This window comes from Diabrotica undecimpunctata, chromosome 3 (genome assembly GCF_040954645.1).
Source record: "Diabrotica undecimpunctata isolate CICGRU chromosome 3, icDiaUnde3, whole genome shotgun sequence".
NCBI classification, from domain to species: Eukaryota; Metazoa; Arthropoda; class Insecta; order Coleoptera; family Chrysomelidae; genus Diabrotica; species Diabrotica undecimpunctata.
This window is the reverse complement of record NC_092805.1, coordinates 7,469,492-7,613,670: the sequence shown is the minus strand read 5'-3', so window position 1 is coordinate 7,613,670 and position 144,179 is coordinate 7,469,492. Positions and strand designations below refer to the sequence as shown.

The 144,179-nt window shown below is 32.5% G+C and overlaps 8 protein-coding genes across 8 annotated transcripts; all 8 read right to left on the bottom strand.

Annotated features, from left to right (window-relative positions):
* Window positions 1-4,676: 4,676 nt before the first annotated feature.
* On the bottom strand, window positions 4,677-17,693 carry LOC140436411 (uncharacterized). The gene is made up of 2 exons (XM_072525225.1): window positions 17,536-17,693; window positions 4,677-6,266 (listed from the first exon to the last, which is right to left on the bottom strand). Exon 2 carries the CDS (start codon window positions 6,260-6,262, stop codon window positions 4,847-4,849), a length of 1,416 nt encoding a protein of 471 aa, XP_072381326.1. The 5' UTR covers window positions 6,263-6,266; window positions 17,536-17,693; the 3' UTR covers window positions 4,677-4,846.
* Window positions 17,694-24,247: 6,554 nt separating this feature from the next.
* LOC140435476 (fatty acid-binding protein, liver-like) lies at window positions 24,248-30,567 on the bottom strand. Its single transcript, XM_072524209.1, has 4 exons — window positions 30,371-30,567; window positions 26,992-27,146; window positions 25,325-25,414; window positions 24,248-24,367 (listed from the first exon to the last, which is right to left on the bottom strand). The coding sequence occupies exons 1-4, from the start codon at window positions 30,435-30,437 to the stop codon at window positions 24,314-24,316; spliced, it is 366 nt and encodes a 121-aa protein (XP_072380310.1). The 5' UTR covers window positions 30,438-30,567; the 3' UTR covers window positions 24,248-24,313.
* Window positions 30,568-43,021: 12,454 nt separating this feature from the next.
* LOC140435475 (fatty acid-binding protein, liver-like) lies at window positions 43,022-60,050 on the bottom strand. Its single transcript, XM_072524208.1, has 4 exons — window positions 59,920-60,050; window positions 58,909-59,063; window positions 53,295-53,387; window positions 43,022-43,163 (listed from the first exon to the last, which is right to left on the bottom strand). Exons 1-4 carry the CDS (start codon window positions 59,984-59,986, stop codon window positions 43,110-43,112), a joined length of 369 nt encoding a protein of 122 aa, XP_072380309.1. The 5' UTR covers window positions 59,987-60,050; the 3' UTR covers window positions 43,022-43,109.
* An 11,923-nt stretch (window positions 60,051-71,973) lies between these two features.
* LOC140435474 (fatty acid-binding protein 1, liver-like) lies at window positions 71,974-81,265 on the bottom strand. Its single transcript, XM_072524207.1, has 4 exons — window positions 81,115-81,265; window positions 78,155-78,309; window positions 74,900-74,989; window positions 71,974-72,139 (listed from the first exon to the last, which is right to left on the bottom strand). The coding sequence occupies exons 1-4, from the start codon at window positions 81,179-81,181 to the stop codon at window positions 72,086-72,088; spliced, it is 366 nt and encodes a 121-aa protein (XP_072380308.1). The 5' UTR covers window positions 81,182-81,265; the 3' UTR covers window positions 71,974-72,085.
* A 5,931-nt stretch (window positions 81,266-87,196) lies between these two features.
* LOC140435473 (fatty acid-binding protein, liver-like) lies at window positions 87,197-94,519 on the bottom strand. Its single transcript, XM_072524206.1, has 4 exons — window positions 94,260-94,519; window positions 90,539-90,702; window positions 88,876-88,965; window positions 87,197-87,311 (listed from the first exon to the last, which is right to left on the bottom strand). The coding sequence occupies exons 1-4, from the start codon at window positions 94,324-94,326 to the stop codon at window positions 87,261-87,263; spliced, it is 372 nt and encodes a 123-aa protein (XP_072380307.1). The 5' UTR covers window positions 94,327-94,519; the 3' UTR covers window positions 87,197-87,260.
* Window positions 94,520-101,987: 7,468 nt separating this feature from the next.
* Window positions 101,988-108,021, bottom strand: LOC140435472 (fatty acid-binding protein, liver-like). The gene is made up of 4 exons (XM_072524205.1): window positions 107,785-108,021; window positions 105,467-105,630; window positions 103,809-103,898; window positions 101,988-102,102 (listed from the first exon to the last, which is right to left on the bottom strand). Exons 1-4 carry the CDS (start codon window positions 107,849-107,851, stop codon window positions 102,052-102,054), a joined length of 372 nt encoding a protein of 123 aa, XP_072380306.1. The 5' UTR covers window positions 107,852-108,021; the 3' UTR covers window positions 101,988-102,051.
* Window positions 108,022-111,375: 3,354 nt separating this feature from the next.
* LOC140435471 (fatty acid-binding protein 1, liver-like) lies at window positions 111,376-122,678 on the bottom strand. Its single transcript, XM_072524204.1, has 4 exons — window positions 122,528-122,678; window positions 121,002-121,165; window positions 119,479-119,568; window positions 111,376-111,490 (listed from the first exon to the last, which is right to left on the bottom strand). The coding sequence occupies exons 1-4, from the start codon at window positions 122,592-122,594 to the stop codon at window positions 111,440-111,442; spliced, it is 372 nt and encodes a 123-aa protein (XP_072380305.1). The 5' UTR covers window positions 122,595-122,678; the 3' UTR covers window positions 111,376-111,439.
* A 5,339-nt stretch (window positions 122,679-128,017) lies between these two features.
* On the bottom strand, window positions 128,018-141,390 carry LOC140435470 (uncharacterized). Its single transcript, XM_072524203.1, has 4 exons — window positions 141,225-141,390; window positions 135,557-135,708; window positions 131,444-131,533; window positions 128,018-128,192 (listed from the first exon to the last, which is right to left on the bottom strand). Exons 1-4 carry the CDS (start codon window positions 141,289-141,291, stop codon window positions 128,142-128,144), a joined length of 360 nt encoding a protein of 119 aa, XP_072380304.1. The 5' UTR covers window positions 141,292-141,390; the 3' UTR covers window positions 128,018-128,141.
* Window positions 141,391-144,179: the final 2,789 nt, after the last annotated feature.

Here is a 144,179-nt window from a genome sequence, read left to right as displayed (position 1 = left end):
ATACCTAACAACGGAGAATACAGAAATAAAACAGCTGGAAATAGACGAAGGTAAACAAATCAAAGGAACAGACAAGTATAAGTATTTAGGTTTCATAATATCAAACAAAGGAACAACGGAGGAAGAGATAAAAATAGACTAGGACAAACAAGAGACTGCATACGAAAATTGAACCCGGTACTATGGGATAAGAACATCAGCATGAAAACAAAGAAAAAAAATATATAATACCATGACAAGAAGTATCCTCACTTATGGGTGTGAAAATTGGACAATAAATAAGAAAACCAAAACAAAATAAGAGCAACAGAGATGGAATTCCTAAGGAGAAGCTGCAGAGTAACAAGAAGAGACAGAATAAATAACATGGAGATTAAGAGGAGAATGGGAATGAACTCCGACATAATAGACTACATCGAACAGAAGAGATTAACATGGTACGGACATGTCAGAAGAGCAGACCAAAATCGGTGGATAAATAGAATAACAGAGTGGAGCCCGATAGGAAGAAGAAAGAGAGGCAGACCCCGAAGATCTTTCAGAGATGAGGTGGACGAAGCAATGAGTAGAAGAAACCTACAGGAAGGGGACTGGCTAAACAGGAAAAATTGGAGAAAACGGTTGAGTGAAGGAATACAGTGAAAACTGTGGAAATCCTTGTATATATATATATACAAAAACAACAAGATCAGAGTTATAATCCCAACAGGGGAAACAGAATGCATAGAACTAAAAGGAGGAATCCGCCAAGAAGACTCGCTCAGCCCATTGTTATTCAATATGGTGATGAATCAAATAATTCACGAAGTAAGAAAACGACACGGATACCGCATGGGAGCATAAAATCACGATACTATGCTATGCCGACGATGCAGTACTAATTGCTGATAACGAAGATAACCTACAAAGGCAGCTCCACACCTTCAATATCACAGCAAACAAACTTAATATGAGAGTATCAGTAGAAAAAACTAAATGTATAGTGAGTAAAGAGCCGCGTAGATGCAAACTAGAAATAGACGGCAAAATTGTAGAAAAAGTAATGAAATTCAATTACCTAGGAGTAGAGATAACTAGTGACAGGGATATAAGAACAGAGACCACAAGGCAAGCATCAAAAGCGGCAAGAGTAAGTGGTTGCCTCCGAGAAACCATATGGAGAAACAAATATCTGACCACGGAAAGCAAAATGAAAGTATACAAAACAACAGTAAGACCAATCCTAACATATGCAGCGGAGACAAGGACCGATACAAAAAAAACGAAACAACAAATCAACAATATTGAAATGAAAGTATTAAGATCAATAGCGAGCATATCATTAAGAGACAGACAAACCAACAGAAGTATACGCGAACAATGCAAAATTCAAAATATTAACAGGTGGATAAAAACAAGAAAAAAAAAAAAACTGGAACGAACATGTAAACCGAATGGGACCAGATAGATTAGCGAACATCTGTAAAAATAACAAGCCGTATAGCAGAAGACCCGTTGGAAGGCCGCCAAAAAGATGGAAAGATAATGTACAGTTAACAACGACTGAAACAGAATAAGAGGCAGACAAACAGGACTAATCCTAGTCGCGCGAAGAAGAAGAAGAAGAGAATTTTAAAGTTTTTGGGGAAAGTTACCTTCTTTTTTTTATAATTTATTATACTTGTAATAAAAAAAGGAGTTTTCATCTGAGATTTATTATTTTTGTATATAATTTTAATAAACGAAGTTGTTTAACCATAAAGGCCTCTAAGAAAGTCATATTTAAGTAGAATTATGAAGATTTTTTTTATCTCTATCCACAATAAAAGTGTTTTTTATTTTTTATTATTTCTTATCGATTCTTATCTTTTAAACTTTAAATTATATAATACCAAATCATATTAAGGCTGCCATCTGTAAAGTTGATTTCGTACTAAAATATCAATACGTTTGGGTCTTTGATAACTGGATTCAATATATAAAAGTTTTGCCCTCATCCGATAGATGCTGCAAAAATTAAGACTATAGTTGCGAATGGACCATAATTAGCTATTTGTAAATAATTTTTTAGTTTAATAAAGATAAGAAGTTCTTTTTAAACTAGAATTTATGTTAACAAGAAATAAAATTTCGCTAATATTATTAAATGAACTGGAGTTGAAATATTTTATAATTACTATTTAAATGGGAATAAGCCACAATTAAAGGTTAAAGTACGTTCATTGATGTCTCAATTTCCAGTCGGAAATCGTTCTCAAAATACAAACATTTGTAAATTAATAGTATATTACTTTATGAGGCGGAGAAGCATGACTTTTCTTGACGCGCCCGATATTACGCGCCGAACGAAGTGAGGCGCGTAATAGAGGGCAAGTCAAGAAAAGTCGCTTCTTTGCCGAATAAAGTATACTATTTTTTCTTCAAACGTAGCAATTTTCAACCATAAATAGTACAATTCATACGCTATTTTTACTCGAAATTAACTGTGACAACTATCAAAGTCGTCTAGATGTTAGAAATTAAAATAATTAAGTCATAGGTGGGATTTGCGTCTTCCTGGTTACAGTTGGTTGACAGTTGTTTGCAATTATTAAAGACAGCTTATTGTTGTTCGCAAGCCGCCAACATCGAAAATGATTGCTGAAAGTTGTTCTCGATCATCAGTATCATCAACAATTACCAATGCCTATCAAGAGTCGGGAACATTTTTGCACGGTTTCAATTTTGAAAATGCCTCATTAACTAATTGTACTTTTAATATTATTATAAATAAAAATGATGTTTAATTGTTGTTAATGACATTTGTATTGTTGCTTTATGACATGTTTCATATTGTTGCCATGACAACATTTTTCCCTCCGCCGTAAAGAAATGGGAAAAAAAAACTGCTGCCGGCGGGGACATCAAACTTTGACAGGATCAAGTTAGATAAGTAATGTCATCATTATTTGACGTTTGAAGAAAAACAAATTTTGTTAAAAAAAAAAATGAAATTTTTATGCGGGAAATATATTTTTACTGTAATTGTTTCTGTCATCAACTAATTAACAAATTTCTTGCAGTTATGTGGAATTTGGATAATCTTGAACATGTGGAAGCTGTTATAAGCTTTAGCACTAAAGCAGCAGAAAAAAGAACCAAATATGTATGTTCGTCATCATTCCACGTACTTTTGTACATTCATTCTTATTTTAGGGGCTTTAAAGAAATGTAAATTATTTCTCTAAATGTTTTTTTAGTAAAATAATCATATGGAACTAGTTTGTTTCATTGTTTAATCATTGGAACGATTTAATTTGCCTACCACATTGTATGTGGTATCACTTGTTGGAGGTTAAGTGGGGTCTGAGCAATTACTGGGCTGGAGATAGGGTAAGCAAACAAACTGAAACGTTTGCGAACGGCCACTCTTGTTTTGGTGGGAGAGCTGGGTAGCAAATAATTATCTTTACATAGGCTTACATAGGGTTTATATTTGAACAAAACAGATATCAAAATTATGATTATGTACCAAATGACAGAAAAGGATAATACTGACTGTCATGTGTCGAAATAAAATATCAAACCTTTTTGATATATTTATTAAATATTAAAGTTTATGTTAACTTTATTTAAGAGAAGACTAATATGACAATTAGCTAATCCATAAAACCTTTTTTATGGATTATTCATAACTTTATTTATTTATAAATTTTTAGTGTGTCATGGAAACAAAATTTTTTTTATTAATGAAAAAATGTTTATTTTTACTTGGAAAGATTTTAACTAAAAGTACCTTATATCACTCTGGCTGGTATTTCATTTAAGAAAGTTTTTGGGATTGGAGTTGAATAAAAAAAAACTGTCCCACACAAACTGTAAATTTTCTGGAGTGACCATGAAAACAACAAAATGGACAATTTCTGACAAAACCATGTGGACCTCTCAAATTGTTGGAAACGTTGCTTTAAAAACTCCTCACATGGGACACAGCACAACAAATCGGTAATTAAGTGATTAAATAACTTATCAAAGACTGCCAAATAGCATCTTGAGCTCAAATTCAACTCTCCACAAAAAATAAATTGCTAGCTTTGAAAACTACACGCCCTAAGCTATATCTTCCGAATCTAAATCTTCTCTCTCACTGTTACTACATTTCACTATTTTTCGATGACAAAAAAAAACGAATAACGAATAACGAAAGCAATAACGAATTTAAAGAAAATACGGACTAAACAATGAACCCGACTCCTATCGTGGTCTATTCTCTAATGATGTCATTCTCTTCTCTGCGTTACTTTCTTACCAACCTAAGTGGATATTTATTTGACGCGCAATATTAAGCGGAATCAAAATCAAAGAAATACCAATTTGTGTTATTATATACAGACCAAAAATGTTTATATTCTAAATCTAAGCGACGCAATTAAGAATATTTTTCGGCGTTTTAACATGTACGAGGGGAAATGGAAATGCTACAAGTTTGTTATTAATTCTTAGCTATATAAGTATGTGAAGTTTTTGGGAGGTGGGAAAAATATTTCCCACTTTCAAAAATGTTTAAAAACAAAACTGGACCTAAATAAAAAAATCAGTCGTTAAAAGGTACCTTCCAAATTAACTTTTGGTTAGAATATTTATCTTATTAAGTAAATTTTGTTCATGCCCATGAAAGAATTAAAATATAAGGCCTAAACCACAGAATAAAGAACATATTAAAATAAAAGATTTACTCTTAAAACAATACACAACAAAAGTTTAGGTAGAACAAAAAAAAATAGATCGTAATATTTTTTAAAATAATATTACGTGTTATATTTCATGTTCTACTTAATGCTTTATAATCTTATTAATAAATATTATGATTAATTAATATTGTGTTTTATCATGCTTCACTTTCAGCGAAATATTCAGTTTCATCAGAATTGATTTCTTCTATTTTAACACCGTGATCATTGTAATTATTGTCTTCATTGTCATCCTCCTCATTGTCTTCAAAAATGTAATTATTATTGAGCCTTAGACTACTATTATTATTTGAATTTACGCTTTCAACAGTTTTAACACTCTCTGCACTATTTAAGCTATCACCAGACATAGAATCATTATCATATTCATTATCGTTTTCTTCTACGTACTCCAAATTCGCCATAATATCGTCTTCAACCCTATGAGGAGACTCCACCGGTGTCACTTCCCCTGCATCATCTTGCTCACTAACGTCAAACGAGTATTTAAAATTTTGATTGGCGGCTTCAGCGTCCCGTTTCAGCAGTTCCAGTAGTCTGCTACTTCCTTCCGAAGCCAGTTTATCCGGTGTGTAACTAACTAACTCAGGTTCTTCGTCAACGCTAGATCTGTAGTTAAACCTTGTAATAGGAGGTTTATCTTCTTTAAGAATAAGCGGTAGACCTGTTGATCCTTCTTTTGACTTAACCTCGAATACATTTCGAAGATTAGCTACGGAAACTTGAAATTTTGTATCGGTAGGGGTTGGTTCTACTGGGTAGTATTCTTGGTATGGTAAAACACGTTCGTTCTTGATTTCTCTATTAACAACTTCACGAACAGTTACTTCAGTCGTACTAGTTGAACTTTTCTTTAACGTATTGCTCACTTTAATCGTTTGTTCTGACTTGGACAATTTATTTTGATAAGTTGGAAGTTCGGAAAGCTTTATGTCACTTTGAAAGAGTTCTTTAAGTTTTTTAACTGAAACAGACCTAGTTAAGCCAATTCCTTTTGTATCTCCAGTCGACTTGACTATGTCTTTGTTGAACTCAACACTGTTTTCTCGTTTAATGTTTTGATTACGAGTTTTCGATATTTTTGAATAGGTTTCTTTATTTTTAACTAGTATATTAGATTGTTGTGTACCATTGACCTGCTCAGAATATTTTGTATATCGGTGTTCGACAGAGTTATTAGATGGAAGTTTGTTGTTCAGCACAGAAACTAGATGCTTAGTAGTTGATATAAGATTACGGGCCCTGATTGGATCATCATTATCGATATTAATAATGCTGGTCAGAATGTTAAACAGTTCTTCTTGGAATGCAACGTGTCTTCCTTTATTATAAGTGTCGTAAACCTGCAGTTGTTGTTGAATTACTTCCAATGCGTCACTTATTTCATCCAATGTTTCAAATTGGCTTTCTCTAACAGTCACATTTTTTGCTAGTATGTTGCCCAAGGATCTAGTTCTTGGCCTAAAGTATGTAGCTTCAGGAGAATTAGTTTGATTTTCAAAGGCTGATATAAGTTTTCTGACACTAACTGACTGAACTTCTTCTATATCCATTTTCCTAGAAATAAAAATAGAATTAAATAAATAAATTTTATATTAAGTTTTGTATTAATTGACAATGAATATGACAATAATAATAGCGTAAGATTAAAACACATTAACAAAAATTTGCAAAAATGTAATACATTCGCCAGAGTATTGTTCAAAGATCAACTTTACGCCACACGTAGTGCAGAATGTGCACTAATAAAAAAAAATACAAGAATTTCGTATCACAGCTGCACACTTTGCCTTTAGAACACAGCTTGATTTTTGTCAATATGACAGTCTGATCAGAAAATATCAAATTTTTACCGTCGAGTTGGTACAAATTTTATTTAAAAGTGATTTCTGGCGCGTAACTGACATTCAAACCACCGGTGGCTTTAAGCGTTGTTTCTGGGAGAACGGTTCATTCTACATAAAAAGTGCTTATTAATATTTTTGTTCAGAATTATCATAGCTATATTTTTATTTAAAACATGTTTTTCTTTGGTCTACACATTCTTAATAAATCGATTTTTTCTGTTTAAAAATTTCATTGCTGGTACTTCCTGTAAGACACGAAATACATATCTCACACGAATTCACTCAAACATAGAAAATCACCAGGACCAGACGGAATAACCAACGAGCTTATAAAACACGGAGGAGAAAGTATAACCCTAGTGCTGATAGAAAAAAAAAGGAATAACTAGAAGAAAAACCAGTGGTATGACCAGGAGTGCGAACAAAGCTTGCATCAGAAAGCAATCAAGAGGCTAGAGTTACTAACACGCCCTACAGATGAGAACAGGGAAGACTACAACAGAATAAGGACTCAAACGAGAAAAATTTTAAAAAGAAAAAAAAAACAGTACCTAGAAGCGCAAATACAGCAACTGGAGGAGGATTATAGAACCGGTGAGTCTAGACAGTTTTATAAGGACCTAAAAACAATGAAGGGTAACTTCTGCTCCTGCCCCTGTGAGCAATTGCTCACAGGAGCAGGAGATAAGCCGCCAATGGAGAAAATATTTTGAGCAACTCTTAAATACAGAAAAAGGCACAACGACAGGGCAACAAAGACAGTACCAGTTAGCTGAACCTCAAATACCAGGGTTCACACTAGCTGAAGTAAATTCCGCAATTTCGTCCCTAAAAAACCATAAAGCCCCAGGCCGAGACGACATACAGGCGGAACTAATAAAAAAAGGGGAAGAAAAGCTGTACTTTGAGATACATCATCTTATAAGAGAAATCTGAGAAAGAGAAGAAATACCGAAATACTGGCATAAAAGCCATATAGTACCTATCCACAAGAAGGGAGACAAACAAATATGTCGGAACTATAGAGGAATATCGTTAATCAATATAACGTACAAAATTATATCCATAATACTGTCTAGAAGGCTAACTCCATACGCAGAGGAAATAATAGGCGACTACCAAAGCGGATTCAGACCGTGAAGGTCGACCATAGACCAGATATTCGTCCTACGCCAGGTGTTGGAAAAAAACTGGGAATTCAACCGCGATGTACACCAAATTTTCGTGGACTTTAAACAAGCTTACGATTATGTTAGCAGAGAAGTATTGTGGGAGACCATGTTAGAAATGGGAGTATCTGGATGGCTGGTACGATTAGCACAGATGAGCACAGAAAACGCTTCCGCACGGATCAGAATTGGCAGCACTACGTCGGAGGAATTCCTCATTGACACCGGGCTTAGACAAGGAGATCCTCTCGGCCCCCTGCTATTTAATTTTGCACTGTAACATGAGGTAAGGAAAGCTCAACCACAACTGACAAACGGATTTGCCGCCCAATGATCAAAAATACTATTGGCGTTTGCGGATGACGTGGACACAATTGCACAATCCACCAGAGACCCAAGACCCCAAGACCAAGGGTTAGACAAAACGTAACAATCAATGAATACAACTTTGAAGTCGTCGAAGAATTCAACTACCTGGGAGTGATCATAACATCTAAAAATAAATATGAAAAGGACGTGGCAGCCAGGATCATTGCAAGAAACAGGGCATATTACTCATTAATGCCCATACTTAAATGAAAAATACTTTCAATACCAGCAAAAATAAGAGTGTACAAGACAATAATTCGTCCCACAATAACGTATGGAAGCGAGACATTGACTCTGAACTAGCGGGAAACGACAAAATTACTGGTACTGGAAAGAAAGATACTGCGGACTATCTATGGGCCTTGCAGAGAAGAGACACTAGGAGAATGGAGAAGAAGACACAATGATGAACTCCAGACAGTATATGGAGATGAAAACGCAGTACGCTACATTAAAGCAAACCGAATAAGATGGGCGGGCCACGTACTACGATCGAGTGACGAAAGACTCCTGAACGCCACATTCTGGGAAAGGCCCGATGGCAGAAGGTCAGTTGGTAGCCCAAGAAAGAGATGGAAGAACGCAGTAGCCAGTGATCTACGCAAAATGGGAATACAGCAATGGGAAATAGCTGCCAGGACCGACAACAATGGAGGGAAATAGTAAACGCGGCCAAGACTCACATAGAGTTGTAGAGCCAAATAATGATGATGACAGTGTATACCAGTACAAAGAGGACTCAGACAGGGTGACTCGTTAAGCTCACTTCTCTTTAATATAATAATAGACGAAATAATAAAAGCAGTACGTAAAGGACCAAGATGGTGTGATAATTTAAACAATTTAGGAGGCTAATATTAAAGAAAAAACAGGTTTTAAAGCCTACATACAAGAAGGAAGAAGAAATACTTTCTGTTATTGTTCTAGTTTATTGTTATTATTAGAGTATTAGATAGTTAAAGTATTAAAGATATAGAATGTAAAAATACATGTTAAAATGTATTAAAAAAAAACCATAAAATACTTGTCATAAATTAAACGAAGAATTTAAAAATGATTTTAGTTTGAAAAATTTCAGTGGCGTACCATATTTTTCTTTAAAAAATTGAGATTATTACGCGTATGCACGCCACTGATGAATATAAAGTTCCTAATTGTATGTCAAAAGATGCACAATAAGTGCCTCTTAATATCCATTAAATTTCATTTGCTCTCTCATCCGGTTTCAGGGCAATAAATAAATCTTTAGTTTGTAAGAAAAATTTCAACACCCTGTATCTTGGAAAAGGAAGCATTTGCGGACATATGTTTATATAGCAAACTGTCATTATTAGACTTAGGCAAATATGCAAATTGCATATTTTGCATATAATGCATAAAAAATGCAAAAATGTCAAATTTTGCATATTTTTATTAAAGTGAGCCTAAAGTGCATATAATTTGAAAATTTGCTGTTAATTATATATTTTTATATTCAAACTTACAGATGGCATGAAAATGCCAATATTTAATTTTGTTTTATAATCACTTGGTATTCAAATTCTTGGTATAGTAACTAATAAAAGACAGCGGCTTATCGTTTTGTCACGTTTTGTCCTGGAATTAAGGGTTTGTGTTTGCCAGTTTATGTCTCTGGGTAAAAATTTTTATTTTCACAGTCTGTTTCACTTGGTTTCACTTTTTTTGTAAAATTGGCGGCGTAAACAACGTGTATTTCTAATTGAATAATTATTGTGCTTTGAAAATGCCGAAAATAAGCAATGTTTCAACTTGGCAAAAACCTTACATATCTATGGATATGGATAAAGTTTGTTGCTCATGTTGTGGCAAAACCGTAAGTACATACGTAGTATTTTTTATATTATTATAAAAATTTACACGGTGGTACAAAGAAAGATTTTAAAATTGGAGATTATGTTTAAGAAAAGTACCGACACAAGGCTAGTTCGCAATAAATCGATGTATTTTTTCTTTTTTCAAGCACTTTTTAAACTCCTTGCGATAAGAAATAGGATACCTATTTAAAATTCAAATCATTCAATCGTCTACTGAAAGGTCGCTATTATTTTTTTACTTACAATACCATAGTTTGCTTTAATTTTGCTAAATATAAAAACATATCATATATTGGACTTAATTAATTAAGTGCTTTTAATTTATGCTCACAGTATTTTTTCTTTAAATGTAAACAGAAAAGACCTCATTTCTTGACATTTTCAAGAGTACTACACCGATTTTTATTTGATTTAATTTAAATATTTTAATTGTTATGCAAAAACGGTTCATTTATAGTTTATTTCTACAATCTTAGATTTTTAAAATGGGTACAACTATAGAATATTTATATTCTTTTTTAGATTTCATCTGAAAAAAAAAACTTCAAATAGATCAGTATGTCAAAACCGCGAAACATTTAGCTAAAAAAGTAAAAACCACATCCGGTGAAAACTATCAACCTTCTGTGTCCAAGTGCTTTTAGTCAAGTTCCAAAAAACAAACCGAACAAGAAACTTTTAACGAAGGCTTGTGTCGTGCATTAGTATCTTCTAATATATCGCTTGAAAATATACGGCTTGAAAATTAATTTGAAAAAAACCAAATTTATGGTAATCACGAAATCAAAGAACATCAGAGCTAATCTTGTAATAGACAATACAACGATTGAGCGTGTGTCCTGTTATAAATATCTAGGTGCTTGGATCACAGACGATACTGATCAAACAAAAGAGATTAGATGGAGAATAGAAATCGCTAGATCAGTCTTTAATAGAATGCGCAAACTCTTTTGCAATCGTGATATCAATATAAAGTTACGAATACGAATGCTGCGGTGTTATGTCTTTTCTACCCTGTTGTATGGAGTAGAGGCTTGGACACTAAAACAGTTGACCACAAAAAACATCGAAGCTTTCGAGATGTGGTGCTATAGGCGCATTCTCAGAATATCATGGATGGACCGCGTCACTAACACGCAAGTACTCCAAACTTTAGACAAAAGATGCGAAATTCTAAATGAGATAAAAACTAGAAAGATGGAATACTTGGGGCACATTGTGAGAGGTGAAAAGTACGAACTTTTAAGAAATATCATGCAGGGCAAAATTAAGGGCAAAAGAAGTGTGGGAAGAAGAAAAATATCGTGGCTTCGTAATCTACGTGAATGGTTCGGGTGTAGTTCGATTGAACTTTTTAGGCGCGCTGCTAACAAAGTCGCAGTGGCCATGATGATTTCCAATCTCCGCTAGGAGTGGCACGAGAAGAAGAAGAATATATCGCTTTCAAAATTATCTAATGGAAACTTTAGTTTTTTTTTTTTTAAATATTGCAAACAAAACATTCCCAGTGAACGAATTCTAAAGAGAAATAATGTCGATTTGTTATACTCCTCAGTTATCTACAACATAAAAGCCGAAATAGGTAATAATTACTTTTACATATGTGTGGACGAGACCACTGACTCGTCAGGAAGATACATTGTGCACTTATTGATTGCTGTACTTAGCGATGAATCCTTTCCAAAATCGTATTTAATTTCCTGTAAGCAAGTGGAAAAAACCAACGCTCTAACAATATCACGGTTTCTACAAGAAGCATTAGCAAACTTTTTTCTTCCTGCTGCTATGCCTAATGACAAATTATTGCTTATTTTATCTGATGCCGCATCATATATGGTGAAAGCAGGAAAAATTTAAAATATTTTATCCAAACTTAATACATGTCACTTGTTTAGCGCATGGAATAAAACAAAATTGCGGAGGAAGTAAGAAAAAAATTTCCACTAGTTAACAGTTTAATAGCGAGCGTCAAAAAGGTATTCCTGAAATCACATGTAAGAACACAATGTTACAGAGATATGTTTTCTGCTGTTCCACTGCCACCTCAACCCATTTTAACACGTTGGGGAACATGGTTGGAAGCAGCTAATTTCTATGCTGATCATTTTGTTGATTTAAAAAAAAATAATTAACCCTTTAACGGATGATAGTTGTTAATCTTTATTGGAAGCTAAGCAAGTCTTCCAAGATAACATCCTCCAACAGCAACTGTCATTCATAAAATCAAATTATAGTTTTCTCCAGAAAACTATAACTCAATTAGAATCCTCCAAATTATCATTGTTAGAGAGTACAGTTTTAATAAAAGAATTTGAGTCATTGTGTCAAAACGTTAAAGGTACTATTGGAAAGGAAATTTTTCAAAAATTTAAAGTAACCATAGAAAAAAATAGTGGATACCAGGTTCTTTCTGAAGTGGTGCAAGTACGAGCTGGGACATTTTCCGAACCAGTTAATTTAGAACCATCTATCATAGTAAATTAGAAAAATGCCCCAGTTACATCAGTTGATGTCAAAAGAAGTTTTTCTATTTGCAAATATATGTATTCAGATAGAAGCCATAAGTTTTTATTAGAACATTTTAAACATCATTTGATAATCTATTGTTACCACAATTCAAAATAATATTTATATCTTAAAATAATTATATGTTATATATTTATAATGTAAGTATTTTTGTAAATAAAAAATATTGTAAATATTTTTTATTACAATACTGCATATTTTTGCACTGCATATTTATGCGCATATTTCATACTTTTTTATTTGCATATTTGCCTAAGTCTAGTCATTAAATTTTATCTAAAATCACTCCCTGAAGTTGGTTGCACGTATTTACTAAAATTCTGTATATTTTACAAATATGTAGTAGATATTTAAAAGGATTAAAAACCGACACTTTGAAGCGGTGTAACTAAGAAACAATTGATTTCTGAGTATTGGCGCAATGATGACTTTTGATCTACATGACCAAAGCTAAGAATCTGCAAAGTTTCAGCCAAAAAACTGAAACTACTTTTACATAATAAAAGTGTTGGGATCCTTTCAGTTAAAAAACTTGTTGATATTTAAATATTAATAACTAATTAGATTTATAAATAATTCTTTTCTATATTACCAGTAAAATAAGGGGGCAAACCTCGGAATGAAAGATAATAAGCTGAAAATTTGCATACGTCTTTATTTTGATGGTATAAAACTTACCTCAACAGTCTCATATAATCACGTGTCCGCGACTTAAGATATTAAAGGTCAAAGGTCATGAAAATGAGTTTTCTGCAAATATCTCGTTTCCCTTACACTTTATGACATTTAACGTGGTAAGAAAAATTGTAGAATGGAAAATTCTCTTAAATTTTTGTCTGAAGTACTTTTATGTAACTTCAACCCTTCTTAAGATAGAGCGCAAAGAGTGGGGGACCGCTTACCTGTGTCTACCTATAAGTTATATAGGTAGTTAATTATTGACTTAAAATACTATTATTATCATTAAATTTTTATTATTTATTATTTAATAAACTATATTTATAGATATTAATTATAAAATATATATTTTTTATATAATATTTATTTTATTTTTACTCAGACTACACTAAGAACATTAAAGCAATGGAACAACTAAGAAGAACTGCCGGTATTTCAAAATCTTACGAACTCCGTTTTGATGAAACAATGAATGTGCCTATCAGCCAAGAACAATTTTTATTGAACACATCTAATAAAAAAATCTTTATAGACATGCTTATCGACAAATTAAAAGCTGTTAATATCACTACAAAACAAGCCAGAGATGATGCTGATGTTCTCATTGTAGAAACAGCTATTGCAGAGTCTAAACATGTAGGGAAAACTTCCGTCATTGTAGGAAAATATATTGATTTGCTAGTTATCTTGATAGGACGAGCTCAATCACATCAACAAGAAATTAAAAAAAAAAAAATGGTAAGGGTAATGCGGAGACAAAATTATATTCATCGAAAAGTTTTGATAAATACCCCCATTCTAAGAAACACATCTTATTTTTACACGCGTTTAGTGGATGTAATACGACTTCTGCGATTTATAGGGGAGGTAAAATATCGTTTATTAAAATGTTCGAAAAAAATCACCATTTACATTATTTCAATGAAGAACGTGAATATGCACCTGATATTCTTGAATATTTTTATTCTGATACTTTAATAAACGAGAATGATGATGATGAATCCGATATTGAGCAGTGAGAGGAAGAAGAAGAAGAAGAAGAAGACGATGAAGAAGAAAATTAATACAAAAATATTAACCATACATAATAAAAGAATATATATTAGGTATATTTGTAACTTTAATAAATCGATTATTGGATTAATAAATAAATATATAATTTAAAAAAATAATAAATATGATTTTTTCAGTATTCAATTAAATATAAAAATGATTATTGTTGAATTCTGCACTTGATCTTAATTTATCGTATATACAGCTGTTAAAAATATCATTAAAGGTCATTTGAAATATTTCATTTAATATTGTATGTTTGTTAAAAATAAAATAAATGTCATATAAAAAATATATGTTTTATAATTAATATCTATAAATATAGTTTATTAAATAATAAATAATAAAAATTTAATAATAATAATAGTATTTTAAGTGAATAATTAACTATATAACTTATTATTTATTGAATCCTACTGGCTGACTTCGCGTTACCGTATACACAGGTAAGCGGTCCCCCACTCTTTGAGCTCTATCTTAAGAAGGGTTGAAGGTACATAAAAGTACTTCAGACAAAAATTGAAGAGAATTTTCCATTCTACAATTTTTCTCACCAGCTTAAATGTCATAAAGTGTAAGAAAAACGAGATATTTGCAGAAAACTCATTTTCATGACCTTTGACCTTAAATATCTTAAGTTGCGGACACGTGATTATATGAGACTTTTGAGGTAAGTTTTATACCATCAAAATAAAGACGTATGCAAATTTTCAGCTTATTATCTTTCATTCCGAGGTTGCATCCTTATTTTACCGGACTAATAATTTAAGGCGAAAATAATATTCGGACTAGTGGTCCACAGGCGCCTCAATAGAGAAATTTTTAGGCGCTCCCGGAGAAATGTTATTAATATATTAATAAATAATCTTTACATATATTATTTACTAAAAATATGTAGTTAAATATTTGTATTGTCTCGAACACAATTAATTGATATTAACATTTTTTGAGATTAGCTTCCTTGTAAACTATTATTATACTTTTCTAAATTTATCAAAATATGAGATCATAGATCTATCATGATATTCCTTATTTTTACCTCGAATTGTTATTTCATTGTAATCATAAGATAAAATAATTCATCATACTTCGATAAATAATTCTTTGTACTCGTTCGATCGCGTACGAACATCGTGGCATATGATGTAGGTATATACAGGGTGTCACAAAAAGATTGGTTATAAATTATACCACGTTAGGGATGAAAATAAGTCGATTTGCCCTAATTTATCTATATGGTCATAAAATTAACACCTCAAAGACAAAATTTATGACCAACCTTGTGGTCAGCGGTAAAATTCTGATTGAGAGCCATACCATCGACCAAGTATTAGCTTACAAATATCTAGTGCATAAGATTCGCTTAGGCCGATATAATCAGACAACTGAAACACAAAGAAGGATAGGCCTCACATAGGCTGCCTTTGGTGGATTGAATAACATTTTCAAGTCTATTATCTCAGTTTGTTTAAAAAGAAAGGTTTTTAACCAGTGCGTTTTACCGGTTCTTACATATGGTGCAGAAACACTGACTCTGACAGAAAGATCAATAGATAATATAAGAGTTACACAACGCGCTATGGAAAGATCAATATTAGGTATTACCTTCTTCTTCTTCTTAAAGTGCCCTCTCCTCAATGGAGGTTGGCTACTACAATTTTAAACTCTTCTCTATCTTCAGCTGTTCTTATTAGCTGTTCAAAATTTAGCTCTGTCCATTGTCGGATGTTTCTGAGCAACGATAGTCTTTTTCTTCCTAGGCCTCTCTTTCCCTCGATTTTTCCTTTCACTATAAGTTGGGCATATTGGTACTTATTATTTCTCAGTATGTGGCCTAGGTATGATGTTTTTCTAACTTTTACTGTGTTAAAAAGTTCTCTTTCCTTGCCTATTCTATGCAGCACTTCTTCCTTTGAGGTATGCGATGTCCATGAAATTTTGAGTATTCTTTTAAGGGTCCACATTTTAACTGCATAAAAAAGAGTCGACCAGACGTAGCATTCTGATAAACGTAGTCGAATTTCGAGTTTTATTCGAGAATCACAAAGCAGTTTTTTTATTTTTTCGAAAGATTTTCTGGCCTGTTCTATTCTCGATCTTATTTCTAGATCAGGATTTAGGCTGCTATCGATCCAACATCCCAGGTACTTAAATCTATTGACCTGTTCTGTAGGTACTACCATCAGAGATAAAGTACCAAACCTAGAAATAAGAAGAAGAACAGGAGTCACAGATGCAGTTGAAAAAATGGCTATAGCTAAATGGGGTTGGGCCGGACATGTTGCCAGATTAACGGATGATAGATGAACCAGAAAGATTCTGGAATGGCGACCAAGGCAAGAGGCATATCGAAGCAGAGGACGACCACCGACTAGATGGACGGGTAATATCAAGCGCTTCACCACAAACTGGATGCAAGAAGCTCATGATAGAAATAGGTGGAAAATTTTACGGGAGGCCTATGTTGAGCAGTGGACAAATATAGGCTAATTCATGATGATGATGATGAAGGATGCAAAAGGATACTAAAAATATCTTATGTGGACCATGTCACCAACGTTGAGGTCCTACAGCGCATGACAAAAGAAAAAGAAGTGCTTAATTTAATTAAACAACGTAAGCTTGAGTACCTCGGCCACGTGATGCGGAACGAAGAAAAATATCGAATTCTTCAACTCGTTATGCAGGGTAAAGTATTTGGCAGAAGAGGACCGGGACGCCGTCGTATCTCGTGGTTGAAAAATGTTCGACAATGCTCTTTCGCAGAGCAGTCAACAAAACTATGATAGCCTTGATGATCGCCAACATCCGGACCGGATAAGGCACTGAAGAAGAAGAAGATGATGATGATGATCTATATGTAAAAGTGCATCCACAAAAAGATACGATATTACTCCAAAACGGTTTAAAAAACTTTTTTAAGAAAATTTATATTATGTGCTAGCAGGCTATGGCCAATAAAACTGAAGTAGCGAAACTATCTTTTTCTTGATTTTTATAGATTTTCCAACCTTTTCTGTCCAACTGCTATGTAGTATAATATAGGAATAAAAATGGTACGCCACTATTTTAAATGACAAGCTAAAATATTACAATATTAATTTTCACAAATACCAAGTTTATTATTTAAGTAGGCAAATTGTTCTTGTTTTCACTATCTTGACAGTGGTTTGACATTGCAAATGAAAGTTTCGTTTGAATAAATTTGAATGAAAATAAACAATATCAGTTTTTCTAAAATAGCACATCTGCACTTAGTCTTAACCACTAAATATTAGATAATTTATTATTATAAACTGTTTAAAACAACTCTGATTACTCTGTTAGGTGAATAAAATATTAAACTTACTTTTAATTTCACCAAAAGTTTCACTAATATACACTCATACTTTATATCGCAAAATTCAGTCGATATTATAAACAAATGGCATGTACTTCAATGAGATAAAACTGATAAGATGTAGGTCTTATATTATCTTTATCCTTACGTTTCGTATGCTTATTACAACTAATCGATACTGATGATTGATAACATTTTTATTTTATTAAAAACCGCACCTTATATTGCTATCCAAAACAATATTGTATTTTTATAATTTAATTGTGTATTTTAATATTTCAACTAAATTTATATATATACCGAGTGGCGAATCTTTAAATGGGTCCTAGGAAACTCAATGGGAAATTCTAAATTGTTGAATTCCTTCTTTCCTAATTATTTTACATCAAAAGTCATAAGAAACTATTTGTCGAGGACTGAAATCTGCATCTAACAAAGGTTAAAATTGTTCTAAGAATTAAACAAAATATTATCCGGACAGTGGGACTACCATGGAGTCAATTATACGAACGGCAATGTCGTTCTTCAATTATTATAAGTATGTACTCCATGGTAGTGCCCTAATCTTTTTGCTTGATTTATTTTGTGCAGATTTTTGTAGTTTTGTCTCAACGAAGGACAAGACATTAATAAAGTATTTCTATTTTTAATAGCATCAAGGAAAGCATGCTCACTTGTTTGATGCTTTTGGTCTTTTTGATTAAACTGAACTTTGGAAACTCCAAGCTGGTGTTCTCCATTATAATCTACTTCTTTGAAACCTTTTTCCATATGAGCTTTTAGAACTTTCTCACCCATCGTCGAATTTGGCGATGTATGATTAACAAACAGTACACCTTCTGTTCCGTGGTAGTATTTGTCATACGATTCCATTGCCACATATTCCGATTTTTTAAAGTACGGAAGAACTTCTTCGTATGACCATCCAGGGTTACCCATTGCTACCCAACTGTTGAAGTCTAAAGGACTTCCTCTAGCGTATATTGCAGCATTTAAAGTAGTACAACCTCCTATTACTTTTCCTCTTGGATACATACAATGGTGATTTTCCACCCCTTGACAACACGTAGTTTGTGGAGATGTTAGATACCCCCAATTCATGTCTGTTTGTTGTAGGTAATTGTTAAACTCAGGAACATCGCTAAAGTCATCAGTCTCACCTCCAGCCTTTAACAATAATATTTTCCATGAGCTTATTTCGGATAATCGGTTAGCTAAAACTGATCCGGCTGCGCCAGCACCAACAATAATAAAATCGTAGCGGCCAAAATCGTAGAAAAAATTAGAAATATTCGAAAAAATATTTATATCGGATTTCTTTTTGCTAATGCCAAATTTTATTAGATGTCACATGTTCTACAGGATTAAAAGTACAATATTGTTCCACTTCTTGAAAATAACTTAATTTAACACCAACTTTCTTACAAAAATTAATACAATAAAGTATTCTCAAAGATAATTTTTAACCACAAAAATCATAACTAGTTAAGCGAATTGGTCGAGGAATGTATCTTCTACTACTACGTTCTTACAATTTCTACTATGTTATCTTTCATTTCTTCACCAGCCTTTATACCAACTCCATTCCTAGTTTTCCATGTATACTCAAATTTTTATAATTAGAGAAACATCACCTAAAATCAGACAGTTGACCAATTTCGGATACTGCTTTATCTGCCTTGCCATCCACATAACGCAGTCACAATATTATTTAAGGCCAAATAAAGCATTGTTCCATATTTATTTCCAAATTACAGTACATTTAGTCGTCGGCAGTTGCAACTATCTTCTTCTTTTTCTTTAGGTTTTTTTTTCCCTTTTTCTATCCGAATTGTCGAATAAAGGCCTCTCCCATTTCTCGCCATTCATCCCTGTTGTGTGCTAGGCGTTTCCACATTGGTCCTGCGACTCTTTTGATATCGTCGCTCCAGCGCATTTGAGGTCTTCCTCTTGGTCTCTTCGCATCGTACGGTCGCCAGTTTCCGACTTCTTTGTTCCATCTACCATCTTCGAGACGTTCGTTGTGTCCAGCCCATTTCCATTTTAATTTAGCTGCTTGTTTCGCGGCGTCCTTTATTTTTGTTTTGTTCCGGATTGCTTCGTTCGTTTGCCGATCTATTAGTGAGATACCAAGCATCTGTCGTTCCATGGCTCGCTGAGTTTTTCGAATCTTGTCCATGTTCTTTTTTGTGAATGTCCAGGTTTGAGCTCCGTAAGTGAGAACGGGAAGGATACAAGAATCGAACACTTTGGTTCGAAGGTTTTGGGGTATCTTTTTGTCTTTCAGTATGTATGAGAGTTTTCCAAATGCGGCCCATCCCATTCTTACTCATCTGCTTATTTCGGTAGTTTGGTTTTCTTTGTTTACCTTGATATTCTGACACAGATATATGTATTCTTCTACATGTTCCACTTTTGTTCCTTGGATGGTTCTTTAGGTGCAGTGTCCTTATTCAGACTTTGGCCATCATCATGTTTACAATTTGCTAAAACCATTCTCTATCTGCTACTGCGTGAAATAATTCTTATACTGTGGTACCACACCATTATCTTGGATTACGCAGCCATGAAAGTTTCTTTCGACCATTCCATCTCTTTTCTTTTAAAAAATTAATTAAAATCCTTTGTAAAAGGTATATATTTAAATATATACCTTTTACAAAGGATTTTAATTAATTTTTTAATATATGGTATACAGCCAAATACAGGAACGTAGATTCCTTGTGGATCTTTTCTTTTACTTTTCCTTGTATTATAAGGCGCAGTATATGATATTTGGGTCCTCTAAGTATATGGCCGAAGTATTCTGTTTTTCTTCCCTTTATGATGTTTGTGAGCAAGCGTTCTGAATTCATCATATTAAGAATATCTTCATTGGAATTGTGCGAAACCCATGATAATTTTAGGATCCGTCGATAGCACCACAATTCAAATGCTTCTAATTTGTTAAGCATTAGTTTGTAATGTCCATGTCTCACAACTTTTCAGGACCTTCCTGCTAAAATGTTTCGATAGGTTTCTGTTACGTAAAACTGGTTTCCAGGACATAAAAGCCTCACATGATATTTTGATCCTGGTTATTATCTCTTCATCAGAGTCACAATTTACATTTAACCAGCTGCCGAGGTATTTAAAATGGTTTACGCGTTCTATCTCCTCTCCATTAAGCGAAAGCAAACTTTGAACTATATCTTTCCAACCGCCATTCACTTTATGCCTCTCTGATAACTTGCTTCACTGACTAGATTTACTAATGTTTGGAGATCTTGTCTTGGAGAAAGACGAAGAGTAAAACAACTCAAAAAAGCCCGGTGAATAAGAAAAATTTATGGAAAGCATAGTTTGGAAACTGCATGTTTGGAAAATTTGCAAGAGAGAGGGCCGCCCAAAGCAACAAATGGAGGAGATATAAGAAATATTGTAAGACCTGAAGATATCAGTCCATTTCCATCATGTAGTGGAACAAGAAATGGAACATTAGGAAATGTAGATTTGGGTAATAAGAACGGAAGACAAGGTTCAAGTTATGTGATCACCATCATGCCATTCGAAATTAGCATAAACGAGAAGGAAGTGAAAGAGTCATTGCAAAAGATTGGAAAAAAGTGCAAGACAGCCTAAAATAAGGGAAAAGCTGCATTAGGAAATAACAAGTCAGTCAAGTAGAAAATTCGAGACTCGAATTCGAAGAAGATTCTATTATTCTATATACATGACGTAGAATGTATGTTTTGCTTTAAGGGAGAAGTGTGGATCAAGTGTCAGTCTTGTCAACGATGGGTGCATGAGGATTGTACTGTACCGAACATGCTTATTTCGACGTAGCCCATATAACGGTTACATCTCGAGACGACGATGATCTGTGTTTGGGAACCTTCCGGGTGTATCGACCGAGATGGAGATCGAGCCAAGTGAATAGAGATGGAATATTCCAGAATTTTCTAGCACATAATAACTTGTATATATAAGTAGCGATGATATTAGCTAAGTTTAGTTGATAAGATATTATCGTCTTTTAAAACTTACAAATAAATATATTTACATAAATTTGAATCTTTCTTTTCATTTAAAAACGCTACAGTACCAATTGCACATTTTTTTAATTTTTATTTTATGCTGTCCCTTCCTAACAAACATCTTCATCTTTTATATGATTTCGATTTGCTATGTATGACCTTGTTCCTTGAATAATAATACGTCAAAATATACAGTTGTTCAAAATCTATAAGCAAAAACAAAAAGCTATCCGAAATTAGGCGCCTTTCCTCTAACCTAATTTTTTCTACTTCGTAAGTTCTTAGGCAAGTGATTTAATAGAAGTGATTAACAGAATATTTGATAAATTTAATATATTAATATCTACTTATATATACAATAGCACTAAAGGCCCATGGCTTGAAAAGTTTGTTCTTTCTTTATTTTCGCTTCTCTTTATGCACTGAGATCTTCTCTGGCTCGATATGTGGTTTTTCTCCATTCCTTCTTCTTATTCATTTTTCTTTTCTGGCCTTCTAGTACAATTTTTTCCATATCTTTTTCTACCTCTTGATTCCATCTATTTTTTGGCCTTCCTTTTCTCTTTTTAGAAACTACTGTAGTTTAGTACCCTTTTTGGAGTCCTCGTATTTGGCATCCTTTCTAGGCGACCTCACCATCTTAGTCTCTGTTACTTTATGACTCCTATTATATTAGGTTGATTATATAATTCCTTTAACTCATCATTTGATCTTCTTATCCATAAACCGTCCTTTATATCTTTCTCATTATTTTCCTTTCCCATATTTCCAGTAAATTTTGTTCATTTTTTGTCATTGTCCATGTCTCACTGCAGTATGTTACTATTGGTTGTATAGTTGTTTTGTATATCTGTATTTTTGCGTCTCTTGATAAGAACTTGCTTTTCAACATTCCACTAAGAGCATGTACACTTCTATTGCCTGCCATTATTCTAGCTTGTATTTCTTCTTCTTTATTGTTAGATTTACGTGATATTATTGCACCTAAGTATGTAAATCTTTCTACCATTTCGAATTCGTATGATGATTTTTCTTTTACTTTAAACTTTTGTCCATCCCTGAACCGATCATCTATCCACTGCATACATTTTGTTTTAGTTTAATTTATGTAAAGTCCCATTTTCTTTGCTGCTTTTACTATTCTCTGTACTATCTCCTGTAGCTCTTTTTTTCCTCTGGCCAGCAACACTACATTTTGGTGTCTTTTATGATATAGGAGTCCTCTATTGATTTTCGCTTCTCGCTTAATCCTTCGTTTACTATAAATTTGTCCGATGCATAATTGTTTACTTTGACTCTGTTTTCTGTATTCTCTAAAGTAAAATGTATCATGTTACGCAACTTTCTGCTAACACCCAGTTCCTCAAGGGTTTCTTTTAATTCCTTCCTCTTTATTATATCGTATGGTTGCTGGAAGTCGATGAATAGCACTATCGTTGGTAAGTTGTATTCATAGCTTTCTGCTTGTAATTCTCTGATTACAAATACTTGGTCCGTTGTGCTTCTCCCTCGTCTAAATCCGCACTGATATTCACCTATTATATTTTCAACTTCTTTTTCTAGCTTATCTTTTATGGATTTTGATAGGATTTTATATACGGTATTTAGTAGTACTACTCCTCTGTAATTACTGCATTCTGTTTTGTCTCATTTTTTGTGTAATGGGCAAATAATTGTTTTCTTCCAATCTTCTGGTATTCGTTCTTTTATCCATATCTGATTTGTGATCTTGTATATCCAATCATTTAGCAGTTTTCCACCATATTTCATCATCTCTGCTGTTATGTTATCGCTTCCAGGGCATTTGTTTTTCAGATTTTTTATGATTTTCTCGATTTGTTCTTTGCTGGGTGAATTATCTTTTATGTCTTCTAAGTGTTCGATTCTTGCTTCTGCTTCTATACATTCTCTTTGGTTTGACTTATTATTGCCATTTAAAAATTTATCAAAATACTCTTTCCATCTTTCGACTATTTCTGCTTCACCGCTTATATTATTTTCTCCTTATTTTTTAATATGGGTCTTTGTTGGAAACCTCTTTTTTCATTTCTAGCACCTTGATTCCTTGATATAGGTTTTTTATTCCTTTATTTCTGTAATTCTCTTCTATTTCTTTTAGCTTATTTTCTATGTGTTTTCTCTTCTTTTCTCTCAGCACACTCTTTTAACACTCTTACTTTTTGTAATCTATCTATCTATCTCTTTTTGGCACTCTATGTCGAACCAGTCTTTCTTCTTTTTATTCTCTTGTTTATTACATTCTTTTACTGCTTTGTTCATTACTTGCTTTATGTTTTCCCATTTGTTCTCAGTTTGCTCTTCAATTTGTATCTTTTTTAGTTCTCTTTCCATTGTTTCCTCGTACATTTCTTGCTCTTTCTTTATTGCTAATCGAATTGGGTTATTTATACCTTTCTTTTCTTTTATTTTGTTTTTGTTTTCTGGTATCAGTTGCTTAATTTTGATGCCTACCATGTAATGATCTGAGTCAGCGTCTGGTCCTCTACATGTTCCTATCTTCTTTATACATTGCTGTTCTTCTTTTTAGATGAGCACATGGTTTTTTTTTGGTTTTTAGTCTTTCTACCTGGCGATATCCATGTTTCCTTGTGCATTTCTTTTTATTCGAAATATGTGCTCAATATAATCAATAATATCTACTTATCCATTATTAATTATCTACTTATACATATACATAATAAAACTTATGTGTATATTCTAATTTTTTATTCATCATTTAAAACAAAAATAAACTAAATTTCAACAAAACTTCATTGGTCGCTCTTAAAAATAAGTTTTCCGGATGATATGGGCGATTTATAAACCTGAAAATGAAAAATATTATTTTAAGTTTAAACTAATAAGTTGGATCCAGCAAGTATTCTCATTATATTACCATATAGTTTATTCTATACTAACGACTATAACTATAACTAATGACTAAATGTTAATAAATGGCTATTTCTGTCGAAAGTTTCGTTTTATACTAAAAAAATATTTTATACTTTATAATAAACCAAGGAGTTGGACAGAGAGTAAGCAGAAATAGATGAACCAGTAACAGTAATGGTGCACAAAATAACAAACGACGAATTTGAACTATAGAACTATAACAACTACCAGATTGATAACAGATAACCTTCAGATGACATGAAAATTACAAAGTGACCTTTCTTTATTTAATCTAAGCTGATGATGATGCTGATAACGAAATACTTAAGGACTAAGGTACTACCTAATATAATACCTCAGAACAACCACCAGTACATTAGAGAACATAAGGTGAACCCGTCGAAGTGTGAACTAGTTTTCAGTTAGATGATTTTTATGACATATTTTGCATGATTTAGGAGATGTTTTAAGTCATGATATTTTTTCCTAGAATGCTTACGGATTTTACTACATATACTTAAATTTGGGCACGTTAAAAATTATTTTTATATAAAATAATTTTTTTCTTCAGTATTTTTGCCGCCCTCTCATAATTTGCCGCCCTAGGCAACTGCCTATATTGCCTAATGGATAAAGCGGCCCTGCTGATGAGTATAAAGAGTGTTTAAGATAAACAAGACAAATGTAAACTTCAATTTGAATATAAATAAGTGAATAAAAACCTTAAATTTACATTTTTTCGTTAATTTTTTCCAGCATACACTTCATTGTCTGGATATTAAATAAACTTTTTAGGACCTATATTACATTTTCTATGTGGTATAGTAAAAGATGTGTTTTGTTTATATCTAATATGGTTTATACAACAAACAAAATAGAATGATACTTACAATATTTCCATCAGTGGGGGTAAAAGTGTATGTTTTTGTAACATCGCCAGCTTGGACTATAAGAATATCTCCATCGAATCTAGCCATACACTGTAACAATATACAAAAATATTCCTTTTAGTAGTGGGACTCAAAAGTCTGAAGAAATGTTACTTGTCATCTCAAATTGGGACAATCTACTGAAAAATCTAAACATGTTTGTTGTGAACTGCCTCTTTTCTATAACATAAGTAGCAATCCAGAAGATGGAACTCGCTGAATATGAAGACTTGGATTGAAGAATTCTTCTTCTAAACAATTTCTAAGTCGAATTGGTAATAAAAATATTTGATGATTTAAAAGCACTTTATTTTATTGAGTACAATTACAAAAATACTTTGTTGCAAAAACTTATTTAACTAAAATAACGCGTATAAGCATCAAATTGATCAAGAATACACTGTTTTGTTGGCCAGACCTAGTGCCTGGTTTAACTAGGCACTACGTCTGCGCGGCTTGAGATGCGATTATACAACGCTTAATTGCTGCTTCAATCCAAAAATTTGTAGCAAACCGCCAAATTAAACAGCTTGTAATGAACTTTTAAGTGGGTTATTTCTTAACATAATTTCAGCAATAAAACCATTTTTTGTCACATATTTTAGAAGAAAAATTATAAATGAAACAATAAAACTGAAAGATTTATCACCTTTTAAATGAGGATTCCGAAAACAATAAAACCTATTGACACATTTTTAGATACACATTATACCTGCCTTTTACCGAAAGCAATATGGATCAAATAGAAAAAATAACAACTTTACGACAAGGTGTCGAGTTGCAAAAAACAGGCAAAAAAAGGTATTAGACGCAAACATAAAAATATCAAGCATGTTTTAAGTTATTAACTGTAACAGAAAGAATAAGGGATTCTTGATGATATGTTAAGAGTTTAACAATAATAAAAAATAGTAGACTTTCTTGGAAACTATTACAGAATCTTAATCAAGACATTATTTCTACGGTTTGCCAAAGATCTTAATAAACTAAGCGTCCTGACAACTCATGGTAAAAATGACAGAGTATTTGAAAAAAAAAACAAAGGTAAAAGGAATGAGAATGGGATAGAGCCAATCAGTTGAGCGATACTTTTAATGATATCTTACTTGGATTCTCTATCCAATGAAAAATAGCAAAGCCCCTATTATTGACAACCTGTATACATAGTAATTCAAGAAGTTTGGGGCGAAAATATTATAGTGGTTTTTCCAAATAGTACAGAGAACGCTTCCGCATGAATCATAATTGGCAGTACCAGGTCGGAGGAATTCCTCATTGACACATCTGAAAATAAATATGAGAAGGACGTGGCAGCCAGGATCATTGTAGAAAACAGGGCATATTACTTATTAATGACCGTACTTAAATAAAAATGATTTTAAAAAAATTAATTTGTAAAGTAATACATATTTTATTATTTTACATAATAGTTTTTAATGGTTTCGTGACATAAGAAACTGGTGCGCATTTCTGATCTTCAGACAGTAATCAGATGATACAAGAGAGACTCCTGTGCATTCGACAACCAGCATAAACGCCTAAACAGTGCATACCGTACAGCACCCATAGAAGAAAAAAAGAAATGGAAGATACTTATGCTACTTACTATAAAATGAGTACTTACTAACCTTAACTACTACTCCTAATGCGTTAGTCTCTTCGTATTCTACGCCCAAAGGAATAACAACTGCTTTCGATTTTCCATCATAAGACTTTATTACCGTCACTTTATCGGAGTCTTGTTTAATATCAATTGAGTATTTCACATAATTGTACGGAAAACCTGAAAATAACCGAATTAAGTATTAAAACAAGATACATATAAGGTGCAGCATTATTACGAGGAAGTCTAATTACTCATTTGGCGAAAGAGATATTCTTCTTCTTTATGTGCCGTCTTCTACCGAAGGTTGGCGACCATTAAACGATAGGTTTCTCTATTTTGTGCCGCATGTATTATGTTCGAAGCTTCTGGTATTTGAAACCATTCTCTCAAGTTTCTCAGCCAGGATTTCTTCTTTCTGCCCAAACCCCTTCTACCTTCAATCTTGCCTTCCACGATAAGATGTAACAGACTGTACTTATCATTACGAAACACATGGCCCAGGTATGACGCTTTTCTCCTTTTAACAGTTGTTAACAATTCCACTTCTTTACCCATTCGTCATAACGCTTAGGTGGCGTTTGCATAAGAGCTTTCTCATTTTGATGAATTTGGATCTTTCTATTTCAATTCGGATCTTAATCTCTCCGTCTGGGTCCCACTTATCTACTGTATATCCTAGATATTTAAATCAGTGTACTCTTTCAATACGTTCGGCTTCAATATTCAGGTCGATATGTTGAATGTTCTTTTTACTGATCACCATAAATTTAGTTTTCTTCTATCTCTTCAAAAGAGATATGAAAAAAGTAATTTAGGTAAAAATTGGTGTTATTTGTTACATATTTGTTAATAAGATAGTGTGATGTTAAAGTTTTTAACAGATATCCTACATGGCAACATAAGACTCCCACCTTGGGGTTGCTGACCCTGAGACGATGTCTCCGTAAAGGCTCTTGATGGCAACTAAGTTATCTAACGATGTCTCTGTGACTTGAAGAAAATATTTTATAGAGTAGGACTCAAAGATGTAATATATCTTCTAAATAATAGAAAAATTCTTCAAATCTGTCAAAACAACAACATGGAGGTCAGATTAGACGGACAACTTAAAGAAACTATATATACAGGCAACGGAATAAGATAGGAGGAGGCCTATGTTCTTCAATTTATTCATGGATGAAGCAATAAAAAGTATCAACAAATGAAGAGGAAATAGAATAGAAAACAAAAAAAAAATAAAAATACTCTGTACGCAGACGATGCAATGTTGATAGCCCAAGATGAAGAAAGTCTACAAAAACTAGCCAAATTTAACAAATTTAATATAAGCGTAAAATTATTAATGTGACTTTCACATTTCAGAAAACAAAAATAACAGTAATCAGCAAAGAATCACCTACCAGATGTAAATTAGAAATTGATGGCGTAATGAAAACAAAATATCTTGAAATTACACTGTTTAGCTATGAAGACTTAGAGAGAGAAATGAGACTAGTGAACTACAAAAGACTGATAGAATGTCCTAATAACACTATTTGGGGCAAAACCAACATGGTAACACTAAGATGAAGTCAAGAATTTATAAAGTCAGTGTAAGATTACTAAAGACGTATGTATCAGAAATAAGACCCGACACATCCACAACACAAAGGCTACTGGAAATGTCGGAGATGAGTGTACTGAGAAGAATTACACAAAATACTATAAGAGATCGAAAGAGGAGGGACGAAGTTAGAACAAAATGTAACATACAGTGTTTAAACGAATGGAAACTTAACAGAAAACAAGAATGAGATAATCAAAAAGTAGAATGAGGGAGACCCGAGTGATCAAAATAGCAATAGATAAGTATCGACAGACCGCGAAAAAGCGGGTGTGAGAACCTTCCGCGTAGGTATCAATCCGTCGATAAATAAACAGAATTGCTTATAGAGATGAAGAAGAAGATTATGTGAGTCGACGTGATTGATTTTATCCACAGAGTATAGCCACCAACAGGAAAAGGACAATCCGTAAACAAAAATATTGTAACACTTAAAATAATTAAAAATAAATTATAACATTTTAAATTTTAACATTTAGGTTTATAGTTTGCTCCTGCTATTGCAAGACCAAGAAAAATTAAGTAGAGTAATTAAAAAAAATACAAGAAATGTATACCCCCCAAACCGTATTACGAGAGAATCCGATTATATAGCTCCAGACTGAACATTCAATTCCCAACAGTATTTCAAACGAATACCAATAACTATCTACCTTGGACTATCGAACAGCCCAAAGTCATTACAGCGTTAATTATATATAATAAACATGAAACTAGTCCTATTATTTTTAAAGTTAAACTAAATTCAATCCTAGATCAACAATACAATGAGTGGATTAAAATTTATACAGATGCATCCAAAGGTGAACTTGGCGTTGGAGTAGCAGTGGTAACCCCAAATGACACTTTTCAATTTAAACTTCCTCTAAATTCCAGCATCTATACTGCAGAACTATTTGGTTTGCTCAAAGCCATCAAGCAAGTAAATATTAAAAACATCCCTTGTTGTCTAGTCCTCTCTGACTCTCTCAGCGCAGTCAAAGCTATGCAAAATGTATACCCTAAACACCCCATTGAGAAAATTATCAGGGCCGAATTAATGAAAGCTCAATAAAATTTCAGAAGAGTCCACTTCCTATGGATACCATCTCATATAGGCATAGAAGGGAATGAAGAAGCAGATACTAGTGCGCGTAACGCTATCACCAGTGACGCATCAGAAACAAAGTGTCGGAGTATCGCAGGCGATCTAAAAGTTTATTTCAACAATAAGATGTTAAGTGCGTGGAATCGGGAGTGGAATGACTCTAGTTCGAAACTCAGAACCATCAAAAGTGATATTTTTTCATGGAAGTCCACAGCCAGAAGTAGAAGATGCCAAACTATTATTACACGTCTACGACTTGGACACTGCAGGTATACTCATGCCTATCTCTTCTCAAATAGTGAACCTCCAAAATGCGAAACATGCAATACAGTCGACAGTATAAAGCACTTCTTGATAGACTGTCCTAAATATGTAAATCAAAGACAGTCTTACAATTTGCCAAATAACCTGAAAGCACTCCTCAACAAAAGTTTAGTTCCGAACAATTTATTAGGTTACTTAAAATGTATAAATATGTTACACAAAATTTAACTTAATTAATTGTTACAAATGTTCAATTGTTCACAAATTGTAAATAATTGTTACAATGATTGATTGTTACAAATGTTAAATTTAATATTATTACAAATGTTACAGGAATGTCGCTAATAACCTTTGGGTGGATGCGACTTTGTTTCTTTAAATAAAAAAAAAAAGAAATGTATACATAAAAGATTAGAGCCATAATAAATTAAATTCTATACTACATACCCATTGCGCTGAGATAGTTGGCAAAATTTTCTTCTCCAACCACGGTATATTTTCCATTAAGAACCATTTTGAAATTGTTATAACAAACGATTTCTAAATCTACAGTGTATCGTTCTGTAGTATTTCAGGTTGTAGACTGCACAGCTGACTTAAACAAATGTGCCAGTAATTAACCTTATCATTAAATATTATATACCAAGTCATGCATTTAAATAACTAATTTGGTTTAATTTTTAAATGAAAATTAATTCAACTAATGCATTAAATTTTTATGTACATAGACATATTTCATAAATGTTTTGAAGTATTTATCTTCCAAATGCTTTAATGCTATTATTGCGTAATAATTAGTTAGTTTTAGCATTAGATGCAGGTGATAATTGTAAACAATAATTTATATATTTACTTCTTTCATCAATAAATAACTGACCTTCGTGAAAAAGGTTCATAAATATTTTTGACGTATACACAGGAAGTTAACCTGTCCATTATGTTTTAATTTGTAGTTTTATTCTTTTTTACTGAATCAGAAATACAAATTGCCGCTGTCATCAATTTAACAAGATAAAGGCGAAATATCAAATGAAAAAAATCTGTAGCAGTATATTTCGATATTCAAGATATCTGTGCAAATATCGCAAATATTGTCACCAAAATAAGAACGAATCTTTGGACTTGACGTAGGTTTTGTGGCAGAGATTCTTGACTTCCATTGAGACGATTAAACCTTTTTTTGACGTCGTGGCCCTAAACACTCATCTAGTGATGGTGCGTTTCACAAAATTTGCTGAGTTTTGCCCAGTTTAGCGACTCGGTGTGAGTGGGTTCCCTTGTCCCATTCTTTGTTTTTTGTTAGTTTATCATTTGTGGCTGACACCGTTTTGTTAGCGATTTTTTAATGTTTTTGATGGCCGAAGCCTTTTTTTAAATACGTGTCATTTTTTTTAGGCTTAGGTTAAGGTACTATCATCTAAGGCAGCGGCGGGGGAACATTTTTAATCATTTCCCCAAAATATTTTTGTGTAAGTTGATATTACCCCATGGCGAAGAGCAAGAAAAAACGAAATCGCCTCTTTTTAGCATCTTTCATGTTATAGCCCCCATGATAATTTTGAAAAGAAAACAATAATTAAAAATTTAATTTAAACATAATTTATTCAATTTATCAATGTAATACCTAGTAATCCATAACTTTCACCCCCACAGAAAATATAAGTAAATGATAATTTCTTGTTATTTTGTCATACAAGAAAAATATCATATGAATTACAAAATAACGAGAAATTATCATTTGCTTATATTTTCTGTGGGGGCGAATTTTCATGGGAGAGGTTTCATGTTCGATACAATTGCTTCAAAATTGGGACTTGGTGTAAGCGCGATTTGAACACAGTCTTCAGCGTTTAATCGATTTCTGTTCTTCGTTTTTATGTTCATTAGAGTGGAAAAGCCTTGTTCGCACAAACATATTGTTCCAAATGGCAACAATTTTTTAACCGCATCTTCATGTACAATTTTGAAAGCCTTTGCAGCTTTTGACATCCAAAAAGATAACAGATTTGGTTTACTCTCAAATTGAATATTAGATCGAAGTTCAAGAATTGCTTCTGCTAAACCTGAAGTTTCTTCTGGTATCATAGCAATTTCACATGTAAAAGGATCTGCAATGCAACTGAGAGTAAGTGTATCAAGATCTGGAAAGTAATCTGAAAACCGCTTTCTGAGTTTGATAAGATGTCTTACAATTGTATCCTTGATTTCAGCAAAAGTAATATTTTCGCAATCTTACAAAAACAAAGCTAACCTTGAAAAAGTAGCTGTCTTGTTCGGTTCTACTTTCTGTCTCCAATATTGCAGTTTTAACCCAAACGCTGACACTATTTCTCTCGCTGAAATGATATTATTATTCTTTCCTTGCAATTCTTTGTTTAATATATTTATACTCTTAAAAATGCCCGCTAAATATGCGAGATATGCAACCCAGGAAGAGTTTTTAACTTATCTGCGAGAATATTTTTTTAATTAACCATAAAAATTTCGACTTCAGTTTTGGGAGTCCATACTCGATTTAGTACATTTCCGCGAGAAAGCCACCTTACTTCTGTATAATAAAGTAGGTCCGTATATTCAGCTTCACCGTCCTGACATAATTCACGAAATAGCCGCGTGTTTAGTGCATGTCCCTTGATAAAATTTACAATCTTGATGACATCATGCATGACAGCTTCCAGTGTAGATTCTAAATATTTGACCATAAGGGCCTGGCGATGGATCATACAGTGAGTAACTTTAATATTTGGGATATTTTTTTTACAAAAGCCGAAAAACCATTAATATGATCCAACATAGCTGGAGCTCCATGCAAAGATTCAGAAATACAGTTTTCCCATTTTAAACTTTGCGCATTGAAATATTCATTTACTTTATTGTAGACATCAATTCCACGAGATCTCAACTCGAGAGGAGAACAAAACAGCAATTCCTCTTCAAAATTATCTACACCTATGTAGCGAACATATACCATTAGCTGTGAATTGCTACGAAAATCAGTTGTCTCATCAAGCTGAATAGCAAAATATTTCGCCTGTTTAATACGAAAATAACCTGTTTCTTTACATTTTCTGTTAATATAGAAATTTGTTCTTTCACAATTTTCGCAGACAAGGGCACTGAATTCAGTTTCTTTGCTTCTTTTTGACCACACATAATCTCTGCCATTTTTACAGCAGCTGGTTTAACCAAATCTTCACCAATAGTGTATGGTTTCTTATTTCGTGCAATCAATCAGGCTACTTCAGAGCTAGCCCTTGATGCTGGACGCCGATCAAATGTACCAAACAAGTTGCTAATTAATATTTGTCTTTTAACAGGTATTTCTAAATTTGCAAAGTATTCTCGGTCTGACATACGAGTTTAGTGTGTAGGATTTTTTCGATTTTTCATTCAATCGATTCATTTAATTTATTTTTAAGTGACGAAGATCTATCAGCTATCTCTACAAGAAGAAAGCCGATAGAAAATATTGTAAGAATTACCCAGGGCTTAGTGTAACCAACTCAATCTGTAGAATGCACGGGAAGATAATTAAAAGCAAAATTGAAGACTGTTAGAAGCCGTTACTACTAACCTAGAAGCTACTACTGCATGAAACCTCCGAGAACAATCTTACTTGAATAATTAAATAATAAAAGCTTACAAGAAAGTCACCGAGTGCACTGTCCTAACAGAAAATCAGATGGTAAAATAAGTCCATATATACTGAAACGCTGCTGGACCAAAGAAGACAAATAAGAAGCGATGAGAATGCAGACACTACGAGAAATTAATAAAACTATTTCGAAGGCAACCAGGAGAGAGTTAAGGAAATTTCAAACCGATAATATTAAACGTACTATACAGGAAAATAACAGCCTAAAAATCCTACACAGAAAGCTAACGAATGGGAAATGTGAAATCCATAAATTAAGAAACAAGCAAAATGAAATAATATCACGTAGAGACGAGTCTATACAGGTCGTCGAAGAGTTTTGCGAGGAATTATATGGAAGAAGAAGATCAAACACGAATACAAACAGCCATTTTAAAGAAGATCATGAATCAAGGTATGGAACTAATACCGGAAATAAAGGTAGATGAGATTCGACAAGCGTTAAGAAAAAGGAAAAATAATAAAGCCCCAGGAGAGGATGAAGGTGTAATACAAACTATCGTAAACGGAGGAGATATGCTATTAGATAAATTAAGGAAACTGTTTATTCTATGTTTGCAGCAAAGAGAGGTGCCCAAAGAATGGAACAATGCCATAACCATCCTTTTGCATAAAAAAGCAGGCAGGATTCCGATTAAATGATGGTACCAATGATCACCTCAATACAGTAAAGACACTCATTTAAAAATCTATAGAATACAACAAACCACTTGTCCTCACTTTCATAGATTTTCATAAATCGTTCGACACGATCGAAATCGACAGCCTTATAGAAGCAATGAATGTCAGCAGGATTGACCTATGTATAGTGAACTTATTTACAATATTTACAAAACTGCCACTACCACCTTGACTGTTAACACGATAAAACCTGACCAATAAAAATAAAACGTGGGATAATTCAAGGAGATACATTGTCACCGAAATTATCCATAACGGCATTAGAGTATGCCTTTAAGATGGTCAATTGGGACCACAGAGAAGTAGCAATAGATGGCGAAAAGCTTAGTCGTCTCCGTTTCGCAGATGACATTATCCTTATCGATAATGTCATCTGCGAAACTAAGGAGAAGCCACAGATATGTTAATTGAATTGTACTTTGCATGTTCGAAGGTCTATGCTGGAAGTGACATTGCGGGACCGAATAAGAAACAAGGATCTGCGAAGAAGGACGAGTATTGCTGATGTTGTGGAATGCATAGCGGAACTGAAATGGAACTGGACAGGCCATGTAGCGAGAATGCATGACTCGTGATGGATGAGCAAAATTACAAATTGGAGGCCAAGAGCAGACAAACGTAATAGAGAAAGACCACCTATACGTTGGGCTGACGACATCAGGCGTATCACAAAAAACTGGCAATAAAGAGCACAAAATCGTATCGAATGGAGGAGTTTAAGGGAGGCTTATGTCCAGCAGTGGACGTGGTAAATGAAGGCAGGATGATGATGAGAAGCCGTTAAAGATCAGAATGGCTTTCATACTGGTCGTTCTTGAATAGACAATGTATTCTGCTTAAAAAAAATGCAAAATCGTTTGGAGCACAATATGGAGACATACATGATATTTAACTGGTCGTTCTTGTATAGACAATGTATTCTGCCAAAAAGAAAAACAATGCAAAATCACTTGGAACACAATATGGAGACACAGATGATATTTATTGAACTTCAAAAGGTTCAGTATGACAGTGTCCCATTAGCCAAGCTATGGTAGATGCTAGAAGATAAGAACATTCCACTTATTTATATAAATAGTATGAGGGAGTTGTACGACGATATAATGAGTTCAATAAAGATTGGAAAAGTGACAAAAAAGATAAACGTGACCAAAAGACTTCGCCAAAGCTGCTGCATTGTGCTTAAGCACTTCAAAGATTTATTTGGATGGGGTTTTAAATATCTGAAAAAGAAAATTTTTACCTACAGGTATTCCAATTAAAGATCATAAACTGTACAGCTTATATTTTGCAGATGACCAAGTAATATAAGCAGAAGATCAACACGATATTTAGTACATCATTTAATCTTTACTTGTCCACTGCTGGACATAGATCATCCTCATAATTTTCGATCTGTTGATATTTACTAGCTTTGAATTAATCGGGCCATGGATTAGGTAACTACATTGTAAAAATGATTTCCACCCTATTCTCCATGCTATGGAATTCTGGACGAGCCAAACAGTCGGTAGTGAAGTATGAGCGGAATAAATGCATCAATCCTCATACGCTTATAAAACGCATCTGGTGTATCCTAAAGGCGTTCCTTGAGTGAAACGCCTTTAATCTTTCCTATCAGACTCTCTTGGCTAACTCTTGTTTCTTCCGACCCCGAATTTTCGGGGGGCACTATATTTCCTTCTACTACACACTCTTAAACTCGCCAACACGCCTGGACAGCGGCGCTTGAAGGCCAAATTTCCCCTTATAATGGATTAAGCAAGATATTTACTATATACTATATATAAATATATGAAGAACCAAGTGAGGTTTATAAATTAATCCATCACAAATAGAATATGTAGTGGTGGGAGGTGAAACAGGTTGCTTAGAACTAGAAGAAGCACTAGAATCAAAAATACTGATAGTTATAAATATATCTGGGTATAAGCTTACAGGTGATGGCCGAAATGCAAAAGAAATAGAATCTATAATTGGACAAAATATTTCAGCTTTTTGAAGAGACGTATTAGGATGCTTGATCTTTATTCTTGTGGTATTTTTTTTTGTTCTATTATTTTTTGGATTGGTTTTAACAATAATTGTTTAGACAGATCTGGTCCTCCGTACTTTAAGAGTTCGTTCGATGTTCTATCTTCTCCTGGTAATTTTCTATTTTTAATGCCCTTAATGCTTTCTTTACCTCCCCCTCCTCAATGTTTATTTTTAAGTTTGTCGTCACTTTTATCACGGTAGTTCATTATCTGTCTATGTTTCCTTTTAAATTTGTCTCGTTTTTATTAGATCATCTCCTTTCTTTGTCCTTTATCATTCTGCATATTTCTCTTTGTGTTCCGTAAAAGTCGTGTTCCATCTGCTTTAAAAAGTTCTCCCAGTGTTCTCTTTTTATTTTTCTGAATGTATGTGTATCTCTGTTGGTTATAATATAATCTATCATGGATCTTTTTCCATTGGTGTTATTGAATACATAGTGTTGGTCTTTGCAGTCAAAAAATGTGTTGTTATAAGTTCGTTAATCGTGCAGAAGTTTATCATCATTAATTGTGGAGTACCTCAAGGCTCTGTCTTGGGTCCTTTCTTTTTTTTTCATATATTTTAACGACATAACTAACCTCGAATTAATGGCTGGTTTATTATATTTGCAGATGACACTACAATTTTATTGTAAAACAAGGGCTCTTAGGTACTGAACAAGATTATTAGTAGTGATATGCTAAAAATCTTAGAGTGGTGCAAAGCTAATCAATTGATATTTAATTTTTCAAAAACCAAATTTTTTTTTAAGAATGATCTAAACAACATTACTCTGAGCAATGAAGGCATTTGTTCTGACACCGTAAACAAATTTTTAGGTCTCTATATTGATAATAAACTTAAATTTGAGCAATACACTGTATGTTTATGCAAAAAGATTTCATCGGGTTGCTTTGCGGTTAAATGAGTCGCTCACCATTTAGATTTCAAGATTGTAAAAAGTGTTTATGTGGCCCTGATTGAATCTAGTTTGATACGGTATTGTCTTTTGGGATAGCTGTTCTCTTCATTATTTCAGTAGAAATTTGATGCTACAAAAGAGAGCACTCAGATATTTATGCAAGGTCAAGTTTGGTACATCATGCAGGCCTCTGTTTCGGAAACATGTTATCTTAACACTTCCTTTTATGTATATCCTTAAATTAGAATCTAAAATCTAAATTATGTTATTCCACTTCCAATTCACTCTTCTACATTAATTAAAAAATCAGTTATTTACTCTACATTGCTAACCGAAGACCGCCCCGAATTCAAACAATCAGAAGGTAAAAAGGTAAAAAGAACGATCAAAACTCTAAAGAACAAAAAAGCAGAAGGTCCCGGCGGAATACCAAATGAATTGATAAAAAACGGATCGGAAAAGTTATTCCGTATGATCATAAAATGTTTGAGAGAGCACTGAATGGAGAAGACTTACCGGCAGAATGGACCCAAGCATATATGACATCAATATACAAGAAAGGAAATAGAAAAAACTGCGAAAACTATCGGGGAATCAGCATTATATCGTCTATAGGAAGACTGTATGGAAAGACCATAAAGGAAAAATTAGAAATATATATACAAGATAAAATCGCAGAAGACCAGGCAGGTTTCACAGCGGGGAAAGCATGCTTAGATCACATTTACACGGTCGAACAACTAATAGAAAAAAGAATGGCCAAAAATAGATCTGTCCATCAGGCTTTTGTTGATCTTAAGAAGGCATATGACTCAATACCTAGAACCAAGCTATGGGAAGCAATGGAAGACATCGAAGTTCCACGAAGATTAATAAACGCGGTAAAAACACTCTACAAGAATAACGAAGTAGCTATCAAAACGGGCAATAGAATATGCAGTCCATCTAAGACGACAAAGGGACTACTACAGGGTTGCTCCACATCCCCCACCCTGTTCAAAATATTCCTGGAAAAAACCCTGAAACCATGGAAAAGAAAGTGCGAAGGAATGGGTATACCAGTAAGGAACGAATATCTATATACGCTAAGTTTTGCCGACGACCAAATAGTGATCGCACAAGACGAGGATGACCTCAGTTTTATGATGAGAAAACTGGAGCAGGAATATACAAAGAATGGGATGGAAATAAACCTAAAGAAAACTGAATACCTAACAACGGAGAATACAGAAATAAAACAGCTGGAAATAGACGAAGGTAAACAAATCAAAGGAACAGATAAGTATAAGTATTTAGGTTTCATAATATCAAACAAAGGAACAACGGAGGAAGATATAAAAAATAGACTAGGACAAACAAGAGACTGCATACGAAAACTGAACCCGGTACTATGGGATAAGAACATCAGCATATGAAAACAAAGAAAAAAATATATAATACCATGACAAGAAGTATCCTCACTTATGGGTGTGAAAATTGGACAATAAATAAGAAAATCAAAATCAAAATAAGAGCAACAGAGATGGAATTCCTAAGGAGAAGCTGCAGAGTAACAAGAAGAGATAGAATAAATAACATGGAGATTAAGAGGAGAATGGGAATGAACTCCGACATAATAGACTACATCGAACAGCAGAGGTTAACCTGGTACGGACATGTCAGAAGAGCAGATCAAAATCGGTGGATAAATAGAATAACAAAGTGGAGCCCGATAGGAAGAAGAAAGAGAGGCAGACCCCGAAGATCTTTCAGAGATGAGGTGGACGAAGCAATGAGTAGAAGAAACCTACAGGAAGGGGACTGGCTAAACAGGAAAAATTGGAGAAAACGGTTGAGTGAAGGAATACAGTGAAAACTGTGGAAATCCTTATATATATATATATATATATATATATATATATATATATATATATAGAAAGTGTTTAATTACCTACCACTCGATATAAGATCCTCAAGCAATATTTTTGTATTCCGAAGACCAATCAAGAAGTTTTTAGTATCTAAATGTTACTACAGTATAGACGAATTTTTTGAGGACAGTTGCGCTAATTGATATATTTTTTTTCTTTTTTTAATTATGGAGATTTTATAAGAGATGTTGTGTTTTATAAATGTAAACTCATTTAAAAACAATATATTTCTCTTTCTCTCTCTCTATTACTTGTAATTCTTCATGCAATATTTCCCGTATAATTTGAGGTTTGCTAGAGTCCATACTTGAATGCAGTAGTGCAGAACTTTTTAGAGCGGCAGTCAACAGAGTCTGCATAGCCATGATGATTTCCAACCTTCGATAGAAGATAAACTTAAAATTAAAGAAGAAGAAGAGTCCATTCGCCTAACTCGGGCATATTTCGACAGATTCATAGTCGGAAACCTACAACACAAAAATTCCTACCTCTTAGTATTAATAGCTCAAATATACTTACTACTGCAGACTTGTTCCATTGAAAAAAGAAGAATTATTCTAAATATTGGAAGTGTATACTTACTAAAAACATACAATTTTTCCTGAATATTTAAAATATAATATTCGAGTTGTACAATTTAACATATTGTAGTAAATATGTATTCGTGTTGTTTATATTAGTTAATATAGTTTTATTTTTCTATTATTTTTGTTTAATTCTTTGTTAGTTGTAGTTAGATGAGCAAGGATGTTGTTAAGTTACAAGGTAATGAAACCGCACAAAGGTTTATTCAAAGAACCTACCATTTTTTTTTTAATTATTTGCCGAATGAAACCCTGTTGAGGCAAGTTGATCATTAAAATATATTTATCGAATTATGTAAGTGTTACAAATGTTCTTAATAACAAAAACATTTCAGTTAACATCCAGTTCCGTTTGACATAGCGTCAAAAATCAAATTCGCTTAGAAATTTATAGCATGTACAAAGAAAATAAGTTTCTATTATTATATAAAAAAAATATATTTTATAAAAAAGTTAGGCTAATTTAGTTTATATTGTTGAGTTGCGCCAAATATAGGCAACCAACTTAATCATGTTTGGTAGCATTTAGCTTTAGTTTCTTGAGAATATTTTCAATAAACGTTTAATATTTTCCAGTTAATTTATTATTTTTTTTGCGATGATAATAATGCTGAATAAGTACCTAATATTTCAAGTAATATATAATTACAAAAAGTACTAAATTTTGTTTATATAATCCACATAATAAAGTACGTTAGATAAAAAAGGTAAAATCCCGGTTCGTCCAAAACTAGTTTCTGATAGGAATAATAGAACATTAGTATAAGTTTGCAAAAAAGGTCTAGGAAATACTCTAATGAAATACGCTATGAGCACGGGTAATTTCCAGCCACTTCTAGTCTGTCAAAAAGTACCTAACTAACTTCGCAAAAAAATAATTACTAAATTCACTAGACAGTTCGGACTGGGATTAGCGAACCGACTATATTTTCTGGACCGTAGATCTCCGAGTACATTTAAGTCTTCCTTCTTCATTCTTTTCTTTGTTATTATAATACTTTCTCATACGCATTGACACTCTTTAATTTAATTTTGGTATTAAATATATTCATACAGGGTGGCGCACCGAAAACGAAATAGATGCATTTACTGGCAGATGATTCCTTAAAAAAAAACGCTTGGTCCCGTCGATTTTGTTATCGAGGGGGAAAAATTGGCATAAAATCACATTAACATTTGCAGCCCCCTAAGCGGGGGTGGCACCATCCCTAAAATCTTAAATGGAAAGGGTGGTCGAATGATCCATCATTTAAAAGGTCTTTCAACTCCCTTTACAATGATGTAAAATTCATGTACTTTAATTCAGTAGTTTTGGAGATTTATTGATTTAAAGTTTAAATACATCATCGTAAGAGGAGATCAATACATAGCAGCAAAGTTGTTAAAAAATAAAGAATGAACTGACCTGTCAGCCGAGTAAATGTTGAAAATGACCACCATTACTTTCCATGCAATAATAAAGATTTTGCTGAAAACGTTGCCGGACATTTTGCAATATTTGAGGAGTAATTTGATGGCACTCATTCATAATTCTTTGTCGTAAATCTTCTAAGGATGTTGGCTGAGTAGCATAGATTTTGCTTTTTAAGTAACCCCACAAAAAGAAATCCAAAGGTGATAAATCTGGCGATCTTGGGGGCCATTCAACGGCACCTCTTCTACCAATCCATTGACCTGGAAAGGTCTGATCTAAATAATGCCGAACTCTTAATGCGTAATGTGGTGGGGCACCATCCTGTTGGAACATCAACATATTCTCAACGTATCGACCATCATTCTGATTTTCAATTATATCTGTTAGCGCAGGATCTATGGCATTTTGCAGTAATTCCAAATACATTTCACCAGTCAAATTTCCAGGTAAGAAAAAAGGACCAACCAAATGATCGCCAAAAATGCCAGCCCAAACATTTAATTTTTGTGGCTGCTGTGTGTGTACCTCATGGTAAATTCTGGGATTAGAGTCCGACCAATATCGACAATTATGACGATTTACTTCGCCATTTAAAAAAAGGAACATTCGTCGGAAAAGCAAATGTTAAATAAAAATTGTTCATCGTTCACAAAATTCTAATCGCTTATCAAAATCGTCTTCATTAAGTTCTTGTACAAGGTGAATTTTATACGGATGAAAATTATGGGCCTTTAGAATCCGTTGGATAGTACGTCGACTAACACCACACGAAGTTTGCAATTTGCGGGTACTTAATGTAGGATCTACAATAACTTGCCCTAAAACCCCCACTTCTGTTGCTTCGTTCCTTATAGGATTTTCAATATTACGTTTTTTATTGGCGACTGATCCAGTTTCCCGAAATTTAGCTACAAGTTCTAGAACATAGTTTCGGTGCACATTATTGTTCTCATGTCGCTCATTAAAAATTTGTGCTGTTCTATTAGCGCACTGATTATTTCCGAAAAATATTTCAATAATTTCAACCCTTTCTGCCGTGGAATATACCATGATTAATTTATGTATAAAGCAATAAATGATATTTTAACAATAAAGATTGGTCAAATCAATCGCAAACTAATGTACTATTTCCTGTTTAAAATAAGTACGTGGCATTCTCTACTTATCTTTCTTCAAGAAACAACTTTTTTTGTCACAAAGGACACTTCAATTGCTATTTTTATTATTAATAAACCATGGGCGTAGTAAATAAAAGCATTTACTTATCAAGAAAATGCTTTTACTCAAATTTCTTCTGAAAGAAGTACAAACTAATTTGATGTACCTATTAAAGTCTACTTTAAACTTTAAATCAATAAATCTCCAAAACTACTGAATTGAATACATGAATTTTACATCATTATAAAGGGAGTTGAAAGACCTTTCAAATAATGGATCATTCGACCCCCCTTTTCATTTAAGAATTTAGGGATGATGCCACCCCCGCTTAAGGGGCTGCAAATGTTAAAGTGATTTTATGCTAATTTTGTGTCCCTCTCGAAAACAAAATCGACGGGTCCGAGCGTTTTTTCAAAAAAGGAATCATCTGCCAGTAAATGCCTCTGTTTCGTTTTCGGTGCGCCACACTGTATATAAAATTAAAACATAATTACTTGAGACGCATTAATAAATTATTGTCCATAATAGACTAAGCTAATAAAATAATAATTAAAATAGTTGAATTACTTTTGAAATTTCTCTTATTACTTATCTATTCGTAGTAACAATTTAAAAATAGAAAGTTGACAGCGTCATAAATCAAGGTGTGTTTACATTTATCTAGCTAACTTTTTCACTTTAGATTTTGGAAGTTTTCTATTTTTAATATTCAAATATTTACCTAGATAGACATAATACCTAGATACCTAATAGACAAAACGCAATTACATATAATTTTAATAAGTCAATAATAATTCTACAAAAACATTTTATTGTCGTATACACCTTATGTTCTTATCGATCAATTTAATCGTCCTTCTTGAAGATTAGTTTTCCAAATGCATTCGGTGCTATGTGAATCTAAAATATAATAAAGATTTTATTCATATTGTAAGTACCAACAACAGTAATTGGGTTTTGCGTTGATCTCCTCTACGTTTTATAAAAAGAAAACTAAGTAATGGTGATATTCTCTTCACGGGATCAAAACCAAAAAGAGCGGAAGAACTAGTAGCCCAGTCTGGTTAAAAAAAAGATGGAAAAATGTTTCGCAGATATCTGAAGCTTTTAAGACATAGGTGGGGGATACTAGATGATGAATAGATGAAAAGATACTCCTAGTTTTACCTTGCGTTTTTTTTAAGCAATAATTTATGGTCACAATTTGATTTTTTGTCTATAAATTTTTTCGCTTGTATTTTAAATAAACAATATTTAGGTCATTTTTTTTATGTCAAGAATATCTTTATTTTCCCGTTTTTTTTAATTAAAATTGATAAATAATTTACAGAGATATTTGCAAAAAAGCAGTTTTTTTGCACTAATTTATAAATTTTATTAATTTTTTTATTAACAAAATAAAATGGTATTAATACATTTAAACATCAAGGATTAATTTGTTTATCCCTGAGGCTAATTATTTAAACTATTGAGCTTGCCCTATGCATGATGCTAGACACATTCAGCAAATTTCATAGGTTTCTTTAAGACTTGGACTATCTCAGAAGTTAAATGCATATTGAGTTTTCATCGAAATTATTTACAAAATAAACGTTTGATAAAGGATATCTGTTTCAGCTCCGTTTTTTTTTCGGCATCGGAACTTCAAATTGCAACACGTAGGAAAAATTTACATTATCTCGGATTTCCTTTGCAGCTGCAAGCCTCTTTTTTTTTTATTCTGGGGTAGCTCGTCGAAATATTAAGTCAGTCTTTCCATACATTAACATATTAATGGGCGATCTTAATGCCAAGGTGGGTCAAGGTAAGGTAGGAGAACAAGTAGGAAAATATGGGCTTGGAAACAGAAAAGACAGAGGAAATCGATTGATTCAATTTTCCCAAAGTGAAGACTTCGTAATAACAAATACCTTTTTCAAATTACCTCCTCGACGGTTATATACATGGACATCTCCACAACATACCAAAGAAAAAATAGTGAGAAATCAAATAGACTACATTATGATAGCAAGGAGGTATCATAATGCTGTTAAATGTACTAAAACGTACCCAGGAGCTGATATAGGCTCAGATCATAACCCGGTAGTTACTGTGATAGAGGCGAGACCAAAAAAGATTAGAAGACCACACAGAAAGTCACTAGATTTAAATAAACTTAGAAACAAAAATATACGACAAGAAACAGGAGAAGAAATAAATGAAAACCCCCGTTCAGTGCAGCAACAAATTAACGATACAAACAACGTTAACCAAAAATTAAAGTACCTACATAAATACAGCTATACAAACAGCAGGAAAGAAACATCTTACAAAAACAACAACAAAGAATAAGGGGTGGATGACACAAGATATACTAGACTTGATGGAACAAAGAAGAAAGATGAAGAATTACCCAGACAAATACAAAGAAATAAATAAACACATAAAAAAGAGAATAAAAGAAGCCAAAGAGGAGTGGATTAAAGAACAATGTGAAGAAATGGAAACCTATGAGAAAAAGTACGATGCGTTCAATATGCACAAAAAAGTAAAAAAATATCAGGAAGCATAAAGAAATGCCAAATAGGTAAACTTAAAGACAAAGATGGAAATCTTATTGTAGATCTAGAGAATAAAATAAAAAGATGGACAGAATACCTGAATGAATTATTTGAAGAAGATAGAAACAACTTAACTCAGATAATCAATGCAACTGGGCCAGACATATTGAAAGAAGAAGTAGAATACGCAATAAGAAACGCTAAAAATGGAAAAGCAAATGGACCTGATGAAATTCCTACAGAACTGTTGAAGCTTTTGAATGATAAATCCGTAACCATAATATTAAATTTTGCAGCCAGGAGCTAAAACAGTTTCCTCTCCACTTTCCTATGTCGATCTTTCGAAAGTAACTTCGTTTCGAAAGGTTTTAAGTTTCGAAAAATTGGACGAATTTTATAGCTATTAAATTCAATATAAAGTTTAGATTTTCATTCAAAATTTGTGCAAATTTTACTTCTTAATGTTTATAAACAATGGAGATAAGATAACTTCGTTCCTATTGTTCATAGAAGGTTAATTTTTTTTGTTAAATGTGAGTTTTTTTACCAGCTATCTAATGGTTGTACGTACAAGTCTGTAGCTTGAAAAATATAGAAGTTATTACAATTGTTTATAAGTAAAAAACATACCCCTTTTTCAAACGTTTATTTTGTAAATAATTTGGATGAAAACTTAATATTCATTTAACTTCTGAGATAGTATAAGTCTTAAAGAATCTTATGAAATTTGTTAAATGTGTCTAGCATCATTCATAGGGCAAGATCAATGGTTTAAATAATTAGTCCCAGGGATAAACAAATTGAATAACTTTTAAACTATTTGACCAATCGGGGGAAATTTCGCACAAATTTAAAGGACGGTAATTCCTCAATGTTGAAATGTATTAATAACATTTTATTTTGTTAATAAAAAAATTAATTAAATTTATAAATTAGTGCAAAAAAACTGCTTTTTTGCAAATATCTCCGTAAATTATTTATCAATTTTAATTGAAAAAAGGGGAAAATAAAGGTATTCTTGATATAAAAAAATGGTATACATATTGTTTATTTAAATTATAAGGGAAAAAACTTATAGATAAAAAATCAAATTCTGACCATAAATTATTGCTTAAAAAAAACGCAAGGTAAAACTAGGAGTATCTTTTTATCTATTCGTCATCTAGTAACCCCCACCTATGTCTTAAAAGCTTCAGATATCTGCGAAACATTTTGCCGTGAAATCAATGATTTTTGTATAACCAGACTGGGCTATAGGTGAAGGATACAAATTGTGGTATGTAGGAAAAATAAACACTAGTAATGCAGTTGGTATAACTCCTGAAAGAAAAATGTACACGTATTTTTTTTTTTTGTTTAAATGGCATAGGCAAGTGCCATACAGCCAGTCACAACATGAAAATATTCTACCCAGAAAGAAGATTGTGTAGTACAATATAAAAAGATAATATAAATTTCAAACTTGTAGCATTACAAATTTTAAGCATTAAAATTATTATTAAGGATAGGATAGAGATAAAACATGGACACTCGTTTCTCGTCTAGGGACCCATCATTGTTTTTGACGTGACAACGTCTTAAATTAGGTTGTGGCTCGGAGTCATTCATGAAAAAGTGTAACGCCCGCTCACGTCTGTTACAGTGAGTCACCGAACGAGAGAGAGGCCCGCCGGACCGGCGAATGCCTTGCGTCTCTCTCCCACTCAAACATGATCGGTCCGCTGCGCGCGCAGCACTAGAGCATTAGGCGCGTTGAATCGGTGCGTGCTTCCGTGCTTGTGTCTCTGTCTTTCTCGAGCGTTCTTGGCGTTCAAGACACATTACAGCAGAAACACTTTCTTTCATTTCATATTTCTCCTATCATCGTCCTATCCTCAACAAAATCACTCAAATAGGAATTAGTTAAGTTTAAGTTTACATGTACAATGTTTTAGTAAACAAAATATATTTCTATAGTTAAAATTTGTGCAATTCTTATTTTCATTCAATTCCTTGTTCCTATTGTGCAATTTAATAATATTCATATCAATAAATATTCTACCGAGAAAAAGATGTTGTCACGTAAAATCTTCGCCCGTAAAACCGACTTTACAGGCAACCGATTTTTTAAGACAAACTAGATTGGGTCACGGATAAAAGGTAATAACAAATGGGGTAAAACAGAGGTTAGGATTCTAATTACAGTTAAATATTAAGCTTACTTTTGCAAATAAATTCCATCAAACATTCATTTACAACTCTTATATTTAGAAATAGCAGATAGCACATATTGTACGGAGGAAAAATTTTGATGTTGACTAAATTTTTTATTAGAATTTCAGTTTGTTTTGTGTATTTTTTACATTCGAAGAAAATGTGATCTAGATCACCTTCTTTTTGACAGTCATAAATTTGAATTTACGATTTTTAGTTTGGACAGATGACTAGGATAGCCGGCGTGTCCAAATTTCATTCTAATTATGGATGTTATATACCTTCGTGGAACAGAATAATTTTTAAACCAATAATCACTTGGGATTAAAGGCTGTATAGAAGCATATTGCGAGGATGCGTACTATATATATGCCAAGATTGTTTCCATTTACTATTGATATTATTTTAATTATTGTTAATGCGTCTTGTCTACAGATTTGGTGACCAGCTTGCGTTCCGGTATCAATGGCCGTTTTAGCTAATAGGTCATGTTCGTTGTATTTAGGACCTATATGTGCTTTAACCCACAAAAAATGAACAACTCTTCGGTTTTTATAAATGTCTTAAACAAGTCTTTTAACTTGAAAGACATATATATTTGAGTTATTACTAGGAAAATTTAAAGTTTCAATGGCTAACATAACAGACAATGAGTCAGATACTATTGTAACAGATGTATTCTGAGTGTTTTCAAAGTATCTTAATACTTTATATATTGCTACAGCTTCTGCACTAACGATTGAAAAACTAGGATTTGTACACGTAGTAAAAGTAGTAAGAATGAGTAATGGAATAATGTCATTGAAATTTGTACTTGATAAAGAAGTGTTGAATATGTTTAACAATACATGGAGGAAAAAATGAGAGAACATAGGTTAAAATGGTTCGGGTATGTTCAATGTCGAGAGTTTATTCATCCAATACGAAGAATGGCTGATCTGTAAGTTCCTAGGAAGAGTGGAGAGGAAGACTAAGTAACCGGGGGGAGATGTTTAGAAAGGACATGTTGGTAAAGGGAATTGATATTAGTATAACACAAGATACAAACTTATGGGGGAATTTAATTAGAGAAGCTGACCCCGGATGAAGGCAAAGAGAATGGTGATAAATGGGGATATTTTCTGCATTTCTCTCTTTCCTTGAAATACTTGGAATTTTCACTAACAGACATCTGAATACATCTAGATTTTGAATTAATGTATATAATTTTTGAAGGTTGGCGATCCAAATTCAATGTAGCTTTGGAAATTACTACACAAAAAGATTTCTCCTGATGAACGGTCAAAGCATCTCCTGGTTTTTCAACCCTCAAAATGTGGGAATACATGAATAAAACAGAAAATTGTAAGTAATTAATAAACAACAGTAGATGCCACAAGTAGTTTATTCTAGCATAATTATATTATGCCGGTAACAGCACAGAAGACCCGCATCGCAAAAATGGTATAGGTATATTAATAACATCATTACCAGTCTCGGATAGAATGATATTACTCCAAATAAATACTCAACCATTCAAAAACAATATAATTCAAATGTATGCCCCGATTGCAGATGGTAAATGTGACGATAAAGTCGAAAAGATCTATGATCACATCCTAGATATCTTACAGAAGCTTAATAAACATGGAATTTTATATATTATAGGCGACTTCGACGCAAAAATTGGGGAAGGTCAACGGGGTCAAACTGTAGGTCCTTATGGTCTTGGACAACCTAACGATCAAGGACAGAGATTGTAGGAATTTTGTAAATATAATGACATGGTCATTGCAAATACCTGGTATAAACTATCCAAGCGACGACTACATAGTTAGAAAGCTCCATTTGATGATGAAAGCAGCCCTAAGTCTTACAAACCAAATAGATTATATACTTGTGAGTGAGCGTTTCCAAAATGTTGTCAAAAAAGTACAATACTAAATTTCCAGGAGCAGATATTGGATCGGATCACCAACCCCTTGTGGCAGATATGTGGAAGATATTTTGAAATTGATGGAACAACGTCGACTTATAAAATCGAATGAAACAGAATATAGACATCTACAAAGAAGAATTGAAAGGGAGATAAAATTATCCAAAGAAAAATGGATAAGAGAAAGGTGCGAGGAAATTGAGGATGTGATATCTGAGCACGACTTTTTTAATGTGAACGAAAAAGTAAAAGAAATAAACATATTTAAAAAACGAGTTCCCTCTGTACTAGTTGACAATAACAACAAAATTGTTGTAAATGAGAATGAAATAAGATAAACTGTATATATCAGAGTTGTTTGAAGATGACAGAAATAATATTACCGAAACCTATCACAAGTGTACTGACGACCCAGAAATTATGAAATCAGAGGTAAAAAACACGCTAAAATTAGAAAAGCTTATGGTCCAGATGATACACCAAAGAGCATTAAAGCTCTGCATGCCTATGGGTAAGCATAATTAATAGTTTATTCTTATAAAAATTGTTTAAAAATGGTTATGTAACATTGTTCTGAAGCTATTTTCTTGTGGCATTTTAAATTAATTACTATTTAAATGGGAATAAGCCACAAGTAAAGGTTAAAATACGTTTATTGTCGTTTCAATTTCCACTTCGGAAATCGTTCTCAAAATACAAACATTAGTAAATTAAACAAATTTAACAAAATTGGTTTAATTTACTAATGTTTGTATTTTGAGAACGATTTCCGAAGTGGAAATTGAAACGTCAATAAACGTATTTTAACCTTTAATTGTGGCTTATTCCCATTTAAATAGTAATTAATTTGGTTATGTAACATCACAAAATGCTTTGATATAGCTGATAAATGTTTTATTTGAAGCCAGTTTTATCATTAGACAACCCCAGTTTTGTTTAATGCATTACAGGGAATCTTAAACTGATGTCAAGAATCCTTTTGTCAACTAAAAACAATTTTGTTTTGATTATTCAGTGACTTATGTAATATCTAGTTTATTTTGGTTTATAAAAGAAAAGCAAAACATTTGAATGCAATATATACCACTATAGTGATTCAGGCAGACTGGCTTAAGTCCATTTTTGTTACAATACCTAAAATACCCAATGCTAGCAAAGGCTCAAAATATCGATTAATTAGCTTAATCAGACAGACTTTAGAGATTGTTCTAAGAATACTCCACAACAGAATTAGACTCAAATCCGAAGAAGATCTTAAAGATACCCAATTTGGTTTTAGAAATATTATGGGGACTAGACAGGCACTTTTTGCGCTAAATATCCTATTACTAAAATACCGTGATTAAAGAAAAGATGTATTTGCATGCTGTGTTGACTTCAAAAAGGCATTCGATAAAGTACAGCATGTAAATATAATTCAAATCCTAAAAAATGTAGGAATAGATGACAAAGATATTCGTGTCATTAAAAATCTGTACTGGAATCAAACTGCTATCGTAAAAATTGGAGACAATTACACTAACATTTCCATGCAACGAGGAGTCAGACAAGCTTGGACCAGCTGTTAAAAAGGCACTTGAGAGACAGCCATATAGAATCAAAATCAACGGGGAACTACTATATGTAATTAGATACTCAGATGATACAGTAATTCTCTCAGAAAATATCGAACAAAACCAAATTTTTAGTCTTTAGTAGTAACCTACATCGAAATGCGGAGCTTCAATTAAATGGAGTCTAAGTTGAAAAATTTCACAAAATTACATATTTGGGAATTGTCATAATGGACCGACTAGATCCAGACATAAAAATAAATCCAAAGAATAGCAATTACTAGAACTACTTTTATAAAAATGAAGACATTTCTTTGCAAAAATCATCTCAGTTTAGAACTAAGACAAAGAATGGTTAAGTCCTTTATTTGGTCTGCACTTTTGTATGAAGCAGAAGTGTGGACATTAAATATATCAAGTATAAACAGAATTAAAGCATTGAAAATGTGGATTCATCGACGGATGCTGAAGATACCTTGGACAAGAAAAACTAATGAGGAAGTACTAAGTAGGGTCAACAAAGTTAGAGAATTTCTAAAGACTATTAAACATCGAAAATTGTCTTATCTGGAACATATAGTGAAGAAAAATTGATATAGGATTACAACTGATCTTTAAAGGCAAAATAGAAGGCCGTAGATGTGTAGGAAGAAAACAGGTTCCTTGGTTAAAAAACATTCGTGAATGGACTCAGATATCAAATGCAGGACCATTATTCCAAGTGGCAAAAGATCGAGAAGCCTTCGCATTGGTGATCACCAACGTCGGATAACTCTGATATGGCACGTGAAGAAGAAGAAGATGCCACAAGAATTGTGCTATGCATTTTATTTAAATTTTGCATTTTCACCTGATCCTTATCCTTTCTTGATTTTTATTTTCTTGTCTAGGTCTTACCTAAGATCAAGAAATATTGATGCTGGTGCGTAAACCAAAAGAAAATCCGAGTGTAAAATAGACTGCAACTGATCATTGGCTATGATAAGCTCACGACCTGACCTGGAGCAGCACAAATACAAAGAAAGAGATGAGGTATTACTACAGTTTGTTATGAAATATGAGTTAGAAGTACTTAATGTAAGAAACACACTAACTTACTATTGAACGAAAGGATATAATTGAGCAGTGGTCATAGCTAACGTAGCTAGAAGTGTTAAAAAAGGCATATGTCAGATGAGATGTCTTGTCCACACATCAACTCAAAGAACATTACCGCAATCCTAGTAAAATGGAATAAGAAGCTTACTAAGTAGACCTGGAATATTGTGTAGGAAGGATTAAAACGAAGATAAGACATACATTCGATCTAGAGATGGCTGCAGAACAATTTCTTGTAGGAGATAGCGAAAAACAGAAAAGTATCACAAAAGGGAAAAAAAGCTACCAGAAAAGGACAAAAATGAACAGATGGTTCTAAAGAAAACTGACATGTGGCAAAATAAGTAGTATATAAGAAAAGAATTAAATGGATAATAAATTATTTGAGTTATATAAATCACTGCAATATTTGGGTCATGTGTTGAGAGGCGAAAGATATGAATTACTTCAAGTTATACTGGAAGGAAAAGTACAGGGCAAAATATCAGTAGGAAGACGCCAGAACTCGTGGCTGAAAGACCTGAGGAGATGGTTCGACCGCTCATCCGCAGAGATCTTTGGGGCAGCAGTTTCCAAAACTACAATTGCCATTTGGATCGCCAACCTTCGAAAGGTGACGGCGCAATGAGAAGAAGAAGATATAAATCACTGGGATTGGGCGGGAATTATAAAATACATCTACAAAAGGAAAATTATTTTCTGTACAAAAAGTTATGTATGACTTGAGTACATACCAAAAACATGGAGGGTAGCTTTTATATCAAAACCAAGCAAAACCAGACAGAAAAAGCTAATCCTATCTCTTCTTTTGTGAAATATGTCTTGATGGGTTGATATAGTTCATTCGTTTACCAAATTCCCATCAGTAAACATGAGCACGTGTTGATATTCGCCGTCTCATTTGTCAAGAGACTATTAAATATAATCTATTACCTTAAGCGAGACAGATTCTCATGTTACAGATCCCAACTTGCCATCATTTTAAATTCTAATTGTATCGTGTTTTTAATTTTTAAGTTAATATATTGTGTTATATTTATGTCATAGTTATTGTTAAGTTATTTACTGGTCGTGTTATTTTTTAGAGTTTAGTTTAATTGTGATATAATGATTAAATTTCAAGAAATTCTTATACTAACAGTTTCAAAAGTAAATATTTAAAAAAATCATATGATACATAGGTCGTACATCAGTACGACCCTGTTTGGCTTACACGTGGTTCTATTGACGATTGGAAATTTGTTAAATGAATGCGGTTTAGCTTAACTCCTACTTACTAGCTACTTACATATCTAAAATCATGAAATATGGACCAATAAGGAGGAAGAAATAAAACTATAAGGAGGAATTTGGAGAGACTGGATCCTATAATTGTGAATGGTACAAATCTAAATCTAGTACGTAAAGTAAAGTAGCTTTAAAATCAGCAGAGAGAACAAATAACTAAGAGAGCGCTGACTACGTTATTGGTAGCTAGACTCACACATAGAAAAATGTGGAACTTAAAAGCAGACAAGGTCGTTAAACCAAAAAGTACATTTATCAGTGGCATGGTGATCAAAAGTGCAGCAAAAATAACGAATTTTAACATGTTTTATTCCTTTTAACTCTTTGTATTCATCTTATTCATATTATGTTTGTAACAAAACTAGAGCTGCATAATTATTCTAATCCACATAATCCATTATCGTAATAATAAAATTGTTAATTATAATAAAAAAATAAAATTTACGATTTCTCCTCCGGTCGGTTTAAAGTTGTATATTATTGTGCGCTGATCACTTCTCCTTACAATTAGGACATTTTCGAAAAAAATAGCGTAGTTCTGAAAAATAAAAAAATATCATTTCAAAATATCTTATAGAGAATAATACAGAACATTTTATAGAACTGTAGTAAGTTTGTTTAATCTTATAAAATCCGTTAACTACTAAAATATTTTAATCAATAAAGACGTGACTGTACTAAATCCATTTTCTATGGGCAGGCGATCATAGACTGGCCACAGCATAGAGCTGCATCAATAGCCGAAACGAAATATTAAAAAATAAAAATTGAAACGAAATATTTTGCCTACCACATAGGGTATTATTATGGGGGGTTGAAAATTGGGGACAGAAGTTACTGGGGCGGAGATAGGGCAAGCAAAACAAACGATACTTATGCGAACGGCACTCAGGGTTTATTTGAAGTAGCTGGGTCGTGGATAATTGAATGGCAAGTTAGATTGGGGCAACTACAAAAATGTAATGCAACTACTGAATCTCCTGGAACAAATGGACAGACAAAACAACAGGAATGACCTCAAGTAATTTAAAATGGACGCCGCTTCGAGGTGCCAAATTATAACGATTACAACAACTAGTTATAACTATTGAAATAATTATTAGAAATACAAAATTTGTCCTTTTAATTGAAATTCAAAAAAGGGGTTATAAACTTGTTTTCTAAATAAATAAAAAAATGGTTTAGAGAAATAAATCAAACATTTATTGTTGTGTAACCACAAACAGTTACAAAAATACAGATGGCACAAAAAATACTATATAAGTAATTACAGAGATTTATACCAAAATAATAAAGAAGAAAAACTTACATAATATGTCCTATCTCTTTACAAAATCCGTTTCTACAAAACTTACAAATGTTACTGGGCTATAAACTACGGCAAATAAAAAATTATCTTTTTAAATAATGAAAGCAATTAATATTATTAAGAAAATGTTTGTCTTTACTTTGAAATTTAATCACAGAAAAAGTTACTTGATTTCACCAAAATGCACTTTTACTTGTAAACCGGACCTCACTGGACCTTAGAATTTCTGGGAGAACTGGACTGCATTTATGGTCTGGAGTGACGACCACAAACAAAGGTTGAAATGGCACTATGGCTTGGCTTCTTACAAACAGGAATAGGTACAACTGAATACAATGGCAACATTTCAAAACTCACTTTAACTGTACTTATTAATTGAACTGCTACTCATTTTCCCATAAAAAAAGGCGAAGGACGAAGATATTACAAATTCAATGAAAAATTTGGACAAAAGGCTGCAAGCAGTTGTCAACGCTGATAACGCCTCAACGAGAATGAGCAATTATCTTTCCGGCTAAAACTTCTTAGCGTTCTAAATGGATTTTTATTTGAAATGCATATATCGAGCGGTTTTATGATCAAATAATACTGAGGAAATATAAACAACTCTAAAATGGTTTATTTTACTCGGCGACGCTAAGAGGAATTAAAAAAATTATTTCGTCTTTTAATATGTACGAGGGGATTTCAATATATTTCAATATATATTTTAAAGAATTTGCAAATGCTACACAATAACCAAACAGAGGGAAACTATCACAAAAAAAACAAGTACCTATTCATTAAAGACTAATTCTAGATATCTCAAGAAACAATAAACTTGTTTATAAAAAAAATCAAAGAAGCTGCTTTCATCCTATGTACTTAATGAAGAAAAATGTGTAGAAAAATCATCAGCAGAATGTAGCAGGCTCTGATTGCCAATACTAAAAGAAGAAGCCAACAACAAGAATATACCAATATAAGCAGATTATTAGAAAGTCAGGGACGAGAAAACTGTAGCTATACAGAGTAGAAAAAAATAAGCAAGGCTATAGAGCAACTCAACATCTAATTATTATATTTAACACACAGGAAGGATAGCAAACTTAGAGAATTATACATAAAATATCTACTCAGAGGATATACCAGAAATTAAAATAGCCTTAAAATAATTAAATCTAATAAATAGCGAGGAGAGGATAAAATTACCATATATATGTCGAAAATCAGCGACAGAAAAATAAAACAAGCACTGTAGTAATTATTTTCTTCTTGTATCTAGTCTTTAAAGACTATTTTTTCTTCAATATCAGCCTCCTAAATTGTTTATATTATGGCACCCTCTTTTTCTTGGTTTGCCAATACTTCTTCGTCCATTTGGTGACTTATTCCGTGCTATTCGTACTATCCTATCCTCTGCCATTCTACTGTGTTCATTTTACTCCTGTTTCCGGTTTTTCACTCATTCATTTATGTCTTCTATATTGCATGCTCTTCTTATGTTTTCACTTATCTCCCTATCCAACAGACTTTTCCCTGATATTCGTCGAAATATTTTCATATCTGTTGTTTTTAGTAGTCATCTCGTTTTAGATATGTAAGGTCTTGTCTCCGCCGTGTATGTTAATATAGGTCTAATTGCTGCTTTATAGATTCTTGTTTTTATGTCTTGTCTTAGGTGTTTGTTCTTCCAGCTTGTGTCATTAAGAGATCCCACCGCTTTACTTGATTTTAAGCTTTGTTGTCGTACTTCCACTTCAACATCTCCGTAACTAGTTAGATCTATTCCCAGATATCTAAACCTTGCTTCCTGCTTTATTATTTTCCCATCAATTTTAATTTTACAACGTAGTGTGTAGGGAAGGGGGGGCAAAACGGGGTAGTGTGGCAAAACGGGGTACCCCTCTTATTTTCCAAACCACTAGTGCAATTGAGCTACATCTCCAGGAATTTCGTGTTCACGTGGTACATCACCTGATGCCGCCGTTTGGCTGTACAGCGCGCCAAAGTCGATGAATTCGTTGAATAGTGAGGATTGATGGTGGTATTGCAATATTTACATATTTCGTTTACAAAAGTAAGTAGACTGGAACTATATTCACTCAATAGCTATTTATTTCATGTCATTGTCTAAGGTGTGAACTTATAATTTTGTTAGTATTATTACGTTTCAAGTGTTATTAAATTTATTATTGCACTATAATCACAAATATGCAGCTGGGGCAAAACGGGGTTACCCCATTTTGCCCCATGAATTGATATGTTTGGTGTTTGATTATTCTAATTACATTTTATTTTTCTTCAGATAATAATGGTAAGAAATTATAAAAGAAAAACAGATCGACAACAAAGTTGGAGTGAACAACAGATGCACGAGGCAGTGCAACTAGTTATAGATGGTTTCATGGGATATAAGAAAGCGGCTGAGCAATTTAATATACCCCAAACAACATTAGAGTGCTACGTTAAAAAAAAGCGAAACAATTACGAATACAAAATTCAGAAAACGATTGGACGTTATAAATGTATCTTTTCAATAGAACAAGAAGCAGAACTAGCAGTTTATTTGACCACCGTGGAAGCTCAACTATTTGGTCTGACCATGAATGAATTAAGAGAACTTGCTTTTGATTTAGCAGAACGCAATAATATTGTTCATCCGTTTAAAAATTCAAAAGCAGGTTTAGACTGGGTAAAAGGATTCTTGAATAGGCATCCTAATCTTAGCTTACGAAAGCCAGAAGCTACCTCGTCAGCTAGAGCAATGGGGTTTAATAAAGTCGCAGTAAAACAATTTTTCGACCTTCTTTCAAATATTTTGGATACCCATCAGTTAACAGGGGATAGAATATATAACTGCGACGAAACGGGCTTAACAGTAAATCCTAAAGGTCATTCTAAAGTAATTTCCAAGAAAGGACGTCGTCAGGTTGGAATTTTAACTTCAGCTGAACGAGGTCAAATTGTTACCGCTGAAATTTGTTTCTCCGCTAGCGGGACATATGTTCCCCCAATGTTAATTTTTCCCAGAAAACGCATGCAGCAAGAATTCCAGACTGGACTTTGCTGAGGTTCAGGAGACTGGGTGGATGACCAAGGAACTGTTTGTTGTTTGGTTTCAAAGATTTATTTCTTTTACCGGAGCCAAAAAAGAGAAACCAATTCTGCTTGTTTTAGATGGACACTCCACCCATACCAAGAGCTTGGAATTAATTGATCTTGCACGAGATAATGGGGTAATTTTGTTGTGTTTTCCGCCCCATTGTTCTCACCGACTTCAACCACTAGACGTGGCATTTATGAAACCGTTAAGTAAGTACTACGAGGATGAAGTACGTAAATGGTTGAGATGTAATCCTGGAAAAGTCGTTACCTTGTTTCAGATAGCTTCGTTATTTGGGGCCGCTTTTATACAGGCTGCAGCGATGAGCACAGCTAGAAATGGTTTTCAAAAAACTGGAATCTGGCCATGTGACATGAATGTTTTTAAAGATGAAGATTTCTTACCTTCTGCAACGACAAACATTGAACTTTTTTTCAATGATACAAGGGAGATGCAAGTCCAGAGTACTACAGCTTTCAAAGATTCTGCCCAGTCACCTCCAGGCCAGCAACATCTAACTTCCATCCATCTAACTTCGTCCCAACCATCCATGATTGTACAAAATATTTTCAGCCCATCGACTTTGGCACAATCTTCCATTTACTCAACTTCTCAACCAGATCTGAATTGTAGTAGTTTTAAAGGTGCTAGTCCCCAAATCATTTTGCCAATTCCCAAAGTATCACACACAAGTAAAAGGACTACCAGAAAACGTGGAAAAACTGTGATTTTGACATCATCGCCATATAAGGACGAGTTGCGGAATGCTGAAAATCAAAGGCAAGGAAAAGCAGACCAAACCGTAAAAAGAAATCTGCTTAAAAATAAAAAAGGCACTGTTAAACCAGCCAAACAACAAAAAACATTATCTACTATTCAGAAAAAAATGCCAATTCCTACTCCTGCTTCATCTGAAAGTGAAGAAGAGGCTACAGAAGATGAGTGTCTATACTGCCATGACTTCTCTGAAGAAGGGTGGATTCGTTGCCGATCATGCTCCAAATCGGCACATAATTCGTGTGCAGGAGTTGATGAAGATGACGATGATGCTACACACTTATGCGCTCTATGCGAAAATAATTAAAGATACATATGTATTTTATTGTTCAATACTTATGAATACAAAAATAAAGATATTTTTTACCTTCTGACTTTAGCTTTTAGGAGGTACCCTGTTCTGCCCCATAGGTGGGGCAAAATGGGGCAAATGACACATACGTCAAAATATTAGTATACATCAGAAACGTCAAAACTACTATGTCACGCAATATTATTTTTTACTTATTATTTCATAGAGATTACGCTTACAGCTTGAAACCAATAATTTTTAATACCGTGTATGAAATATGTAAGTTCAAATCTTACGTACCCCATTTTGCCCACCTTTCCCCTATTTAGATGTTGTCTAAAATGCAACCCTTCAAATACATGTAATCGAAAATATAAACCCAACCCTGTAAAACTATAAAGGGGAGTGAGACAAAGAGATACTATCTCGTCCAAACTATTCACCCTTCTCCTCGAATTCATTAAGTGGACGAGAGTGGCGCAGGACATAGAAAAATGGAAGCAATTCGGAGATACCTATATTTTGGAGTAGATGAATAAAGGTTGACGAAAAGTAAAAACACCTTTAAATATTTGTAATCACAAAAAAAAACTTACCTTAACTTTACTTCCCATTATACTCATTTCCTCAACTTCCCCCCCTATAATTACTTCGCTGAAAAGAGACTTCTCGCCGTAAAATTCGTTAATTTTGACTTTATCGCCATCTTGATGAAACTCAATTGTATATTTCAGATACTGACCATTGAATCCTTGAAAATAGTTATTGGTTACAATACATAAATGTATTCCATATTTAATATATTTACCTAGGACAAATTTTGAAAGAAGAAGAAAAAACAAACAGATCTATCGTTAAAGACTTAACAAAAATAAATCGATTTTAGACTTGTGGCGATGATAAACTGATCCGAGCCAAGTGGGCATTAACCGTCAATTTGATACGAAAAGGAAAATAAAGAGCAATCAGAGGTTAGACATGAGTAACTTTAAAAAAAATATATCAACTAGAAACAAAAAAATACTAAGAAAGTCTCTTTTAAAATGAGAAAAAAAAATCAAGATAAATAAGCCGAAAAAATTGAGAAATCGATAGAATAAAATCAGAATATGAAAGGTGTACAGCCACAGCTAAGAAAAATATAAATTAACTCTGTAAACGACAAATGTGAAATATAAATGAATGACATAAAAGCAATTTAAAGCAGATTCGAGGAACCCAACCTAAAATTTAATTGAGAGGAACCATTTTGATCAGGTAAAGATAAACACTAATAAATATAATTAATATATAAGAAATAAGTTGACTGCAGTTTGAATACCAAATTTTTATTATTAATGTTTCTTTCATGTAATATTTTTATTTAATATATAAAAAAAGAAACAGTCTACGCTATGATTGTTTTGAAAAATATTATTGAATTGGAAGTCCCCAGAGAGAAGAAATCAAGAAAGACCAAAAATCACTTATGGAACTAACATACGAAAAACAATGAGCATGAGAAAGTTAAAATTAGGCGAAATTTAGATGACTAAAGCAAAGTTACATAGACTGTTTATAAAACTGTATAAACATTATAAACAAATAAGTTAAATTATTTTACTTACCAACTGCTTTGATATAATTTTGAAAGTTATCTTCATCAATAACAGTGTATTTTCCGGAAAGGACCATTTCCGATATGTATATATAACAAACGTTAGCTGACAAAGTTAAAAAGAACTTTCTAAAAATAAAAATGCAATGAGACCTATATATACAATCTAAATAATAAAATTTTCTGGGTAATAAAATTTTTATCAATAACATTCTTTATTTAATGTACTTGAAGACATCTGTTCAATTAAATAAATATTTTTTATGTTTTAATATGGTTATTGGTACTTTTTTAAATTGATAAAATATCACAACCCTTGAAGAAACTATTTTTAGATCAAAGTTAATTAAAAAGTGATAAAAGAGAAGCAGAACTAAAAACATTGGAATACTCTGTATCTTAAGACAGTGAAGAATATCCTCAAATGCTCGAACTACAGAGGAATTCTTGAATAGCTATCCTAACTTTAGTTGCAGCTGATCGAAATAGTCTGGTTGTAGACGTTTTGAACCACTTCCTTAGGTTTTGAAGCCAAGATATTCGTCTTTTGCCTCTCTTTCCAAATATCTTGTCCTGAAGGATAAGTTGCAATAAGCCATATCTGTGTTCATTTCTCGTAGCATATCCAAGATATTTTAATTTGCGCTCTTTGATTGTGTTAGTGATCTCGCATTCCTTGCGCATTCTACGTAGAACCTTAATATGAGTTACACGATCCACCAATGAAATTGGTAAGATCCGCCTGTAACACCACATCTCGAAGGCCTCGAGCTTTTCTAAAGAAGCTTCAGAGAGCGTCCATGCCTCTACTCCGTATAATAATGTTGAAAATACATAGCATCTGATGATAGAGATTTTGGTACTAAGTGGTAAATCGTGACTTCTGAAAAGAAACTTCGTCTTTACGAACGCTGATCTTGCGTTCCCTATGCGTTGTTTTATTTCAGTAGAGTGGTCCCATTGACTGTTTATGTTAGTACCAAGATATGTGTAGCTATCAACCCTGTCAATTGGCTGTTGGTTTACTAAAATATGTGTATTTAATATTTCGCGCTTACTAACTACTATGTACTTTGTTTTGTTCGTATTAAGATCCAGCCCTTATTCTCGACTTATACTTATCTGATATGCGCGACATTATTGCTTGTCAACCATCTTGGCTGTCTGCAAAAACTACTGCGTCGTCAGCATATCTAATGTTGTTTGGACGCATTCCGTTAACTAAGACGCCTTCCTGTAGTTGTCCCAGTGCTTGCTCGAAGATACGCTCCGAGTACATGTTAAATAGCACTGAAGACAGAATACATCCTTGTCTCACTCCTCTATCTATGGAGATTGTCTTTGTCAAACGGTCATCCACTTTAATGTTGGCATAATTCGCAAGTCTATCATCCAAGCCTGCTTCCTTCAAGAAGGATATGAGCTTGTCATGTTTTACTCTATCAAATACCTTCTTGTAGTCGATAAAACAAATATATACAATCCGACAAGCGAGAGCTGGCGGGTGAGCTGCACGAAAATAGAAAAGGAATTATTTTGAAAGAGACAAGAGAGGTACTTAATCGCGGGTGTCACAAATGCGTAGTTGCCGTATCAAAAGTTTTTCCGTAAGCCACTTGTGATAGTTTTCATAATTCATATCGTCGTGGTAGTCTCCAGTTTTAGATTGGGATTCCCATCTCAGATACGAATCCTTGACGAATCCTTCCTCAGTTCCAGCAGCAACAATGATTAATCTCTGTCCTTTTGATACTGGCTTCGTCAAACCGTCGGAACTGTTATCACTCCAATTATATTCTTTTAAATAATCTGAGTGCAAGTATATGTCTCATCCCTAAAAACAATTTTTCGCTTTTCGCTGCGAAATTGTTTAATTTTTCTAAGATAATCTAGTCTTAATTTCCGTATTTCATGTTTTTCTATTAAAATATGTCGATTATTTTTTGTTTTTCTTCAACGAAATCGTAAATTATGAATCTCTTTTCGAAGAGTTTCTCTGCTTCCGGGGTACTGCAATTCTTCCACAATTTTTGGATGCAATCTTTTAATTGTCGGCAGCATTTTCTCCTGAATATGGAAGTTTATTATAAATCGACGTAACAAGCCTTAGTCAACTACATCCATTTTTAGTTTGGAAACTCTGTGCTTTTTTGTAGACAGAGAATTGAAAAGATTTCTGCTCGTGCAAGCTTTATCTGTTACCCGACCTTTCCTGACTATTCGTTGAACTGATCTTAAGCTTATGCCTGAAAGAAAACAATTTTTTATTGGACCTGAAAAAAGCTGAAAATAATACAAATACATTCCGTTTATTTTAGTTTTTATAAAAGTTAAATTTTTGTTATTTAACTATAATACCTTTTGGCAACTAAAAGATAAAAATGCTCTAAACAGCAAGTTGGGAAATAAAAAAATCTACTTTATGGAAGGGATATTTGTAATATAAGATCACGGTATTTTCATACATTAGTTACATTTTAACATGTAGTATAAAAAATGAATTGTTGAGAATACCTAAGTCTAATAAAAATGTACATGCAAGATTTGCATTTCATCTAGCTTCAAAAGCTTACAATTTATTACGCCTTACTATTAGAAAATTTAAAACTATAAAAACTTTTCACTTCAATCTAAACTATTCATAAACGATAATTATAACTCGATTATAAAAATTTTAAATTGATGATTTTACTTGTATTTAAAACTAAAAAATAATCATTTATGTATAAAAGTATAACCCAAAGGTTTGCCTTTTAATACACTTGCCATTTTAATAAATATAAATAATAGTTTATAATATAGAGCCACTCCAAAGAAAAATGTAAATACTTGACAACACTGTCAGAAATCTAGCATTAATCACATGATGTGAACTCGTAGCCGACAGCAATCGACATGAGAAATGCCTTCCACTTTTGAATTTGTTCTACGCGCAACCCGCCAGCTCTTGCTTGTCGGATAGTACATCACAGTACGACTCAATTAATTCTTACTTACAGGAGTTAACAGATGACGGTAGTGCAGATTATTCTATGGAAAGCTACTAAAAGATTGAAAAGACCTATTATTCACTCTCCGCCTCTTAAACTAGAAAATGAAAATTGGACCAGAAGTAGTGCAAAAAAGCAGAGCTATTTGCTGCATATCTTGAAAATAGATTTAAACCAAATGAATCTCAAGATGATGAAGAAAGATGGGAGAAACCTGTTCAATTAATGAAAGAAATTTGGCTAACTACATCAAAAGAAGTGATGGAAGAAATAAGGGAAAATTAATTACGGGTGAGCTGTTGACAAATCTTCCCCAAAGAGCTATCGTAAAATTTACTATTCTTATTAATGCTGCATTTTGATTAAAATATGTACCAATGATATGGAAGATGGCGGAAGTCATTATAATTTATTCCAGGTAATATTCCAGGTAATAATTCCTGTAATATCGAAGCTATTTGCGAAACTGCTCTTCAAGAGAATAAAACCAATTATTGAAGCAAAACATTTGATTCCGACACATCAATTCAGATTTATAGATAAGCTATAGTATAATTTCACTATTTGAGAGAGTGAGTCATCGTTTAAAGGCCCAGAAATGCGGAAAGCTGTTTGGAAATCCAGTGACGTACACTTACTTTTATTTTAACGTTAATTATATTTTATTTTTCAAATATTAATGTTCGAAATAGGCCACAATATATTTATTTACAAGTTTTTACTGACGTTTCGATCTCTATATCCAAAGACCGCTTTCAAAGATATAAGTGATAGTTATATTTATTTTATTTGTTTATTATTATATATTTTTATAATCTTATATTGTTTATTTTCTTTTTTTTTTTCTATCTTTAAAAACGGAATAAAGATCGAAACGTCAATGTATTAAATACGTAAATAGATCTATTGTGGCTTATGTCCAACCTTCTCCCTAAGAAGGCAGAATGCCACAAACAAGCAGCTATAGAAAAATAAATATATCTGTCATTTGTATGTTTGAAAACGGTCTCTTTATAGAGATCGAAACGTTCGTAAATTAAACATTTGAATAAATATATTGTGGCTTATTCCCAATATTATTTCTAAAAATACAGAACGACAAGCGAAAAGCCATATAAAATAAATAGTACTATCATTTGTATAATTGAAAACGGTCTCTGGATATAGAGATCGAAACGTCAATAAATAAACATATGAATAAATTTTTTGTGGCTCATTCCCTACATTCCCCTAAAAATACAGAATGCCACAAACAAAAAGCTATAAAAAAGAAGTAATTTTGCAGAAAGTTTACTGATACCAACCGGCTGTCGCGGAAGTTACGCTAAAACGTCTTTTGACGTGACCCGTCCTAAAAGAGTTACACAATGAAATTTTTTTAAAACAAATTTTAAGACAGTTTCCACACCACCCCAGAGGTATGTCTTGTGGCGCGATACTTTTTTTAAATGGGTGTTTGCCAAGAGCCATATTGTCTTATTAAATAAAATGAACAAAACACTTAAACAGTATAAAACAAAACAAAATAAAATCCTATAAAACAAAATAAAATTCTATAAAAACAAAATAAAAATAATGTTTGATGTGTTTAAACACAAACACTATACACACTTACTATGTTCTTCTCGTTTTTTTTTGTTTTTGGTTTTTTTATGCTGATGTTCTTATTAAACTATTAGAAAATATTATTCGCTGTCTAAACCTGAAGATGCAGTGCTGCTATCGCTGTCATTATCTTCACCACCTGGTGTAATTATAATTGGCTCTAGTAAAACTTTGATATGAGTGTCAAGTTCCCACATACGATGTTCTTCTTTAATTATGTAGCCTATACATTTAGCCCATTTCTCTGGAGTTACATGGAGGATTGCTTGAATCAAAAGTTTCTTAATTTCGTTTAATTTGAACGTTTTGTTATTGCGTGCTATTTCTCCTTTCACTTGCTCCCAGATAAGTTCAATGGGATTAAGTTCGCAATGATAAGGTGGTAGACGCAGAACTTTGACACCATAATCTTTTGCAGTTTCGTCTACAGCATATTTAAGATATTCAATTTTCCTTAACCGTGCAATGTCAAGTAGCTAAATTTTGAGCATTGATTCTTCGTATGCAATCCCCTTTTCTGTAAGCCATTCTTGAATCCTCCCTTTCAATTTCTTTAATAATCACCTGTTTTTTTCGACTCAAATTGAAGAAAACCATCATCAAGAAACCCTGTATCACTTTCTATATGGGTGACAATTAAACGCCGTCCCTTTCCTGATGGAGCTTTTAATCCTGTATATCAGCCTTCTATAAATGCTTCGCGTTTACTTTTGACATTTAAATCTTGCCAAACTTTTCCAACTGTATGACCTTTTCCAACCTTGGTTAATCCAGGTTTCATCCAAATAACATATTTTGCGTCCAGTGCTGCGAATTTTGCGTATTTCTTCTAAATATTTTCTTCTCCGCACAATAATTTTATTTTTTCCTAATAGCATACTTTTTCTGTTTTACATATCGAAAGTTCATTTCACGCATGGTCGTGGTTAAGACTCTACGAGATATCTTGGGTAAGGAGTCATCGTTTTCTAGCTCTTGAGAAATATTTTTCAGTGTTGGATTTTCACTCCGAAAATATAATGAATGAATTTTTCGACGTATAATATTCCAACATGTTCCAAAACAATGCTTTTCCTACCTCTAGTTTTACCTTTTTCTTGCTTTTTATTTTCCAATGTATTTTTAAGTACACGATAAATACAGCTAACGGATACTTTTGTTAAATTGCTACAAATGTCGACCGCTTGGCTAACATTTAATTCCATTTTTCTGCCGACAATTCCTTCATAAACGTTTCGTATTATTACCTTCTCTTCGGACATTAACATTTTCCGTCTCTTTTGCGGCATTTTATTTTTGGAATCAACATCAGAATTTTGCAGTCTTCTCTTGGAACAACTCGGTTTTTCGTCCAACTCCAATAAAACTCAAACCAAATAATCACAGAATATAACTAAAAATTTACTATAAAACGACAAACTATAATACTCGTATTATCAATAACACGTTTTATCAATAACATAAACTTATCGCATAAAATACCCTACCCTCAGAAACCCCAGTGTAAATAACCAATTGTTGATGGGCACTCGCTCGACAAAAACTAGTTTTACGGCTTTCTGTGAATCTGAATTGCAACGGAGTCCCGTCGCTAATTCCAAAGTTGCCAAACGATTGAAAAATATTGTTTTAAAATATCGATTTTTATTTTATAAATTTAAATATGTAACGAAACGGAACATATAAATAAAATTTATTTCATTACAATTTTGTGCTTAATTTTTACTATTAAAACAATCAGGTTTTTTTGTATTTTTATGATGGTAATAATCGCTGCGTGGAAGAATACAGGTTTTGTATAACCATAATTACTACTTGTGAACAAGAATTGGCTACACTGTACGACAACTTCTGGTCAAGTCTACTATAGAGAAGCACAAATAAATATACTACTTTATATATTCTGTAATTTCTTATGAGGAAACGCAAATTACAATCGAGAAAACAGGTAGTTTTCGAGGGCCGCTGTGTACATTTAAATTTGAGGATATTCGGCGTTTAAACTATGATATCACTCTTCTAAATTGAGGGTTTCTACTTTAAGTGCTTATCTGTGCCCATTGTGATTAATCTAAATGATGACTCCGACAGTGAAACAGAATTGATCTTAGAATAACAATACAGAATAATAATCATTATTAATTTAGTTTAAATCTCGTATTGTTATGTTTCGAATATAAATAATATAAGTATTAGAATAACAACATAGATATTTAATAATCATTAATTTTTAACTTCTACAGTGTAGTTTAAATACCTTATTGTTATCACTCAGTATTGAATATAAGTTTTAAAATACTAGTAAATAAATGTAATTTTCTTTACAATAAAATAGATGCCTCGAAAATAAATTGCTATATTATTATTTTTACTTGGAGTCCGCCTCTGATGACCTGTCATAAAATACCTAGATGGAGATAAGACAATAATGAGGTAAAATTCAAGACGATAAACATTGAGATAGACTTTACATATAGTTTTGATTAGAAGATTCCAATAATGACTAAATATACAGGGTGATGAATTTGAAAAACCAAATTTACTAATAATATAAACGAAACGGTAAATCTGGCAACATTGCAAATATCAAATATGGAATCTCCGTATCCCAAAGTACTTCAAATTTTGTACAATTATGACTAGCAATTTACGAGATAATTGGCCGTGTTCAGAGTTTTGGGCCACTGTGTATTATAGTTACTAATATTTGCATTTAAATATTTTCTTCACGTAAATACAACATTATATTTTTTTGTTTAATTTTAGTTTGTCATTGACACTCTAAATTGATAAAAATTTCTAATTTCCATTTAAAATAAAACTATTCCGAAATAGTGCCTATGTGATTCGTTCAAATCACAGCCAGTTATAAATCGATTACACCGCAAACTTGGTGTGTATTAGTCAAATACATTTGGGACAGGTTTTTTATTTGTTTTATCAGTAAAACTAGTTTTAAGTTCTTACATTTTTATTGGTGAATAAATTATTTTGGGTACGACTGTGTGGTTACTGGTCATACCACTAACGAATAACTGCCGAATGTATTGTTTTTTGCAGGTACATAAGTAAAGCTGAAATATTATTTGATACGACCGTAAACCAATAAAAAACGAACATGGCTTTAGAAGGTGTAACTTATTTATATCACAGTTTAATGCTAAGGAATTCTTTTTAAGGAATTCTTTTTATTCTTTTATTCTTTTTATACTTAGAAAATTATGAATACTGATCAAAAATAATTTTACTACATAGGATTAAATAGGATTAAGTGTGTAACTTTGATTTTTTTTTCTTATGAAAGATATATTATTGGATTACTGACAAAATACATTCTGTAAAATGTGCATGTTTGAATACTGTGGCTTAGAAGACGATTATGTTATATTTCCTTTTGAATAAACAAGCCTTAAAATAAATTAGGTATTTTTCTTAATTTCAAGTATATTTTACATGTACTTATGTGACGTTTTTTTATAGATGTTGGTACTAAGAACCACGAACATTTTTTCATTTTTCCAATGACTGAGTTTCACTTCTTCGCCAGTAGGTTTTCATTTCAAATGTTCTATTTTTTTACCACTCGCCAGCGAAGCGAGGAGCTGGAATAGTGAGAATAATAAGGTTCTTAGTAGATTTCACCATATCTTTGAGACCTTTGAGATCTTGGAGGTCGTCAGATGGAATTTGCGCTGGTTGCAAATAAACAAAAATCGACAACTCCTTCATTTGTTCTAGTATGTGTCTCTCTCGCTCCAATTTTTAACTTAGTAGATGTTGTGTTCTAACCAAGGATTTTGACTTGTTTGGTGAAATTAACCTGTTAAATTTTCTGACGGTTACCTATAATAAATTGGTGAAACACACTTGTAAATCATCTTGCGTCATCTGCATATTAGATTATTTTAATTTTACAGTTTTTTTTTCTTCCATGTGGTATTCTCTATTCGTTCTTATTGTTTTATTCTTTCATCCATGATCGTGTTAAACTATAGAAGGCTCAAAGAATCCACCTGTTTTATCCCGTTATTATATATTATTTTTAAGTTCATTGTTGTTCTGGTATATATTTTCGATTATGTTGATTATAACTAGAAGTATCTCTCTTACGTACAATAATTGGATAATATAGCGTTGGCGCATGCTTCCCGATCTAAAACCTTGTTGTTCTGTTGCTTATATGCAAAAATTTACATATTTCAACAATAGCTTGCGATCGCTTTGAATAATTGAAAAGCAAAAAATATGGCACAGGCGTACAATTTGTCAAAACCTTCGTATTTAAATCGGTATCAATAGAGTGTTATTACGTCATTTCAGCATCCCTGTTTCGTCAGACAGTCGGACTGATACAAAATCAAATGCGGAATGTCCAACGAATGTCTCCTGCTTATTTCCCACTCCAAAATAAGCAGGGTTTAATCACAAGGGAGACTATAGTTTTTATCATGTATTTTGGTGTTTGTCATGTGGAGGTGTAAGAATATCTTCGATCTAAATATCAATCTCACCTACTCATCTGTATCATTCCGTTGTAAACTTCATTTCGTGCTTCCACTAGTCTGCACGTGGTGGCATAGATACACAGTTGCCCCGTATTTGTGGAATTTTTTACAGCGATTTATTTGTTTTTGGTGGTTGCACTACAATTTTAGCAATTCAGAAAATAAGGTATGTACCTAAACACTTGATGGTTTCATTTAAATTGTTAGAGTTAGTTAACTTACTATTATTTAACCTATAAAATTGTCCTATTACGGAGAAGTTAAATGCATTTTTATTATGATTGTTTCGTTTCTTCATATTTATTTCCAAATCGGGTAACCACGAACAGATATTCGCGATTACCCGCCAAGTGTTCGCGTTTACTCTTTTAATAATTTGGCATAGATTCTTTACATTTTTGCTTTTCTTTTGCTTATTTAACAATTTGTATCTTTTTCAGATGCCTTTTAAACGGAAACGAAGTACCAACAAACTTTTATGGACTGATGATCAAATGAAAGCTGCTCTAAAGGCAATTGAAGAAAGACGTTATGGGCTAAGGGAAGCTGCACGCCAATTTAATATACCTGTTACAACATTACAAAACAGAGTCTCTAGAGGCTTTTACAAAGGCAGGCTGGGTACAAACACTCCCTTTTCAAATGAACAGGAAGAAGAAATAAGTCGTCATTTACTAACGTTATCTAAAATATTTTATGGATTAACCCCAATTCAGTTGCAAAAAGAGGCCTTCGCCTATGCAGAGAAATTAAACTTAAAACATAGTTTCAACAGAGAAAAACAAGAAGCAGGTAAAGACTGGTTATATGGATTCATGTCAAGGCATCCTGAGTTAAGTTTCCGTAAACCTGAAGCAACAAGTCTTAATCGCATTCAAGGTTTCAATAGGGATCAAGTCTCAAGGTTTTATGACAATTTGGGTAAGCTGTACGATGAATACAAGTTTCCACCTACTCGAATATTTAATGTCGATGAGACTGGCATTACAAACGTAAATAGGCCTAATCAAATCATTGGACCTAGAGGCCAAAAACAAGTTGGAGCCGTTACAAGTGGAGAAAGAGGCAAGAACGTGACGGTATGCTGTTGTATGGGTGCCAGCGGATCTTTTACACCTCCACTATTCATTTATCCAAGACTGAGAAGAAATCCTACTTTAGAAAAGGATGGGCCTCCAGGTTCTTTGTACTCCTGTTCAAAAAGCAGTTGGATGAACGAAGAAGTGTTCCTGTTTTGGATTCAACATTTTGCGAAAACCAATAAACCTACAAGAGATGATCCTATTTTACTGGTGCTGGACAATCACTCCAGTCATTGCTCTATTGAAATTTATAATTTTTGCAAATAAAATGGTATCATTATGCTGTCAATACCTCCACATACCTCGCATCGTCTGCAACCACTAGACGTTAGCTTTTTCTCATCATTGAAGCGAGCATATGACGTTGAATGTGATTTGTTTTTAAAATCTCAACCCTATGAGAAAATTGAAATGTGCCATATAAGCACTTTATTCTCAAAGGCGTATACTAGAGTTGCAAGCATAGACAAAGCTGCAAACGGTTTTGAGAAGACCGGAATTTTTCCATTCAACCGAAATACATTTAATGAAGAAGACTTTTACAGTTCAAACGATAATCAAACTCAACAAAATAATAGCCAAGAAGGTCTTTCACAAACTATTCAAGAAGAGTTACTGGAACCCCAACCAGGCCCTTCCAAAGAAAACCAGATATGTGAAAATACCGAAAATGTTTCATTCAGTGATATCTTACCTTTACCGAAAGAAAAACAAAAGATATCTGTTCCGAAGAAGGGTGGAAGAAAAAACAAAGATCCGAAATATTAACCTCAACGCCTTTGAAATTAGAACTCGAACAAAAGGAGCTTAGAAGGAAACAAAAAATGGAAAAATGAATTGAAAAACAAAAATTTTTAAAAAAGAAAAATAAAACTGCAAAGAGAAAAGTACTACAATCTTCAAGCGAAGAGGAAGATTCGACATCATATAAAGATGATGAATCTGATGACAATGACGATATTAATACCGACGATTGTAATGAAGGAGAATCTTGTTTAATTTGTGGTGAGTTCGGAAAAAGCGAACTTTGGTTCCGTTGCATTATATGTGGTGGATGGGTGCATAAATTATGCAGCGGCTCGGATACACCGGACAACTATAAATGTGATTTTTGTTAATAGGTAATACTGTTCGCCATTACAACATTTCGTGAAAATTTTTAATTGAGTATTTTTATTATTAAAATTTTTATTTTTGATTATCCAATAACAAAAATTAATAGCTGTATTACTGTTAGCCACTCTGTAGTGGTTTCCGAGTTTTCAACATTTTTATATTTCAAATAAACAATTATTTTCCTTAAGTGTTCGTAATTACCCGTCGTTTCCCTACTAGTTAGTTTGTATCTTTTTCACATGTACATTGGTTAGATTACGACGTGAAATGTCGTAGGGGAGAGTTGCCAATACTGTACTACTTAACATATTTCAAATTTTAATTTGAATAATATTCGTCATATTTAACTGAACGATGTATTGTAATAAATAATAAACATTTACACAGGCATGGTAATTTTTGTAACTTGATATCAATGATTTTACTATTAAAAAAGTATGATTTCCTGGTAGGTTGCAAGTGGTACAATTTAGAAAACTAGTTGCTTTTATTGTATCACGGATTTCCTTAATTGTACCCGTAGTAACCTATATAGGGGGATCAGAGGGATCAGTATATAGTAAAATAAATTTTAGTGTAAATACTATTAATCATGTTTTGTTTAATACAATTTATTTTCCAACAAATTTCAGAAATTATTCAGTTTGAACGTACTCGGTTCATTTCGACAGCCATATTCTTCTATCTCTCTGCATAGTTGAGAGATGTTATCAGCTTTGTCTTTGTGGCATAAGTATAAGGTGACAAATTGTTGTAACAATGAAAGTGAAATGTTTATTTTATTATTATATCTGAGTACATTTGATATTATTTAAACATGATATATGAATAAAACTTCCTATTTAAATGACTTTGTGTTCCATTATCCAGCAGGTTATTTATTTGTCCTTCTTAAATATGAGCTTTCCAAAAGCATTGGGTGCTATGTGGATCTAAAAATTAAGACCATAATATTACTATATAATTGAGATAACTCTATTATTATTATTCTACTACCTTTAACGCATGTCATGAGATGAGAGATAAGAAGTAAAATTGTTTAAACTTAAAAAGGGATAGTTCCCGGGAGTTGGATGTATACCATATAAAAAATTGATTAAATTATACTTTTATCAACATTTTTATATACATACCAATCCCTCAAGAACATCTAAATATAAAATATGAAGTCCTATTGTCTCCTACAGAAATCAGCTTTGAACGAAGTCTTTAGACTTTTTGGGGAATATCCTTATTTATAAGGCATGATATTTTCCTTAATCAATTTTTTTTGATTCTTCTATAATGAAAATAGGACTTAGCGTCTGCTTTATGGATTATCGCACAATATTTACAGAGGAGATAGTCCTAAGAAAAGATGATAGGTGCTTGTATAATGAATAGGAATATACAAGGCTACGTTCATGCCTTTTCTATTAGGCGAACGGTTTACCCCCCAAAAGAAGCTTAGAAACAGAATATACCGACTAAAATTCTTTTTGCATTTCTAATGCACCAAACCTTTTTTATTCGATTCTATATATTTTTCCAAGATGAAATGTATTTTTTTTTAATTTTTACAAGTGGGCCAGCAATTGTTATTAACAAATAACTTATACAATAAATCAATTTCACCGAATTGCTTTGAAATCAATTTTTTTAGGTGTATCTCATCAAAATAAACACTTTTTCTTTCTTGATAATTTTTCGAAAAATGCTTCCCTTTCGAGTTATTTGCATTTTTTTGTTGAAAAAATGCCTTAATTAGTGATTTTTGGGATTTTTTTTCTAAAAAACTACTAAATGAATTGCAATTCTACAAATAGCTTTATAATCTTTAAACCGTCGAGTACAAGTTAGAATATTTTGACAAGGATAATTTTTTTCTATCTTGCTAAAAACGTAGACCCAAATATTTCGAATATGCCTTTCTCGCAGTCTACCGCTAAGTGTGTACAGCGGTTGCGGCGATATAGGCGTGCGGCGCGTAGAAATATTTGTTTAAATTTAAAAAATTAATTCAATACAAATATTACGTACAATTTATTAAAAAAAAGATATTTCTAATTATTTTTATATAGACATATTATAATTAAAACAATTAAAATTAATTTTTTACAATGCTATAATAATGTAATTTTTCTTTTAATATACGTGGTGACTATATTATTGAATGTTTTATTACAGTGAAATACATTAAGCAATATATAATTAATTTTCATTGAAAAATATAATAAAATTAAAATATTATATTAATTATACATCGTTTTCATTGTCAATAATTTGAAAATTTTCGTCAACAGCAACAGGATTTCCATTTCATTGTCTTCAATAGAGTCGTCTTTAACATTTTTACAATTCTCTGGTGTACATGCACATACTGCGCAGCATTCTAAATTATAGGAAATACAATTACAATTTTTCGTAGAACATTTTCCGGTACATGAGCAGAAATACTTTTGTAACATATCTAAACTAGTTTCGCCTTCAAAATAATTAAAATCGAAACAATTATTTTCCATTGTCCAACCATGGGTTAATGGATCAAGAGATGAAATAATATTGTTTTTTGCTTGAATCCATTGATTTATTTGCCACTTTGCTCTTAAGTAATGTTGTAATAATGCTGGTTTCGAAGGTGGTAATTTTTCATTAGATGCATTTTTTTAATGCAGTATTATATCTTAATTCATTTATAGATTCATGATATTTTTTAAACTTATTTTTCATATATATATATATACATATTACATTATTAAAAAAGTCGAAAAGATTCGAGCGCCTACAGCAGCTCAACCGCTATACACGCTTAGCGGGATACTCTCGAAAGGCATATTCGAAATATTTGGGTCCACGTTTTTAGCGAGATAGAAACCATTTATCATTGTCAAAATATTCTAACTTGTACTCGACGGTTTAAATATTATAAAGCTATTTGTAGAATTGCAATTCATTTAGTAGTTTTTTAGAAAAAAAATCACAAAAATCACTAATTAAGGCATTTTTTCAACAAAAAAATGCAAATAACTCGAAAAGGAAGCATTTTTCGAAAAATTATCAAGAGAGAAAAAGTGTTTATTTTGATGAGATACACCTAAAAAAATTGATTCGGAAACAATTCGGTGAAATTAATTTTTTGTATAAGTTATTTGTTAATAACAATTACCGGCCCACTTGTAAAAATTAAAAAAAAATACATTTCATCTTGGAAAAATATATAGAATCGAATAAAAAAGGTTTCATTAGAAATGCAAAAAGAATTTTAGTCGGTTGATGCTCTGCTTATAGGGGTAAACCGCTCGCCTATATTGTAAATCCATGTATTGTGTAATATTATGTTTTTATAATGTTTCACGTATTTGGCATCGAACTAAATCCAAGTTATTTCCAAGCTTCTATTTTAATAATTAAACTTAACATGAAAATTAAAAAATCTGTTTGAGGATATTTCACAAAAGGTAATAAGAACCATAATTAATAGCAAAACATTTAATATATAAGATATGCCGAAGATACAGTCGTTCTTGCCAGCACCCTGCTAGAACGAATTATACTTATAGACGGCATTTAGAATGCAAAAGTCGGTATAATAAGAACGGGAAAACTTTATTTGTATTCTTTGTATTAATTATCCTTTTTATAACCTCTGTTTTAAAAGTACTAAACGACATTAACAATAATTTATTATTGGTAATATAAAAAAAAATAATTACGATTTCTCCTCCTGTTGGTTTAAAGTTGTATATTATGGTGCGATCATCACTTCTCATTATAAGAACGTCTTCGAAGAGAATGGCTTTGCTCTGCAATCAAATAAATAAATATCAAAAATAAAAATCAAATTAAGAATAAGTAGCTGCAAAAAGGAATTAAGAAAAGAAATTTTGATACATCCAATAATTTTTTTTATTAAATTAATGTTGTTCGATCATAAAAATATTTATATTCACAGCTAGGATTCCAATGATGAGGTAACGAGAAATCAGATTGAGCATAATCCCGATTAACGCAAGACGTGACAGTAACATTATCGATGTTAGAAGAGCATTGACGCAGTGATAATTTTCTAGTAAGGTCAAATTCAGACAAAGAGTTTTTAAACAAAAGAACAATAAACCAGAACAGATTCCAAAATAGAACACGGCGACAATATGCTTAAAAATAAATGGGTACCAAGCAGCACTGCAAACCAGTTTGAGATACGTAAAAAATCAAAATAATGTTGACACAATGTGGGAAATAATTTAAAATTTAATTACTCAAAGTATACAAACTATTGTGGGAAAAACGAAGAAGAATAAAAAGAAGAACTACCCACAGAAGAAGTCCATAAAAGCCAAAATGGACCATTATGCCAATGTCCTGAAATAGGCATATATTTTAGGAATTAAAAAATATAAAAAATTATTGTCAACCAAGAGTTTAAAGAGTGTCATAAATAATAACGAAAGTAAGTCAAGAAAAAGGAGGAAGTACCCACCCCTGGAAAAAAAAGTGTAATTATAACCATGCACAAAAATTGTGCTAAAATGTACTAGTGCACAAACTATAGAGATATATATCACTTATTAACCCAGGATATAGAGTATTCTTCCTAATACCATTAGAACGATTAAGTAAATTTGTCAAATATCAAATAGCAAAATATCAGTATGGGATTAGTTTTTAATTACTTTGTTAGTAATTCTAAACGTTTAGCATTACTTTCCTCATGTAAAATCTCTAAGTCTTCTTACATTATTGCCACAAAGACGACCAATAGTCAGAAATAAGTATATACGGTTGCCTTTCATCTTGCATGCAAGCTATGCCGATACCTTCTACCTATATTTTACTATTAACTCGTATTAATCTTTTTTTTGTTGTTTAAAACGTTCTTAACATTTGGCATTCCTTTCCTCAGGTAGCTTAGCGTTCTCCGTGTATATGTTAGTTGTTCCTCTGGAAACCTCGGAGTCTTCTAACAATATTGCCACAAATTTGTAGCATTGCTCCAGTAGTGAGCCTTTTCCAAGTTAACATGCCCCATTTCTAACTTGACTGCACCTTACTGAAGACGACCAATAGTCATAAATACGTATATACGGTTGCCTTCCATCTTATACACATAGTTTATTATATATTTTTACCTTTGTTGTCAGCTAGCCATAAACGAGATACTTCAACAATGCTCACCGATTGTTAAAGGAAGATTATACGCTGATGGCTTAGTTTTACTTGCCAAAGGAAAAAACTCTACATCTATTCAAAAACATTTACAACAAACAATCAACCAGTTAGAATCATGGTCTAGGACTATTGGATTACAATTTTCACCGACAAAAACTAAATGTATTTTATTCACACGAAAACATAACTACTCATAACTCCACATCTGAAGCTATATAGGCAAACCCACAGTTTCACAAATAATATCAGATTTTTAGGTATGGTTTTAGACCAAAAGCTCTTCTGGAAAAACATACAGAAGAACTTAAAAAATCATGCCAAGCAGGATTAAATTTTATGAAAACTATTTCCAGCAAAAACTGGGGAACAGATCAAAATACACTATTATATGTATATAAATCTTTAGTTAGATCCAAACTCGACTATGGTGCGATAGTTTATTCATCAGTATTGAAGACCTTAGAAACTGTTCAAAACACAGCTCTACGAATAGCTACAGGTGCGTTTCGAACGGCACCAGTTGAAAGTTTACAATGCTTAACAGGACAACCACCCCTAAGTTTACGATGCAAATACCTTTCTCTCTCATATGCTTCTAAAATAACTAGTAGTAAAGAACACCTTACTTATACCAATACGTTCACAAATCGATTTCAAAACACTTGCTATACAACAAGACTAGATCCACCATTTTACGAAAGAGTTAAAAGAAACCTTCATGACCTACATCTTGAATTTCCTGAAATTCTCCCAACAAATTTTCTAACTTCTCCACCTTGGTTAACACCAATTCCCAAGATTAATACTAACCTTAGTATATATAAAGAAAGTGAGACTGTAACAGACCTGATCAAACAATCATTCTTAATAGAAATGGAAACTTATAAAAATCACTATAAGATATACACTGACGCATCCAAATCTTCAAACGGTGTTGGTCCAGCCATCCTCACCAATACATCCTTAAAATTTTAATTCAATCCCATTACTTCGTCATACACTGCAGAGTTGTTTGCAGTATTACAAGCACTTATCCACATAAAAAAGTCGAAACAGTCCCCGTCTCTCATAATAACCGACTCACTAAGCACACTTCATACAATCAAACGTTTATATACCAATAATCCAATTGCCTCACATATCCAATCAGAAATAGAGATTCTAAATAATAACAAGATCACTGTTGAATTTATGTTTGTTCCATCACATTCAGGTATACAAGGAAATGAAGAAGCAGATGAACTAGCCCGCTTATCATCCTTTAGCCAGGACTCCATTCTTATTAATGAGGTTTCTTCAGATGACTTCAAGTCAGAAATAAAATATAAAGTGTTAAATGCGTGGCAAAATAAGTGGAATGCTTCACAAAATAAACTCAAGGAAATCAAACCATTAGTGAAACCGGGCTCCAACTTACAGCGAATAGACAGGACCAAGTGAGAATAACACGTTTGCGACTAGGACACAGTAACTTTACACATAAACACCTCTTTACGCGAACTGTTCCGAAAATGTGTGAAAATTGTCAAGTAACACTCGCCGTGACTCACATACTAACTCAGTGCAAAACATATGAAGCAGCAAGAAAGAAGCACACTATCCCAAATAATATAAAGGAAGCCTTAGGAAGAAATATAAACATTAAAAACACAATAAGTTATCTTAAAGACTCAGGACTTTATCAATTATTTGTAATTTTTTCTAACTTTACCTGTATTATATTTTTTAGGTCGCTACTAACCTTGTAGTTACAGCGTAAATAAATCAAAAAAAAGTTATAAATGATTATAAAAACTTACCTTAACTTTTTTCCCAATGATACTCATTTCTTCAAATTCTACACCTATGGTAAATTCGCTTACAAGAGATTTATCCCCAAAAAATTCATTCATTCTGACCTTATCTCCATCTTGACGAAATTCGATTGTATATTTTACATAGTTGCCATTAAAGCCTACAAACCGTTTACAATTTATTAAAAAGATAGTTTATATATTAAAAATCATAAGTTCACTAAAAGAGAATTGATTTTGTACTACAAATCCTACAATTTGTTTCGATCACTTATCTGAACTTCGTTTTTGAAGCAGAGAGAAATCTGGATTCTTCTTTTAAGAGTAGCCACTAACTTTATTTTCTTACATGACATACTTGTAATATTCCTAAACGATATTCTGATTTTACTATACTGGTGTTCTTATTTTTGTTTTATCCGTTCATTCTGGAGAAGAAATTTTTAGTATTTTAGCGTGAGAATATCTATTATTATATGATGCTTTATTAACTTCTCTATTAGCACCAACACCAACAGCATATACTATTAAAAAAAATAAAAATAACCTACAAACAAATAAAAAAGAAAAACTTGATATATACTGAGTTGATGACCAAAAAAAAAGTGTAACACTTAGAAGGAAAATATTTTTTTTTTAATATTTATTTACGGAAGGATATATTATAATATTCTTATGATTTGATCACATTATAAACAAATTCGCAACGTCATTTTCGTCAAAAAATTAATAATCAGTGGCCCCTCCTTGATTTTGTATAAACTCTATGAGGCATTGATAGAATTAAGTGGTCTAAATCATATTGTGGAATACTCATCCAGATTCCCCTTATGGCATGCCATACATCTTCTAAATTTGCTGGAGGACGTAGCAATCGCTTTAGGTTTCGATTTACCATATCCCACACATGTTTAATGGGTGAAAAATCAGCTGAACTTGATATCCACTAAAAAGTCTCTATACCAAATTCTTGTATGAACACCATGGGTTGACGAGCAATATGAGGTATTGCGTTACCTTGTTGAAAGATCGTATTCGGAATGGTTTGTAGGCAGTGATGTAAAACCGCTTGCACTACTTCACCGATATATCGTCGAGCTGTCAGAAAATATGACGTTCGATGATGAATATACAATAGAGTTAAAAAAGATCAGATTTGAGATTAAAAATTTGCGATCGCAAAAACAAGACGACCTAGAAAGGTATGCCGAACAATGAAGAAAATTCTAAGGGCGCGGAAACGAAATATATGGATAAAGTATGCAAGCATATTGAAGAAAATTACAAGAAAAATGAATTAAGAAATTTTTACAAAGAGATAAAATACATTAAAACTGAGTATCAGGGAAGAATGATGAATGTAAAAGATAAGCAAGGAAATACAACGCCTACGATACAATAGACAGAAACAAATTAATAGAAACGCTAAAAGAATTCTACTTAAGTGCAAGAAAAAATAGGAAGATTGGTAAAAATAACTATTAGATAAATCATTTATGCTGTAAAATGCAAGGGTACAGTATCAGAACAATTCTAAGTGAAAAAAGGTGTTCGCTAAGGAGAGCCATTATCTACATTGCTATTCAATATAGTTCTAGAAAAAATTGTAAGGGTTAGTGGAATAAATAGGTCCAGCAGTCCAGCACTATTTTATACACAGAGCAACAATGCTTAGCATACGCTGATGATGTGGTTCTTATTGCAAGAAATGGAAAAGAACTGGTAAGAATAGCAAAAAGACTGATTCGGGAATTTTCTAAAATGGGACTGAAAGTTAATATTAATAAGTCCAAGTACATGAAAATCTCGAGCAAAAAAGGAATAAACACCAGGGGATCCTTTAAATTGGTGGTGGAGGATGGATCAGTTGTAGAATTCGAGAAGGTGGATAAATATATGTACTAAGATACTCTTATTGATCAGACATGTAAGGAAGAAACTGAAATCAACCTGAGACTCAGCAAGAGCAACAGGTGAGCTGGAGCCATGAACAAAATAATTAAGGCCAAAGATATATCTCGTAATACAAAAATAAAAGTATACAAAATATAATAAGACTCAAAATGCTATACGCTGCCGAGACAAGGACTATGAAGAAAACCATACAGAACAGATTGGAAGCATGGGAAAGAAAAATACTTTGCAGAATGTTTGGTGAAAAAGTAGTAGTTGGAGAATGGAGAAGACGAACTAATGCAGAAGTATATCAATTGTATGCTAACTCTACAATAACAAAAGTGGTGAAAAAACGTAGACTAGAATGGCTAGGACGTCTAGAAAGAATGCAAGGTAATAGACTAGTCAAGAATATTGCTTGGAGAGTACATGAGGGCAAAAAAGAAAGGAAGACCAAGAAATAAATGGAGAGATGTAGTGATGGAAGATGTCAGCGAGATGGGAATCAGAGATTGGAAGTGATAGCCAAGAACAGAAAACGATGGAAATTATCCAACAAGCAATGAGCCTAAAGGGCCTGGTATCGCTGTACATACATACATTGCTCATTTTGGTAATATTACTATTAATGGTTTTAAAGTTAAAAAAATCTTTATAAATGAGTAATAATATTGTAATACGTGTTATTTCAAATACCCAAAAATGTTGCCAAATATAATCTAATAATATTTTTTAATACACTGTGTCTATGTTGTACCTATCTTTAACAATTTAAACTATTGTAAACCATAAGTATTTTGTGGAATTTCACTGCTTCGGTAGATATAACTATTCCGAGAAATTCTCGCCACTGCATTTGAAACTAGCAATCCCTTAACAGCCGTAAACAAAGTCAAAATAGCCTCGTTAATAGCCAACGTCCGAAACGGATAGGACAAAGGAAGAAGAATCCCTTAAATTCAATTCTATATGAGCTAACCATCTTAATTATTCATAGATTATTATTTAAAAAAATTTCTATATAAACTTATTGTTTATTAGGCAAAAAATAGGAAACATAATTCACTTACCTATAGCTTTAATATAATTCTGGAAATTATCCTCGTCAATAACAGTGTATCTACCAGGAGGAATCATTTTTAAAAGTATAAGTTGACGTGAGCTTATAGTCTTTAGATGTAACTTTTTGCACAAACGAAAAGTGCAATGGCTACTATATAATATATAATCCAATCAATGTCAACAACAATAAAATTTGATACGAAGATAATTTTTTATTACCCTGCATCTGTTGAATTTAATAAATATTATTTACTTATGATAGTCCTTTTTAAAATGTAAGTTAAAGTCAAAACAAAGTACATTATTGAAAAAATAATACTAAAGAACAAATCTACAAAATTATTAAAGCAAATCGATAAAATAATCTATTCCCATTATAAGTATAGGTCTCCTCCATTTTTATCTACTTATTTCTATTTTTTTGTCCTTTCCAATCTCTTTGTACCATCTTCATATCTTACGTTAATCTCAGTTTTACTTACAATGTTTGATGGCGTTTTTTCCGATTCGTTTTAATTACTACATTTTTCACTTGTGGCAATTATTTCACACTCCTTATTTTTGTCTTGACTGGGTTCTTTGCAGTTGATCCACATAACAATTTAAACATATTTGATAAAGATCTTTTGCACTTAGCTCCACGTTGAATAATTTTGGTTTTGAGAAAAACCATAATTTTGTCGAAGTTTTGGCAAGGTCGTACTTGCTATTGTCAAGTCAGGTACATTTTTGGTGGAGTATACTGAAAACCCACACATACCGACATTTATCTTCACCCTGATTCGCAATCACCCTTCTACACATTTACATTCAGTTATTAAAACCCTGATTACAAGATTACAAGGACGTTAAAATGACGAAATGCATAATGTGAAAACTGCGTTAAAAAATGGCTTTTCAACACATATCATCGACAAGGCTCAGAATGCTTAAAGAAGAATTAAGAACCCAATAGAAAATGAAAAGCTGGTTGCAAAAACCATATCTGTAAAGGGGACAACAGAGAAAATAGGGAGAGTTCTAAGAAATAACAAAATCGAAAGGATATTATCGAAAGATAACATAGTTACGGTAAGATGTAAAGGAAAACTATCGCAACCTATCAAATATGAAACTGGCATTAGACAAGGAGATTCGCTAAGCCCATTAATATTTTATCTGATAATGGATGAAATCATAAAGAAAGTTAAAAAAGGAAGAGGATATAGAATGGGAGAAAAGGAAATAAGGATAATATGCTACGCCGACGACGCCATAATAACAGCCGAAAATGAAAATGACCTACAAAGAATAATTAAAGAATTCGAAGATACGGCGCTCATATACCACATGAAGATCTCAACAGAGAAAACTAAAGCGATAGTGATATCAGCGGAACCGAGACGATGTAAACTAGTCGTAAATAACAAAATAATAGAACAAGTGATGGAAACTGAATACTTGGGAATAAAACTGTCAAGCTACGGAAAAGTGGAAGAAGAAGTACAAAAACAAGTGAACATGGCAAACACAGCAGCAGGATGTCTCAACAACACAATCTGGAGGTTTACAAATACCTCACAACGGAAACGAAAACCAGAATATATAAATCAACAATAAGACCGATAATGACGTATACAGCGGAAACAAGAGCAGATACGGCGAAAACACAAAGACTACTGGAAACAAAAGAAATGAAAGTCTTACGAAAAATAACAAACCAAACTCTAAGAGACAGAGTAAGAAGTGAGGATATACGAGCGAGATATGGTATAGAGGAAATAAACGCGAAAAAATGACAGAAAATAGAATAGTACGAATAGCAAGAGACAAATCGCTAAATGGAAGAAGATCATTGGGACGACCATGGAAAAGATGGTCAGACAACGTCAATTGAGGCTAAAAACCGAAGTAAAACAGGCATTAAGCCTATTTATAAAGTAGGAAGAAGAAGAAAAAAAAACGATATTTAATACTGAAAGAAAACTCTCAACTATTTTACCATTCTCAAAAATAAAAATATCGTTAGAAAATCATCGAAAAGAACACCGAAATGTCATCAAAAGGAGAGAAAAAAACGTCGTCGCTTGCACAATATGTTTCAAATACAGGACATACCATAAACCTGAACCAAAGGACGAAATGGCTGGCTAACATGGAAATTAAAAGAAAACGTGAAATGAAAGAATCGATAGAAATAGAAAAAAAAACCAACAGTCTAAACCAAAGAGATCAAAGAGATACTCAAAGTTCAAAGGAAAACGATATTGAAGAAAAAAAATCAGGCAACAATAGTACGAGTACGACCCCTCCTACCTATAATATAGGTAGGAGGCGCACCAAGATACTTTATATAATTTATCGATGTCGTACGGCCGTAGCGTCCTCCAGGTTCTCTGAGGTCTTTTGATTCTCTACGACCGCCGCTCTTGAGGTGATCTTCCCACAATGGGTGGGTGGTTTATAATCAATGCAAGACTGCAGTAAGTCAGAATAAGTAAGTTTCGAGATAAAGACGATTTTGTTTATTTTCGTGCTAATATCGGTGAAATAAGACACAAGTTTTAAGAAAAATTAACATTTAATTATGATTTTGCATGCTTTTCAGCCTACATTACATTAACCAAAAATAGAAATTTAAATGAAATAAGATTAATGCTAAAAAATTAGGAATTTCAAAGTTATAACAACACTTTTGCACGGAGAAAATTGTTAATCACTACACATTTAGTATTAGAAGTTTAAAGTTACAACACTTTTGCACGGAGAAAAATTGTAAAGAGTGTAGACACATTTTCTGTTAGTTGTTGTCCTCTTCTCGTATATAAGATACGTATATATATTTTAAGATAACTGTCTTTCCTTATACAAGAAAAAATACTTCTTGGCTGTAAATAATTAGTCTTAATTTATGTGTTTTTAATCCAATCTAATAAATAAATGGTCAAACGACATCGCACACATTTTATGTAAATCTCGTAAATCTTTGTTTATTGTCTCGGCCGTTAATGGATTACGTAGGCACGCTGTATATTAAAATTAAACATCACAGATATAGATATTAAAATAACAAATATTTTACTTTTTTCTTGCCTTTCATTGCTTGTTATCAAAACCATTACAATGTTCCGTGCAAAACTGTTGTAACTGTGTTACATTAGGATTACAACAGTTTTGCACGGAACTTATGTAAAAAACTAAAATAGTTAAACTGTTGTTGTAATATTTAGCTGGTTAAGCATTTGAAAGTTACTAAAGTTTTACAAGGGATAGATATGCATGTTTACAATCGAATTCCATGATTACTTCATTTTCATAAAATTTTGAGTTACTGCAGTCTTGCACTAAGAGTGCGATATTGTCTATTATAGATCTCAATCCTTAGGGACTTCATGTCTATTTGTGAATATTTTTGTGTTTAAAGGATTTGTTTGTTATTTTCAGTTTGTTATCGGACGAGAAGTTTCTTCCTTTTTACCTTCCTCTGCAGTATAAACTATTCATGGTTGGATATGATGGATTGTATGATATCATTACAACTCTATCGCTATAGACAAAGTGAATTATAATCAAATGAACTAACTCTCTTAAAATAAAGTAGTTCTATCTGCTCAAGTATATTGATAAAATCTTTTACTGCCATGTCTGGATTGTCATTATTATTAAACAGGGAGGATTAATTATTCGATAAATTTGGTTTGCGTTTTAAAAATACAAAATTATGCGTTTATTTTTCAAAAACTATTGTAGAAATTATTTCCGTTCCATTGTGCATAATTCCTATTTATTCACATTGAATCTTTATAGTCAATAGACCAATTATATTGTCTTTTCTCTAGTTGCTCAATATTTAATTTGTTTTCATTTTTAAACCATAAATATAATCAGAATATTGATTTAATTATTAATTGGGTATTCGTTTTGATATGGAATGCTGATATAATCTATTTATGATTAATTAATGCACTATTTTTTACTATTCAGTATTGGAAATTATAAATAATATAGTCGTATAAAATTCATATCAATGTAATTATTACCAATATCATTCGCCTCCCTAGCCGACATATGCCGTGAGCACAATCAAACAAAGAAAGCTTGAATATCTAGGCCACATATTGAGACACGATAAGTACCGTCTACTGTAATTGATTGTCCAGGGGAAAATAGACAGTAAGCGAGGGCCAGGCAGGAGAAGACGTTCGTGGCTCCGAAATCTGCTGAAGTGGTTCGGGCTCACATCGGTCGCACTATTCAGAAGCGCCGCAAACAAGATCAGAATTGCCATGTTGATAGGCAACGTTCGCAACGGACAGGGCACTTGAAGAAGAAGAAGAAGCCGACATATATCTAGCAAACCTTTTTTTGATCTTGGGTTTATCCATATAATAGAGAAAAAGAATACATTTCAGAGATATCTCTTGTCTTATCACTCTTGTCTCTCAACTTATGAATTAGGTCAATATCAGTTAAGGAAGGTTGTCATTCCATCTTTTGTGCGGTCATCTGATACTTCTTCTGCCGATTGGTGACTTATCTCTTGCTATTTTGACGACACGGATTTTCTTCATTCTGCTTATGTGGTTATTCCATTCTTTTTTTCTATTTTGTGTCCGTTTATTTATACAATGTACGTAACATTTTCCTCTAATCTCTTCACTTTTCTTTCGATCTCTCAGCGTATTTCCTGTAATTCTTCTCAGTACTCTCATCTCTGCTGTTTCCAGTAGCCTTTGCGTTGTGGCTGTGTCGGGTCTTGTTTCTGAGGCATATGTCATTATTGGTCTTACACTGGCTTTATAAATTCTTGATTTCATCTAAGTGTTAATGTGTCTGTTTCACCATACAGTGTTATTAAGGCATCCTGCCATTCTATTTGCTTTTTGTACTTGATATCTCACTTCTTTGTCCAGGTCTCCATAGTTAGACAGTGTAATTCCCAGGTATTTTATTTTCATTAATTGTTCAAAACTGATGCCATAAATTTCTATTTTATATCTGGTTGGTTCTTTGCTGACTACTATTGTTTTAGTTTTCTGAGATGAGATTGTCATATTAAATTCTTTTGCTCTTATCTTAAACTTAAGACACCAGTCTTTAAAGATTATCTTCATCTTGGGCTATCAATATGGCGTCGTATTTTGATTTCTTTGTTTCCCGTTCTGTATCCTCTTTCTTTGTTAACGCTTTTGATAATTTCATCCATGATCAAATTGAAAAGCATGGCGCTTAATTCCTATTTCTATAGGTCCTGTAAGTTGTCTATCTATTGTGACTTCCATTTTGTTGTTTTGGTAGATGTTTTCGATAGTTTTTATAATATTTAGGGGTGCTTCTCTATTATACAGAAGATGGATTACATCTTTCAGTCTTACTTTAGGTCAATCAGACACAGAAGTGCTGGTCTAATATACTCTAGGGATTTCTCAGTAATTTGCTTTAAAACGAATATTCCATCTGTCCACTATCTTCCACTACGAAAACCCCGTTGTTCATCCGCTAAACTTATCCTCTGATTTATTAGCACTTTTAAAATTTTAGTTGTAAGTTTTAGCGTAGTATTTAACAAGTTTATATCTCTTTATTCTTCCTGTATTTTATTGTGTTTTATAATTTTATTAATTATTGTTGTTAATTGTTCTGTCATTGCTGCTCCACAATATTTCAATTACTCGTTTGGTATCCCGTCTTTACCTACTGCTTTTCTGTTCTTCAGGTTTTCAAGTATTTTCCGAACGTTCTGTACATTTATATTAAGTTGTTCATTCGTGGTAATTTCTGATGTTTCCGGTTCTAGTGTCGTTTCTTCTTCCTCTGCATGTAGCTTTTTTTGGTAGTCAATCCACGGTGTTATCGTCAGGCAAAATTATCAAATTATCCCGGGTAATAGTCTTATTAAGTTTCCTTTTCAGTTTCATTTCGTTTTTCTAAAAACCAAAGAACCAGAGACCAAAATGCCATTGAACCTATAAAAATCATACGAACAAGCTGAATTTTGTTGAGAATGTCAATTTTGGGACCTAAAAAAGCAAAAAGTTTACCACTCCTACTCCCGGGATTCTCCATAACACCACCCTCGTAGAGGTAAAGGAAGTAAAATAAAATAAAAAATTATAATATAAATACTATATTACATACATTAAAGTTACATATTCTTCTAAGTTTATTTTATCATCTAGTCTTTCTTGAAAATGAGTTTTGATGAGCCTTTAGGTGATTTATGGACCTGGAAATGAAAAAAAAAAATATTATACTAAGAGTATTTTAGCAGAAATATCCATACCGCTTTTTACTGTTACCTTTAGTTAGATAATGAAATCATTTTTACTAAAATATAACAGGTGTAAGTATGTGTCTGCTAGTCAATAACTGTAATATTATTAATATGACTGTGGCAAAACATGGGTTAAGTTCAAAAATTGTTTAATTTGACTATATTAAAAATTAGGTGATGAAAACGATGAAATCTCCATACAACGAGGAGTCAGACAAGGTTGCATTTTGTCGCCAACATTGTTCAATGTTTACTGGGACCAGTTATTTAAAAAAGCACTTGAGAGACAACCATATGGAATAAAAACTAACGGGGAACTACTTAATGTGATTAGATATGTAGACGATACAGTAATTCTGTCAGATAATATTGAAGGTCTCCAAATTCTGCTTGATTGTATCCCGTTACGGGGTAGGAGAAGAAATGGGCAATAAAATAAACTCAAACAAAACCAAATTTTTAGTGTTTAGTCGTGACCCACATCCCGATGCAATGCATTCAATTAAACGAAGTCCAAGTTGAGAAAGTTCACAAAATAACATATTTGGGAACTGTGATAACAGACCAACTAGATCCAGACATAGAAATAAATTTTCTTTGCAATAATCATCTTAGTTTAGAACTGAGACAAAGAATGGTTAAGGGCTATTAAGGTCCGTACTTTTGTATAGTGCAGAAGTGTGGACGCTAAATGTATCGATCATGAACAAAGTTGAAGCATTAAAAATGTGGGTTCATAGACGAATGCTGAAGATACCTTGAACAGCAAGGAAAACTAACGAAGAAGTACTAAGGATCGTCAACAAAGATAGAGAACTGATAAAGACTGTTAAACATCGAAAAATGTCTAATCTGGGACATATAGTAAGGGAAAGTCGATATAAAATATTACAACTGATCCTTAAAGGCAAAATAGAGGACAGTAGAGGTGTAGGAAGAAAACAAGTTTCTTGGTTAAAAAAAATTCGTGAATGAACTCAGATATCAAATGCAGGACAATTATTCCATAATGCAGAAGATCGAGAAGCCTTCGCAATGGTGATCACCAACGTCGGATAATTCTGATATGGCGCGCGAAGAAGAAGAACAGGAAAGAGGTAAATATATGAAAAATATAAATGTCGGCAGATCAATAAGACTTCGGACCTTAAAAGCCAAACTACGTGAACATTTAATATTTCAGAAAATCAATACTGATCCTAACATAGAGGAGTAATGGGGCATCCAGATCTGTTTTTGATCTGGAACAAAAAATATCCACAAATCACTTACATTAAACTACTAGAATCGAATGTTACTAATAAATAATTTGGAGATCAGTCCTTGGACCACGTTTTTATGTATTATAGAGTAAGGATATATGTTGCTCCGTTTCAAAAATCGTTTAAAACTCATTTAAGCGACCGATAGAAAAAAGGAATAATATATTTCAATCAAATATTAATTTTTGTGTGGGTAAAATATAAGCTTACTAAATAAGCCTACCGTCCTAACTATAAACCAAATTTTTACTTACAATTTCCAAACCATTGCTAGTGAAGTTGAAAGTCCTAGAATGGTCTCCATTGGTGATTACAAGGACATCTCCATCAAGTTTTGCGATGCTCTGTAAAAAAAGTTGTTTATTATTAACTTTTTATTTCTAATAAAATATTTTTTTTTATATTAAACTGCAATTAGTTATGTTGTCTGTATTTTCTAGACAATTACTTTAGATAATAATATATTAAATCTCATAGTGGATGAGGCGATAAAGCAAGTGAAAATGAAAATTGGATATAAAACAAGAAATAAAAAAATAAACATTATATGTTCTGAAAAAGTTCGAGTCCAAGAAATATCTTATAACCATTTAAAACCAACAGAAGACTGTGGCTGTTTGACTTAACGTTGAAGAAAGTTAAGAAATACTGGAGAATAAAGCTTTTAAAAAAGAGCAATTTGTTCCAAGCGCAAAATTAAATAGCAGGGTGGCGAGAGGATCTCCTTTTCTAAGCCCGGTGTCAATGAAGAATTTCTCCGACGTGGTGCTGCCAATTCTGATCCGTGCGGAAGCATTCTTTGTGCTTACCTGTGCTAATCGTACCAGCTTTCCAGGTACTCCCATTTCTACCATAGTCTCCCACAATGCTTCTCTGCTAACAGAATCGTAAGCTTGTTTAAAGTCCACGAAGATTTGGTGTACATCGCAGTTGAATTCCAAGTTTTTTTCCAACACCTGGCGTAGGACGAATATCTGGTCTATGGTCGACCTTCCCGGTCTGAATCCGCTTTGGTAGTCGCCTATTGTTTCCTCTACGTATGGAGTTAGCCTTCTAGACAGTATTATGGATATAATTTTGTACGTTGTATTGATTAACGATATTCCTCTATAGTTCCGACATATTTGTTTGTCTCCCTTCTTGTGGATAGGTACTATATGGCTTTCATGCCAGTGTTTCAGTATTTCTTCTCTTTCCCAAGCTACTCTTATACGATGATATATGGTGGAGCTTTTCTTCCCCTTTTTTTAGTAGTTCCGTCTGTATGTCTCTGGGCCTGGGGCTTTATGGTTTTTTAGGGACGAAATTGCGGACTTTACTTCAGCTAGTGTGGGCCCTGGTATTTTAGGTTCAGCTAACTGGTACTGATTTTGTTGTCCTGTCGTTGTGGGTTTTTCTGTATTTAGGAGTTGCTCAAAATACTTTCTCCATTGGCGGTTTAGCTCCTCGTCGTCTGTGAGCAATTGTCCTGCATCGTCTTGGGCTATAAATCTTGGGCTGTTGGTCGTGTTGCCCTTCATTGTTTTATTACAATAAGTATTACAAAGTAGGTAGATAGGTATTACAAGAATGAATATTTTTATTGAAAGAATTAAATTCTTAACAATATTCAGGTGATAAGCCATTTACAATTTTTAAGAAGAAAATCATGATGAAATGAAATATTCTATTTTCAACAGAGAATCAATTTAGAGCATTAAACATTGTCCCAATAGGACTACAGTGATTTGTTTTAAGAATTATTCTCATTCCTCGATTTTGTAATTTTTGCAGCATGTAAGTTTATTAAGATTAAATAAAAATAAAATTGATGAACAATGGTTAAAATAAGGTTAAGCACAACAAGAAATTTGTTAATAACCAAAGAAGTTCAATGTGTTAAATAATATCGTATCGTACAAATAGATGATATATTACCTTAATTTTGCGACCAAAAAAATCTTCTTCAAATTCCTCTCCAATAGTAAATGATGCAACTCTGGTAGTGTTTTGGGCTAATTCAGTAATTGTATATTTGTTACCGTCTTGTTTGAATTCAACAGAGAACTGGCCGCTGCCTTTGATTAATTCTTCTGGTACACCTAAAATATGTTATATTAAACATTATTAAATGGCTAAACTTATTCCTTGAACTTAAGGTAATAATTATTACCTTAATAGAATTAGAACTTTTATTCTGTACAAAAAGAAGACTGTAAAAATCATTCTTACAAAATCTTGAATAAAGATAAAAGTTGAGCAAAGAGAAGACCAATAAAGTCAAATATCTAGAAGAAATATTTCAGCGAAATGAAGACGATATCAAAGTTAACAAAGAAATTCAATGATTTATTTTAAATTAAGAAGCCAATCAAATTAAGGAAAATATCAATCTCATAAACTAACTCAAATTTCTTTTAATTATCAAGAAAATCCTAAAACAACTATCTATGAACAATATAGTAAAACTCACATCTTATCAATGTCTTGTGAAGATCAAGGTGTGTTCCAAATATACGGAAAGTGAAGATGTTATAATTATTCTTAGATCTGAAAAATACCCAAATACCGTATCATCCTACAGGCCGATTTCTTTACAGCCAAAAATTTAAAAACTATAAGAGAAGATATGTTTTCCTTGATGTTTTCCTTTAAGCTGTTAAAAAAGTATGTCATGAAGAACGTAAATGCAGGACTATCAAAATATAGTGCACTAGGACCAGCCTTATCTCAGTCTTTTCTTCGTGCCATGTTCGTTGCTGAACGTTTGCTATTATATTGGCTATCATAATTTTAATCACCGCAGCTCTAAAGAGTGACTAAGACTAAGTAAACCACTTACATTGGTTAAGAAGGTTGTCGGGTATCACTGAAGCTTTTGCAGAAAAGGTTTGAAGGTCTGTACAAGTTGACTGAAAGACCAAGGTTTCTTTACAGGATTGTTCAGTATTTCTTCTTCTTCAAGTGCCATCTCCGCGGCGGAGGTCGGCAATCATCATAGCTATTCGAACTTTTGAGACGGCTGCTCTGAAAAGTTCATTTGATGTACCTCCGTACCACTCTCTCAGGTTGCGCAGCCATGACATTCTACGCCTCCCTATGCTTCTCTTTCCTTGGATCTTTCCCTGCATGATCAGTTGGAGCAAGGTGTATTTCTCTCCACGTGTAATATGTCCGAGATATTCCAATTTTTTTGTTTTTATTGAATTTAAAATTTCCATTTCTTTGTTCATCCTTCTCAGAACCTCTTTGTTTGTGACATGTTCTGTCCATGATATTTTCAGAATTCTTCTGTACACCCACAGCTCAAATGATTCCAGTTTTTTCATTGATGTAGCATTCAAGGTCCAAGATTCCATTCCATAAAATAAGGTCAAAAAAACATAGCACCTCGCCAACCTAACTCTTAGTTCCAGTTTTAAATCCCTGGTACATAGAACTCTTCTCATTTTGTTGAAATTTGCTCTAGCCTTTTCTATTCTTATTTTTATCTCCTGATTGTAATCATTTGTGGAGTTAATCATTGTTCCCAGGTATGCATATTTGTCCACTTGTTCGACGTTGGTTTCGTTTATTAGAAGATTCTCGTTATTTCTTTGAGTTTTCGATATTCTCATAAATTTCGTCTTCTTGACATTCATTGTTAGACCATACTCTTTTCCATACTCTGCTATTCTGGTCACCAGTCTCTGAAGATCTTCAATGTTTTCAGCTAGAATCACAGTGTCGTCCGCATATCTAATGTTGTTAATGGGAACTCCATTTACCTTTATCCCAGCTGTTTCACCCTCAAGAGCTTTTTCCAGGACCTCTTCGGAGTAGGCGTTGAAAAGAATTGGCGACAATACGTTCAGTATTTAGATTATATTAAACTCAGAACTCAGAAAACAACAACCAAAAATTAACGTAAGAATGCTAAAAAACGAAGAAATAAAAAACGAATTAGAAAATAATGTGAATGTTAATATGCAAAAAACACTTACTGACAACAAACAAATTATGGACGTAAATAAAAAGTGGTATAATATAAAAAACACATTATTGAAACCAGCTTAAGAAAGTTTGATACAACATAGGTCAGGGGCTAAAAAACAGTGGATGACAGAAGAAGTACTATTACAGATGGACAAAAGAAGGAAAATATAAAGAAAAAGATTTACAGAAGTATAAAGAAATACAACGAATAAGTAAGGAAAATATTAAAACAACTAAGGAAATCTATTTGATGAAACAATGTAAAGAGATAGAATAACTAAAAACAAAACATGATATGAGAAATATGCACAAAAAAATAGGAGAAGGGACTGGAATAGGTTAAAATAGACAGCAAGGACACATAAAAGACAAAAAGGAGTACTACCAATAGATTTACCAGAGAAATTAGGACGATGGGAGGATTACGTTAGAGAACATTTCCAAGATGAAAGAGGTGAAATGCAGAAAATACAAGAAGTAAATCCTTAAGAGAGACAGAAGTCCAAGAAGATAGATGAACTCAAATATGCTATCAAAAACTCCAAAGACAATAAAGTAGAAGAAGAGGATAACTTGGAAGTATTGGCAGATTTATTCAACACGGTGTACGATACGGGAATAATACCACAAGAGTGGCTGAAGTCAGCATTTATAACCATTTTTAAAAAACAAGCAGCAAAAGAGTGCTCTGATTATCGAACACTGAGCCTGATAAGTCATACTTTAAAAGTACTGCTGAAAGTAATACGTAAGAGAATATACGAAAATCTGGAGGAGGATATTAACGAGACGCAGTTCGGGTTCCGAAATGAAATGGGTACTCGAGAAGGACTATTTGCCATCAACATATTGATTCAGCGATGTCGGGATGTAAACGTTGATCTACACTTGCGCTTTGACACGAAACCGCTTTCCATAAAGTAAGACATGAAAAACTAATATCAATACTTATGAACAAGCGCATTGACAGTAAAATCATAAATAAGTGCCATAGTTCAAATTAATGAGCAACACTCAAAAGAAATGAAGATCTATAGAGGAGTTAGACAGGGATGTGTTTTATCACCAGTTTTGTTTAACTTATATTCTGAAGAAATTTTCCAAAAAACACGATCAATAATATCAAAGCGGGAGTTACCGTTAACGGAAAATTATTTAACAATTTAAGATGTGCAGACGACACTATGATCATAGCAACGAATATAGAATATCTAAAACATCTTCAGTGCATCAACAATGCATATTTAATGCATATTTTTAAGTAATTTAGTTCATAATTATGCGTTTATTATTCACATTTTTTGCATATTGGTCCTAGTGAACTGATGAAACATATTATATGCATGAAGAATACACTACGCCTATATACATGCAGAATATAATAAATTTAAAGAATTATATGCAAAATGGGAATTGCAAAAACTTTTCAAATGTGTCAAAATTAGGTCAAAAATAAAACGAAACAAAAAAACATTAATGGGGGACAAAATTCGATATGCAAATTAAAAAAAAATACAAAAAAATGTAAGTTGTTTAAGATATTATAAAACAGAAAGACTTGGTTGTAGAGTAAAAAAATGAAAATGTTACAAATAAATATGATGACTTATAATATTTCGAAAACAATAAAAAGTATTTGAAAAGAAAACGGTTTAATATTAAAAGTAACACTAAATAAACTTACCATAGTCTTTAAGCGATTGAACGAAATTTTCTTCTCCAATTACACTGTATTTTCCAGAGAGAACCATTTTGAATAGGTGCTAGTTCGGATGAGTCTTGATTTCGAAAATTCAAAAATTAACTGATATCCTAACCAATAAATGCTCGATATAAATACAAAATATTATCTAAGATACAGGTGTATTATCGAAAGTATAATATTTAGATACGAGTCCAGGTAATTTGTGGCTATTTGTGATATAATCATCATTTAAGTACTCAGGTGCTGTTGCAGGTGCAATTTGTCATTAAATTAATGTTTAATTTTGATTTAATTGAATACTTGGATTGCTTTATCGAGAAATTTCAAAAGTCGCAGTGTTTATATCAGCAAATACGGGTAAAACAATGTATTCGAATTGATAAGGCGTATCTTTAAATTATTAATTGGTGTCATTACATTATTACATTTTACAGTTCAGTAAGAACTAAGATTAAGGAGCAAAAAGTCCTAGGAAATAGATTGATTTATTTCATGCCTAGAAAATTGGTGCTAACACCCTATATTGTTAATAATTATTCATAATTTTGTGAAAATCTGTTCATGTTGTTTTCCTGAAAATGCCAAGGTGTATTTTAGATGTAGATACTCTAATTTGTAACGTGCCTAAGTACTTTATTGCGGAAAAGAACAATGGTGGTCATTTAAAGTCGATAACGTTTGTACAATACAATAACGCGTGTGCAATAATTTAGGAATTAAAGAATCAAAATAAGATCCACAATAAAAAATCACCGCAAAACTCACTCTTCACCCAAAACAAAGAATACGTGAGAGACGGAAATTTTAAATTCGTAATACTACAATCAAGGTCTAAATTAGCAGCAAGTTCTTACTTTTTGAACGACCTCATAAGATTTTTTTAATCGGTCTTGTTTGTGCAGCTTGTATCCGGAATCATGGTGAATTTGATTAACAATCGTTTAATTACACGTTGTTTATCTGCCATGAACTGATTGACAAATTAACGATCTAAGAGCTGTTCAAGGAGGAAGAATAAAGGCAAAGAGAATGAAGATATATATAGAATAGAATATAATAGAATAGAATAGAATAGAATAGAATAGAATAGAATAGAATAGAATAGAATAGAATAGAATAGAATAGAATAGAATAGAATAGAATAGAATAGAATAGAATAGAATAGAATAGAATAGAATAGAATAGAATAGAATAGAATAGAATAGAATAGAATAGAATAGAATAGAATAGAATAGAATAGAATAGAATAGAATAGAATAGAATAGAATAGAATAGAATAGAATAGAATAGAATAGAATAGAATAGAATAGAATAGAATAGAATAGAATAGAATAGAATAGAATAGAATAGAATAGAATAGAATAGAATAGAATAGAATAGAATAGAATAGAATAGAATAGAATAGAATAGAATAGAATAGAATAGAATAGAATAGAATAGAATAGAATAGAATAGAATAGAATAGAATAGAATAGAATAGAATAGAATAGAATAGAATAGAATAGAATAGAATAGAATAGAATAGAATAGAATAGAATAGAATAGAATAGAATAGAATAGAATAGAATAGAATAGAATAGAATAGAATAGAATAGAATAGAATAGAATAGAATAGAATAGAATAGAATAGAATAGAATAGAATAGAATAGAATAGAATAGAATAGAATAGAATAGAATAGAATAGAATAGAATAGAATAAAATAGAATAGAATAGAATAGAAATATGCTTTATTATCAGTAAAAGTTGTACAATTGAATGAAAAAGGCTTACAAAAAGACAGAAAAATAACAATAATAATTTAAAATTTACTGAAATCACATAAATCGTCAATGTCACAAAATAAAATATACTAAAATACACAAAATTTAAATTACTCCTCAAGGATCATCGATTAGTGTTACTCTTTTTCTTATTGCTATTAACAGTATTATGGAAAATGATACTCCACCAGTAAAGAGTACGCTATACGTAGTTGATCTCATAATTTTTTTATTGTAAAGGAAGAAACATAAAACTAATTAAACAAACCTTACAAGATACTATTTCTGCATTAGAAAAATGGTCAATGAAATCGGGACTGAAATTTTGTTCCAACAAAAGTAAATGTATTCATTTCACCAGAAAACGCAATGTTAGTAGTTCAGAACTTACAATCTTTAGTACAAAAATAGAATATGTTAATTGTATCAAATTCTTTGGAACTAATTTTAACATTTAAATTTGAAGCAACATATTTATCATCTTAAAATATCTTGTCAACAATATTTGAACATAATGAAAGTCTTATCTACTAAAAATTGGGAATGTGATCAAGTTATCCTATTGACAGAATATAAAAGCCTTATTAGATCTAAAGTCGATTATGATTCAATAGTGTATGGGTCTACCAGTCAATCACTTTTAAAAGAGTTGCAAGCAATCCAAAATGCCGCTGTAAGAATAGCCTTAGGAGCTTTTTGTACCACACCTACAGATAGCTTACTATATTTAGTAGAAGAAATGCCTCTGGAATTAAGAAGACAATATCTTAGCCTAGCATATGCTGCAAACATTTCAGCAATAGTGAAAATCCTGTCAGAAACAATATCTTTGTTTCTTGTTTCCACACAACATATCATAACAAAAAAAAATCTAAACCCCCTTTATATGAAAGACTTAATAGATACATGATCAGTTATAATATTGTCTTCCCTAAAATATACCAAACCACTCTTTTAACCGCTCCCCCTTGGATGGTCAGAAAACCCTTCCTTTGGCCCTTATTTTTGTCTTGACTGGGGTCTTTGCAGTTGGTCCACATAATAATTTAAACATATTTGATAAAGATCTTTTGCACTTAGCTCCACGTTGAATAATTTTGGGTTTGAGAAAAAACCATGATTTTGACGACGTTTTGGCAAGGTCGTACTTGATATTGTCAAGTCAGGTACAGTTTTGGTGGAGTATACTGAAAACCCACACATACCGACAGATATTTTCACCATAATTCGCCCTGAATCACCCTTCTACACATTTACATTCAGTCATTAAAACCCTGATTACAAGATTCGAAAGACTGACAGATGAAGAACATCAAAATGAAAAAATGCATAATGTGAAAACAGCGTTAAAAAATAACTTCTCAACATATACCATCGACAAGGCTCAGAATGCTCAAAGAAGAATTAAGAACCCAATAGAAGATGAAAAAATGGTTGCAAAAACCATTCTACGATCTGTAAAGGGGACAACAGAGAAAATGGGGAGAGTTCTAAGAAATAACAAAATTGAAACGATATTTAATACTGAAAGAAAACTTTCAACTATTTTACCATTCTCAAAAATAAAAATATGGTTAGAAAATCATCGAAAAGAACACCGAAATGACATCAAAAGGAGAGAAAAACACGTCGTCGCTTGCACAATATGTTTCAAATACAGGACATACCATAAACCTGAACCAAAGGACGATGCTGGCTAATATGGAAATTAAAAGAAAACGTGAAATTAAAGAATCGATAGAAATAGAAAAAAAACCAACAGTCTAAACCAAATAGATCAAATCAAAGTTCAAAGGAAAACGATATTGAAGAAAAAAATTAGGCAAGAACACCGACGAGTACGACCCCTCCTACCTATACTATACCACCGCCCCAAGATTCTTTATATAATTAATCGATGTCGTACGGCCGTAGCGTCCTCCAGGTTCTCTGAGGTCTTTTGACTCTCTACGACCGCCGCTCTTGAGGTGATCTTCCCACAATGGGTGGGTGGTTTATAATCAATGATTCTGTCTTCTTTCATCGCCTTACTAATGGAATTATTTCACCCACTGGATAGTGAAAGGAATGTTATGTCACTTTCGCGGTATACTCGAGAATTCTCTACTTAGCTTTGTAGTTTTTTATGTAAAATTATATCGCAGCGTCAGTGCAAGACTGCAGTAAGTCAGAATAAGTAAGTTTCGAGATAAAGACGATTTTGTTTATTTTCGTGCTAATATCGGTGAAATAAGACAAAGTTTTAAGAAAAATTAACATTTAATTATGATTTTGCATGCTTTTCAGTCTATATTACATTAACCAAAAATAGAAATTTAAATGAAATAAGATTAATGCTAAAAAAATTAGGAACACTTTTGCACGGAGAAAAATTGTAAAAAGTATAGACACATTTTCTGTTAGTTGTTGTCCTCTTCTCGTATATAAAATACGTATATATATTTTAAGATAACTGGTTTTCCTTTTACAAGAAAAAATACTTCTTGGCTGTAAATAATTAGTCTTAATTTATGTGTTTTTAATCCAATCTAATAAATAAATGGTCAAACGACATCGCACACATTTTATGTAAATCTCGTAAATCTTTGTTTATTGTCTCGGCCGTTAATGGATTACGTAGACACGCTGTATATTAAAATTAAACATCACAGATATAGATATTAAAATAACAAATATTTTACTTTTTTCTTTCCTTTCATTGCTTGTTATCAAAACCATTACAATGTTCCGTGCAAAACTGTTGTAACTCTGTTACATTAGAATTACAACAGTTTTGCACGGAACTTATGTACAAAAACGAAAAATAGTTAAACTGTTGTTGTAATATTTAGCTGGTTAAGCATTTGAAAGTTACTAAAGTTTTACAAGGGATAGATATGCATGTTTACAATCGAATTCCATGATTACTTCATTTTCATAAAATTTTGAGTTACTGCAGTCTTGCACTAAGAGTGCGATATTGTCTATTATAGATCTCAATCCTTAGGGACTTCATGTGTATTTGTGAATATTTTTGTGTTTAAAGGATTTGTTTGTTATTTTCAGTTTGTTATCGGACGAGAAGTTTCTTCCTTTTTACCTTCCTCTGCAGTATAAACTATTCATGGTTGGATATGATGGATTGTATGATATCATTAAAACTCTATCGCTATAGACAAAGTGAATTATAATCAAATGAACTATCTCTCTTAAAATAAAGTAGTTCTATCTGCTCAAGTATATTGATAAAATCTTTTACTGCCATGTCTGGATTGTCATTATTATTAAACAGAGAGGATTAATTATTCGATAAATTTGGTTTGCATTTTAAAAATACAAAATTATGCGTTTATTTTTCAAAAACTATAGTAGAAATTATTTCCGTTTCATTGTGCATAATGCCTATTAATTCACATTGAACCTTTATAGTCAATAGACCAATTATATTGTCTTTTCTCTAGTTGCTCAATATTTAATTTGTTTTTATTTTTAAACCATAAAAATAATCAGAATATTGATTTAATTATTAATTGGGTATTCGTTTTGATATGGTATGCTGATATAATCTATTTATGATTAATTAATGCACTATTTTTTACTATTCAGTATTGGAAATTATAAATAATATAGTCGTATAAAATTCATATCCATGTAATTATTACCAATATCATTGGCCTCCCTAGCCGACATATGCCGTGAGCACAATCAAACAAAGAAAGCTTGAATATCTAGGCCACATATTGAGACACGATAAGTACCATCTACTGTAATTGATTGTCCAGGGGAAAATAGACAGTAAGCGAGGGCCAGGCAGGAGAAGACACTCGTGGCTCCAAAATCTGCGGAATTAGTTGGGGCTCATATCGGTCGAACTATTCAGAAGCGCCGCAAACAAGATCAGAATTGCCATGTTGATAGCCAACATTCGCAACGGATAGGGCACTTGAAGAAGAAGAAGAAGCCGACATATATCTTCTTCTTCTTCTGGTTCCTATCCGTTTCGGATGTTGGAAATCATATTGGCAATCATGACCTTGCTCGCTGCAGCTCGAAACAGCTCCGTTGAGGTTTTCTTAAACCATGTTCGTAAATTCCGCAGCCATGATATTCTCCTTCTACCGGGTCCCCGCTTACCTTTGACTTTACCTTGCAATATAGACTGCAGCAGGGAGTAACGGTGCTGATTTCTCATAACGATATGATAGACATATATCTAGCAATCTTTTTTTGATCTTAGGTTTATCCATATAATAGAGAAAAACAATGCATTTCAGAGATATCTCTTGCCTTATCACTCTTGCCTCTCAACTTTCGAATTAGGTCAATATCAGTTAAGGAAGGTTGTCATTCCATCTTTTGTGCGGTCTTCTGTACTTCTTCTACCGATTGGTGACTTATCTCTTGCTATTTTGACGATACGGGTCTCCTCCATTCTGCTTATGTGGTTATTCCATTATTTTTTTCTATTTTCTGTCCATTCTTTTATGCACTGTACGTTACATTTTCTTCTAATGTCTCCACTTCTCTTTCGATCTATCAGCGTATTTCCTGTAATTATGCTCAGTACTCTCATCTCTACCGTTTCCAGTAGCCTTTGCGTTGTGGCTGTGTCGGGTCTTGTTTCTGAGGCATATGTCATGATTGGTCTTACACTGGCTTTATAAATTCTTGATTTCACCTTAGTGTTAATGTGTCTGTTTCGCCACATAGTGTTATTAAGGCATCCTGCCATTCTATTTGCTTTTTGTACTTAATCTCTCACTTCTTTGTCCAGATCTCCATAGCTAGACAGTGTAATTCCCAGTATTTTATTTCCATTACTTGTTCAATACGGATGCCATGAATTTCTATTTTATATTTGGTTGGTTCTTTGCTGACTACTATTGTTTTAGTTTTCTGAGATGAGATTGTCATAATAAATTCTTTTGCTCTTATCTTAAACTTGAGACACCAGTCTTTAAAGATTATCTTCATCTTGGGCTATCAATATGGCGTCGTATTTTTATTTCTTTGTTTCCCGTTCTGTATCCTCTTTCTTTGTTAACGCTTTTGATAATTTCATCCATAATCAAATTGAAAAGCATGGCGCTTAATTCCTATTTCTATAGGTTCTGTAAGTTGTCTATCTATTGTGACTTCCATTTTGTTGTTTTGGTAGATGTTTTCGATAGTTTTTATAATATTTAGGGGAGCTTCTCTATTATACAGAAGATGGATTACATCTTTCAGTCTTACTTTAGGTCAATCAGACACAGAAGTGCTGGTCTAATATACTCTAGGGATTTCTCAGTAATTTGCTTTAAAACGAATATTCCATCTGTACCCTATCTTCCACTACGAAAACCCTGTTGTTCATCCGCTAAACTTATCCTCTGATTTATTAGCACCTTTAAAATTTTAGTTGTAAGCTTTAGCGTAGTATTTAACAAGTTTATATCTCTTCATTCTTCCTGTATTTTATTGTGTTTTATAATTTTATTAATTATTGTTGTTAATTGTTCTGTCATTGCTGCTCCACAATATTTCAATTACTCGTTTGGTATCCCGTCTTTACCTACTGCTTTTCTGTTCTTCAGGTTTTCAAGTATTTTCCGAACGTTCTGTACATTTATATTAAGTTGTTCATTCGTGGTAATTTCTGATGTTTCCGGTTCTAGCGTCGTTTCTTCTTCCTCTGCATGTAGCTTTTTTTGGTAGTCAATCCACAGTGTTATCGTCAGGCAAAATTATCAAATTATCGTTAATGGTCTTATTAAGTTTCCTTTTCAGTTTCATTTCGTTTTTCTAAAAACCAAAGAACCAGAGACCAAAATGCCATTGAACCTATAAAAATCATACGAACAAGCTGAATTTTGTTGAGAATGTCAATTTTGAGACCTAAAAAAGCAAAAAGTTTACCACTCACCCCCGGGATTCTCCATAACACCACCTTCGTAGAGGTAAAGGAAGTAAAATAAAATAAAAAATTATAATATAAATACTATATTACATACATTAAAGTTACATATTCTTCTAAGTTTATTTTATCATCTAGTCTTTCTTGAAAATGAGTTTTGATGAGCCTTTAGGTGATTTATGGACCTAGAAATAAAAAAAAATATTATACTAAGAGAAATATCCACAGAAATATCCATACCGCTTTTTACTGTTACCTTTAGTTAGATAATAAAATCATTTTTACTAAAATATAATAGGTGTAAGTATGTGTCTGCCAGTCAATAACTGTAATATTATTAATATGACTGTGATAAAAGATGGGTTAAGTTCAAAAATTGTTTAATTTAACTATATTAAAAATTAGGTGATGAAAACGATAAAATCTCCATACAACGAGGAGTTAAACAACGTTGCATTTTGTCGCCAACATTGTTCAATGTTTACTCAGACCAGTTATTTAAAAAGGCACTTGAGAGACAACCATATGGAATAAAAATCAACGGGGAACTACTTAATGTGATTAGATATGCAGACGAAAGATTAATTCTGTCAGATAATATTGAAGGTCTCCAAATTCTGCTTGATCGTATTTACGAGGTAGGAGAAGAAATGGGTATTAAAATAAATTCAAACAAAACCAAATTTTTAGTGTTTAGACGTGACCCACATCCCGATGCAAAGCTTCAATTAAACAGAGACCAAGTTGAGAAAGTTCTCAACTAGATCCAGACATAGAAATAAAACGTAGAATAGCAATGACTAAAACTACTTTAATGAAAATGAAGTCATTTCTTTGCAATAATCATCTCAGTTTAGAACTGAGACAAAGAATGGTTAAGTGCTATGTTTGGTCCGTTTTTGTATAGTGCAGAAGTGTGGACGCTAAAAGTATCGATCATGAACAAAATTGAAGCATTGGAAATGTGAGTTCATAGACGAATGCTGAAGATACCTTGAACAGCAAGGAAAACTAATGAAGAAGTACTAAGGAGCGTCAACAAAGATAGAGAACTGATAAAGACTGTTAAACATCGAAAAATGTCTTATCTGGGACATATAGTAAGGAAAAATCGATATAAAATATTACAACTGATCCTTAAACGCAAAATAGAGGGCCGTAGAGGTGTAGGAAGAAAACAAGTTCCTTGGTTAAAAACATTCGTGAATGGACTCTTTGAGATATCAAATGCAGGACAATTATTCCATAATGCAGAAGATCGAGAAGCCTTTGCAATGGTGATCGCCAACGTCGGATAACTCTGATAGGGCACGCGAAGAAGAAGAACAGGAAAGAGGTAAATATATGAAAAATATAAATGTCTGCAGATCAATAAGACTTCAAACTTTAAAAGCCAAACTACTTGAACATTTATTATTTCAGAAAATCAATACAGATCTGAGTAAAATTTACAACATCAATTAGGTCTACGAGAAAGCCATGCAACTATCCAACAAACGCATAGAATAAATCATAAAATAGACTAATTATTTAAGAAAATATACTGAACATATCGCTTAAGATGTAAATAGAGCTTTTGACAGAGTAGTGGGGCATCCAGATCTGCTCTTGATAACAAAAAATATCCACAAATCACTTACATTAAACTGTAAGCTGTAAGTTAGAATCGAATGTCACTAATAAATAATTTGGTAATGAGTCCTTGGACCATTATGTATTATACAGTAGGGATGTAGCTTCGCTTCAAAAATCGTTTAAAACTTATTTCTTCGACCAATAGAGAAAAGGAAGGAGATTACATATTTCAATCAAATATTAATTTTTCTGTGAGTAAAATATAGGATTACTAAATAAGCCTACCGTCCTAACTATAAACCAAATTTTCACTTACAATTTCCAAACCATTGCTAGTGAAGTTGAAAGTCCTAGAATGGTCTCCATTGGTGATTACAAGGACATCTCCATCAAGTTTTGCGATGCTCTGTAAAAAAAGTTGTTTATTATTAACTTTTTATTTCTAATAAAATATTTTTTTTTATATTAAACTGCAATTAGTTATGTTGTCTATATTTTGTAGACAATTACTTTAGATAATAATATATTAAATCTCATATTGTATAAGGCGATAAAGCAAGTGAAAATGAAAATTGGATATCAAATAGGAAATAAAAAAATAAACATTATATATGTTCTGAAAAAGTTCGAGTCCAAGGAATATCTTATAACCATTTAAAACCAACAGAATACTGTGGCTGTTTGACTTAACGTTGGAGAAAGTTAAGAAATACTGGAGAATAAAGCTTTTAAAAAAGAGCAATTTGTTCCAAGCGCAAAATTAAATAGCAGGGTGGCGAGAGGATCTCCTTTTCTAAGCCCGGTGTCAATGAAGAATTTCTCCGACGTGATGCTGCCAATTCTGATCCGTGCGGAAGCATTCTCTGTGCTTACCTGTGCTAATCGTACCAGCTTTCCAGGTACTCCCATTTCTACCATAGTCTCCCACAATGCTTCTCTGCTAACAGAATCGTAAGCTTGTTTAAAGTCCACGAAGATTTGGTGTACATCGCAGTTGAATTCCAAGTTTTTTTCCAACACCTGGCGTAGGACGAATATCTGGTCTATGGTCGACCTTCCCGGTCTGAATCCGCTTTGGTAGTCACCTATTATTTCCTCTGCGTATGGAGTTAGCCTTCTAGACAGTATTATGGATATAATTTTGTACGTTGTATTGATTAACGATATTCCTCTATAGTTCCGACATATTTGTTTGTCTCTTTTCTTGTGGATAGGTACTATAGGGCTTTCATGCCAGTGTTTTAGTATTTCTTCTCTTTCCCAGGCTTCTCTTATAAGATGATATATGGTGGAGCTTTTCTCCCCCTTTTTTTAGTAGTTCCGCCTGTATGCCTCTGGGCCTGGGGCTTTATGGTTTTTTAGGGACGAAATTGCGGACTTTACTTCATCTAGTGTGGGCCCTGGTATTTTAGGTTCAGCTAACTGGTACTGTTTTTGTTTTCCTGTCATTGTGGGTTTTTCTGTATTGAGGAGTTGCTCAAAATACTTTCTCCATTGGCGGTTTATCTCCTCGTCGTCTGTGAGCAATTGTCCTGCATCGTCTTTTATAAATCTTGGGCTGTTGGTCGTGTTGCCCTTCATTGTTTTATTACAAGAAGTATTACAAAGTAGGTAGGTAGGTATTACAAGAATGAATATTTTTATTGAAACAAATAAATTCTTAACAATATTCAGGTGATAAGCCATTTACTATTTTGAAGACCAAAATCATGGTGAAATGAAATATTCTATTTTCAACAGAGAATCAATTTAGAGCATTAAACATTGTCCCAATAGGGCTACAGTGATTTGTTTTAAGAATTATTCTTATTCCTCGATTTTGTAATTTTTGCAGCATGTTTATTAAGATTAAATAAAAATAAAATTGATGAGCAGTGGTTAAAATAAGGTTAAGCACAACAAGAAATTTGTTAATAACCAAAGAAGTTCAATGTGTTAAATAATATCGTATCGTACAAATAGATGATATATTACCTTAATTTTGCGACCAAAAAAATCTTCTTCAAATTCCTCTCCAATAGTAAATGATGCAACTCTGGTAGTGTTTTGGGCTAATTCAGTAATTGTATATTTGTTACCGTCTTGTTTGAATTCAACAGAGAACTGGCCGCTGCCTTTGATTAATTCTTCTGGTACACCTAAAATATGTTATATTAAACATTATTAAATGGCTGAACTTATTCCTTGAACTTAAGGTAATAATTACCTTAATAGAATTAGAACTTTTATTCTGTACAAAAAGAAGACTGTAAAAATCATTTTTACAAAATCTTGAATGAAGATAAAAGTTGATCAAAGAGAAGACCAATAAAGTCAAATATCTAGAAGAAATATTTCAGCGAAATGAAGAGGACATCAAAGTTAACAAAGAAATTCAATGATTTATTTTAAATTAAGAAGCCAATCAAATTAAGGAAAATGTCAGTCTCATAAACTAACTTAAATTTCTTTTAATTACCAAGAAAATCCTAAAACAACTATCTATGAACGATATAGTAAAACTCACATCTTATCAATGCCTTGTGAAGATCAAGGTGTGTTTCAAATATACGGAAAGTAAAGATGTTATAATTATTCTTAGATCTGAAAAATACCCAAATACCGTATCATCCTACAGGCCGATTTCTTTACAGCCAAAAATTTCAAAACTATAAGAGAAGATATGTTTTCCTTGATGTTTTCTTTTAAGCTGTTAAAAAAGTATGTCATGAAGAACTTAAATGCAGGACTATCAAAATATATTGCACTAGGACCAGCCTTATCTCAGAGTGACGAAGGCTAAGTAAACCACTTACATTCGTTAAGAAGGTTGTCGGGTATCACTGAAGCTTTTGCAGAAAAGGCTTGAAGATCTGTACAAGTGGACTGGAAGAGTAAGGTTACTTTGTAGGATTGTTCAGTAATTAGATTATATTAAATACTATAGAAGTGAAGCAAGCCGATTGTATATGTTGATGCAAAGGCTTAGACTTGGGCAAGTATGCAAAATACATATATTGTATATTTTATGCAACTATCTGGAAAATTTTGCATATTTGTATAAAAAATTACTGGAACTTGTTTAGCACATGGAATGTACAGATTGCGGAAGAAATTAGAAGAAGTTTTGCTTAATAAACTTCCTGATATCAAGCATAATAAAATTATTCCACCAATCTCCTATAAGAATTTAATTTTATAAATTCCATTAGGAATATTATGAGTCATAACTTTAAACATATTATTTCTAACCCATTCGTCGTTTCTAGATCATAAATATACCTGCCGCTAGAAATTTCTAGATTCATGGGTACCCCTACGATATAAAAAAACCTGCTTTTGATGGAATTCCTTCGATGGAAGGTCATCGATTCTTCGCCGTAATTCCAGAACTAACGGTTATTTATATATATGGGACATTTTATTTAAAGGGACAGCATTGGACGCATTGTAATAATTGTAAATAAATTATATAATTATTAGTGTGAAATAAATTAGTTATATTGTACGAATAAAGACTTTAAATAAACTTGTAAGTGTTATAAGTGTAGAACCTTTGATAATAAATAAAGACAATAAATTAGATTAATAAAAATGTTACGATATGCTCCCATTATATCGTGTAGAAAGAAATTTCTCAATTTACAAATATATGTATACAGATAGAAGCCATAAGTTTTTATTGGAAAATTTTAAAAAACATGTTTTGTTTTCATAATTCTAAGGAATAATATTTTACTTTTTACTACTTTAATTACAATTAATTATTAGCTGTACATTTTTTAAATTTATTTATATTATTTTGTAATTATTAAAATAAACAATAATTATTATAAAATTATTAAATATATGTTTCCATTGATAGTATGCATATTTTCTGAAAAAATGCATATTTATTGCATATTTTTGGGTAAATTAGTGCATAATTATGCGCATATTATTGACTTTTTTTGCATATTTGTCCAAGTAAATTGATATAACATATATACATGCAGAATACACTACGCATATATACATGCAGAATATAAAAAATTTAAAGAATTATATGCAAAATGCGAATTGCAAAAACTTTTCAAAAGGGTCAAAAACAAAATAAAAAAAAATGGAGGCCAAAATTTGATATGCAAATTAAAAAAAAATACTAAAAAATGTAAGCTATTTAAGGAATTATAAAATAGAAAGACTTGGGAAATTGTAGAGTAAAAAATGAAAATGTTACAGATAAATATGATGACTTATAATATTTCGAAAACAATAAAAAGTATTCGAAAAAAAAAAAAAAAAAAATTAAAAGTAACACTAAATAAACTTACCATAGTCTTTAAGAGATTCAACGAAGTTTTCTTCCCCAATTACGCTGTATTTTCCAGAGAGAACCATTTTGAATAGGTGCTAGTTCGGATGAGTCTTGATTTCGAAAAGTCAAAAATTAGCTGATATCCTAACCAGAAAATGCTCGATATAAATACAAAATATTATCTAAGATACAGGTGTATTATCGAAAGTATAATATTTAGATACGAGTCCAGGTAATTTGTGGCTATTTGTGATATAATTATCATTTAAGTACTCAGGTGCTGTTGCAGGTGCAATTTGTCATTAAATTAATGTTTAATTTTGATTTAATTAAATACTTTGATTGCTTTATCGAGAAATTTCAAAAGTGGTAGTGTTTATATCAGTAAATACGGGTAAAACAATGTATTTGAATTGATAAGGCGTATCTTTTAATTATTAATTGGTGTCATTACATTATAACATTGTACAGTTCAGTAAAAACTAAGATTAAGGTGCAAAATGTCCTAGGAAATAGATTGATTTATTTCATGACTAGAAAATTGGTATTAACACCCTATATTGTTAATAAGTATTCATAATTTTGTGAATATCTGTTCATGTTGTTTTCCTGAAAATGCCAAGGTGTAGTTTAGATGTAGATACTCTAATTTGTAACCTGCCTAAGTACTTTATTGCGGAAAAGAACAATGGTGGTCCTTTAAAGTCGATAACGTTTGTACAATAACGCGTGTGCAATAATTTAGGAATTAAAGAATCAAAATAAGATCCACAATAAAAAATTACCTCAAAACTCACTCTTCAGCCAAAACAAAGAATACGTGAGAGACGAAAATTTTAAATTCGTAATACTACAATCAAGGTCTAAAGTAGCAGCAAGTTCTTGCTTTTTGAACGGCCTCATAAGATTTTGTTAATCTGTCTTGTTTGTGCAGCTTGTATCCGGAATCGTGGTGAATTTTATAAACAATCGTTTAATTACACGTTGTATATCTGCCATGAACTGATTGACAAATTAACGATCTAAGAGCTGTTCAAAAGAAGGAAGAATAAAGGCAAAAAGAATGTAGATTTATATATATATATATAAATATATATATATATATATATATATATATATATATATATATAAATGTAGATATATATATATATATATACATATATATATATATACATATATATATATATATGTATATATATATATTTATATATATGTATATATATATATGTATATATATATATATATATATATATATATATATATATATATAGAATAGAAACGAATAGAAATATGCTTTATTGTCACTGAAAATTGTACAATTTATTGGGAAAAGCTTACAAAAAGACAGAAAAATAACAATAACAATTTAAAACTTACTGAAATTACATAAATCGTTAATGTCACAAAATAAAATATAATAAAATACACAAAATTTAAATTACCCTTCAAGGATCATCGATTAGTGTTACTCTTTTTTTTATTGCTATTAACAGTATTATGGAAAACAATACTCCACCAGTAAAGAGTACGCTATACGCAGATCTCATAATTGATTGTAAAGGAAGAAACAAAGAACTAATTAAACAAACCTCACAAGATACTATTTCTGCATTAGAAAAATGGTCAATAAAATAATCGGGACTGAAATTTTGTTCCAACAGTAGTAAATGTATCCATTTCACCAGAAAACGTAATGTTAGTAGTCCAGAACTTCTTCTTTTTCTAATGGCGCTACAACCCTTTGTGAGTCTTGGCCTGTTTAACAATGTTCTTCCATTCTGCCCTGTCGGATACTTTCCTTCGCCACTGCCTGATGTTCATAAGATCCCTCTCTACGTCGTCTATCCATCTTTTACGGGGCCTTCCTCTTGTTCTGTTTCCTTGGGACTTCCATCTCTGGACTACTTTTACAGCTCGATTATCTGGCATTTTTTCTAGGTGACCAAGCCAGTTTAGTCTTTGTGATTTTACAAATCTGACAATATCTGCGCTCTGCATTAGTTCATCCAGCTCGTGGTTCACGAGCTATCCTTTAATTCTCCACGAACTATCGCTGCATTGGGTTGGTCCAAATATCTTCCTTAGTATTTTGCGCTCAAATATTCTCAGTTGATTTTCATCAGTGGTTAAGAGGGTCCACGTTTCACATCCATATGTGACCACTGGTCTAATTACTGTTTTGCAGATTCTCAGCTTAGACTCACGATTCAGTAACTTACTTTTCATTAAGTCTTTGTATGCATAAAAGCACTTATTACCGCTAAGAATCCGTGCTTGTATTTATTGACTGATGTTGTTGTTGTCATTTATTATTGAGCCTAGGTAGGGAAAAGTGAAGGCGTATTTGTAGGTATGGTTGTCTACCTTCAGATTCTCATGTTCATTCGATTTTGTGCACTCCATATATTTTGTTTTGCTTTCATTTATATATAGACCAAACGTAGCAGCTTCTCGTTTCAGTTCTATAACTTTTTCGCTTAATACCCTTTTGTTGCGGCTTATTATGGCAACATCATCCGCATATGCGCATATTTGCATAGATCTTGTATTAATACAGCTGTCCAGAACTTACAATCTTTAATACGAAAATAAAATATGTTGATTGCATCAAATTCCTTGGAATTAATTTTGACAAACATTTAAATTTTAAGCAATATATTTATCGTCTTAAAACATCTTGTCAACAATATTTGAACATAATGAAAGTCCTATCTACTAAAAATTAGGGATGTGATCAAGATATCCTATTGACAGTATATAAAAGCCTTATTTGATCTAAAGTCGATTACGGTTCAATAGTGTATGGGTCTACCAGTCAATCACTTTCAAAAGAGTTGCAAATAATCCAAAATGCCGCTGTAAGAATAGCCTTAGGAGATTTTTGTACCACACCTGCAGATAGCTTACTATGTACTAGTAGGAGAAATGCCATCAACTGTAAGATGATGTATATCGTTACAGGTTTGAAAGAATCCTGAAGAAATGAAACATTTTGATTTGTTAACCATTCTTTTATTTTATGTACTGTCCAGGAATTTATTGGTTGCTTATTAAAAAATTCCTAGTGGTAGGGGGCATTATCCAACACTATAAAAAATGGTTTCTTTGGAAGCACTTGTTCTTTCAATCATTTTACAAACATCTTGTGATAATTAGCCGATTTTGGTTTTGACGAAAACACAAGATTCACTTCATCAATAAAACCTTATTGTCAAGTTCATGCAATATATATTTTTTTCTTTTTCTCAGTATTGATGTGTTTTATGGATTTTATATTCTCGCCCTGACAAGTATGTTTTATTCTTTAGCAAAACATCTACGTTTCGTTTAAATAAACAAATGAAGCAAGTTCTTTTTTAAAATTAATATAGTTTCTTAAAAACCCGGTTCTTTTGTGAATGATAGTAACTCTTTCACACAAGGCTTTTCTATTGTCTTCCATTTTGAACCTAAACTCAACCTGTTTCAAAACTCTTCAGAGACTTACTTAAAAGATATATCTAAAACACGTCTCGCCATTTTCGCTGGTAATACACTAACGAACTCTAATCAAACTCACTTTGACGAACCTATTAGTGCAAAGTTGAAGTAAAATAAAATAAAAACATTAAAATAAAAAAACTATATTACATAAATTAAAGTTACATATTCGTCTAAATTTATTTCGTTATTTAGTCTTTCTTGAAAATGACTTTTGCTGAGCCTTTAGGTGATTTATGGACCTACAAACGAAAAAACATTAATATATTAGAGTATTATTACAGCCAAAAATATTCACATCACTATTTATTACCTTCAGTTACAGAATTAAATGATTTTTAGTAAAATATAATAGGTGTAAGTATGTGTCATCAAGTCAATAACTGTAATTCTTAATACGACTGTATTAAAGCACAATTAAGTTCAAAAGATTAGATGTATATGTGGAAGAAAACATATGAACACAGCTATTTCTGTCTAAAAAATTGTCCACGCTATGTCAAGCTATTTTGTATTTAGCAGAGCAAACCATAGTAATGAGTAGACTTCGGCAAATATGCAAAAAAAAATGTAGAAAATATGCGCATAAATATGCACGTGTTTACCCGAAAATATGCAAATATTTTACAAAATATGCATACAAATAAATAAAAAAATCGTAAAATAGTAACAATTTTATTTAAAAAAAAAGTGTACATAACTAAATATTTCCTACTATTCATTAAGATTTACATTTATTTTAAGTAACTACATCATTTTTAAGTATGAATAAACTTATTTAGAATTATGGTAACAATAAATGACCAAGTGGTGTTCAAAATTTTCTAACAAAAACTTGTGGCTTCTGTCTGAGTACATATATTTATATATGGAAAAACTTCGTTCAACATCAACTGATTTAACGGGAGCATTTTTCAAACTAACCAAAACATTTGGTTCTAAATTCATTGTTTCCGAAATATTTCCAGCTAGAACACTGACTACTTCAGAAAGAATATGGTAACCTTTATTTTTTTCCATAGTAGCTTCAATTTTTTTTAAAATATCTTTTCCAATATTACCTCTAACGTTCCGACAACATGACGCAAATTCTTTTATTAATGCTGTACTTTCGAACAATGACAGTTTTGGTGATTCTAACTGAGTAATTGTTTTTTGAACAAAACTAAAATTTGATTTTATAAATGAAAGTTCTTGTTGAAGCAAGTTACTCTGAAAAGTTTGTTTAGAATCCAAAAGAGATTGGAAACTTTCATCTGTTAACGTATCAATTATGTTCTTTATTTTAACAAAATGATCTGCATAAAAATTAGCTGCTTCTAACCATGTTCCCCATCGCGTTAAAATAGGTTGTGGTGGAAGAGGAATGTTAGGTAGCATTTCTTTATAAAGTTGAATTCTTATGGAGATTTAAGAAATACTTTTTTGACACTGGATATCATGGTATTTACAAGAGGAAACTTTTTTCGTATTTCCTCTGCAACTCTGTTTAATCCATGCGCTACACAAGTAACATGTATTAAATCTGGGAAAAATATTTTTAAATTTTGTCCTGCTTTCACCATATAAGGAGCAGCATCCGATAAAATAAGCAGTAATTTATTAGAAGGAATAGTTGTCAGAAGAAAAAAAGTTGCTAATGTTTCTTGTATAAAACGCGAAATTGTTAAAGCATTTGTTTTCTCAAGTTGCTGGCATGAAATAAGATGAGATTTTGGTAAGGTATCTTCTTTAAGAACACCAATCAATAAATGAGCAATATACTTTCCTGAGGAATCAGTGGTTTCGTCTACAGATATGTAAAAATAATTATCTGCAATTTCTTCCTTAATATTAATTAACACCGACGAGTATAGCCCGTTCACATTATTTCTTCTTAGAGACCGATCACTTGGAACATTAAGTTTGCAATATTTTTTTAGAAACGAACTAAAATATACATTTTTGCTAATTTTGAAAGCGGTATGTTTGCAGACACTAATGCGCGACACAAGTCTTCATTAAAAGTTTCTTGCTCATCTAATTTTTTTGAAGTAGATTGGAAACATTTAGCCATTGAAGTTTGATGTTTTCCTCCTATTTTTCCTTTTTTTGCAATGTGTGAAGCAGTTCTCACATGTTGGTCTATCTGAAATTTCTTCTCACATGCTATCTATAAATAAAAATAAAAACCTTTATTTTAACCCAACCTTTAAAATATAAAAATATACAAGGTGTTTTTGGTTAATGAAATAACTGGTTTGGAAAAAAAAACACTCGCTAAGTGTTTTAAATGCAGTATTAATCCACAAATTAGTTTTTGTTACTAACCATTAGTACATCATATAACTTATTTTAAAATTCAACAAAAGTTTTTTTTTGTTAATTCAATTACAATAAAAATAATTGTGTTTTAGAATAGCTGATTTCATAAAAAAAAGTAAAGGTGAAACATTTTTCTAAATACACACCATTGTATTGTACCATGGACAATTTTTTCTCACTAAAGGAAGCTATTTTTCATTTAAAAACAACCTACGAGTACTAAATTTCAAGTAAATACGTTTATTGGTTTTAAAGTTATTATTGTTATTAACTAAAAGAATTTAATTTTTTTTAATTTTAACACCCTGTATCTCGAAAAGTAAATAAGTTTGACCCCTCATTAACTATATCGTTTTGTTCAATTTTTCGAGAAGTATCTACAGTCAAACGTTGTAAGTGTCATTTGGAAACACCCTGTATGTATGAAATATTAGATATTTAATAGAAAATATTAGATACTTACAATTTTGCCACAGACTGAACAGTAGATTTTTCCCATATCCATAGACAGCTCTTTATAAGGTTTAATCCAAGTTGAAGCACTGGTTGTTTTAGGCATTATAAAATCACAATCTTCCTTTTTGTTACGCACAACGAGTGTTTACGCTTTGAATATCAAAACAAAAATGATTTACAAATCTGAGCATCAAATTAGAAATGTTTAGGTACCTAATTCAATAAACTGGGAGATTTTGGAAAATCCCTAAATTAGGAACAAAACTATTAGCCGTTTACCTGCTGTTAAGATACAATAAATTGTAGATAGATTTGGGGATTAGATCATAAAATGCAAATGAGCGAACCCTTAGCGATTATCCAATAACTGAATGCCTCAGTGACCGAGACTTTCTAAGAATGTTGAGGGCTACTTAAATTGATCTTCTTTGAAATTGTAAATGTTTTGTACCTGTAGAGATTACGTACTTAGATCATTTCTTGATTAAAATGACTACAAAATTTTATACAAGAATTGAAATAAATTGGTATGTTTAAAAATTTTCAAATACAGTATAAAAATCTGAACTTTTATGCACTTTATGCAAACTTTTATACAAATATGCCAAAATATGAAATATTTGCATAAAATATGCACAATATGCAAAATATGCAATATGCATATTTGCCGAAGTCTAGTAATGAGTAATGAGCAACAGAGATAAGAGTTTAAATGTTTTAAAGACTTTATTGCACTTCTTTTATGCGATACAAAATAAAATTAGCCACTTTAAGCCAAAAAACTTGCCAACAATAGACAAAATGATTGGAAAAACAATAAAAAATTACTGAGTGTAAGAATTATACTAATTATCTATATATTAAATGCTTTACTAAGACATAACTATTGGTCGAGAGATATGAAAACAGCTGAAATAATTTTAATATAGGAAATAGGTAAATATCTGAAAAATATAAATGTCTTTAAATCCATAAGACATCAGGCTTCTAACGTCAAACTACTTGAAGGTTTATATACAAGGAGTAAGTCATAAAGCAGATTTAGCATTTAACATATATGCTAAACGTGTCTTTTTAGATGTTCGTAACACAAATTTTTGACAGAATAGTTTGGTATCCAAATCTGTTCTCAATAACTAAAAATCTCTACCAATCAATTCTACACTTAAAGTACTAGAATTGTACCTCTTTAATAAATAATTTGAACTAAGAATTAATGAAAAAACATCGATAAACTTTTCTATGAAAATAGTATTCTACAAGGAGATGTCCTCGGACCACTTATTTATCTATTTTACAGCAGAGATGGCCGAACAAAAGAAAATAGTCACAGTAACTTTTACTGATAATACCAGTACTAACCGTAAAAATAATGCTCCCACAATGATTTCAAACCTCTTATACGATCACCTAAAAATTTTTAAAAAATTGCCACATATGGAGAATAAAAATTTGAATTAATAATATTGAAATTCAGTACAAACTACAATCTACAAGCACATATTTTTCAAGTATAGGTAAACAGTAAATTATTATAAAAAAGATCAGTAATCAAAAAAAGAAAACAGATCGGTTTAAAAATGAAAAAACTGTAAGCGGTAATCGGCAGGAGATCCAACCAATCCTTAAGAAACAAACATTTTATACATAGTCGGTTGACCGATGTTCTTTATTGACCTAAACTCTGCTGAAAGCAACAAAGGAATATACGAAATAGAAAACTTGATGAACCATAAGGTCAAAATCGAATCGCCTTGCCAAAAAAAGCTGATACCCCAGTGCTCAAGATGCCAGTGTTATGGACATACGAAAGCATACCGTTGGTCGTCCAGAAGCTCTATTTGGACCAATTGTCGGAGTTCCTATGGGTGAGAAATGTTACACTTGAAAGATGTACTACCATAACGGAACTAACAAAAATTATCGAGTATTATGCATTCAACATGAAAAAAGGCAATGGCGAAGTCTATAAAGAGTGGTCTGTGAAGACAATGTGGAACACTACAGCAAAAATGGTACAAGGAAAATATTTTACGGAGTACGGCATAAAAATCGACCCTTTCACAGATATATCTTTCAAATGAGCAAGATTGGCCAGATATACCAAGCTGAGGCAGCTTCAAAGTATTCAGGAAAAAAGAAAACTCAGTTTAAAAGCATTATTCACCGAAGATCTATTAAAAATCATCCAAAGCTACGACGAAGAAACCCCCGATGGAACACAAAAAAATTTTTTTCACCTTTGCTTATTTGAACTTGCTTGGAGAGGCAATGGAGCCGTAAACTGCAAGATTTACTTTTTTCAGGAATAATTTGATGTTATGGAAGAATTTACGGGCCGAATTGAATACAGCAGCATTTTTTCCAAAACAAATCAAGGCAGTTCGAAAAGTTTGGCAAGCAGCAAATGACTGGTAAGAAATTCATCAAACGAAAATTTATAGGCAGTTGGATTATTTTTGAAATTAATGGAAAAAAGAGGACCAAAGATTTTATTAGCCAGACTCTTTCTTACCGTTCAACCCAACTGGAAGGATCGATCTTGGTTCAAAAACTGTCCACTTGGAATCAACACCGTATCTAAGTGGACAAAAATGTGAGCTAAAAAAATTGGAATTGGAATAAAAAACCATAAAATAACAAACCATTCTCATTGTACTTCAGCTGTGTCAGCCAACTACAGGTCAATATGTAGCATTTTATTTTGAAGTCCCCTCGTATACGTGTTAATTGAAATCCCCTTATATATTAGAATATAATTAGAATAACGAAGAATTTTTTCAATGTTTCTTAGTTCGTATCCTTCAATTTATAACCAATATAATCTTTCGTTCCTTTGGGTCGCCGCCGCCGATAATGAATTATTTTATTGTTTGTTTATGTCACAGGCGCGGGTTCTTCGACGTTTCTTTGTTCAAACCGCCCGATATTGCGTTTTCAAATTAATCTACGTCTTAGTTTCCGTTGTGTTTAGTTTATACCATAAGTGCTTTGTTTGTTCTAAGTTTTGTGAGCAATTTTTTTAGATAATTTCGTCACTCTCAGTGGAGCCGCTGTTAGAGGCAGTGGTTTCGGTGTTAGTCCGAATTTTTCTTTTAATTCGTAATGTTTTTTTGTTTTTTCGTCTTTTGTCATGCGAAAATGTGCAGTATAGTAGCAGTGTTGAGTTTTAAGTGCAGTCGATGAGGTTGACAGAGATAACGGAAGAATGAAGACGTTTTAGAGGTCGGTCAAAAAGAAAACCGACAAATATGTTAGAGAAGTGGTATTTTACTCAAGTAATGTGTTTATAAAGATATCAACATTTCCATTGTCCAGTTTTTAAGAAGCTTTTACATGGTGTGTCCAATGTGCCAGTTTCCACCTCAAACCTCAATGTCCTAAGCAGCCGTTTAGGGATATTTTTTTACAGTTTGAAGATGTAGTTTTTTGTTCCAGTTATTGAAAGTTATACAGTGAAACTCAGGTAACTTTTTTTTGTGATCAGATTTTAAAAGTAAAGCAGACATTTTTTTAAATAAACGTAATAATTGCTTTCATACAAAAAAAAAATTGTAATGTTAAAGTAGTAAATTTTTATGGTTTGACTTTTAGCTGTCATTTTATTTGTTCAGTTTTGTTTTAAATTTAGTATTAACATATGACAGTTAGCACTATTTTTGACATTTGGTAAATACCTAATCATATTTGAGAATTTGTTTTTGTTTTTTAAAGAAGGTTAACCACTGTGCATAGTTTCACTTAAAAAGATATTTTTTTGATTTGTAATAATTTGTTTCTGCTGCAAATTGTCGCCCATTGACAATTGTAAGTTTTTTCTGTATTGACGTGACAACGTCTTAAATTAGGTTGTGGCTCGGAGTCATTCATGAAAAAGTGTAACGCCCGCTCACGTCTGTTACAGTGAGTCACCGAACGAGAGAGAGGCCCGCCGGACCGGCGAATGCCTTGCGTCTCTCTCCCACTCAAACATGATCGGTCCGCTGCGCGCGCAGCACTAGAGAATTAGGCGCGTTGAATCGGTGCGTGCTTCCGTGCTTGTGTCTCTGTCTTTCTCGAGCGTTCTTGGCGTTCAAGAGACATTACAGCAGAAACACTTCCTTTCATTTCATATTTCTCCTATCATCGTCCTATCCTCAACAAAATCACTCAAATAGAAATTAGTTAAGTTTAAGTTTACATGTACAATATTTTAGTAAACAAAATATATTTCTATAGTTAAAATTTGTGCAATTCTTATTTTCATTAAATTCCTTGTTCCTATTGTGCAATTTAATAATATTCATATCAATAAATATTCTACCGAGAAAAAGACGTTGTCACGTAAAATTTTCGCCCGTAAAACCGACTTTACAGGCAACCGATTTTTTTTTAATTGTGACTATTAATATAGTGTTTTTATGTTCTCTATGTTTTGTAACTGTTTGTGGTGACACAAAATAAATGTTAAATTTAGTTTTTCAACATTTTGTTTATTTTTTGTTACTAACCTTTTTTTGAGTTTAATTTGAAAAAGTTTTTGAATGTTTTGCATTTCTGATAATTATATCCCCAGTTACAACTAGCTGGTTGTAATAGGTATAATTAGGCACTTCAAGTGGCGCCCTATATCAAATTTCTTGAGGTGTTTCCTGTTTCATTTTCATTTTGTTTATCCCAAGAGATTTATGACCCTTTATTTCATTTTTCTGTAGTTGCCCCAATCCAAACCCTCTTGTCTTTTACTTATCCACGACCCCAGCTCTCCTACCAAAGCCTGAGTGCCCGTTCGCACAAGTAGCGATTATTTTGCTTACCCTTCTCCACCCCCATAGTTTCTCTTCCCTCAATTTTCTACCCCTTGTATTAATACTTCTATGGTAGGCAAAATATTTCGTTACAAATAATACACAAAAGCATGCTTTGGTACAAAAGAATCGGCAAACTACTATAGCTTAATTGTACATTTAATAGTGTTAATAAATAAATAAAGATTATATTTCGTTTATATGGTGCATTAATTGTCTCGTGAAATATTCTTGTCGAATATCATTCGACAGAAAATTATTTACCAGCAAAATGTTATTCTGGTTTTATTCAAGTTTATTGCTATTTGGCAATTTTCGCTTATGAAATGTTGATAAAATCACTCGACTGACGTTCCGTGATGTAACTGTCAAAATTTAATTCGCGAAAATTGCCAGGCAACCAACTTTCATACCAGTCAATAATATTGCAGGCAAAAGTTTTTCTCTTATTATATTATATACAAAAAAATGAAATCCAAACCACAGTATGTAGGCGCCACTTGTCCTGAATAACTCTAGAAGAAACAAATAAAAATAAAACCGTCTACAATGCATTAATTTGACCAATAGATAAAACAAAGAGGCTTACATATTTTAATCACATATTTATTTTTCTGCGAGTAAAATATAAGCTTACTAGCTAAGCTTCTACTGTCCTACCTGCAAACAAAATTTTTACTTACAATCTCCAAACCATTGTCAGTGAAGTTGAAAGTCCTAGAATGTTCTCCATTGGTGACTACTAGGACATCTCCTTCAAGTTTTGCGTTACTCTGCAAAAAAAGTTATTTAGTACTTATGTTAAAATGTATTTCATGTTAAAATTTAATTAGTTATATTGTATGTATTTTCTAGACAATTGCTTATGAGATAAATTGAGCATACCTACTGGGTAAGGTGAAAACAAGTCAAATTGACAAGAGGATATCAAATAGGAAGTAAGTATAAACACATAATGAGTAAAATTATAAAACACAATAAAATATTGAAAGAATGGAGAACGAAGGAACTAATTCTACTATTCAAAAAAAGGGATAAAAAAAACCAGAAAACTGCAGAGGTATAAACTTGTTAAATACTACGCTAAAAGTTACAACTAAAATTTTACAAGTGCTAATAAATCAGAGGATAAGTTTAGCAGATGAACAACAGGGGTTTTGTAGTAAAAAATCGTGTAAAGATGCAATATTCGTTATAAAGCAAATTACTGAGATATCGCTAGAGTATAATAGATCAGCATTTATGTGTCTGATTGAACTAATGAAAGCGTTTGACAGAGTAAGACTCAAAGATGTAATTCATCTTCTGTATAATAGAGAAGTTTTCCTAAATATTATAAAAACTTTTGAAAAGATCTACCAAAACAACAAAATGGAAGTCACAATAGATGAGAAACATACAGAACCTATAAAAATAGGCAGCGGAATAAGACAAGGGGACTTATTGAGCCCCATGCTCTTTAATCATGGATAAAAGTATCAAAAGCGTTAACAAAGGAAGAGGGTCCATATTGGAAAACAAAAAAATAAAAATACTCTGTTAGTCTACGCAGACAACGCCATAATGATAGCCCAAGATGAAAATAGTCTGCAAAGACTAGCCCAGTGATTTGACATAAAAGCAAAAGAATTTAATATGATAATCTCATCTCAGAAAACTAAAACAATAGCAGTCAGCAAAGAACCAACCAGATGTAAAATAGAAATTGATGGCATCAGTATTGAACAAGTAATGGAAATAAAATACCTGGGAATTACACTGTCTAGCTATGGATACCTAGACAAAGAAGTGAGAGATCAAGTACAAAAAGCAAATAGAGTGGCAGCATGCCTTAATAACACTATATGGCGAAACAGACTCACTAACACTGAGATGAAGTCAAGAATTTATAAAGCCAGTGTAAGACCAATAATGACATATGCCTTAGAAACAAGACCCGATACAGCCACAATGCAAAGGCTATTGGAGACGGCTGAGATGAGAGAAGAAGGATTACAGGAAATAAGCTGAGAGATCAAAAGAGTAGTAAAGACATTAGAAGAAAATGTAACGTTCAATATATAAATGAATGGACACAAAATAGAAATAAGAATGGAATAACCACATAAGAAGAATGGGGGAGACCCGTGTCTACAAATGTTATATGCTTCAAATTTACTCAAAAATATTTAAAAAAGTATCTAAAAAAGTATAGTTAATATGATACCTTAATTTTGTGGCCAAAAAGTTCTTCTTCAAATTCCTCTCCAATAGTAAATGAGACAACTTTAGATTTGCCTCTAGCAGATTGAGTAATTGTAATTTTGTTACCGTCTTGTTTGAATTCAATAGAAAACTGACCGCTGCCTTTAACTTGCTCTTCTGGTACACCTACAAAAATATGGGAATATATTAAAAATTATTAAATGACTACAAAGTCAAGCTAAAGAGTCGACTATATTTACGAAAATATTTTGCAGAAAAATCCAACAAAGTGAATGGATAGAAATGTCAATTGAACTTCTTGAACTAAAGGTAATAATTAGTCCAACAGAACTAGTATTCTGTACAAAACCAAAACTCAGAAGGATCTGGTTATACTCTAGATTTAAATCTGATAAAACTAATTTAGAAAATTCTACTTAGTAACCTAAAAAGGAATCAATTAGTAACTACTTAAAATTAAAGGGCGGATAATATGCAACTTGCATTTTGGTCGTTTAGAGTCCATGCATTTTCAATTGAAAATATTTACGAAGTTTCAACCTGGAGAGATTACAGAGGTCTTCCTATTCATCTTCATCTTTATTGTCTGTGATTTTAGTTTAACAATAAGTCTGTGATTCTCGACAAATGTATTATTGTAAATCCCTGAATATATTTACGTATTTAATGACCTTTCACTGACAATTCAAAATCGCTTTTACGAGTTTTCAAATAAGAATGCATATACTTTAAGTAGACTTTAATGCATTAAGGGATTAGCACCCTTATCTTCGAAGGTTTTATCTTCTCATTTTATACTGATATTTTAATAAATCATAAAAGTTATGTTACATATTACTAAAAGTAATGAATTAAAGAGTGAACATTTTTATTATAAAAATTTCTAGTTTTTTTTTAAACAGTATCTTCGAATCTTAATGATTACAAATGACGATAAACGAGAAGAAAAAACCAGAAGTGGTAGAAATGGGCTATCTAGTCGGATATCCAGACTTAATTACATCCCAAATGAAGAAATAGAAAGAAGAACAGGAAGATTTACAATAACGTAGATAAAATAAAAATTAATAAATACTATTTGCTAATAAACAGAAGCAAATGTTCTGATTCGAACATGAATAAAGCTTGAAAGGCAAATATTAGAATTGAAATGTAGAAGGAAAAACAGAAGAGTAAGCCCAGAAGGAAATGGATGGGCCAAATGGAGGAATATAAGTGATGAAAGGGAAAACTACTCAATAATTAAAGATGATGGCCAAAAATATAAATTTATAGAAAAATATGCAAAGGAAAAACCGGTGACTTATTCCGACGCCTCAGAGACCAAAAATACACCTGAGAGTGTATATATATATATATATATATATATATATATATATATATATATATATATATATATATATATATGTGTATTACATTTATGTAAAATTCATAAAAATTGTCGTTTTTTCACTTATGGTGCAATAAATATAATTGTATTGAAAAAGAAAACAGTTTATTACTAAAGATAACAATAAAGAAACTCACCATAGTCTTTAAGATATTTAACGAAGTTTTCTTCTCCGATTACACTGTATTTTCCAGAGGGAACCATTTTGAATAAGTGCTAGTTTGGATGAGTGTTAAGTTTAAAAATTCAAGAACTAACTGATATTCTAACTCGAAAATGCTGATATAAATATAAAATTTTATCTAGGATACAGGTGTATTATCGTAAGTAAAATATGTAGATAGGAGTCTAGGTAATTTGTAGTTATTTTGTGACACACTAATCATTTAAGCCCTCAGGTGCTATTTCTGGTGTAATTTTTCACTAAACTAATATTTAATTTTTATTTAATTGAACATTTAGATTGCATGTAAAAGAAAATGTGAAGGCATGGGAGTACCGGTACGGAACGAATACCTATATACGTTAAGCTTTGCAGACGATCAAGTAGTGATTGCCAAGACCAAGGACCTCAGCTACATGATGAAGAAACTACAAGAAGAATATACCAATGCTGGCCTAGATATTAACCCCGCGAAAACAGAGTAGGTACCTATCTACAAGTGAAGAAGACATAGAAGATCTAACGTAACAATCAAAGGAAAGGATAAATTCAAATACTTGGGATTTATAATCACGAAAAAGGCAACAACAGAAGAAGAAATTACACAAAGATTAGGACAAACAAGAACAGCAATCCGACAACTTAACTGAGTATGGTGGGATAGACACCTAAATATGAAGACAAAAACACAGATTTATAAAACATTAGTGCGAAGTGTTATGATATATGGGGCTGAAAATTGGATCAAAAACAAGAAAAACAGCAGTAAGATAGTAGCAATAGAGATGGAATGCCTGCGAAGATGCTGCAGAGTAACAAGAATGGATAGGAGAAGTAATGACGAAATAAAGCAAAGAACATCAATAGAAACAGACATATTAACATATATAGAATAAAAAAGACTAAAGTGGTATGGACATGTAAGAAGAACTAGCGATAGCAGATGGATAAAGAGAATAACCGAATATAGCCCCATAGGAAGGAGGAAAACAGGACGACCCTGAAAATCCTGGAGGAACGAAGTAGACGAAGCCATGAGTAAGAGAGGCCTAAACTATGGAGAATGGGACAACAGAGAGAGATGGAAACGGTTGAACGAGGGAAGGCAGTGAATACTGTAGAATCCCTGAATATATATATATATATATATATATATATATATATATATATATATATATATATATATATATATATATATATATATATATATATATATATATATATAAATTAAGGATCACTCAGAAGAGTGGTGGGTTTTTTCGGTCAAAAGGTGGAGAAAAAAGACAAAGTTGATGGCTACTTCATCTATTTATGGAAGACGTTTCGCTTTCTTAATCAAAAAGCATCATCAGTTCATCTAAAAAGAACAATATGAAAAAACCACACAAGCATGGAAAAGTTGTTACATGTGTTACCTTAAAAAGATATGTGATAACAAAGTTGTAAAGACACTTAAGTAAATGGATATTATACGATTATGATGTATAAACAATAAATTGAACTAGATAAGTTAACAATTTGTTCAAACTAAGCACAGCAAAAAGAACATGTGGTTTTGTTTTTTTTATATAAATGTTTAAGTTAAAAAAAAACATTAAAAAAGAGAATGAAGAACTAAGAAAATCAAAGAAGCACTTCCAACAATATAGCAATAGTTATGATTTAATTTTTACCTTAGGTAGCATTATTGTATTAATAAATTAAATATATATATATATATATATATATATATATATATATATAATAAGTTAATTACATCTGTTGCATGTCTTGAATCTGTTAAGATTTGATTGATCTGACTCGTTGCTGCTTCAAGTTTAACAACTGTAATCTATTATCGCTACTGACGTTGTGCAAATCATGCTGTCTTATAGTGGAGATAAAACTCGCTCTCCTCCTATTCTTGCATTCATGTAACCTAACACAATCTTAGTGTCATTTTGTGTAGGCTTACTCTAAGTCTTCGATGAACTGTTGTTTTTCTGGTTTGCTATCAGTCGGAGTATGTGCATTGATCAAACTGTAATTGAAGAATTTTCGTTTTGTTTTAAGCGCAAATAGCAAATTCTTTGACTGTTGCCTTTTATTCTTTGATTTACAATAAATCCCACTGCATCTGTATTGACTTTCATTGCAACTATAATATATAGATGGGATTCTCTTGTCAAGAGCGCTGGTTCCCTTGAACCGTATTTCGTGTGGTGCTAAAACGGTGACTTTGTACGTGTTCGCCATGTCTAGTAAAGATGTAAGTACTCCAGCTCGGTACAGGGTTCATATATTCCATGCTTCTAATATCAATTCAATTTTTCGTTAGCTGAGTCGTCGTCGTAAGTTCCGTCTAGCTAATAGTTCCTAAGGTTCAGTAAAATATGCCTTTTTATAAAAAGAGGTTGTTGGCCTCTAGTCCAATCCCCAACATGAATGCCAGAGATTCTTCTGTTTAATCTTGCCATACCTTAATCTGTTTTGGTTGGTCCGCGAGTGGTGTTTTATTTCGCATTTAACTGGTTAGGACGTTCCCCTATTCACCACCTGGGGATGTGTCCGATGGGAGACGGACGGACTGCAAACCGTCTTTTCCATACTTTTTCTTCTTCTTATTTTAGTGCCTATCCGTTTCGGATGTTGGCGACCATCATGGCAATCTGTATTTTGCAAACTGCGGCTCTGAAAAGATTTGTGGTTCTTTTGTTGAACCACGTACGTAGATTTTTCAGCCAGGAAATTATTTGTCTTCCTGGTCCTCGTTTTCTTTCTACTTTTGCCTTGAAGAATTAATTGCAACAACCTAAGGTCATTTTGTTTTTCATTTCGGCAATTTTTTTCTTATATTATACGTGGCTATATGAGGTATTATAAGTTTTTCTGTGTTTCTTTGATTGTTTTAAAGTCAGCTTTTTGTCCTCCCCGGAAATCTCAATATTCACTGGATAAATCAGTCCGAAATTTTGAATAATTCCTAGTCAGCTGGTGTTACTTTATTATTATAATTAAACATTTGAATGTTTTAAACAATGCCAGATTTAAAATAGAATAAAAATCGTATAAAAATAATTCAAAAGAAATTTACTCCTTAAATAAACACCACTTATACACCGATATGAGTAAATCAAACTTAAATACTGATAAGAAATAAAATATTTATACGAAACTTATAAATTTAAACGATTTACAAATACTTGAATCTTAGCGGCAATTTTGGTGGTGATAAAAACATGGTTTGATTACATAACTTTTACAAATACACAACACTTGAGAGGGCTTGACGCCAAACATTTTGAAATTAAAAGAGGTGTCTCGTGTAATTCATGTGTGGCCTCTTTATCTCTCAAACAGTTTTGAATGCTTTAATCTTGGTGTCAATAACCGTAATGTTTCATGTCTAATAACAGGAGTACCTGTATCTCCAAGTAGATGAAATCCTCTTTTTTGTCAATTTATCTGTTCATATTATAGTGGTATAAAACTTTATTTTTATTAGGATAAATGTATTATTAGGATAAGTAATATAGACCTTATAACTTATGGAAACCACATTAATATTCCGTAAAACCAAGAATATATAAAAGAACAGATTTTTAATAAATCGCGAGCAGAGAAAACAGTGCCCGCGAAAAAATAGGAATATAAAAGGAAGTCCAAAAACCGAAACATTGCTGAAAGAATCTATAGAAAAGGGGTGAAACCATTGACAAAAATCAGTTAAAGTACTAAACAAAACGATGGAAAGACTTTTAAAGTTCAAAACAAAAGAAAGATACAAAACTGTCAAAAATAATAAACGTTTGAAGGTGTTGAAAGGAAAATTAAATAAAAGCAATTGCGAAATAGCTAAACTGAGAAACCGAAAGAAAGATATCTCATCTAAAATGTATATACGAACTTATGAATAAAGTAGGAGAATTCTACACCGAGTTCTTCTTCTTCTTCATCTTTTTATGTAGATATGACTTTGTCTGTTTCTCAATGTACCTCCAGTAAGTTGTCATTCCATCGTATTCGTGGTCTTCCTACTGATCGTCTTCCTATTGGGAAACCGTCTATTGCCGTCTTTACTACTCTATTTTTTGTCATTCGGCTTATATGATCGTTCCATTCTCCTCTTCTGTTTTACCCAGTTCTTGATTTTTTCCACCTTGCATATACGTCGTATATCTGTACTTCTAACTCTGTCCCATAGTGTCTTACCATCAATTTTTCTAAGTGTTTTCATCTCTGCTGTTTCTAAAATTTTTTTTGTCCTCTCTGTGTCAGGTCGTGTTTCTGCTGCGTATGTCATTATTGGTCTGATGACTGTTTTGTAAATTCTGCCTTTCATTTCTTTCCCGATATTTTTATTTCTCCATATTGTTTCATTCAGGCAGTCTGCGGCTCTGTTTGCTTTATTCACTTAATCTTCCACTTTAGTTTCGAGCTTTCCGTAGCTAGATAATGTGATGCCTCCATCACTTGTTCTATTATCTGACCTCTCAGCTCCAACTTACATATTGATAAACTTACTGTTGTAACCATGCATTTCGTCTCCTTTGGGAAAATTAACATGTTAAATTTTTGGCGGTTATATTAACGTTGTAAATCCTCTTCACTTTGAGAGAGTAGTATTGCGTCGTCTGCGTAGCAGATTACTTTTAGTTCTTTTTCTCCCATTAAGTATTCTTTTATAGTTCTTATTTTTTTTATTATTTCATCCACAATCAGGTTGAACAATAGAGGACTCAGGCAATCTCCCTGTCTTATCCCATTGCCAGCTTCAATAGGGTCGGTTAGTTCTTCTTCTACTTTTACTTTTATTGTGTTATTTTGGTAGATATTTTAGATTACTTTGATTATTCCTAGAGGTATCTCTCTTGTGTTCAATAATTGGATAACGTCCTTTAATTTGACCAGGTCAAATGCCTTCTTAAGGTCCACGAAACCTAGATATGCTGGTTTGCTGTATTCTAATGATTTCTTTTGCACTTGCCTCATTATAAATACATATGTATATGTCTGGGATGATTGCGGGTCGGATTGAGTAGCTCTGCGGTTACCACAGCCGGTCCCAAACCCGGAGAAAATGTGGAGGGTGATTAACAAGGTTAGCAACTTTCCAATCGTAAAAACGAATACTGCTCAAAGAAACAATATACACGAGTTGTACAGAAGAAATTTATAGGGTCAGTTCTTTGACACTTTGACACTAATGGACGTTTTCACTACTATTTTTTTATTTTTTTCCTCTTTTATGTTTGCCATTTTCTCTTCCGCTGATTTTCATATATTAAATTTCACTTGATATATTTTTAGCACAAGATTTCCTTCTTCTATTGCTTTCATCCGATGAGTTATTTTAAATAATATTCATTGATTGAATTAACTTTAAATCATCTGCAAATGGATGATTCACTTGGTAATGTCTTACAGAAGATTTCCACACTCACAAAAAAAAGTTTTTAATAGAAATACACAAAAAAATTAAGTATTGTTTTTGATATTAATAAATAGTTTATTTTTCGATGCATCTTACAATAAATTTAAAATATATTTACGGAAATAAAGTTATTAAAAAAATAAGTATAAAGCGTATATAATTTCATTCGATGAGTTTAGTCTTTTTTGAAGATAAGCGTTCCTGAAGCTTTGGGTGCCTTATAAAGCTGAAACATAAGAAATGAATATATTACTTAATTATGTTTCACCAAATTAAAATAGTATTACTCTATTGTAGTATAGTATTGTCTTATTGTTTATATAGAATCGTATTATTTGAAAAACTGAAGCGAGAAAATAGTCAAATGTTACTAGCGAAAACGGGAGTATACATGTTTGTTTAAATTGCAATTATCCTACAACATTCAAAAAAGAACAGCTTTTAGATCAGTTCTCAAATTATTCGTTTATTGAAACCTAATGTAAAATTAACCTTTGATTTTTTGGTGAAGTCACCAATGGGTATTAAAACCACGTGTTTCCACGGAATATTTAGGTATAACATACTAAGGCAAGTTTTCACCAAATATCGTAAAAAAAAATTTTTTTTGTAAAAGATAAAAATAAAAAATCAAAAACCTAGTTTTTTAAATTTTCCACAAAAATTTTGAGGTTATGTGAAAAAAGTGTAAATACAAAAGTTGTGGATCTTTTTGTTACCTACAACTTTGCCATTTAACTTTTTTCCATAGCACTTGTAGTTTCGCCAAAAACCGCGATAAACTGATTTTTACCCTTAACAAATCACACCCTCCCACTTCCCGACCTCGGATGGAGTGGAATTTATTTTTTCTTTCATTTTTAGCATATTCTCTTCTTTTTCAAATAGGTTTCATTCTACTATAATTTTTTTTGGTTTCAAAAATTATCGACCCTGGTCTACAAGCTTTCAGTTATTTTTTGAAAAACATTTTAGTAAATCCTTACCAGAGGAGAAAAAATACACTACGGAAAAATGTTATAATATATTTCAAAAATTAAGCGGGAGTTAAAGGACAATATCTTGTATATTATCGTAGAAGAAGCGACAGATGTATGCGGCAGGTATATAGCTTATTTGATGATTGCGAAAAATGCAAAAAATTTTGACAAATCTTCCGCTGAGGGTGCGGATATATTAGAAAAAGCAGTTCATAGTGTGATGTTAGGAGACATGGGCTATAAAAAATCATCACAGGCATACGGTATTCTTTAAATAACATTTGAACGGCATGTGGCAAAATATAGAGCTAATATAGGAGATACTATATTAATAACTGAACAATAAAATTAATTCATACAATATATTAGGATAATGGAAGAGCGATTTTACGGTCTTACATCACAGGAAGCTGAAAAAAACAAAATTGAACACAGGTTTAACACAACTAATGGTGTGGCAGGAGTAGACTGGCTTAAGGGTTTTTTAAAACGTCATCGCGAACCTGCCTCCGCAGCCAGAGCTATGGGGTTCAATCAAGTTACTGTAAGCAGTTTTTTTGTTCTACTGAAGAAAATGTACAGTAAATACAAATTAAATCCTCAGAGAAATTTTAACATTGACGAAACAAGTGTTTCTACCAAAGCCAAGAGCCATTTCAAAATTCTAGCATCGTCTGGCAAACGACAAGTAGGGGTGATGACTACTCCAGAAGGAGGCAAATTAATGACAACAATTGTTTGCTTTAGTGCTGTTGGCAACTACATGCCTCCCATGTTTATTTTACTAAGAAAGCGTATGAAGCCAGAATTACTTGATGAAGTCCCAGCTGCATCTTGGGGGAAATGCCTTGAATCGGGATAGATACAAAGTCTCTTTATACTCTAGTTAAAGTGTTTTAAAGAATGGTAACATGCTACAAAAGACGATGATGTACTTTTGCTCTTAGATGGACATGCCTCATGTGAAATATGTATAGGTAATCGATATTACCCGCGAAAATGGTTTGATTTTGTTGTGCTTCCCTCTACATTGCACACATCGTTTACAGCCGTTAGATGTAGGTTTTTATTAAGCTACTGAGTAAAGTAAAAAAAAATGGCTAAGAAGACACCCAGGTCGTGTGATGACTCACTCACTCATTCCATATGGCAACATAATTTGGACTGGTATTTGTAACTGCAGCCACAATGGCCATTACGATAATTGCATATAGATCAACAGGAATCTGGCCTATGGATCAAAATGTTGTTAGCGATGCAGATTTTGCGCCAGCTGAAACTTAAACAGCTGAAAAATTAATCCATGCTCTACAAATTGTCTTCCAGCGTTCAACAATTTTCAAGTAATTAAATTTGTTGTTGAGGAGACACGTCTGCCGCCGACAGTAATAATTACCAATCTGTCAACTCCGGAACAAAGATCTCCAAAACTTGGGTAAGGCTTTCCACAACCTGGATGTTCTTTGCAAAATGATTCTCAAGTAATTAAATTTACTGTTGAGGAGACACGTCTTTCGCTGACAGAAACAATTACCAATCTGTCAACACGAGAACAAAGATCTCGAGATTTTAAGCAAAACTCGGATAGAGTCTTCTTCTTCTTCTTTAAGTGCCCTGTCCGTTGCGAACGTTGGCTATCAACATGGCAATTCTGATCTTGTTTGCGACGCTTCTGAATAGTTCGACCGATGTGAGCCCAAACCACTTCCGCAGATTTTGGAGCCACGAGTGACTTCTCCTGCCTGGCCCTCGCTTATTCTCTATTTTCCCCTGGACAATCAATTGCAGCAGACGATACTTATCGTGTCTCAATACGTGGCCTATATATTCAAGCTTTCTTTGTTTGATTGTGCTCACGATTTAGATAGAGTCTAGATACTATATCTGCTGCTTCAACTCCAGTAAAAATGGTCGGGTTCTCATACCCGTACCATAACCAAATTGGAATCCAGTGTACAGTCTTTTGTGTGTTTTTTCATTGGTTAAAAAAAGAAAATAAAAAATAAAAAATAGAAGCAGCATTTTTCTGCTTACCTCATGATTTCTCTTTAAGAAATACTTAATATTTGAACATAGCTCCGAAGATGGCTTTCTAAGCCGAAAGCGCTCAACTAGGAATTAATGTCTTGTACACACTTTAAAAATACTTCCTTTTTTGATATTTTAATAAGTCATTTACCTATATAGCATGTATGTCAAGATGTCTGCCTTTTTTAATAACATATTTGCCCATACAAGCGCCTTTTTTCAATTTTTGTTGCCTATAAATCCGAGTTCTACTCATAAGCCAACATGCCTGAAACCAGTTTCTTCTAAGACAACTGTCAAATTGGTTTTTGCCACCCAGCTTATATCTATTAACATTGACCACTCCATTAATTCCCATTACAAGCAATTATGGCTTCATCCCATATTATTCCATGTGGTTTAATCCCATATAAAATAACATTTAAAATAAATATGTCAGACAATGATTATTATGTATATATCTACTTACGATTTCTAAGCCAGTGGAAGTAACATTGTACGTTTTAGTTGTATCACCATTTTTGATCGTAAGAATATCATTATCGATTGAGGCCATACTCTGAAAACAAAAAAATATTTTTATATAAAATTATAACATTGTAGTAACTTTCCATTTTGAAAACAACTATAAAATCATCAGTATAATATCACTAATGACAAAATATTTATTGACAAGAATCAGATTAATGATATAGTACAATAATTTAAAACCATCATGTGAAATATTATTGGGTTAGAAACTCTTGAGATATTTAGATATCCTTAAAAACGATAAAGGAGATATTATTACTGATATGAAGGAAAGATTGTGTCATTGGACCAATTACATCCAAAAGCTACTTATTGATGAAAGAGAAGAACTATCATTAGAAACCAAAGAGGATACCGGACCACCAATATAACGGTAAGAAGTCATCTTTGCCATCAAAAACATAAAAGAAGGCAAAGCTACCTGACCAGATGATGTGCCCATCAAATTACTAAACCTTATTGATGAAGATGTTATTGATGTAATGGTTGAACTCTTTAATCTAATATATCAGACTTCCATAATCCCCAGACAATGGCTGCAATCGATCTTTGTGACAATGGCGTGTATTCTATTATGGATGATTTTTAGCAGGGTTTTTAAGGTATGTGACATTAGACTGATCGTTCGATAATCACTTCATTCTTTGGCATTTATTTTCTTTGGTAGACAAATAAATGTTGATGTCAGCATTTCACGTGGAATGATTACTGTGGAATAGATTGTGTTCAGTAGTTGGACTAAAAGATCTATGTTTTTTTCATTGACCAGTTTTAGCAATTTACTTGGTATTCCATCTGGACCAGCAGCTTTATTACTTTTCATGGACTTTACTGCATGCATAACTTCTGACTTTGTTATTTCGGGTCCCTCGTCTTTACTCTGATTATCTTCATATGTATTTTCCTGTCTCTGGTCATGGAATAATTCCTCTAATTTTTGTTCTGTCTCCTAAAAATTAAAATGTTTTCTTGTTTGTCCATTAGTATGCTTAAGGTTTTTTGTTTTGCTACCCCAGCTAGTTCTTTACCTTTCTTATGGAGGTTGAAGTTATCATACTTGGTTTGTAAGTCTTCCATTTCTTAGCATTTTCCAGCGAAATAAGTTTCTTTAGCTTCTCTTATTTTCCTTCTTATTTGATTATGCAGCTGTTAATACTGAGTTATGTTGATATTCTTTTGCCTTCTTCTGTCCTCCATCATTTCCAAGATTTCTTCTGTCATCCCATCTCCTTTCTTGCATCTGGTTGTTGTGAGTTCTCTGCGACTTGGTTCGATAATTGCATTTTTAAAGAATTGCCACTGTTGTTCTACATTACCATCAATTGATTCCGGTGTTAATTCTAGATTTGCATTAATTTCTTGTTTCAGTTTTTCTTTGACGTCTTCTGATTCTAATTTTTGTATGTTTAGTTTATCACTTTTGTAGCTTTTTTGTATCTTTTTTAGATGAGCTTGTAATTTTGCTACAAGATGATTGTGGTCCGATGCCACGTTTGCAACTGGGTACACTTTCACCGATTGTATTGCGTTTCGGGATCTGTGGTTTATTAAAATATAGTCAATTTGGTTTCTAACGATTTTATCGACCTTATCAGCTGGCGATTTCCAAGTGTAAAGGTGTCGTTTAGGCAGTTTGAAGAAAGTATTCATTACCGCAAGATTATGTCCTAGGCAAAACTCTATAAGGCGTTCTCCTCTCTCATTTCGAACACCATAGTCCATATGGTCCTAGAGTAGAGTCATATCTTCCTTCTCCAACTTTCGGCGGTTGGCGGATAAATCTGAATAAGGTTTAATTTCCCATGTTTTGTCATCATTTGTATTAGCATAATTCTTTCCGATATTGGTATAAAGCCTACAACTGATTTTGCAACTTTTTTACTGACATTAATTGCTTCTCCTACCGATGTTGGCTGTCGGTACTACTAGAGTAGAAAAGTCGACCATTAGTTGTATTTAGTTCGCCGGAGTCGAGCCATCTTGTGTCACTTATTCCCAATATGTCGATCTTAAGTCGCATCATTTATTGTTCTATGTTTCTTAGTTTACCAGCCTCATACATGCTTCTAACATTCCATGTCGCTATTTTAAAAGTTAAATTTCAGGGATTTCGTTGGTTAACGACATGAGGAGCCCTGCCATCATTGTTATTTCTCCCCCTGCCGAATCTTGGCATCCGAGAGCCATAACGATTTCTAGGGGTACTCTACGAGTCTTTAATGCAATGGTTCCCCGTTGCCTTCTACATCCTTATGCCAATGCCTTATGTAGAAATATTAAAAAGCAAAAATATTGACAGTCGTGATATAAAAATTATATCTTATCTATATTGGAATCAAACTGCCAAGGTAAGGGTTGACAACCATCAAAATACAGAGAGGAGTCCACTAGGGTTGCGTGCTGTCACCACTACTCTTCAATAGCAGTATTTAAAGAAGCGCTCTCAGATTAAGCAGAATGTATATCAATCAATGAAGAAGTTTTGAACAACTTGCGTTTTGCAGACAATACAGTAATAATAACGGATAATAACAATGATTTATAGAACGTAATGCAACGACTTAATGAATGTGGTCATGAATACGGACTAAGGATAAATTTGAAAAAAAAAACTGAATGCATGATCACGACTAAATCAGCGGATGCAAACATCGAATTGATTGTTGAGGATACTGTAATTGAGAATGTGGATACCTACAAATACTTAGGAACATGGATAACATCAAATGTAGACCAAATCAAAGAAATTAAGACACGTATTGAAATAGTACGTGCATCATTCGTTAAACTTAAAAAGTTAAGTTTCTTTGTTGTCGGAATATAAGGTTAGGAATACGCTTAAGTTACGTATTCACTACTCTTCTTTATGGCTTGGAAGCATGGACATTAGAACAAGTGCATCTAAATAATTTAACAGCCTTTGAATTTTGGTGTACAGAAGAATCCTAAGAATATCAAACCCAGAAGTTACTAGAAGAATAGGAAATAAAGCTGAAATAGTGTTGACTATCAAAATAAGAAAGTACTTAGGACATGTGATGAGAGGGCCAAAATACTCACTATTGTACCTTATTATTATTAAGGCAGGCGAAAGAAAGCGAAATGTGGGAAGACGAAGAATATCGTGGCTATGTTATTGACCAAAATGAAGTCAATTTGATTTCTAACAATTCTGTCTTTTCTGTCTGCAGGTGATTTCCATGTGTATTGTTTTCTACGCAGAATTGTACAAGTCTATATCCTCTATTATTCCTAGTACCTAGATCGTATGCTCCTATGTGGTCTCCTTCAGCACCACGACCAATTTTAGCGTTAAAGTCACCCATGATCATCGTTATCTCACATCTTTTTGTCAGTCGCATTATTTCATCTATGTTGTTATAACATTTTTTGATTTCTTTCGATTTCGATGGAATAACCACATAAACAGAATGGGGGAGACCCGTGTTGTCAAAATAGCAAGAGATAAGTCACCAATCGGTAGAAGTATCGGACGACCGCGCAAAAGATGAAGTGACAACCTTCCGTAGAGGTATTAATCCACCAATGAACAAGCAGAATTGCTTATAAAGAGGAATAAGAAGAAGAATAACTTAACTAGATCTAAGAAAACAGAGAACAAATTAAAAGCTGAAAAAGTGCCAGGTTTAGACAAAATTATACCAAAAATGGTCAATAATATTAGAAAAAAAAAATAAATGGATTAAAGAAATCATGATTGGTCTACTAAGAATACATATATTCTCTAAACTGCCCAACCTATTACTTTTAAAAGCTCTTTCCACTTTTAATTTATATAATGATTATATAATTTAATACAACCTGCTTTTATGATTATATAAGTTATTCTAAGTTACGGTATATGATTATTTTATAATAATTTCTGCAGCTTGGACTTGTAAATACCTACGCGTAGCTGGAGCTAGTTATAGACCGTGTTAAAGATATTTTAGAAAATCCTAAAGAAAAAATTGCTAATTTCAAAATAAAATTTCATCAATACAAAACGATTAAATGCTAATAAAAATAAATATTAAAAAAAAAAACATACCGGTACTGGTTTTCCCATAATAATTTCATCAAATTCTTCTCCTACGGTGAAGGTGGTTGATTTCACACGGTCACCGTGTTTTTCGTTGATGGTAAATCTATCACCATCGCTTATAAAGTCTACTGTAAATACTACAACATCTCCAGAATATCCTAAAATTTAGTGAGCAATTAGCATAACTAAAATAAATAGTAGGTTTTATTTTAGAATTTTAGAAAGTATTTATTCCTGGTGTTCAAAAGTTAATTAAAATTTAATATAAATACAGTAAAATAAAAAAATGAAGACTACAAAAACAATGGTCGACTTTCAAGCTGTGAACGATAGAGCAGTTCTCCTTAAACTATAGAATAAATCACATAAACGTCATTATACAAGCCAAGCATAAGGAGCTGTAAGGATGTAGAAGGAAACATCCTAAATGATACGGCCTCAATCCTAAACAGATGGGTTGAATTTTTCGATGCAAAATTTAATGGCCATCATATCGAAGAAGCAGATAACACCCTGGCAAATCGAAATGATTGGAATCCTTTCAACCCAAACGAAAGACCACCTACCATCGAAAACGTTGCCCAAGCCATTAAAAAGCTTAAAAATAATAAATCACCTGGAATTGATCAAATTTGCAGTGAGCTCTACAAGAATGGTGGCGATGCCCTACTACAGACACTGCATAAGCTTTTACTTCTTGTTTGGCATAATGAGACCATGCCTTGTGAATGGTCTCAAGGCGTGATATGCCCGTTACATAAAAAAGGTGACCAGCTCCAGTGTGACAACTATAGAGGTATAATCCTGTTAACAATTGCTTACAAAATACTAGCAAATATTCTCTACGAAACTCTGCAAATATTAAGCTGGATTCACTCCAGAAAAATTAACAATTGACCAGATTCATTCAATAAGACAGATTCTCGAGAAAACATTAGAATTCAATATTGAAACCCATCACCTATTCGTCGACTTCAAGGCCGCATACGACAGTGTCAAGAGAACAGTGCTATACCAATCAATGCATGAGTTTGGTATACCAGAGAAACTTATCCGACTAACGAGAATGACAATGTCTAACTTAGAAGCCACTGTTAGAATACAGGGAGAGAATTCTAGATCCTTTGAGATAAAGGATGGACTCAGACAAGGGGATGCTCTGGCTTGTCTCCTATTTAATATTGCCTTAGAAAAGGCAGTCCGAGATACACGAATTAGGGATGGCGGTACTATTTACAATAGATCGATACAAGTCTTAGCATATGCTGATGACATTGACATAATAGGGCGTAGCAAGCGAGATGTTGAGCAATATCTCCTAGAATTGGAAATAGCGGCGAAACAGGTCGGTCTAGTCACCAACGAAGACAAAACCAAGTACATGTTGGTTACAAAGGATGCGATAGCAAATGAGGAACGAGAAACAGTCTTTGGAAGTCATACCTTTGGACGTGTTGACAACTTCACATACCTTGGGTCGCTATTGACTGCTACCAATAAAACAAGCGAAGAAATCAAAAGACGAATAAATCTTACAAATAGGGCATACTATGGACTCAAAAGCATTTCCAATCAAGAAACATTCAAAGAAGAACTAAAATTATTATATACAAACCATTGCTGAGGCCAGTCTTCACATATGGAGCAGAAACATGGACTCTAACGCAGAAAGATGAAAGACTTTTGGGAATATTTGAGCGTAAAATACTTCGCAAAATATTTGGAGCTATAAACGACCAAGGGCAGTGGCGCAGAAGATATAATTTTGAATTGTATCAGCTCTTTGATGAGTCAGATGTCATGACGTTCATTAAAACACAGTGACTTAGATGGGATGGACACATAATACGAATGCCAGAAAATACGATTGCTGAAAAGCTAACCAAAGGAACGTGTATGAAAGTGTATTAACCTTGTCGTTTGACTATATGCAGAACCTCCATCTTCCCGAAATTCCCGTACAAGATCTGTTTTACCTGACACAATCGACTGTAAACATGTTTTACGAAGGCCATGGAAGTAAGAGTTTTAACGAGGTGTGTTTTTTCTTGCTGCATTATATAAAAAACTATGTTCCAGATAGAATTGAAGAACTGCTTTTATTTTGGGACAATTGCGCTAGGCAAAATAAAAACAATACTGGTATCAGAATGTGTATGACATTAGTTAAAACAAAATTTAAAAAAGTTGAACAGATTTATCTCATTAGAGGGCACTCGCTTCTGACTTGTGATAGGGATTTTGGCACTGTCAAGAACTTTTGAAGCGTTTCGACAGAATTTTTCCTCTACACGAGTTTACTAAATTGATGATTACGTCAAGTGTGAGTAGAAAATTTACTGTAATGGAAGTAAAAAATTCTGACATTTTGGATTTTAAGAATTGGTGGATCAACTTATAAAAGGAATGTCGTTTCTCTAGAGACAAGCAAAAGAGGCATACCAAGAAATCAAAAATTTTCGGTTTTACTGTTTCACCACTATAAGCATGATGCCTCTAAACCACCTGGCTATCTCAGTAATTCCCCCTATACTAACAGCCCTTTTAATGTTAACATTGTTCACCTTAAAATGTCCATTGCGGGCATCGTAAGATGGCTGTCAGATAAGGCATATAAGAGCAAGATTTCGATTAAAGAAACCAAAATAGATCACATTAAACCGGTGTTAAAATATATTCCAGAAAACCATCAACCATTTGAATCACGTATTTCAGAAACCCCAAAAATCACAAATTTATGAAATTACAGTTTTCTGTAATTTTTGGTAGCATATAGGTATACGCCCCAACAGTAAACAGACACCCCAAAACTCACTAAATTTACATTCATTTGTTGCCAGTTGAAAATTTCATGTATTGCAGAAACACCAAAACTCCAGGAATTTTGGTGTTTCTAAAATATAATATTTAAACACACTGATTTTTGACATGACAGGAGGTTTTGAGTTTTTTAGGTTATGCACATTATTTGTGATCTCTACATATCGTTAGTTGTTATTACAGTAAAAATTAATAATAATTTAAGTAATGGAAATTGAAAATGAGTCTTCAACGCGCAAAAAAGGGTGGAATACGTAATATCAGTGAATATAAAAGAAAAGTTATTAAAAACTCTAGAGTTAAAGGGTCTGCCTATAAACGCTGGAGTGGTGCCTTGGCGCCTGAAGTGAACCAAGGACTAGACTGCAAGTAAGCCTTAAAGCTTTAAAATATTACTAACAACTAAACAATATCTAATATTTTATTATCATAATTTTAATGATACTTATTTTTAGATGTCGCCAAAAATGCTTTTTACGAATTTCTGAAGAAACACGCATTTAATTATTCCGAAACTTCAGGAGCCTTAACACCAAGAATGAACAAGATTGTTTGCTACAATCGCTTATTTCAGTGCATGAAGTTGCACGTCGAAGGCGCATAAAACAAGCTGATATTTCTTGCATGCCTGATAGACTAGTTTCTTTTGAATATACAATTCAGGGACCAACAGGTACAAATAAACTCTGTAGAAAAGTATTTATTGCCATTTTTGGCATTACCAATGATCGGTTGCGTCGCTTAACCACGTTAAGACGAGAGGAGCAAGTTCCTATAGATAAACGAGGTAAAAATCAATCTGGCAATGCGAAGTCAGGACTTGTTATATATTCAATTATACAACATACTGCTTCGTTTCTGGTCAAAACTGCCCATTATTTAGTAGAGAACTGGTAGAGAATATAGGTGTTTAAATGAAAAATTAAATATTTTTATAATGTATAAGTTATTTAAAGAGGTTCACACAGAACAAAACGTTAAATATTCATATTATAAAAAGATTTTTAAAGAACAATTTTCATTATCTTTCGGTCGCCCACAAGTCGACACCTGCTCTACACGTGAAGAGTTAGAAATTAAAATAAAAAGTAAATTTTTAAATGAAACAGCAAAAAGAGTGGCACTGGCAGAAAAAACTGTTCATAAGAAACGGGCAAACAAATTTTATAACAAACTTAAAACCATTTCACAACTTTGTAAAGTAGATGATAATGTAGGTGGTATTTGCATTGATTATATGCAAAACCTGCAACTACCGGTTATTCCTGTCCAGGAAACATTCTATTTAAGACAACTTACTGTTAATGTTTTATGTATTCATAATCTGAAAGATGATAAGATAACATTATATGTGTATCATGAGGGAACAGGAACTAAAGGGCCTAATGAAGTTGTATCATTTTTATTACATTTTCTTGACAGCAATCCAGAATTTAAAAATATTAAACATTTTCACTTCTTTTCTGATGCATGTGCCGTCCAGAACAAGAACAATACAATAGTTAGACTTTTTTCTACATTAGTTTCAATCAATAGATTCAAAAAGATTGAACAATATTATCCCACACGGGGACATTCATTTCTACCGTGTGATCGGGATTTTTCCGTTCTTAAAAATAAAATTAAAAAATCAGACAAGATTTACACGTTAAAAGAGTATGTAGAGCTTATCATAACATCTAACAAGAGGAAACCGATTTACTGTAGTTCTGCCGATTTCTGATAACATATAGAACTTTAAAGGATGGTGGTCCGCGTATTTTAAAAAGACGATGCTCTCCAATGAATCTTTGGGCAGAAATATTCCAAGAGATCAAAAAATTGCTTTTAAATAAAATATCCAACTTTCGACACTTTATTCATTCGAGTAATCACGATGGAATTGTTATTACAAAAGAGTACATAGATGGCTTGATAGATCATTCTTTTCGGCTATGAAATAGCAACAAGGATGTTATTAGTTTCCCTACAAGAAAAGATTACACAGAAGGACATATTCCTATTAATATCAAGAAGACGCAAGACTTGTGGAAAACTGGAAAAGTATCTACCGGATAATGAAGAAGTCAAGGACTTTTACGGAGAAATTTTTAATTTGCCAACATGCGAGGTAGATTCAAATGTAATAATACAACCAGATAAGTGATTACTACTGATATATTATTCTGTATGCCCATATTTTTGAATAAATGTTTATATAAAACATGTTTTCTTATTTTTATATCCTTGAAAAATGTGTATATTTCAAAAACCCCAAAAATCCACAAAAGTAAAAAAGAAAAAAAAACATATATAAAGTTAAAATTCACCACTTTTTTATGCAAACTGATTAAAACACATTAATCTTATGATTTTATTACAAAAGCACAACAGGTTTTTTAAAATATGTCATGAAATAAGGTTTTTTCTAATTTCTCAACATTTTATAAAAATGGAATTATGGGGTTTCTGAAATATGTATTTTATTTTATAAGATATTGTTAACTGGTCAACTACAAAATAAACGGAACTAAGTTATACCCTTCCATTTTTATTGAGTTTTTGCTAAAAAAACATCATTTTTGGAAAAAAAAATTTATTTTTCTGTAAGTTGTTGAAAGGGGTTAATTGACATTTACAAAAAGAACAATTATTCAAAAACAAAAAGAAAAAATGACCTTGTTCTGCTATAATATAACTACTTATCAATATTTGATTAGGTTTACTCAAACACAAATAATCAAAATTAAGTTAGTCTAGCTTAGAATAGTTTTTTACGTTTTTCTCAAAACTTGTAAAATGTCGCTTGCCTCCTTTCAACAGTAATCGATTATTATTATAATATTAACAAGAAATAACTTTGTAAAAAACTTACCCACTGCTTTCAAATAATCTGGAAAGGTGCCTTTATCGGAAACTGTGTAAGAACCTGAAGGAATCATTGTAAAACTGTTTTATCTTATTTAACTTCCACTGCAAAAAGACCGGCACTAGTGCCTTTTGATGGTCGCTGTTAAATATATACGAACACTCTTATCATTAAGTTTTTATTTAGTCATGTAAATAGTTATCAGTGATAATTTTTATGGTTGGGTTGCTAGTTTGAAACATCGTGACTTTGTGCTTTTTAGTACAGACCATTTGACATTAATAAATTGGCCCAATTGTTATGAAAGATAACAAGTATATGAAAATATAAATTAAGGTCTGACATAAGAAAACATTTCTATTATTTTTACTAGTTTACACATTAGTTTAATGTTCCAAATGATAATTTTAGAACTTTACAATTAAAAATGAAGAATGATTTATCTTATTGTTAGTAGGTACTGTTCTGAAGCTATTTTCTTGTTAGTACAGTCACTGAAGGTTTTCACTCCGATTTCGTTGGACCTCCATCGATTTTCATGAAAATTGGTAAGTAGTTAGAGGATACCTTAAGAAATAAACGTGTCATGCTGTCAACTTGCGCTTTTACCCTGGGGGTGGATGCCACTCCTCGGAGGTGGAAATTGTTTTATTAAAAATAACCCCAGGAATCGATAGAGGGACCAAATTTAAACAAAATTTATCTAATAAGTTATTAAAATAAATCAATACTTTTTAAGGTACTGAAGATCAAAGATTTTGATTTTTCGTGAAAAAAATGCATGTTTTAAAGCGGTTTTTCATAAATAACTCAAAAACTATAAGTTTTTATAAAAAAGTTGTCATTATTAAAATTGAAGATAATAAAAAGTTGAATAAATTACTTGCTTGAACAACCTTCTAATATTAATTCAAAGTGAGTTATAGGTAATTAAATGTATTTTTTTTTTATTCGGCGAGTACTCAAATCTGAATATTCAAGCTTAAATAACGGGAAAACAATGCATTTTTTAAAATATACTTATTGAACAATTTTTAAAGTACTCATAAATACCTATAATAAAATGAGCTCTAGAAAAAGTTAATAGCATCGAAATTAAGCAAGTTATGATGAAAATAAAAGGACCCTTTCGAATTTTTTTAAAAAAAGTGAAAAAAAAAACATACGCCATTTGAGCATGTGGTTAGACTATCAAAACTATTTTATGGCATCACTACAAATTAACTAAGGCGACTGGCTTTCGAAATGGCTGAAAACCATCAAATCAAACACAAATTTAACAAAGAGACCAAGTTGGCCGGAATAGATTGGTTAAATGGGTTTATCAGCAGGCATAGAATTAGTTTAAGAAAACCGGAAGCGACTAGCTTAAACACGGTCAAAGCATTTAATAAAGACGAAATTGATTTGTTTTACAAAAATTTAGACACTGTTATGACTAAGTATAATTTTCCACCGAACCGTATCCATAATATGGACGAAACTGGAATTGCCACAGTACAAAAACCGGGAAAAATTCTTGCACCAAGAGGGAGGAGTTACGAGTTGGGAGCGTGGCAAGAATATCACTGTAGTGTGTGCCATGAGCGCTTCAGGAATATATACGCCCCCAATGTTTATTTATCCAAGGAAACAGATGTCACCTTTGTTGCAGCAAGGAGGACCTCCTGGAGCAATTTATAGATGTTCATACAATGGGTGGTCCAACGAAGATTTATTTTTAGATTAGCTGAAATATTTCCAGAGAACCACTAAGTCAATTGAAGAGGACCCTGTCCTTCGGTTAATGGATAATCATGGAACCCATATTTCTTTGCCATGGTATGACGTTTGCCGTTCAAAACACATTCACGTTGTGTCGCTTTCACCCCATTCCTCGCACAGACTTCAGCCCTTAGATGTATCTTTCTACGAGCCTCTTAAGAATGAGTTCAATAAGGAGTGCAATAATTTTATGAAAACAAATTTTCATCAAAAAATCACTCCATACGATATTGCTTCGATATTCAGGGAAGCTTACTTGAGGATTGCTACCCTTGAAAAGGCAGTGGCAGGATTCAAAGCATGTGGAATTTTTTCGTTTCAACCAGATAAATTCAGTGAAAAAGATTTTGCTCCTGCTCATTCAGTCATAGAGCAAATAATTGTTGAGGACAAGGAGGAAAATTCTGAAAAACTCAATGATACCTCTACTAATCAGGCACCTATTATTGAAAATCCTCCTGAAAGTCCTGCTACTGCTACTGCTATCGAGATTATTAATCGTAGTCAACCGGGGACATCGTCAGGAAAAGTAGATTTTTCAAAAAGCATTCTCGACATTTCACCAATGCCAACTAACAGGACCGATCCTAAACAAAAAGGTCAGGATAGAAAGCAACATTCTATTATCCTGACTTTGACACCAATGAAAGATATTCTGCAAGATGCTAAAGAAAAAAGGGAGTTGAAGCAAAAAGCGAAAGCAGTGAAACGAAATTTTATAGATTGCGAAAATAACAAAAATATTGGAAAAAAATGAAAAAAAATTTAAACAAAATAGAAGGGCGTTTATATCTGAAGACGAGCTTTCTAAGAATAAAAAAAACAAAGAAAATGAAGAAAACTATCAAACCAAAATTCGATTTTGATGAAACATCGTCAGAAGATTTTGATGATGATAAACTTTGTGATGATGATTCAAATGATGATATCTCCCTACCTACTGTGTTTGCCGATGAGGAGAAATGTTTAATTTGTGAAGAATTTGGAGACACTGAACTTCGGTATCGCTGTACACTTTGCTCGAAATGGGCTCATTTTCAATGCAGTGGAAAAGACAGTGGTCAAAAATTATGTTTGTGACTTCTGTGAATAGAAGAGTAGGTTGTTTTTAGGTTATGTTTTCATTTATCATTCATTATACTGTTATTTTTTTATGTTTCCAAATAAAATTTCAATAAAGATATTTGCTTAGAACAT

Coding starts and splice junctions, on each gene's coding strand:
- LOC140435475 (XM_072524208.1), bottom strand. CDS start 59,986: ATGGTCCTTTCCGGAAAATACACTGTTATTGATGAAGATAACTTTCAA. Junction 53,388..58,908: donor TAATGGGAAGTAAAGTTAAG/GTAAGTTTTTTT, acceptor TTTATTTTTCAG/AACTACGCTATTTTTTTCGA. Junction 43,164..53,294: donor AACCGACCGGAGGAGAAATC/GTAAATTTTATT, acceptor ATTATATTTTAG/ATTCACATAGCACCGAATGC.
- LOC140435470 (XM_072524203.1), bottom strand. CDS start 141,291: ATGATTCCTTCAGGTTCTTACACAGTTTCCGATAAAGGCACCTTTCCA. Junction 135,709..141,224: donor AGATTATTTGAAAGCAGTGG/GTAAGTTTTTTA, acceptor ACTAAATTTTAG/GATATTCTGGAGATGTTGTA. Junction 131,534..135,556: donor TTATGGGAAAACCAGTACCG/GTATGTTTTTTT, acceptor TTTTGTTTTCAG/AGTATGGCCTCAATCGATAA.
- LOC140435473 (XM_072524206.1), bottom strand. CDS start 94,326: ATGGTTCTCTCTGGAAAATACAGTGTAATTGGAGAAGAAAATTTCGTT. Junction 90,703..94,259: donor TCAATCGCTTAAAGACTATG/GTAAGTTTATTT, acceptor AACATATTTTAG/GTGTACCAGAAGAATTAATC. Junction 88,966..90,538: donor TTTTTGGTCGCAAAATTAAG/GTAATATATCAT, acceptor CTTTTTTTACAG/AGCATCGCAAAACTTGATGG.
- LOC140436411 (XM_072525225.1), bottom strand. CDS start 6,262: ATGGATATAGAAGAAGTTCAGTCAGTTAGTGTCAGAAAACTTATATCA.
- LOC140435472 (XM_072524205.1), bottom strand. CDS start 107,851: ATGGTTCTCTCTGGAAAATACAGCGTAATTGGGGAAGAAAACTTCGTT. Junction 105,631..107,784: donor TGAATCTCTTAAAGACTATG/GTAAGTTTATTT, acceptor AACATATTTTAG/GTGTACCAGAAGAATTAATC. Junction 103,899..105,466: donor TTTTTGGTCGCAAAATTAAG/GTAATATATCAT, acceptor CTTTTTTTACAG/AGCATCGCAAAACTTGATGG.
- LOC140435476 (XM_072524209.1), bottom strand. CDS start 30,437: ATGGTTCTTAATGGAAAATATACCGTGGTTGGAGAAGAAAATTTTGCC. Junction 27,147..30,370: donor CAACTATCTCAGCGCAATGG/GTATGTAGTATA, acceptor GGTTATTTTCAG/GTTTTCCGTACAATTATGTG. Junction 25,415..26,991: donor CATTAGGAGTAGTAGTTAAG/GTTAGTAAGTAC, acceptor ATATTGTTACAG/TGTATGGCTAGATTCGATGG.
- LOC140435474 (XM_072524207.1), bottom strand. CDS start 81,181: ATGATTCCTCCTGGTAGATACACTGTTATTGACGAGGATAATTTCCAG. Junction 78,310..81,114: donor GAATTATATTAAAGCTATAG/GTAAGTGAATTA, acceptor AACGGTTTGTAG/GCTTTAATGGCAACTATGTA. Junction 72,140..74,899: donor AACCAACAGGAGGAGAAATC/GTAATTATTTTT, acceptor CTTAATTTTTAG/ATCCACATAGCACCCAATGC.
- LOC140435471 (XM_072524204.1), bottom strand. CDS start 122,594: ATGGTTCCCTCTGGAAAATACAGTGTAATCGGAGAAGAAAACTTCGTT. Junction 119,569..121,001: donor TTTTTGGCCACAAAATTAAG/GTATCATATTAA, acceptor CTTTTTTTGCAG/AGTAACGCAAAACTTGAAGG. Junction 111,491..119,478: donor CTGACAATGGTTTGGAGATT/GTAAGTAAAAAT, acceptor TTTCGTTTGTAG/GTCCATAAATCACCTAAAGG.